At 43.7% G+C, this 144,179-nt stretch overlaps 12 protein-coding genes and 1 pseudogene across 15 annotated transcripts in view; 6 read left to right on the forward strand and 7 right to left on the reverse strand.

Moving 5' to 3' along the window:
- Positions 1-2,901: 2,901 nt before the first annotated feature.
- On the reverse strand, positions 2,902-59,476 carry KIAA0930 (KIAA0930 ortholog). 4 transcript variants are annotated; one of them, XM_056517459.1, is made up of 10 exons: positions 59,153-59,476; positions 24,938-25,113; positions 14,860-14,964; positions 13,462-13,539; positions 12,247-12,348; positions 11,877-12,017; positions 11,443-11,637; positions 9,154-9,319; positions 6,125-6,280; positions 2,902-3,645 (listed from the first exon to the last, which is right to left on the reverse strand). In XM_056517459.1, exons 1-10 carry the CDS (start codon positions 59,295-59,297, stop codon positions 3,605-3,607), a joined length of 1,305 nt encoding a protein of 434 aa, XP_056373434.1. In that variant the 5' UTR covers positions 59,298-59,476; the 3' UTR covers positions 2,902-3,604. The 4 variants fall into 4 exon arrangements, with proteins under 4 accessions (XP_056373434.1, XP_056373433.1, XP_056373436.1 ...); XM_056517458.1 differs by having other exon boundaries at positions 14,860-14,967; XM_056517461.1 differs by having other exon boundaries at positions 24,965-25,113; positions 59,153-59,475.
- On the reverse strand, positions 32,198-38,757 carry LOC130267517 (uncharacterized). The gene is made up of 2 exons (XM_056517462.1): positions 38,494-38,757; positions 32,198-34,650 (listed from the first exon to the last, which is right to left on the reverse strand). The coding sequence occupies exon 2, from the start codon at positions 34,647-34,649 to the stop codon at positions 33,795-33,797; it is 855 nt and encodes a 284-aa protein (XP_056373437.1). The 5' UTR covers position 34,650; positions 38,494-38,757; the 3' UTR covers positions 32,198-33,794.
- A 30,776-nt stretch (positions 59,477-90,252) lies between the features above and the next one.
- On the reverse strand, positions 90,253-90,869 carry LOC130367127 (histone H2A type 1). The gene has a single exon (XM_056569521.1). It carries the CDS (start codon positions 90,867-90,869, stop codon positions 90,477-90,479), a length of 393 nt encoding a protein of 130 aa, XP_056425496.1. The 3' UTR covers positions 90,253-90,476.
- Positions 90,870-91,176: 307 nt separating this feature from the next.
- LOC130367495 (histone H2B 1.1) lies at positions 91,177-91,659 on the forward strand. The gene has a single exon (XM_056569917.1). The coding sequence runs from the start codon at positions 91,177-91,179 to the stop codon at positions 91,555-91,557; it is 381 nt and encodes a 126-aa protein (XP_056425892.1). The 3' UTR covers positions 91,558-91,659.
- Positions 91,660-98,118: 6,459 nt separating this feature from the next.
- Positions 98,119-98,572, reverse strand: LOC130367496 (histone H2B 1.1). The gene has a single exon (XM_056569918.1). It carries the CDS (start codon positions 98,570-98,572, stop codon positions 98,192-98,194), a length of 381 nt encoding a protein of 126 aa, XP_056425893.1. The 3' UTR covers positions 98,119-98,191.
- A 315-nt stretch (positions 98,573-98,887) lies between these two features.
- On the forward strand, positions 98,888-99,280 carry LOC130367497 (histone H2A type 1). Its single transcript, XM_056569919.1, has one exon. It carries the CDS (start codon positions 98,888-98,890, stop codon positions 99,278-99,280), a length of 393 nt encoding a protein of 130 aa, XP_056425894.1.
- A 1,679-nt stretch (positions 99,281-100,959) lies between these two features.
- Positions 100,960-101,335, reverse strand: LOC130267543 (histone H4). Its single transcript, XM_056517491.1, has one exon. The coding sequence runs from the start codon at positions 101,269-101,271 to the stop codon at positions 100,960-100,962; it is 312 nt and encodes a 103-aa protein (XP_056373466.1). The 5' UTR covers positions 101,272-101,335.
- A 24,434-nt stretch (positions 101,336-125,769) lies between these two features.
- On the forward strand, positions 125,770-126,182 carry LOC130267528 (histone H3). Its single transcript, XM_056517474.1, has one exon. It carries the CDS (start codon positions 125,770-125,772, stop codon positions 126,178-126,180), a length of 411 nt encoding a protein of 136 aa, XP_056373449.1. The 3' UTR covers positions 126,181-126,182.
- A 1,615-nt stretch (positions 126,183-127,797) lies between these two features.
- Positions 127,798-128,181, forward strand: LOC130267545 (histone H4). Its single transcript, XM_056517493.1, has one exon. It carries the CDS (start codon positions 127,800-127,802, stop codon positions 128,109-128,111), a length of 312 nt encoding a protein of 103 aa, XP_056373468.1. The 5' UTR covers positions 127,798-127,799; the 3' UTR covers positions 128,112-128,181.
- A 4,204-nt stretch (positions 128,182-132,385) lies between these two features.
- Positions 132,386-132,778, reverse strand: LOC130367498 (histone H2A type 1). The gene has a single exon (XM_056569921.1). The coding sequence runs from the start codon at positions 132,776-132,778 to the stop codon at positions 132,386-132,388; it is 393 nt and encodes a 130-aa protein (XP_056425896.1).
- Positions 132,779-133,112: 334 nt separating this feature from the next.
- Positions 133,113-133,556, forward strand: LOC130267537 (histone H2B 1.1). The gene has a single exon (XM_056517484.1). The coding sequence runs from the start codon at positions 133,113-133,115 to the stop codon at positions 133,491-133,493; it is 381 nt and encodes a 126-aa protein (XP_056373459.1). The 3' UTR covers positions 133,494-133,556.
- A 6,452-nt stretch (positions 133,557-140,008) lies between these two features.
- On the reverse strand, positions 140,009-140,168 carry LOC130267850 (U2 spliceosomal RNA; annotated as a pseudogene).
- Positions 140,169-142,791: 2,623 nt separating this feature from the next.
- Positions 142,792-144,179, forward strand: part of LOC130267519 (uncharacterized) — a 125,018-nt gene continuing 123,630 nt past the window's right edge. The window contains exon 1 of the mRNA XM_056517464.1: positions 142,792-144,179. This exon is cut by the window's right edge and continues 225 nt beyond it. Coding sequence (XP_056373439.1) covers positions 144,118-144,179 — 62 coding nt within the window. The 5' untranslated portion in view covers positions 142,792-144,117.

The following is a 144,179-nucleotide window of genomic DNA, read 5'->3' on the forward strand; positions in this document are numbered from 1 at the left end:
AGGCGAGGAGGAAAAAATGAAAACGTAAAAATTAAATTGTCTGAGTCCTTAAGGCCAAAATGGGCTGAGTCCTTAAGGGGTTAAAATATAGGATAGTTAATTTAACCACTAACTACCCCCATTTGTGAGGGTCGGGGTTTTCATTTAAAGTCCCATGCAAATCAATGGGAAATGTATGTTCCCACATAACTTCAGTACGGCTGGAGATATTTCAATACCTGGTACATATATTACAGGACGGGATAGGAGGTCGGGATATGACAACAATATATGATGACAGGACGGGATATGAGGACGGGATATGAAGTCAAAAGCTTCCTCTGTTGATTTTCCTCCACAGAAAGGATTAGGAAGGAAAAACCGGGCAACGCCGGGTACTCAGCTAATACAGGATATAACTCAGCATCAGTACAGGATAAGTAATGTAATGTATGTACACAGTGACCTCACCAGCAGAATAGTGAGTACAGCTCTGGAGTATAATACAGGATATAACTCAGGATCAGTACAGGATCAGTAATGTAATGTATGTACACAGTGACCTCACCAGCAGAATAGTGAGTACAGCTCTGGAGTATAATACAGGATATAAATCAGGATAAGTAATGTAATGTATTGTACTCCAGAGCTGCATTTAGAATTCTGAAAGCTTTGAACTGAAATATCTTAACACTCCTGGCTTAATGTCTAAACAATACTTATTTTGGTGATTTGCATTTTGGGAACTGCCATCTATACACCAGACAGTTAGGGATAAAGTGATAGCCCAGAAGAATAGTGAGTGCAGCTCTGGAGTATAATACAATATATAATTTAGGATCAGTACAGGATAAGTAATGTATGTACACAGTGACCCCAACAGCAGAATAGTGAGTACAGCTCTGGAGTATAATACAAGATATAACTCAGGATCAGTAATGAAATGTATGTACACAGTGACCTCACCAGCAGACTAGTGAGTACAGCTCTGGAATATAACTCAGGATCATTACAGGATAAGTAATGTATGTATACAGTGACCCCACCAGCAGAATAGTGAGTACAGCTCTCGAGTATAATACAGGATATAACTCAGGATCAGTAATGTATGTATACAGTGACCTCACCAGCAGAATAGTGAGTACAGCTCTCGAGTATAATACAGGATATAACTCAGGATCAGTAATGTAATGTATGTATACAGTGACCGCCTCGGCCGGTGATAGGCTGAAGTGCCGCGTGACATACCGGGCTAAAGGAAGTAGGAAGTAAACAGCCCGACAGTCCTGGTGGTCTGACCCCTCCCCCCCCATAATAATATGCAATTGTGATATGTAATCAACACAAAAAGAAAAAGCAAAATATATGGCCATAGAAATGGAAAAAAAAATTATTAAATAAAAAAAAATATATATATATATATATGCACATTTTTTTATTTAATGGGGTTAATAGAAAAAGAGAAATACTTTTTTTTTGTTTTAAAAACCACTCCCTGTCTCTATAATATTATATATATTGTATATCATATAAAAAAGAAGAGGCATTCATTCCAATGTGGTAAAATATGGTGTGTTTATTCACCCATCCTTTTATATGATGCTTGCCAGTGACATCGGTGTTAAGAAATTTATATGAATAATGTATGCAAATTGTTAACACCGATGTCACTGGCAAGCATCATATAGAAGGAAGTGATATAAGCTGTAACGCTGGCTTGAGAAAGGTCTCATTGTGCAGACCGAAACGTAGCACTTGTAACTGGATGGGTGAATAAACACACCATATTTTACCACATTGGAGTGCCTCTTCTTTGGATTTGTATCTTCATGGGACATTGAGTCTTGTCTCCAGTAGCAGAGAACCCGCTGGGCCCAGAGCCTCTACACAGTGCCGGTTCCTTTCCAGAGAGTGTGTGAGTGAATATATATATGAATATATATATATATATATATATATATATATATATATATATATATATATATATATATATATATATATATATATATATTTATTATATTTGTGTATACTTTATTTTTTTATATTTTTTTTGATTGGCATTTTTATATCCTTTTAAATTGCTAGTAACCTACATATGACAAATATGTATTTTTTTCCCCCCTCTTCATAACATCATTGATCAATACATTACAGGGGGCAGATCGGCGACACAGATTGTGTACTAAAGGAGTATTTTGTGGCTATTCCTATAAAAAAAAAAAAAAAAAAAAAGTGCTGTATACACAGCCACAGTCTGATTTAGTAATACTGATTTAAGCTAGGAAAAGATCGCCCTCTGCTGTGCAAAGCTTGCAGGTGTACTTTATATTTAACAAAAAAAAAAAAAAAAAAAAAAAAAACACACACCTACCCGTTTGTGATTTTGAAAACTGCTATTTAGGCCAGTTTCACACATGTGTAATGAACAACCAATGTAGCCTGGAATTGCAGCTGTAACCAAATTTTGTTTGTAAAACTTTTTGAATTGCCTAGTGTTGGGGGATTCTAACCTACTAAGGAACAATAAAACTAGCCCCACATTACATAATAGAGTACTATCTATGATCAGGCTGTTTTAGGGTCAGGGTGGGTCAAGTGACCAAAATTGTACAATATTGAAGGTGCCATGTTGGAAAAATCCATCTAATTGAAAAGAAAAATCTGTAAAATCCCGATGTCCTCTATTAATTCCTCCATAGAAGTAGCTCCTACCAGTGGTAGCTATTGGTAAATTACATATGCAGAGTGCGCACAACCACTTACCCTGCCCCCACCGCTGACAACATGGAGACCAAGCGACAACAAAGGCATCAAACACTAACACTTATATTATGTTCTCGCCCACAAATAGTCACTTTCCCAACTTTTTATCAGTACAATTCACTTCCGGTCACAGTCTCCCCCCGCAAGTTACAACAATCACATTGTTAATACATTTAATAGAACTTTTTTTTTGTTGTTGTTGTTTAATACAAAAAAAAAAAAAAGTATTAGAGGATTACATTTGTCCTTTTGCTCAGTATTTCCCTTTACACACAAAATTTTATATAAAATATTGAACAAAAAACAAAGAAAAGAAAAAAACAGACACGGACACTTGCGCACGTAACTTGCGTTCTCGCTCACTTGCAGAACAGGAGGATGGACGGAGACACCAGAATACCAAGTTAGTCCATAGCCCACTGAATCACGGCGTGACATTCATTGAAATCTCTGACCAAAGCACGTGCGACGTGCGTACACCAACGCGCTCACTGTCCACCCGCAGTAAACGTAGGTAATGGAGAAAGTGTTTATAAAGCGTGTCCGTTTCTTAAACGCAGCCCCCTTTTTTTTTTTCTTTTTTGACGTGACAAAGTCCCACCAGACCACTAGATGGCATAAGCGAGCATCTTAAGGGAAGGATGAAAGGGTTAAAAAGAGGCACTTTTTGACTGGCTGGTATTTCTTTGTTTTTATTCCTTTCCTACTGCGATCTGGTAGGAATCGGGCTTCTCCCTCGCTCGTCTTTGTTCGGTGCGCAAATACCAGATGGTAGTTGTTGCACATGAAACCACTGCAGGTCAGGTAGGCACTATGGCAGTGAAAATTCAGTTTTCCCGAAAGGCGGTGCCAACTTCTTCTGCTATGACATCAGGATTGGCTTCTGTCGAACTTCCAATATATCTACAGGGGTAAAAAATAAAATAAACAAAAATAAAATAAAAACAATTATATAAATATTATATTATATATAATCTAATTATATATATATATATATATATATATATATATATATATATATATATATATATATATATATATTATATATATATTATTTTTTATTTTTATATTTGTGGGCATTTTTACTTCCCAGTTTTTGTTCTGCTTTTTCATTGGAACCGATAAAAGGAACTTGGCTGAATTTTTTGCTGAGTTCATAAAAACAAAAACCACCGGGGCACTTTATGGCAGTATTTGATACAGTGAAACCACCTAAGAAAAAACATCTAGACTGATTTACAGTCTATGGAAGCCAATTCCTTTACCCTACAAAGACCAGATGTTTTAGTAGGAATACCTAAAAAACAAATTGGGGGATATTTATCAAAACCTGTCCAGAGGAAAAGTTGCCAAGTTGCCCATAGCAACCAGATGGCTTCTTTCGTTTTTTAACAAGGCCTCTGAAAAATGAAAGCAGCGATCTGATTGGTTGCTATGGGCAACTCGGCAACTTTTCCTCTGGACAGGTTTTAATAAATCTCCCCCATTGGGTGTACATGTGTTCCAAACAATCATGACGCAGATCTGGACCATAGCGAGCCGGAAGAAGACAATTTTAAGGGACCTTTAGAGAACAGATGCTGGCAGCATTATTGGAGCTTAAAGAAGTACTCTACCCCTAGACATCTCAACCCCAATTCAAAGGACTAGGCATAATATGTCGACAATATACATGAATGGAGGAAGCGTGGTGTGATGTCACGATCAGAACGCCAGCTTTGGGTAGCCCTAAACGCCAGGGTGCCAGCCTGGAGATCGCAGGGGGTCCCAGCGGCCTGAGACCCCCCCCCCCCCTCAGACATCTTATCTTCTGTCCTTTGATAGGGGATAAAATGTCTGAAGGGGTACTCTTCCCCCCCCCCCTCAAAGGGTTGAAGGAGAAGCATTTCTAGCACCACCAAGTGTCATCGCAATGGAAGGAGACTGTCCAAAGTGGAGGGAGCAGCCTGTATGACCGCTGAATAAGAAAGTCGACAGACTGACATTGAGGTGTCAAAGTAAGCAGTGAAGGGGGAAATGAAGAGTGGAGCCATGATGGGGCTAGTTATAAGATAGATGGATGAATGATATTGGGAGCCATACTGGGAAATATGAATGATATGGGGAGCCATGCTGTGGACTATGGATGATATGGGGAGCCATGCTGTGGACTATGGATGATATGGGGAGCCATGCTGTGGACTATGGATGATATGGGGAGCCATGCTGTGGACTATGGGTGATATGGGGAGCCATGCTGTGGACTATGGATGATATGAGGAGCCATGCTGTGGACTACAGATAATATGGGGAGCCATGCTGTGGACTACAGATAATATGGGGAGCCATGCTGTGGACTATGGGTGATATGGGGAGCCATGCTGTGGACTATGGGTGATATGGGGAGCCATGCTGTGGACTATGGATGATATGAGGAGCCATGCTGTGGACTACGGATGATATGGGGAGCCATGCTGTGGACTATGGATGATATGGGGAGCCATGCTGTGGACTATGGATGATATGGGGAGCCATGCTGTGGACTATGGATGATATGGGGAGCCATGCTGTGGACTATGAATGATATGGGGAGCCATGCTGTGGACTATGAATGATATGAGGAGCCATGCTGTGGACTATGGATGATATGGGGAGCCATGCTGTGGACTATGGATGATATGAGGAGCCATGCTGTGGACTATGGATGATATGGGGAGCCATGCTGTGGACTATGGATGATATGGGGAGCCATGCTGTGGACTATGGGTGATATGGGGAGCCATGCTGTGGACTATGGATGATATGGGAAGCCATGCTGTGGACTATGGATGATATGGGGAGCCATGCTGTGGACTATGAAGGAGAGGGGGGGCCATGCTGAGTACTAGGAGTGAGATGGAGAGCGAACGAATAAGATGGGAAGCTAAGCTGACAACCAGGAATAAAATGAAGAGCCATTACATGGACCAATAATGAGAGGGGAAGGCCATGCTGGGATTAGGAAGGAGATGGAGAGCCATACTGGAGACCAGGAACTAAAGGGGCGCCATGCTGTGGGCCAGAAATTTTGCACAGAAAATTGTGACCTTCATGTGTTTTGTTCCAAACACTGAGCAGCGGAGCACACTTAAGTTGACCAGACTGTCGCTGGAGCAGACACCAGCAACTCGTGATGTCATAGCCCCGTCCCCTCATGACATCACACCCCACCCCCTCAATGCAAGTCTATGAGAGGGGGGCGTGACAGCTGTCACGCCCCCTCCCATAGTCTTGCATTGAGGGGGCGGGACTATGAAGTCATGAGCTCCCAGCTCCAGCGTACAAAACAGTTTGTTCCAAACGCTGAGCAGCGGAGTACCCCTTTAAGGAGCCTTTACTGTACTTTGTTTTATCCAAGACTTACCGGACAAGATGCGCTGCAGTGGCAAAGTGACGTAGGTGAGATGTGCATAGAGTAGGAAGTTCTCGTCAGTTCTGTTCAGTTTGAGCCAAGATCCCACCAAAGATCTCCCCGTACCAGAGAGCGAGCGCGACCTCAAGTTAGTGACATTATGAATATCTGAAGACAAAGTCACAAATGGTTTGTATACAATGGGATATAGGAAACAGCATAAATCTAGATGGATCGTATCGTCCTTATAAACCGGTCTATGCCAGGAAAATGACAATTTTTGGCAATGGGAACTTGCTGAATAAGGTCTTCATCATTTTTAACATATGTTCAGCACAAATAGAGAAACACAGCCGCACATCCACCATTTGTATTTTGATCTATTTGCTTCTCAGCATAATTTAAAAAACTAACAGGTTGTTATTATACATTTTGATCAATTATTAGCAGGGGACTGCATGGGGGTTTCCTCCTGACATCCTCCCGGCCCTCTGGCAGGGAGCACTTGGTAGGTGTTCACATTGGTGTGGTTCTCTGCGGCGGCCATTGTTTCAGTGATGCTTTGTCTGTGGGGTGGTGCGGCCCAGAGCCGGGGGCATGGTCGGGCAGCAGTGGGGCTGCCTGGCCCCTGGGTGGTTCCCCCTGTGGGCATGGTGTCTCGGAGGCAGTGGTCGCTGCCCAACGCTGCGCATTGTTAGGTTAGGGTCCCACTCTGACTAGGTGGCCTTGACGTGGCGAGTGGGCTTGTACTTTTTGATCAAAATGTATAATAACAACCTGTTAGTTTTTGAAATTATGCTGAGAAGCAAGTAGATCAAAATACAAATGATGGATGTGCGGCTGTGTTTCTCTATTTTTGCAGTATACCTTTAAGATATGACATCTATTAGGCCCAGAATTCAGGTAAACAGCCACTGGGACCTTAAAATTTCCCTCTGGCTTCTCAGTCTTAGGGCTCGTTCACACGAGTGTATTTCTTTTCAAACTCACAGCGGGAAATCCTTTTTATGAGCCCTAAGGCTGTAAAAATGGTAGGAGCTGTTATGGAGGTCGTCGGACTCTCCTTTGTGCAGTTACATAACAGCCACCACTAGGTAGAGCTTACGGAAGATTAAAGGGGTACTCCTGCGCTTAAACATCTTATCCCCTATCCAAAGGATAGGGGATAAGATGCCTGATCGAGGGGGTCCCGCCGCTGGGGACCCCCGTGATCTTGCACACCGCACACTGTTAAAATCAGTCCCCGGAGCGTGTTCGCTCCGGGTCTGAAGCATTGTGACATCATGGCCCCGCCCCCAATGTGACGTCACACTCCTCCCGCTGCGATCACGCCCCCTCCCATAGGCTTGCATTGAGGGGGCCCCGTGATCGACAGTAATCAGACCTGGAGTGAACACGCTCCGGGGACTGATTTTATCGGGGTGCGGCGTGCAAGATCACGGGAGTCCCCAGCGGCAGGACCCCCACGGTCAGGCATATTATCCCCTATCCTTTGTATAGGGGATAAGATGTCTAAGCGCCGGAGTACCCCTTAAAACATTTTTTTTTATTAAAACAACTGATGCCAGAAAGTTAAACAGATTTGTAAATTACTTCTATTAAAAAATCTTTACTCTTCCAGGCCTTATTAGCAGCTGTATGCTACAGAGGAAATTATTTTCTTTTTGAATTTATTTTCTGTCTTGTCCACAGTGCTCTCTGCTGACACCTGATGCCCGTATCAGGAACTGTCCAGAGCAGGAGAAAATCCCTACTGCAAACCTATGCAGCTCTGGACAGTTCCTGACACGGACAGAGGTGTCAGCAGAGAGCACTGTGGACAAAAAAGAAATTCATAAAGAATAGAATTTCCTCTGTAGCATACAGCTGCTAAAAACTACCGGAAGGGTAAAGATTTTTTAATAGAAGTCATTTACAAATCTGTTTAACTTTATGGCACCAGTTCATTTTTCATAAAAAAAAAAAAAAAAAAAAAGTTTTCTGCCGGAGTACCCCTTTAATTAATCATTGTTTTCAATAAAGATTTATAAAACTTTTTGAAGTAAGCTCCCCTAGTGGTGGCTGTGGGCAGCCAGAATTTTATCATTGATATCTGTCTGTCTATGCATGTGATTTGGTACTAAGTATCTGGAAAAAGGACCAAAGATGTCATTAAAATAATTTTGGACCTATTTATTTAACACTTATATAGTGCAGCATAGGCTATTTTTACTGAATAATGTAGAGGTTCTTGTATATGCCCTGCGCTTACCCGTTTTAGCTGATGTGTCAGGCATGAGTTTGTAGCCATATTGACTGGAATTCCATCGCTGAAATGATTTCCTAATGCTGCCTACATTTGCCATGAATCCTCTGGCTTTGCAGAGAGAAGGGGTTGTGTTTGATCACTGCACCTGGCCATCTAATTAGAGGTGCTGGTGTTCACCCAGGTGAACTCATTGACTCACAACTAGGTTAGATCAGTTCACATTATGAGCAGGTTTGATGCATTTTCCTTTTAAAATTGGGTTGTTAAAGGCGAAAGTGATTTGACCTATAATCACAATTGTGGTGTTTCATAAGGATCTGAAGTCTTTACGCTGTGTTTGTAAGTTACATTTTTACTGCATTTAAAAAAAAAAAAATTTACAGCATTTTTGCTGGTTCTACTGTAAATTTGCATAACAGTGCAACAAAAACGCAAGGGGATGTGTATCACTTTTATATATCCTGATTCCATACAGATAGCAGCAGTAGTATACAGATAGAGCTAGGAGGGGAGGAGAGGGGCCTGGGAGATAGCAGGATTAATCCGATTATGTCATCCTGTAGTTCACAGCAACTCGGCTGACCCAGGACTGCTCACTTCCTCAGACACATTAAACACTGTGATTTCCTGTGGGTCAGGCTGGTGATCACATGACCCAGTAATAGCAAAATATTGTATGGATGCAGCTATGCTGAAATAAGACAGATGTTGATGTAGGGCTGGTGATGGTGAATATGTATGATATGGGAAAAAAAAAATGGAGTGCTTCTTTAAATTTTAATAAACCACTTACCTCCCCCATCATCGCTGTCTCTGAAGAATTCCTCACTATCATTGGCCGAGTGCGACTTCTTCATCTCAGCATTTCGGTTCCTCGGCACTTTCCTTTTGAGGGATGGAGAGAAGAAGGAAGGACGGTTGTTCCGTTCAGGGGTGGGGGGAGTGCTGAACGATGTCACCTGTAAGAGAAATTTAGAATTATATAAAAAAAAAAAATAAAAAAAATAAAAAAAAAATAAAAAAAATTATATATATATATATATATATATATATATATATATATATATATATATATATATATATATATATATATAATATATAATTTTTTTTATTTATTTTTTTAAATATAATTCTGAATGTCTCTTACAGGTGACATCGTTCAGACGCAGAGGGAAATTTATATATATACAGTGGTCCCTCAACATATGATATTAATTGGTTACAGGAGAACCATCATATGTTGAAACCATCATGTCGAGTACATATGTCTATGTAAAAATGGTAATTGGTTCTGGGGCCTCGGAACCATTGTAAGTTGAATACATATCTCTATGGGAAACTGCTAATTGGTTCTGGGATGATCATTGTATGTGGAGTGTATGGGGAGTGTTTAACAAACCAGGGTGCCTCCAGCTGTTGCACAACTACAACTCCCAGCATGCATGTACAGCCATTGACTATCTGGGCATGCTGAGAGTTATAGTTTTGCAACAGCTGGAGGCACACTGATAGGAAAACATTGATGTATGGGGTGTATAGTGTGTATATGTATTGTATGTGATGTGTGACATTGCATACAGTACTGTACAGTTCTTTAAATACCTTCAGGGGGGACAGAATGTCCTCCATTACCATCCTGCCGACTACAGCTCTATAGGAAAGGAAGGGGAGGGCAGCCAGCAGCTCATTGGATGCCTGCAGCAAGATGCTGCAGGCTATTGGCTATGGCGGCACTGGGGGGGGGCGGGGCTTACATGGAGCTCACAGTGGAAGCCTGTATGAGTTAGCAGGACAGCATGTGAGTAACAGGAGGCAGAACGGGGCACATTAAACAACTATCTGTCAGTTGCTGAAGTTGTCAGCGCTGTCAGATAGCTGTTTGTACGATGGCCTAGACACACAGCAGCATCATATGTCGATGCTGCCTTCAACATACGATGGGCTCTGAGAGGCCATCATATGTTGAAATGATCATATGTCGAGGCCATCATAAGTTGAGGGGTCAATATTATATATATATATATATATATATATATATATATATACACACACACACACACACACACACACACATTCACACACATATACACTGCTCAAAAAAATAAAGGGAACACTAAGATAAGACATCCTAGATATGAATGAATGGGAAAAAAAAGTAATACATAATAATAATAATAATAATAAATAAAATAAATAAAATAAATAAAATAAATAATAATAATACATATATTACAGTTAAAACCAGTTTTCCCTATTGAAAACCAGTTTTTACTGAACGCCTTTTAGGTTTTCGTGTATTCCAGGGGTTCTCTGCCTCAGACCAGTCCTACTTAAGAAGGATTCTACAATACAGGAATATGGGTGCACTACTGTGGTAGATGTATACAGTGACATTGGCTATCCCTCAACACTGATGTTAAAATCGAGACATTTGCCAGTGTATCCTTATATGAAGGACATACCAGAGCCCGCACACCAACGCCAATGTTGCTCAAATGGCGCGGGACCTAACGCTAAACCTACCTGTGCGTGATTGTAGGCACACTGGAGGGTACCTGGGAACACGCTGTGAGTCGACCGAATGCTGCCGTAATTGCCCACTGGCCCCTGTTTTGCTTATCAAGCACAGGTAGGTTTAGCGTTAGGTCCCGCGCCATTTGAGAAACCTTGGCGTTGGTGTGCGGGCTCTGGTATGTCCTTCATATAAGGATATACTGGGGAGTGTCTCAATTTTAACATCAGTGTTGAGGGATAGCCAATGTCATTGTATACTACCACAGTAGTGCACCCATATTCCTGTATTGTATTATTATAATTGTTACACATCCACACCGTCTATCTGGTGTAGGATTCTATTGTGGCACTTGTAGTCCGCTGCAGGCATCCTCCATTGTATGCATTTTTATGGTGGGGATCGCCCCTAGCAACGGACTACAAGGGCAGGATCTGCTCCCCCAGTATAAATGCACAACTGCATTTGGGGCTGAGCACCTCCAGCCATTTGAGACCACATTTTTTGTTGTTTACTTAAGAAGGGTTCTTTGACTGCTCAATAGTATGTGGTATAGAATGTGACACTCACCCGCTCATGCAGGGGGGAATTGGGGTTTGAATCCTCCTCTGTACCATATGGAGAGGTGTCTCCGGTGGACACTCTGCTCACCGCCATCTCCGCATGTCCTTTCCCTTGTGGTCCTTTCATCCGCACAAACTCCATGTTGTTGTATTTGTAAAAGCCAAAGGACATCTTCTGGGCCATCTTGGCTGCCACACTGACCTGGCACAAAAAATAGCATTAAAGAATTTGTATAACCACTAGGGTGCAGTAGAATTATTGTAAGGTAAATTTTAGATCACTGCATTACAACAAGGGGTTATATGGAGGGGCTAAGTAAATTGACTTTTATTAGCACTTCTTCTATATCCCCCCCCCCCACCCCCAGCATCCCCTCATGAAGGTGATACCATATTTTCAAATGTTATTCTGCCCGATTATTGCAAAGATCCCGCACTTACCCGGTTGTCATACACTTTCTTTAGAGCCTCATAGCGGATGGACCCCTGGAATATGACTCCTTGAAAAGTGTTTGTCTTGTCGCTGGCCACAAGCTCGACACAAACCATCTCTCCTTCACCTACCGTCATATCACTGAACACCTACAACACATGGTAATACTCTCCATAGTACTCATTCCAAAACCGGTAACCATGAGATAGAGAGAGAGATATGGGATAGATAGATATAAGACATATAGATATATATGAGACAGATAAATAGATGAGAGAGAGAGAGATAGAGAGAGAGAGAGTGTGAGGCGAGACGAGACAGATACATATGAGATAGATAGATAGATAATGTAGTGTTTTCAAGAATAACCACCATTACCTCCTCAAAATTGTCAATCATGTAGAAGATATTGGGATAGCTGATCTTGGACTCTTCCCCCTTACTGTCCATGGGGTGTTTGCTTGGAGAAGCGAATACTTGCTGGAAACAACATTTTTTATATATATAAGATACATAAAAGATACAGGAGACACAACCACAGGTCTATAAAGCTGTAAACAAGTCCCATCAGGAATATTAAGATGTAGCAGAGTTGACTTTGTTCTTTTATAAATACAGATTATTCTCACTTTACCAACATAATGCAGTTAGCTGCCTACAGCTCCAGCTTTGCTACATTTGTATAAATACAATTCATAAAAATATTAGGGACCATTAAATAATACATCTAGCAGACTCTGTCAGTGTCTTTTCAGGTTATGTTACGGCCTTGTCCTAAAATAAAAAAATCAAGCACCTCTCTCTCTCTAACCCCCCCCCCACCCCCAAATATTTAGGCACTCCATAACCCATAATTATTTATAATTAGAGAATATATTTTTTTTATAATTGTCATGTTGTTATTTCTATGTTATTTATGTGTGTTATTGTACCTTTATGAGAGGAGCAGTGCAAACCCATGTGATGTGACCCTGCCTGCCAATGGGAACCCCTAAATTCTTGGCCATGTAGAGTAGTTAGGGAAGGAGTTACCCCAGTCTAGCCCAGTGCCAAGTCTGAGCACCAGTGTGGTAAAGGTGTGAGGAAAAACTCTGGATAAGATAGATTTGATCTGGGCCTTCTCTTAGTCATTCTGCAAGGATCACCCGCACAGTGGAAGTTCATGCCCTGGTGGAGGAAGCTACAGGACCTTGACTGAATCTTCAATTCTCTCAAGTCAGTATCAATTTATTGGGTAAAAGCACCACAAGTCCATGCAAGGCAACAGGGATCCCGAGGGGTTACGCTGCACCCTCTCACTCCGCACATAAAGACAATTATCCGTAACCTGACATCTGTGTGTTCATTTACTTCATGTGTCTGGCCCAGGAGAAGCCGTCTCCAACATCGGACCCTGTATAGGAAAACAGTGCCCCGGAGTCACAATAATATATATATATATATATATATATATATATATATATATATATATATATATATATATATATATATATTTTTTTTTTAGCACAAGGCCGAAACATAACAAAAATGTGAAAATAGTACAAGGGTCTGAATACACTGAAGATTTTCATATTCAGTAGACTGCTCACCCACCTGGGATTTCTTCTTATGTATGTGGATGTCACCAGCATCAGAGCGAGTACACACTGCACAGGTCACCATGTAATCTAGCTGCGGAGAGACACACCAGTAGTTATGTCTAGCCCAGTGTTTCCCAAGTAGTGTGCCTTCAGCTGTTGCAGAACTACAACTCCCAGCATGCCCGCAGTTACTCCTCTGACCACTAGAGGGCAACACAACAAGTACTTTGATGTACAAATTATAATCAAACACCTATCCCTTATGTGTATAGGAGAGGAGCTGTTCGGCACCGGAGTACCCCTTTAAAAGGCTTAATATTTTCACGTTAACAACTTCATACAGATTCTTAAAAAAAAAAAAAAAAAAAAATACTTTTACCATTATTTGAAGACATTAACACCCGAGGGGGACTTCCTAGTCGTAAACAAACTTCCTGAGCAAATTAGGAACCGAAACCCAGTTTAGCATTCACAAACCGCAGATCTGTAACCTAAATATGAGGGACCAATGTGCCAGTCAGGGGCAGGAAAATGACTCCCCCCCCCCCCCCCCCCCCCCTCCATAAAAGAGGAACGTTCTAGTTACAGAAGATTTGCTTCTTTATAGCCCCATCGACTTTCATGGCATTCTGTGGCATTGGTCAGGTTCAGTACTGTTTGTAGACCGTTGATCTAAAGCAATGAAAACCTAACCATGGCCCTACAACTATTTGGCATGGAAAGCTATAGGGGTTATCCAGGAATTTTTTTTTTTTTATCTTTTATATATATCTCAACTGGCTACAGAAAGTTAAACAGATTTGTAAATTACTTCTATTAAAAAATCTGAATCCTTTCAGTACTTATGAGCTGCTGAAGTTGAGTTCTTTTCTGTCTAAGTGCTCTCTGATGACACGTGTCTCGTGAACTGTCCAGAGTAGAAGAAAATCCCCATAGCAAACCTCTTCTACTCTGTGCAGTTCCCGAGACAAGCAGATATGTCAGCAGAGAGCACTGTTACCAGACAGAAAAGAACAACTCAACTTCAGCAGCTGATAATTATTGGAAGGATTAAGATTTTTTTTTTTTTTTTTTAAATAGAAGTAATTTACAAATATGTTTAACTTTCTGGAGTCAAAAAAAAAAGAAGAAAAGAAAAGTTTTTTCCCCAGGAATACCCCTTTAATTTTAGGACATTGATAGGATATCTGCATTGGCTAACTACTCCCCTACTCTCCGCCCCTCTGATCCAGTTGCCAAAATATTATGTACCTTCAATATAAATCATGGAGCAGGAGACCATGCTCTTGAGGCATCTTCAGACCCACAGTACATCTCCATGGCCGAGAGAGGATAATCATTTGGGACCCCCAAACACAGAACAAGGGGGTAAATACATGTAAGGGGGTCCTAAAAGTAAAGAATTACTGACCTTCTGCAAAATGAGGTTCAAGTAGACGCTCTCCTCCCAGTCTATGTCGGGGTCTCCAAGGCCAGGGAGCTTCTTAGAATCCTTACGATAGACTTCAACTTCTACCTGCTGAAACCAGAAGAATCTTATGGCGAACTTCATAAAAATCATCACCCAATAATATCCACAAATGATATAGTAACTATTAGGGGTGTGAATCGGCAAGAATTTGGCGATACGATACGTATTGTGATATACGTATGACAATACGATATATCGCAATATATCCAGATTCTATTTACGGGACAACATATCCCAATTCTGTCTCAAAAACAATGTATTTTACACTTTTATTAAAAATTAATTTATTTTTTTATACACTTTATTAGACTTTTAGGAGGAATCATTAGATTCCTCAGAGAGATGATTAGAGTTCTATTGAACTCCATTGATCTGCGATCCATTGATAGAGCCTGGTCAAGCCAGGATCTATCAATGAGCGAGCCACGGGACAGCAGGAAGCAGAGGTAAGCCCTCCGGCTACCTCCACAGTGGATCGCCCGTCCACCCCACTTGCCCACCAGGGAGTATTCACAGATCCCTTTAGACACCGCTGTCAGCGGCGATCTGATGGGTTAATAGCCAGCCGCGGCAATTGGCGCATGCTGGCTATTAGCGGCAGCCCCGGCTACTGAAAACAGCCGGGGGCTGCAGAGTAGGGAGCGGGCAGGAGTCCGGATCCCGCTCCATACAGACTGCTGAGCGCCGCATAATGGATATTAGCGGCGGTGATGCATCAGTGGCCCCAGGCTACTAAAAATCAGCCGGGGGCCGCAGAGTAAGGAGCGGGCAGGAGTCGGGAGCCCGCTCCATACACCCAGAGTGCCACCACGCTTGTTAGGTCCGGCCCTGCTTGCACAAGCCGAAAAAATTCACCTGCCCGGCGCCCGGAACAGCATGTCCCGGGCGTCAGGAGATACAAATTCCACACAAATAAAAAAAAACACAGATGCCACGCCCCCTCCCATAGACTTGCATTGAGGGTGCGTAATGTGATGTCACGAGGGGAGTAGCAGTGACGTCAGGACCCCCGCCGCCTGCTCCAAGTATTCAGAACAAAAATGTTCCGAACGCTGGGTCAGCGCAGTACCCCTTTAATATTACTTCCATAGACTGTTCTAACACAGAAATATGCAGCGTCAAATATACAGCGTATACGCTACGTGTGACCCTACTCTACACTGTCCTATATCTACTCCGCACCAAATGCTGACATTGTGGCACGGCTTACTGGGGAAAAAAAAAATAAAAATACATAAAAAGGGACAGGCGATTGGCAGAATTTACCATAACACTGTTACCTAGCACTTAAAACATACATTTTATTCATATATATTAAAAAGATGCAATACCGGAAGAAAATGCCCTCCAGCAATAATATGCCAACCAATTACACTTCTTACAAAACAGCAAACAATGTCCAAACAACAGACAAACATATTACAGGGCTCAAACTGTGGGATCTGTACTTAAAAATCCAGCATAAAAGAAGGTACAGGCACGATCATCGAAACCAAATGCAACACTTGTCCCAACGTGTTTCCCTCGGGTGGTGTTGGGTTCACCAGGGAATATATGAATTTTTATTATATATATATATATTTTATTATAAAAATGGAGAAAAGCAGCACAACCAGGAAAATGAAAAAAAGTGTCCAGAGCAAAGCAGCTTGTAGAGTCCTGACCAAAGAGGACTCCACAACGGTAATAGCAAAAGGATCTCACCGCAGCACACAGTCCAATTTGAAGAGAAAAAAAGTTCTTTTACCATGGAATAAAAGCACTTTTTTTTGCACTTTATATTGGACTGTGTGCTTTGGGGAGATCCTTTTGCGCTCTCTCTCTCTCTCTCTCTCTCTCTCTCATTTATTTATATTATTATTATTATTTTTTTTTTTTTTTTTTTTATAAAGACAACAACTAAAGATAAACTGAAATAGCAGTCCATTATGGAATGGTGATTATAACCAGAGTCAATAAAGCCACTTACTGCTACCCTGCGCCAGGATATTGGAAGAGGGAGTCAAATTGACTAACAAAACATTTAGGTCTGTGGAGAGATTAGAGATGTTCATACACATGAAGAAATTCAGTCAAACTTGTGTAGGGGAAAAGAGGGAGAGTACATGTTGGATCAGAAGAAGGTCAAGAGTCTAGCAGGGGTCTATTTCAGTCTCTCAAAAACGCATGCAAGCTAAGCCAAGTGGTAGGAAAAAACTAAAATGATCCAGCACTGTGAAAAACTGCAGCTTTATTGATGAATACTCATTAAAAACAGCATGGAACAACTTCAACACTTCACAAGGTCGACATATTGACGCATTTCAAGCACATGCGCTAAGCCAAATACATGTATATACATATAGAGGGGTAGGAAGGAACATCTAAAGGAGCATTTGGCCAACCTAAAGCTTGTCCAACTGACAACCCTCAAACCCGACCCTCATACACATGCATGTTCAGTTTGGCTTAGGGCACATGTACTCTGAAATAGGGAGACTGAAGACGACCACTGGCAGACTGCTCTCCCGAGAACAATAGGATTGGGCAGCTCATACCCAACATGCCTGATCTTTCTCTCCCATGATATCTGCTGTCAAGGGTGCTCTCATATACATTATCGGCCAAGAAAAGTCTATTGGTCAGTTTACGACTTTTGAAGTTTTTACGACTCTTATTCAGCTCTGGATAAGGATTTTTCGTTTTCCACCCAAGAACGGGATGCCAACTTATTCTTTGGCAGAGGTCAGTGGTTTTCATTCATTTCAATGGTCGTTTTCTATTGGTATGGGCTATTTTAGTGGTAGTGACTAGTCATGTGACCGGGGGGAGTTCCCGGTCATGTGACCGGAATTAATCACACGTTGAATCATATGACGGCATGGGTGAGAAATTTAGGGACACGTCACTGCCTTGACCCACCTCCACTAGTTACGTGCTGAAAGATGATAGGTTGTAGTGATATCTAGGATATTGGGAGAATGTAGCCGATTGGTGAAACCAATAAATAGATGATGTGGCAAGATTAAATTGGTGTATGTGACATGCTCCCACAAAACACGCCTACAAAACAGGCTTTAAAGGGGAACTCCTGTGGAAAATCAACTGGTGCCAGAAAGTTAAACAGATTTGTAAATTACTTCTATTCAAAAATCTTAATCCTTCGAGTACTTATCAACTTCTGTATGTTCCACAGGAAGTTCTTAAGTACTGGAAGGATTAAATTTGTTTTTAAATAGAAGTCATTTACAAATCTGTTTAACTTTCTGGCACCAGTTTATTAAAAACAATTTTTTTTTCCAGTGGAGTGCCCCTTTAAAGCCATATGAGAGGTGTTACACAGTATTGGTATCCCAGCCCTTGATAAAGCCAGTTTTGGCCGGCGAAACGTCGGGGGGATACTGTGGTGTTGGTTTTAAAACATCAACTTAATAGTTTGGATTAGCAATGAGGGTTGCTATATAGAGAACCTCAATCATGCTTCCCATCTTACCATCTAATACTTAACTTTTTTTTTAATAATGGTACCCCAGTAGGGGACAGAAGCCCAAGAGAGGGATTTAAGACTGGACCTTGGGCTATGGAGTGATTGATTCTATAAACCCCAATATTGAATATTGAGATCTCAGTCCATAACTACCAAACTATAAGTTGTGTTTTTTTTAATACACTATTTAGTATTATTTTCTACACAGGGGTTTTTATATTTTAATAATAAGTAATAAATAAATAACATTTTAAAAAGGGTAGCTCATAGTTTTAGGGTATTCACCCCTTAGGGGCGGAAGCCCCAAAAGGGAATTGGTAATTATTATTACTATTTTAAATGTGACTTGTGGTCTGCTGAGTTTTTGTGTCCCGAACGGGCCATTAAAATTAATACTAAATAGCTGTGACAAAAATAAAGATATGGTGTGAACCTAGCCTTACATGGGGAGAGACACATGAAAAATGTATATATTGTTTATCATTGTTTCTCCAACCTGGGTGCCTCCGGTAGTTGCAAAACTACAACTCCCAGCATGCCCGGACAGTCTAAGGCTGTCCGGGCATGCTGGTAGTTGTAGTTTTATATAGCCAAAAACAAAGAGACCCACAATACTAATATTATTTCAAAAAGTATAACAATCTTTGACGAAGCCCATACGCGAAACGTGCGTTGGGGTGTTGGTGCTTGGTGTTCCTGGCCTTTGGGTATATGACAGGTAGTCTTTTTTAGGTATTTCCTATTTATGTCTGTTGTATTGCATTGCTGCTTCCTATGTTACCTCAATGTATGTTAGATATTATATCTATTGTTACGATATTGTAAACATGCAGCTACGCCAGCCTTATATTATGTATACTCTTGACTGAATACCTCCATTACCCATACCAGGCCCACTGGCACCTGTTGTCTCCTGCGTGAGGTCATCCTCTGCCTTTTTCTAATTTTTTAAAACTGTTTTTTATTGTCTAATAAAGATTGTTATACTTTTTGAAATAATATTAGTATTGTGGGTCTCTTTGTTTTTGGCTATATATTGGTACCCCCGGGACCTACATACGGCACGCATTGTTTTGCCGTTTTTGTTGTTTGGCTAAACTTAGTTGTAGTTTTGCAACAGCTGAAGGCACACTGGTTGGGAAACACGGATATAAAAACGTACAGTTATTGTAGCAGATTGTAACCGACAGTGACAATCTGATAACTCAATAATAAAGAATCACCTGAATGTAAAACAGAAAGAAAAATAATTAACAAAAATGTTAAAAAATACAGAAAATAAAATTACATATGATTTGATTAAAGTAAACTATTAAATAAAATAAATAAAGCATACACCTTTACAATAAAATTAATTAATACATAAATAATATTCATTAAATAAAATACACACACATTCATACAATAAATAAATAATACATAAAAATAAAATACATTTAATAAATAAATAAAAATATGTTAAATAAATGAATAAAATGCATGGATAAATAAATGCATAAATAAAAAGCGTTCACTGCTGGGAATTGGGACTCCTCAGAGCTCCAGGCTTTGTTCTGTGAAATCTAATTAAGGCAATTAAGAAATACAATGAAAGCTCTTCACAATACAAATATCCGATAGAATAATGAAGCCTGAAGGATTGGGTTACACAAAGATTTATATCATGTATACACTAGATCTGGCTACAAAACACTTATGAACAGAGTTTATAAAGGTCTTGCATGACACGTCTGCTTTCTTTCAGAAACAGTGCCACACTTGTCCACAGGTTGTGTGTGGTATTACGTACGGTTTGGCTCATTTCAAATGTCTGGTGATCATCATAATGGGGGAGATGTTTCAAAACCTGTGCAGAGGAAAAGTTGTCGAGCTGCCCATAGCAACCAATCAGATCGCTACTTTCATTTTCCAGAGGCCTTTTCAAAAATGAAAGGAGCGTTCTGATTGGTTGCTATGGGCAACACAGCAACATTTCTTCTGGGCAGGCTTTGATAAATCTTCCTCTTTATGACTATTTTTCATTCATATATTTTTTTTATTATTGTAAGGACCAAAAACTTTACACAAAACTTCTAGTTCCAGATCCAGTTCTTAACCCCTTAGCTACAAGGCATTAGTTGTCATACACCATGAGCTATTTGGCCGCCCATGTGCCTGAAGGCCTTGAGAGTAAATGGGGCCACCAGCTGTATTGTACGGCTTCATCTTTTTACATATGTTATTTTTTTGTCTTTCACTCAGTAGATTTTATCTTGTTGACATTAAAGGGGTACTCCGGTGAAAACCTTTTTTTTTTTAAATCAACTGGTGGCAGAAAGTTAAACATATTTGTAAATTACTTCTATTAAAAACTCTTAATCCTTCCTGTACTTATTAGCTGCTGAATACTACAGAGGAAATTATTTTCTTTTTGGAATGCTCTCTGATGACATCACGAGCACAGTTCTCTCTGCTGACGTTATCATAATAATAATGATAATAATACTTTATTTATTGTTGTCCTTAGAGGGATTTGAACCCAAGTCCCCAGCACAGCAAGGCAGCAGTGCTAACCACTGAGCCACCATGCTGCCCTTAGCATATATCTGCTATGCATGGTTGCTAAAATGGACAGAGATGTCAGCAGAGAGCACTGTGCTTGTGATGTCATCAGTGTTCCAAAAAGAAAGGCATTTACTCTGTAGCATTCAGCAGCTAATAAGTACTGGAAGGATTAAGATTTTCTTAATAGAAGTAATTTACAAATATGTTTAACTTCCTGCCACCAGTTGATTTAAAAGAAAAAAAGGTTTTCACCGGAGTACCCCTTTAATTCATTTAACATTTGTTTATTTTTGGTGATCATTTTTCAGCATATTCCTTAGATTAATATTTCAGCAATTTTTTTTGTTAAAATGTATTTTATATATTTTTTTTTTAGTTTTTTTTTCCCCCACCTTTTTATCTTATCAAATTTTAAAGGGGTATTCCACTGTTAGACGTTATCTCCTATCCAAAAGGATAGGGGATAACATGTCTAGCGGCGAAGTACCCCTTTAATGAACCTCAAAATACAAAAAATACACTGTGTGAACATAAGGTTATGTTATTTGGGGAAGAAGAGAAAGAAAAAAAAATAAAAGAAAAAAAATAAATAAAACACTGCCACTCTGTCTACAGACTGTGTGTGACATTGCAACCAGGCCCAATTCATTTCAATGAAAGTGAGCTGCAATACCACACACACAACTCGTCGTCAGGTGTGGCGCTGTTTGTAGAAGCAAGAAGCAGCCATGTTTTGTTATTTCTGGACGACTTATTTCTTATTTCTGTGCAGAGATGTCAGGTAGTGTTAATAACAAACTGATCTAGAATAAACCACTTAACGCCTTGATCGCCACAATAGACCCCGTAATCCCTCACCTAATTCTGTCACAACAGTTTACAGTATCTCATCCCTCCTCTATTTCTAAGACACCAACATATCAGCGTAGGAAAAAAACACCAAACTGGAAGCTTTATACATAAAAACTATATAAAATATATTGATGCCGAATAATCATTAAATTAATATTCCTTTCAGTTCCATTAAAGAGGTATCCAGATAATATAAAATTGTATTTAAAGGGGTACTCTGGCGCTAAGACATCTTATCCCCGATCCAAAGGATAGGGGATAAGATGTCTGATCGTGGAGGTCCCGCCGCTGGGGACCCCGTGATCATGCACGCAGCACCCCGTTATAATCAGTCCCCGGAGCATGTTCGCTCTGGGTCAGATTACTGCCGATCACGGGGGCTGGAACGTTGTGACGTCACGGCCCCGCCCCCGTGTGATGTCACGCTCCTCCCCCTCAATGCAAGCCTATGGGAGGAGGCGTGACAGCTGTCACATCCCCTCCCATAGGCTTGCATTGAGGGGGGCGGATCGTGACATCACACGGGGGCAGACAGCTGTCACGCCCCCTGTCATAGGATTGCATTGAGGGAGCGGAGCGTGACATCACAATGTTCCGGCCCCCGTGATAGCCAGTAATCAGACACGTGCTCCGGGGACTGATTGTAACGGGGTGCTGCGTGCAAGATCATGGGGGTCCCCAGTGGCGGGACCCCCGCGATCAGGCATCTTATCACCTATCCTTTGGATAGGTGATAAGATGTCTTAGCGCCGGAGTACCCCTATAATCCTGGCTCCAGGAAATAGCTCACCTTCATAAGATGGAGGAACTCCTAGCCGACTCTAAGCGTTGTGTGGACAAACACTATAGAATCTGGTCCCCATTGCTCCAATTTCTCTCTTCTCCAGATTTTAGGGACCTACATTCCCAATTACCTCAATACCGCTAAGTTGCTCCTCTCTGATACGCCAAGCTTAGATTTAGTTCTCTTCCCATTGTCCCATTTCCCCTGTTCTCTGCTCTTTGTTCTTTCTGGTCTCTTCCGCTCCCCCCGGTTTCCCCACCTTCTTGTGTTCTTAAAGCTCTATGTATGTGCTGAGCCATGCCTGTTCTTTTTTGTATGGTTGGTTGTGGTGGACGACTATTCTGATTATTATCGTTCTTGATATATCTTTAATAAAACATTTACTTTAAAAAAAAAAAAAAAAAAAGTATTTAAATAAGACTACACCCCCCCCCCCCCCCTCTCCTGCAGATATACAAGTTACTAATATAGTGTTAATCACAAATTGTACTGGCATTAGCATTTATTTGTGAGATTTACTCCTGAAAGGAAATTGTGTAGTCCTCTTATTGTCAGTGTGGTGTTGTCACAGTAGATGCCGGCTCCACCCTGTTAACCTAGAAGACGCATCATCCTCTACTTAATTAGGAGTTGTGGCTGGATCTGATCTCTAAGCTCTAACCCTGCCTCAAGTTATATCAGCCCCCCTATGACCAACCTTTACCATACCATCGCTTTGCAATATACACATATAATACTATATATATATATATATATATATATATATATATATATATATATTTATTTACAGCGTTACAGCACACTGCCTTGTGTTGAATGATGCCACAGGCAGAGGAGCAGACAAGGAATGAATACAGCAGGTTCTGCACGCTCATTGAGATAGTCTGCTGTGCAATGTTCTTGTTGGCTTCTGAACTAGGGCAGACAGGTAAGCAATGCTATATTATTTTTATTTGGTGTCGGAGTACCCCTTTTTAAATGAATGGAGCCAAGTTATAATACCACACACACACAGGACAGGCATGGTATCAAGACCTATGGGCCATACTACACATCCATATAACTCTGATTTCACAATGCTATCTTCTCTATGTGCTGTTCCTCTGTTAGCCCTCATGGACATGTATCACTGAGCGTTACCATTCCCCTTGGGGGAGATTTATCAAAACCTGTGCAGAGGAAGAGTGGTGCAGTTGCCCAGAGCAACCAATCAGATTGCTTCTTTCATTTTCCACAGGCCTCTAAAGAGGCCTGTGGAAAATGAAAGAAGCAATCTGATTGGTTCCTATGGGCAACTGCACCACTCTTCCTCTGCACAGGTTTTGATAAATCTCACCCCTTGTCATTAAGGCATCTCTCTGCACTAGTCATCCCTGATTGGATAAGGTCTTAGTGTGCAAGGACACGCCCTCTTTGACAAGTGGAACAGTAACATATAGTCATATATTTCCAGGAGGACTAACAGAGGAACTGTGCAAAGCAGATTATTGGAAAATATGCTCCGGAATGGTTATTTTAGTAGAGATGCAAGTATTTACTAAATCCGACATGTTAAGTAGAGTCATAGGGGGAGATTTATCATTGCTTTTAGAGCATTTTTTTTGTCTATATTTTGGCGCAGTTCAGGCGCAAGCAGCATATTTAGCGACTTTTATGCGCCTTTTGATATAGGCAGTTTTATTCTTTTTTCCTACTCGTAGAACTTTTTCTTTTTGACCATGAAGTGGTCACATATTTATCATTTGCGACTTTTGTCAAAAGTCGCTATTTTGTGCGCAAAGGTACTTTTTTTTTTTAGGTGCAAAGCTACACCACCTACCAGTAGGCGCGGGAATCACTTCTACCTTCCGCAAATCAACCGTTAACCTTGATGGACGTCAGCGTCCCACTCCCCTTCCATGACGTGTGCTCAGGATCTGAGCGCGGGTCATAGCTGGGGGTCCTGGCAGCAATCTGCCCCCAGGACCGATATCTAATTCCAGACATCACCGATCACGGTGATGCCCGGCTTTAACCCCTTAGACACCGCAATCAAATTTGATTGTAGCGTCTAAAATGCAAGTAAAAATGTCCCGGCAGCTCTGTGAAAGTAAGTAAAAACACCTAACCTGCCAAATTCAGGACCCGGGAAAGGGTCTACTTCCCTCCCTCACAAGTGTCTAGAAAAAGTATGTGGTAGAGCTTCTCCCTGCTGCACCTTCTTGATAAATAAGATGCCCGCTAGTCAAACCCACCGCCCAAATAAACGTGGGGAAATAGCTCTACCATAGACAAAAACTGCTCTACCGTAGACATTCTTTGATAAATCTGGGCCATAGTTATTATAAATACAATTAATACAGGATTAAGGGAAAGTGGATGTGAACATTTACCCTGCGGGGTACGCCTCTGCTAGTCACCTTTTTTCCGTCAGTGCCATCTGTGTTCACGTAAGAAAGTTTCCGTCGCACATAGAACAGCATGTCATCCTGCCGTGGAGCCCATTTTTCCATAAAATAGGTGGAATACATCCATGTCCAAAATACAATGCGGTCGTCTTTAAAGCAGCCTAAAAAGTCAGAAGGGGAAAAAAAACAAAAACTAATAATTAATAAACAAAACAAAATGTATATACTATTTATTTAAAAATATATATTTTTCTCAGCTTTAAGGGATAATATATATATATATATATATATATATATATACATACACACACACACACACACACACACACACACTGTATATACTCGAGTATAAGCAGAGTTTTTTCAGCACAATTTTTCGTGCTGAAAACGCCCCCCTCGGCTTATACTCGAGTGAACAAAAAAAACTTTCTGGCCTGTCAATCCCTTCAGTGGTCTTCAACCTGCGGACCTCCAGATGTTGCAAAACTACAACTCCCAGCATGCCCGGACAGCCATCGGCTGTCCGGGCATGCTGGGAGTTGTAGTTTTGAAACATCTGGAGGTCCGCAGGTTGAAGACCACTGCCCAGGCCTTAGTCATCATCCAGAGCCCCCTTTTGTTTTCTACTCACCTCCCCTCGGTGGGAAGGAAGGGTGAGCTAGTCCGGGCCATCTATGCTGCAGGGACCGTCCGGTGTGGAGGGTTAGTCGTTCCGGGCTGATCATCTTCACCGGGAGGCCCTCTTCTCCACTCCGGCCCCGGACTAGTGACGCTGCATTGACGCCACCGCACAGGGACGTTCATGCGCACGGACACGACGTGCGCGTCGTCTTCAAGGCAACGTCACTACTCCGGGGCCGGAGCGGAGAAGAGGGCCTCCCGGTGAAGATGATCAGCCCGGAACGACTAACCCTCCACACCGGACGGTCTCTGCAGCATAGATGGCCCGGACCAGCTCACCCTTCCTTCGCACCGAGGGGAGGTGAGTAGAAAACAAAAGGGGGGTCTGGATGATGACAAAGGCCGCAGTGGTCTTCAACTTGCGGACCTCCAGATGTTTAAAAACTACAACTCCCAGCATGCTGAGAGTTGTAGTTTTGCAAGATCTGGAGGTCCGCAGGTGATGATGAAGCTGGGGGATGATGACGGGGTGCTGATGATGGGGGGTGTTAATGACGGGGTGATGATGATTTGGGGTGTTAATGACGGGGGTCTGGATGATGACAGGCGGTGATGATGAAGGGGGGATGATGACGGGGGTGTTAATGATGGGGGTCTGAATGATGACAGGGGGGATGATGACATGGGGTGGATGATGTATTTCCCACCCTAGGCTTATAGTCGCGTCAACAACTTTTCCTGGGTTTTTGGGGTGAAATTAGGGGCCTTGGCTTATATTCGGGAAGGCTTATACTCGAGTATATTTATATATTACATATACATATATACACACACACACAGGTCCTTCTCAAAAATTAGCATATTGTGCTAAAGTTAATTATTTTCCATAATGTAATGATACAAATTTAACTTTCATATATTTTAGATTCATTGCACACCAACTGAAATATTTCTGCTCTTTTATTGTTTTAATACTGATGATTTTGGCATACAGCTCATGAAAACCCCAAATTCCTATCTCAAAAAATTAGCATATCATGAAAAGGTTCTCTAAACGAGCTATTAACCTGAATCAACGAATTAACTCTAAACACCTGCAAAAGATTCCTTAGGCTTTTAAAAACTCCTAGCCTGGTTCATTACTCAAAACCGCAATCATTGGTAAGACTGCCGACCTGACTGCTGTCCAGAAGGCCATCATTGACCCCTCAAGCAAGAGGGTAAGAAAGACATTTCTGAACAAATAGGCTGTTCCCAGAGAGCTGTATCAAGGCACCTCAATGGGAAGTCTGTGGGAAGGAAAAAATTTGGCAGAAAACGCTCCACAACGAGAAGAGGTGACCGGACCCTGAGGAAGATTGTGGATAAGGACCGATTCCAGACCTTGGGGGACCTGCGGAAGCAGTGGACTGAATCTGGAGTAGAAACATCCAGAGCCACCGCTACAGGTGCCGCATTCCCCAGGTCAAGACACTTTTGAACCAGAAACAGCGGCAGAAGTGCCTGACCTGGGCTACAGAGAAGCAGCACTGGACTGTTGCTCAGTCGTCCAAAGTACTTTTTCGAATGAAAGCAAATTTTACATGTCATTCGGAAATCAAGGTGCCAGAGTCTGGAGGAAGACTGGGGAGAAGGAAATGCCAAAATGCCTGAAGTCCAGTGTCAAGTACCCACAGTCAGTGATGGTCTGGGGTGCCATGTCAGCTGCTGGTGTTGGTCCACTGGGTTTTATCAAGGGCAGAGTCAATGCAGCTAGCTCTCAGGAGATTTTGGAGCACTTCATCTCCATAAAGGTTTTTAGCAGATGGAAGCATGAAGATTTCATTTTTCAGCACGACCTGGCACCTGCTCACAGTGACAAAACCACTGGTAAATGGTTTACTGACCATGGTATTACTGAGCTCAATTGGCCTGCCAACTCTCCTGACCTGAACCCCATAGAGAATCTGTGGGATATTGTGAAGAGAAAGTTGAGAGACGCAAGACCCAACACTCTGGATGAGCTTAAGGCCGCTATTGAAACATCCTGGGCCTCCATAACACCTCAGCAGTGCCACAGGCTGATCGCCTCCATGCCACGCCACATTGAAGCAGTCATTTCTGCAAAAGGATTCCCGACCAAGTATTGAGTGCAAAACTGAACAGAATTATTTGAAGGTTGACTTTTTTTTGTATTAAAAATACTTTTCTTTTATTGGTCGGATGAAATATGCTAATTTTTTGAGATAGGAATTTGGGGTTTTCATGAGCTGTATGCCAAAATCATCAGTATTAAAACAATAAAAGAGCAGAAATATTTCAGTTGGTGTGCAATGAATCTAAAATATATGAAAGTTTAATTTTTATCATTACATTATTTTATCAGCACAATATGCTATTTTTTTTTTTAGAAGGACCTGTGTATATAGATCAGTGTTTCCCAGAGTGCCTCCAGATGTTGCAGAACTACAACTCCCAGCATGCCTGGACAGCCAAAGGAGTCCAGGCATGCTAGGAGTTGTAGTTTTGCAACAGCTGGAGGCACCCTGGTTGGGAAACACTGCTAATTATAACAGTATAAGACTAAGGAAGAGCCAGGCTGACCCCATATAACATGTAATCTCTCTCTTGGTATTAATTCCCATTTCCGGCTCTGCAGCCTTCCTTACATCCTCCTTGTCCTAGATTTCTCCTCTGGTGCACAAACCAACCTGATTATTAATTTATCAAGTAAGGACAACAGGAAACAGCAGCATTTGTAATAAGACCTGACCGAATGGAGTCAGCGCTCTCCAGAGATATCAGGTCATGCTGGAGAAAATCACCAACTTAAAGCAGTTATGAGAAGCAAATGTTAAACTATAGATATAGGGAGACGCACCTATATACATCCCGGTAACCACTGCCCAATTGGGTAATGAGTTACACATATACATGTTGGTAAGACTTGGTCTAGGGATCTCCAGTCACTGTACCACTAGGCCTAAAAACTATCCTTGAAATGATACAGATATCATTGATTTAGGACTAGTTTAGTACCTATAATAACAGGACAGCTTCCATGTATGCCTCTGCTGCAGGAAGCACCTGGGGGGGGGGGGGAGGAGGAGGACTTTTCACTACAAACAAAGTTGGAATGGAAAACAAGAAACCCAACAGCAGAGGCCTTACATTTTGGGAACAAGTTAAAGTGTACCTGTCGTACAAAAAAAAAAAAAATATATATATATATATATATATATATATAAATTATATAATACCATTATATATTTATATATTTGTGATATACATAGGTTAAACATTTGTATATTTTTGACCCTGCAGCCTGTGTGTCTCTGAGGAGTCCAAATACAGGAAGTGAGGGTGGACAAGCAGGACAGTGTGCACTGAGGCTCTATAACATGCTTCTGGCTCATACATCAGGATGATTGACAAGCCAGGAGTCTGCACAGATCCCTGCTTCTCCTGCCCTCACTTCCTGTTTTTGGACTCCTCATGGAGACACACAGACAATAGCAGCAGGGACAGCATTTTTTCACCCAGAAATATACATTGGTTAAAAATTGTGTATATTACAATACAAATATACATATAATGGTATTATCTACATTATATAAAATTTTTATTGATGACAGGTACACTTTCAAGTTCTTATAATAATAGGACAGGTCCTTTTCAAGCCTCTGCTGCAGGAAGCACCTGACTGAAGGTTTTAACAAATTTACAGAATATAAATTTTCAAGGACTTTTTTTTTTTTTTTTTTAAGCTTAAAATAGCCTAAAATAAAATTATTATTATTATTATTATTATTATTACTACTACATATAAAGAGTAGCCATAGGTAGAAAAGTGGATTGGAAGGTCTAGGGAATTTGGTGCCATAAATATGAATCAGTAAAAATTGGATGTTTTAAATTTGTTTTAATTTCTTGTTCTGAAAAGTGTCAGTGTTATCCAGAAGGCCTTTATAAAGACATCATATCACATCAAAATCCATCCCATCATAATAATTCTCCATAACCATACATAGGAGGATGTTTCTGCATCTTAAGCAACATGACACAAGCTTGTACACAGCAATATTTTTTGTGCCTCAACACCACCACCAACTTTTCTTAAAGAGTACCTGTCGTTAAAAACTTTTTTATAAAATGTAGATAATCCAATTAAAATAGTAAATTGTGTATATTTTTGAGTGAAAAAAAATGCTGTTCCTGCAGCTATTGCCTATGTGCCTCTATGAGGAGTCCAAAGACAGGATGGGAGGGCACTACGAAAACAAAAAGGACAGGAGCGCTTCCATGTGCCGGATCATCTAAAGCAATATAGTGCAAATGGGTGAGTATTATGCTCACCTTTATTCGTTGTGCAATGGTGAGGCACAACACTCAGAGAGTGTGACAGAGACCGCTGGTGAGGCTTCTAGGCTGCCGCAGGCTTCCCATGCCAGGAGGGCGTGTATACGATCAAAGACTAACACAATAGGGATTTAGGGAAGTATTCCCGCACAGCCAAATCTCCAGGTAAGGAATACAAAAAAAAATCACTGTTCTCAAATTATGGTTTTTATTGAAAAATAACAAACAACAACAACAACAACAACAGCAACCAACCAACAACACAAGTGTGTGTTCAATAAAAACCATAATTTGATAAGTGATTTTTTCCTTACCTGGAGATTTGGCAGCGCGGGAATACTTCCCTAAATCCCTATTGTGTTAGTCTTTGATAGGATGTGAGGGCAAAACAAGCAGGACTGTGTGAGCCAGGAGCGTGTCACAGAGCCTCAGTGTACAGAGCCCCGCTTGTCCACTCCTGTGTTTGGTCTCCTCACAGAGACACACAGACAATAGTTGCAGGGACAAAATACACATTTCTTAACCAATGTATATTACAAAATATACATAAAAGGTATGATCTACATTATATAAAAAGTTTTTGTTAACAGGTACACTTTAATTCCCATGATCCAGATGTGTTTGCTGTTTCCTGGATAAGGTTATTATCCCGTCACAGTAGGGGACCTCCACTAAAATCTCCCCCAAACATGGTGATTGCAGGGTTGGGCTGCATTTTCACTTTCAAGTGTTAAGTATCCCCAGCACATTTTTAAAGTCAGGCCCAGTTCACAGTCAATACAGCCGCTGTCCAATAAAATTAATTATTATGGGGGGAGAAATATCTGCAATCATCCTTCAAAAAGGCAGTCAAGGTATTTATACAACTAGAAAACTTGGACAAGTTCCCAAAAATTAATCACAAAATTTGCATCCCAAAGCAGAATGATTAACTAGAAACTTCCACTTTGTGTTTGGCCTTTAGGGGGTTGTCATGAGAAATTTCTGGACCCCACTGAGTCAAAGTCAAAGCCCTCAAGGCCACCTTCTGTTGCGCCTACTCGCTCACCACCCACACATTGTAGGAGCCTCGAGTCTCCTACCAGTTGGACAATGTGCATCAAATTTAGCCACCATCTGGTAAGAATGAAGAAAACTTTATGTAGTTGAACAGTCACCCTCAAAACGTTCTTGATAAAGATTGATTTCCCATTCTGTGCAGTGAAGGTCATTCATAATGTTTCCTAAAATAAAAAATTGATCTTAAAGCTTCTGATATTTAACTAAAGCCAAACGCTCGTTCAGCCGACAGATCTCTCTCCCGATCCCCTGATACACATACATACTCCAACAAACATGCATATGTTCTCAATGTATAGAGGGAAGACCCTTCTGGAGGCAGCTTATCTCCCTGAGAACAAAAGGATGGGACAGATGAAATTCAATATACCCGATCCTTCTCTTCCCCGACATCCATTATCAGGACAGAATTGGGAGGCCACCACATACATTAGATTGTTGACTGATCCCACCAAGATCGGCATGGTTCAGCCAACACATTTCTAATGTTTATGGAAAGCTTAAAAGGGGTACTCCGCCCCTAGACATCTTATCCCCTCCGTGCCGGCTGACTGTCGATGCGGGGCAGAGGCTTGTGACGTCATGGTCATGGCCCGCTTGTGATGTCACGGCCATGCCCCCTCAATGCAAGTTTATGGGACGGCCATCACACCCCCTCCCATAGACTTGCATTGAGGGGGGGCATGGCTGTGATGTCACGAGCCTCCGGCGCTGCACCCAACGCTCTAAACGGACGCCGGGTTAAGCAGGGAGATTGCGGGGGTCCCTAGCAGCAGGACCCCCGCGATCAGACATCTTAGCCCCTATTCTTTGGATAGGGGATAAGATGTCTAGGGGCAGAGTACCCCTTTAACATAACCGATCCTTCTCTTCCTCGAAATCTGTTATCAGGACAGAATTGGGAGGCCACCACATACACTAGAGGGTGACTTATACAAGATCGGCAGGTTCAGCCAACACATTTCTAATGTATATGGAAAGCTTAAACGCAACACATTAAAGGACATCTGCCGCCGTTTAACACTTATCCCCTATCCTGTGGATCGTGGGGGGTCCGACCACTGGGGCCCCCGCAATCTCCAGTATGCTGCCACGGCTCTGTTGTTGCTATAGCTGTACATTTCAGTGGGATTTACAAACAATTAATTGTCTATATGGAATTTCAGATAGTCCCCCAAGAATATGTCACATCACGTGTGTAAGGAGTACAGTTCTGCAAAGTTCATTTTGACCCCCAATAGATTTGTTGAAATCCTACATTCCAGCCATATTCCATCATCAGGGGTAGTTGGGACCCCCATACACATCAGACCGTTAGACAATCCTATCGAGAACATCAGTTTCTGAAAACTTTTATTGCAGTGTAATGAAAGACACATAATAGAAAACATAAGATATTACAGAGTAATGTGATAGGACAGACAAGTCTTCATAACTGAGAAATTAAACAGAAAACCAAGACGACATTTCATATAGCCTTGTCCTACTTCTCGTAGACATCCACATGACCTATTGATAGTAGTATAGACTGTTTAACACACAAATACTAGCAATGGTATATGGTAAGAATTACGTTTAGGAGCTAGGTTTTTGAAGACCAAGTGACTCTTCTTCCCTTCAACATCACAAAGCAAAACATCTAGCATATGGTTCTTCATCTTTCCAGACATGAATCTATATATGGCAGAACTTTAACCAGGACTTCTGTCACGTGGCCAGATGACTACTCATGATTTTATTATAGTCTGAGGCAACCAGCTGAAACAGAATCATAAATAAATTAAACTCATGGCACTTGGAATTAAATAACAGGTTAGAGCTCCAGAATATCTTCAATTCTTTGGCATGGCTTCTTGACATTTGGGATGTATCCACCTCCTTCGGGACTTCGGCAATTTCCCTTAGCCACTTTTTTCAGATGTCACCATGATCATACGAAGCTTTGGTTCTTGGCTTAACACCACAGAGGATTTTTGAGCCAACCAAGTATCCACCATGTTAGACATCCAACTATATGTAGCTTGATCCACGGGTCCCGATCTTATACTCCAGTTCCCCCAAAAAATGGAGATGCTACCAACTCCAAGTAGTAATATATTGTAAGAAACAGATGAAGAACGAAGACATTTCCATGAATATATAGATGACCTTCTACACCCAATTTCAGAAGTAGTCATTAGCCTTGGAGGAGAGTGCATATTGCCATCTGAATAGTAGTCAGGTTAAAGGGGTACTGATCGCGGGGCAAAGGATAGGGGATAAGATGTCTGAGGTACCATAGCTGGGAACCCCCACAATCTCCCTGTTGTACCTGGCATTCGTCTAGAGCGCCTGGTGAAGCGCCGGAGCCTAGTGACGTCATGGTCGTGCCCCGCTCGTGATGTTACGGCCACACCCCCTCAATGCAAGTCTATGCAGGGGGCCTGACGGCCGACACGCCCCCTCCCAGACTTGCATTAAGGGGGTATGGCCATGACGTCATGAGCCTCCACCACACATCGCCAGTCGTCCGGCAGGGAGCGAAGTCCACTCCGTGCACCAGATGTCTGGGGTGCCGCAGCTGAGAACGCAGGGGTCCCCAGCGGTGGGACCCTGCGATCAGACATCTTATCCCCTATCCTTTGGATAGGGGGATAAGATGTCTAGGGTTGGAGTACCGCTTTAAGTTATCAGATACATCAATGACATTACTTGTTATAATATCCCATAAGTCTTTTTGGCTGGTAGCTGGGATATCGTTGAGGGGACTAAAGACAAAGAAGTGGCCTTCTTGCCAGTAAATATATGATATATTGCAGGTGCAAGATGTTGCAAAAATAGTCACCTAAACTAACATAACAAAGACCCTCCCCCGATGTAGCACCATTTTTCGTATTCTATTTGACAAGCCTACAGTATCAATAGACGGCATAGTCAGGCTTTGTGTTATACTGTCCTGTAATGTAGGTAAATTTAATAGGTTACACTGAATGCCAATTGAAAAGTGCTTTGGATTGATATTAACAGAAATTTTTTTATGCGATTTTCCAAAATAAGGATCGGTGTTTGTACCGCGGTGCACCTGGCGAGAGTTGTATTCCGTCACTTTGCCCATAGGCTTTGGGAGTGGGGATAGTTTGACTTTTTTCCTTCTTGCAAATCTTGGCGAGTTGTCTTCAAGTGGAAATTTTGGGGGAGAATCGGGCATTATTTCAACTTCCATTGTGGGTTCATTGTTTATAATGTTGATAATTTCTTGGTTATGGTCAGACCCATGGTGGACTGGAGTTTGTACTGCTCCAGCATAACTATGCTCCTTGGTGGTCATGGCCGATTCGGTCAAAGTGACACTGACACTTCTTTTTGATCGTTTTAGGGGTTTGTATGCTCCAACCTCGATAACATCTCCTGGGGCTCTTCTTTGAGGGAATACGGTAGGGACCGCTCCCTTTTTCAGAAAATATGACCGTCCTCTAATTTCGTAGCACTCTTTGCCAAAGTGAAGAGAACACATACGGTAACTTCCTCTTGGTGCTTCTGATATTTTTTTGCTCAAGTCCTCCAAGTTTCCGAAATCTTGTTCCGTCTGCAGGAGCCATGTCTTCACGCAATCAATTTCTGGTGGGAAAGCGTGAAGAACCGGAGCCGGGTCTTTGGTTTTCGAAGAAGAGGTGCAGCCTTGAACAATGCAAGAAGGCATCCTAGAAAGATTGTGACAGTGAGTACGATTGAAAATTCAGTTTTGGAATAAGACACTTCTAATTCTAGGAAAGGTGTTAGGAGCAGACATGGCAAAAGCTTTGATCGGTCAGGGTCTCAGTGCTGAGATCACTACCCAGTAGCATGTTTACTCCCCAGCTTGGCGTGTATTGTAGGAGATGGGCACCATTATATCAGTGCTTCTCCTGACTATCTAGTGATCAAGTGGGGGTCCCTGACCAATGCAAACATGTCTGCATGACAAGTTAAAAAAGGTTCCCTAATGGTAATTCTGCCCCAGTTTTAGGAACATTTTGTTCTGAATGCTTGGAGCGGGTGTCAGGGGTGGTGACTTCACGGCCATGCCCCTTGTGATGTCATGACACGCCCCCTCAATGCAAGTCTATGGGAGGGAGCGTGTATATAAACCTTCACTGTTTTATGTCACGTTGCCATGACTAAGAGCTCGTCAAAAGCTCAAAACCCATTGGGGTGCTGTTTTTAATGCACTTGTTTTTTTTGTTTATTTTCTTCCATGTTTTAATATGATTTAGTAAAAGCTACATTTTAATTGCTATTTTTTCTGTGAGCTGGCCCCCACCATTTCGTTCTAAATGAATGCCGAATGCTACACAGAGATCAGACATCTTATCCCCTATCCTTTGGATAGGGGATATGATGTCTAGGGGCGGAATACCTGATTTTTAGCTTAGACAAGTTACCAGATACTCAACCTTTGTCACTGGGTTCCCAAAGATTTTAAGATTCCCTTTGTTTTTTTAATGAGGATGTACATCAGCTGTCTTCACTGTGAGATATACTCGAAATCATGATGTGTTGGTGGAACTTAAAGGGGTACTCCGCTGCTCAGCGTTCGGAACAGTTTGTTCCAAACGCTGGAGCCGGGAGCTTGTGATGTCATAGCCCCACCCCCTCAATGCAAGTCTATGGGAGGGTGCTTGACTAAATAAGTTGGCGCTAGGACAATGCCGTCCCCATAAATGGAAAGGTATTCTGCAAAAAAGAGTAAGATCAATCTTTCGGTGGTGGACTTTCAGTGGTGAAAGCTCTGCCCCTGAATTTCCATACTATGCACTGTGCAATGCAAACCCATTAAAGGGGTACTCCAGTGGTAATTTTTTTTTTTTTAGTAGGTTAAAAAACATTTATAAATTAATATAAATATATATATATATATATATATATATATATATATATATATATATATATATATATATACACATACACATACACACCGTATTTATCGGCGTATAACACGCACTTTTTAGGCTAAAATTTTTAGCCTAAAGTCTGTGTGCGTGTTATACGCCGATACACCCCCAGGAAAGGCATCGGGAGAGAGGCCGTCGCTGCACGCTTCTCTCCCCCTGCCTTTCCTGGGGTCTAGAGCGCTGCTGTCGGCCATTTTCACCCCCTGGTTATCGGCGCCGCTGCCCGTTCTGTCCCCCTGACTATCGGTGCCGGCGCCGATAGCCAGGGAGAGAGAAGCGGCGCCGACAGCCAGGGGGAGAGAAGGGGCAGCGGCAACCATTGCCGGCGCCGCTGCCCCGTTGCCTCCCCCCATCCCCGGTGGCATAATTACCTGAGTCGGGTCCGCGCTGCTCCAGGCCTCCGGCGTGCGTCCACGGCGTCGTTGCTATGCGCTGAACGGCGCAGCGCATGACGTCAGAGCGCCGCGCCGTGCATAGCAACGAGGCTGGGGACACACGACGGAGGTCTGGAGCAGCGCGGACCCGACTCAGGTAATTATGCCACCGGGGATGGGGGGAGGCAACGGTGCAGCAGCGCCGGCAATGGGTGCCGCTGCCCCTTCTCTCCCCCTGGCTGTCGGCGCCGTTTCTCTCTCCCTGGCTATCGGCGCCGGCACCGATAGTCAGGGGGACAGAAAGGGCAGCGGTGCCGATAACCAGGGGGTGAAAAGGGCAGACAGCAGCGCTCTAGACCCCAGGAAAGGCAGGGGGAGAGAAGCGGGCAGCGACGGCCTCTCTCCCTCTGCCTTTCCTGGGGGTATATCGGGATATACACGCGCACACACACGCACCCTCATTTTACCATGGATATTTGGGTAAAAAACTTTTTTTACCCAAATATCCTTGGTAAAATGAGGGTGCGTGTTATAGGCCGGTGCGTGGTATACCCCGATAAATACGAATATATATATATATATATATATATATATATATATATATATAATCTTAATCTGTCCAGTGCTTAGCTGCTGTATGCCCAGAGGAAGTTCTTTTCTTTGTTTAATTTATTTTCTGCCTGACCACAGTGCTCTCTGCTGACACCTCTGTCCATGTCAGGAACTGTCCAGAGTAGGAGCAAATCCCCATAGCAAACCTATCCTGCTCTTGACAATTCCCGACATGGACAGAGGTGTCAGCAGAGAGCACAGTGGTGAGACATAAAATAACTACACAACTTCCTCTGTAGCATACATTAGCTGATAAGTACTGGAAGGATTAAGATTTTTAAATAGAAGCAATTTACAAAATCTGTTTAACTTTCTGGCACCAGTTGATTAAAAAAAAAAAAGTTTTCCACTGGAGTACCCCTTTAACAACAATGGGACTCTGCTGCATCGGAATTTCGGAAAAAATGATATAGTGTCAACCTCGCCTAAATGTTGCGGGTTCTTAAAGTGAATAGGACTAAGCTGCAGAACTGCACATAACCTGAAGAAAGGTGTGGATGAGTTCCCCCCCCCTTTTAAGATTCCTAATTATGCCACACTTCACTCCCTAGGTGGCAAAGGACATGGGAGGCCAATTTTTGCATGCCCCCTCCCCCTTGCATATTGTTTTAGAAATTTGCACAATTTAAAATGTGTGCGCAATTAATATTTTTTTTGTTATAAAAAAAAATATATATATATATATATATATATATATATATATATATATATATTATATTTTAATTAAGATACAGAAACCCCTTTAGAAAAAAATATAAAATAAAAAAATCCAAATGATGTAAAAGAAAAATTGCACAATTGTTCACGCAAATGAATGATGTCCCCCATTGTATCGAAGGTTTTTCAATAGTAAGTAACGCTAGGCTTTGGTTCGAGACCCTCCATCTGCTCCTTAATACAGGAGTTAACTTGTTGCTCTGTGCATGGATCAGCATAGCGATGAAGGATCAGCGGCTAACATAATAGGCACCACTAGTCTTAAAAGGAATTAAGGATCAGGCATGTTAAAAATTCTGTGTTTTTCCGGACAACATGTACATTATACCAGTGGTCTTCAAACTGTGAACCTCCAGCTGTTGCAAACCTACAACTCCCAGCATGCCCGGACAGCCAACGGCTGTCCGGGCATGCTGGTGGTTGTAGTTTTGCAACAGCTGGAGGTTCGCAGTTTGGAGTTCACTTAATTATACTGTCAGGGAAGCTGCTGATAGTCATCCAACATGTCTACGCAGCTGCATGTGTCCTGCGTGTCATGTGACAGACCACGACTATGGAGGACGGCTGAGGCAGTGACGAGACAGCAGGATGGGAGGAGGAGGAGGAGGCCTGAAAGTTCTAAGTGACCATCTGCAAGGATGAAGGGGGAGGGAAGGAGGTCGGGAGATGAGGTTTTCAGGGTGGGGGAGGGAGTGTGTGATCTGCAGGAGGGAGGGAGAGCGAGAGATGAAGCTCGCTACCTGTATTTTGCACAGTGAATGCCCACAGAGCGCTCCTTTTAAATGTTCTAGAGCAACAAAGACTGCAAAGCAATAGCCAAGAAAGCTCCGGCTGCTGCCAGAAGATCACCAGGTCCTGAGTGCCTGTATAACATGCAGCAGAGTTCTCCCCGCCTATGGGTGCTCCTTACCTGCTAGGTCTCCTGCTCCCTAGCTCTGCTGCATCAGGACACAGCTGTGATCCGGAGACTGCAGCTCCTCCACACGACTCACAGGATGGACTGTAGTCTGAACTCCGCCTCCTGTCTCACATCTGATGAGGTCATCGGCTCAGGCCAGGGTTCTCTTCCTGTCTAAGCCCCTCCCCCTCGGCTGAGAGAATATATAATCTCCTGCATTCACATCTGATCACCATTATAAACAGGGCTCCACAAATTTGTAATGAATCTAGGAGCCAGGATGGTGCACATAATATTACGTCACACAACAAGCCATTACGTGACATCACGCAGAGCTATGTGATGTCACACAGCATTAAATCACGTCATGTAATCAGTGTCCCAGTCACTAGTGCACCCCTTATCTTCATCTATGTCCCAGTCATTAGTGTCCCCCTCATCTCCCTCTGTGTCAGTCATTAGTGTACCCCTCATCTTCGTCTGTGTCCCATTCATTAGTGCCCCCCTCATCTCCCTCTGTGTCCCATTCATAAGTGCCCCCCTCATCTCCCTTTGAGACACAGATAAAGATAAGGGGGGGGGGCACTAATGACTGACACAGAGGAAGATGAGGAGGGCACTAATGACACAGTGACTAGTGACAGTCATTAGCCCCCCCCCCCCATATCTCTCTCTCTCTCTCTCTCTGTGTCCCATTCATAAGTGCCCCCTCATCTCCCTCTGTGTCACAGTCATTAGTGTCCCCTCATCTCCCTCTGTGTCACAGTCATTAGTGCCCCCTCATCTCCCTATGTGTAACAGTCATTAGTGTCCCCCTCATCTCCCTCTGTGTCAGTCATTCGTGTCCCCCTCATCTCCCTATGTGTAACAGTCATTAGTGTCCCCCTCATCTGTGTAACAGTCATTAATGTCCCCCCCTCATCTCCCTGTTTTTGAAAGAAAGCTGCTAATAATAATCCTGGATAATTTTTACAAAACCAATGGCAAATGATTCAGTTCTGTAAACATAAAAATGTGGACTCCTACAACCGCTGTACCACAGATCCAGAACCTAATCCACTGTTTCCTAACCAGGGTGCCTCCAGCTGTTACAAAGCTACAACTCCCAGTTGTAGTTTTGCAGCAGCTGGAGGCACTCTGTTTGGGGAACATTGCTTCATGCATGCATCTGTATCAAATATACGTACATTGGGCAGATACTGTAATTCCCTGTGCCCTCCAACTTCTCAGGCTATGTTCACACAGTGTAAAATGTAATATTATATATTTATTTTTTAAATGTATTTATATATTTAATTTATTCTATTTATTTATTTTTGTAATTTTTTTTTTTTTTCCCTCCGCAAATGGTTCCTTATATTAGAAATCTCAGCTTTTTTTCACCATTTGCCACCCGGCTGATATCATCGCTCACGTCTAATGAATATTCCATAGATTTTTTCTTCCACCATCTGTGTCAGACGTCGGTAATCTCATCCAACTTTCCTCATGGGAACATGGGGGATTTTCAGGTCAGGGCCGATACATGAGTAATAGGTGCCAGTCATGTATTATTAATAGAGCCGCGTCCGTGTAGTCATATCATTTTATAGGAGAGAGACTGATACATCGCAATTGTACTTTCTACAAACCCTGAGTGGCACAGTGAAAAGTATAGAATAGTTAGCAGCACTGCTAATCCTTCCTGTACTTATTAGCTGCTGAATACTACAGTGGAAATTATTTTCTTTTTGAAACACAGAGCTCTCTGCTGACATCACGAGCACAGTGCTCTCTGCTGACATCTCTGTCCATTTTATGAACTGTCCAGAGCAGCATATGTTTGCTATGGGGATTTCCTTTTACCCTGGACAGTTCCTAAAAATGGACAGAGATGTCAGCAGAGAGCACTGTGCTCGTGATTCAGCAGACAGCTCTGTGTTTCAAACGGAAAATAATTTTCCACTGTAGTATTCACCAGCTAATAAGTACAGGAAGGATTAAGATTTTTAATAGAAGTAATTTACAAATATGTTTAACTTTCTGGCACCAGTTGATTAAAAAAATAAATAAAAAATAAAATAAAAAGTTTTTCACCGGAGAACCCCTTTAATGAAGTGGATGGAGCCAAGATGCAATGCCACACACAACCTGTTGACAGGGGTGGCACTGCTTTGGGGGAAAAAATGTAATACTAATATATATATATATATATATATATATATATATATATATATATATATATATATATATATATATATATATATATATATATATTAGTATTACATTTTTTCCCCCAAAGCAGTGCCACCCCTGTCAACAGGTTGTGTGTGCGTTATTGCAGCACAATGTTATTTAAAATCCAGCTTAGCTGCATTACTACAAACAACCTGAGGACTGGTGTGGTGCTGTTTATTTACAAATAAATAAATAGATAGAGATTATTATAATATATATATATATATATATATATATATATATATATATATATATATATATATATATATATATATATATATATCTATCTATATATATATCTATCTATCTCTATATCTATCTATCTCTATATCTATCTATCTCTATATCTATCTATCTCTATCTATCTATCTCTATCTATCTATCTCTATCTATCTATCTCTATCTATCTATCTCTATCTATCTATCTATCTATCTATATATATATATATATCTATCTATCTATTTTGTAAATAAACAGCACCACACCAGTCCTCAGGTTGTTTGTGGTAATGCAACCAGATTTTATTCAAGTGGATGGAGCCAAGATGCAATGCCACACACAACCCGAGGACAGGTGTAGTGCTGTTTTTTTAATGAGTTTTGTTTTTCTATTCCTGGATTGCCTAAAAGCATAAAAAGCTGATTATAAAAGAGATTCCTGCCTATTCAGTAGAATTTTACCAGAACTGGTTTTTAGTACAATTCCTCTGTTATTCCTCCTAAAAATGAATAAAAATTTACAACTGGGTGTTCTCCTTCCCCTTTTCAATGGAACATGCCCGGGCATAGTCTGAGTTGATTTAGGGCACCATTTCCCAACCGGTGTGCCTCCAGCTGTTGCAAAACTACAACTCTTAGCATGCCCGGACAGCCAACAGCTGTCCGAGCATGCTGGGAATTGTAGCTTTGCAACAGCTGAAGGCACATTGTTTGGAAAACTCTGATTAAGCCAGGCATCCCTCAACATTGTTATCCTTCTTTTTACGTTTCCCAACATCATCTATCAGGGAAGATTGGGATGACCCCCAAATATTATTTTTTTTTTCTGCTCATATTTGCTTTCTTCCAGAAACAGTGCCACTCTTGTTTTTAGGTTGTGTATGGTATTGCAGCTAGGTCCCACTGAAGTGAAAGGAGTTGAGTTGTACTACCACATTTGACCTGAGGACAGGGTGGCGCTGTTTTTTTTTTTGGAAGAATGCAGCTTTGTTATTCTAATTCGGAATAAGAGGGTATAAGCACAAACACTATTAAAGAAGGGGGGGGGGGGACACACACACTTCCAGGAGGAATAACAGAGGAACCCAAATGTCCATTGGATGTTGCAAAAAAAAAAAAAAAAAAAAAAAAAAAAACTGGTTTTGAGAAGGTCACATGACCCGTGCTTCCAAATTAAAAGAGGGCTCGAACCCCCCCCCCCCCCCCCCCCCAATTCCTTCATTTCATCAGCGGCTTTATCTTCACACACAATGCTGCTCTTTATTAAATGCGCGATTGCTTCTCGTTTTTTTTGCAGCAGATGTTTCCTTACAATATAAATCGCGCTCTATGACTCATTCCCCGTAAAAAGCATCAAAATGAAACAATGAAACGCTCTCAGAAGAGTGAACAGGTGTGATGCACGGTGTCGTCTCTTTACCTTCATGTCTCAACAGGTGCATACTATGCTGCGAACGAGTCTGAAAAGCAATAAAATCTGATATTCCACTTACATGGACATTAATAGGTTAAATCGGGTACTGGGATTTGTCCAGGTGGGGGGGGGACAAATTCCTCCAGTACCCTCATGACTAGTGGTCTTCAAACAGCTGCCCTCCAGATGTTGCGAAACTACAACTCTCAGCATGCCCGGACAGCCAATGGCTGTCCGGGCACGCTGGGAGTTGTAGTTTTGCTATCTAATCTAACAACATCATGTTATAGAGCAAGAAGAGCTGAGAAGATTGATATATATATATATATATCATTACAGGAAAAGTTCCAGTAGAACTTATTAAATTAAATCTTTGAACTTTCCATGCTTTAGGAGTCCAGTGGGCGGTCCTAACTGAGTGACACTGCCCACTGGACTCCCAAGATAGATTTCAATCAATCAAGTTACAAGTTCTACTGAATCTTTTCCCCCCCAACAATGATATATATCAATTTTCTCAGCTCCTCCAGCTCTATAACATAATGCCGGTTTGATAGCATTTTGATGGTGACAGGTTGCCTTGTATAGCGGTAGAATTTATTTAAGTACTTTGCATTTTAACAACTTTTAACAGGTAAAAAGTAACTTGTCAAAAGTTTTGATGACTGGGGCACAGAAGTATTCAATGGAAAGCGGAGTAAGCAGTGTACAGAAGTTGTAAAAAATACAAAGTACTTTCTTAAAAGGGGTACTCCCGTGGAAAACTTTTACTTTTTCAATCAACTGGCTCCAGAAAGTTAAACAGATTTGTAAATTACTTATATTAAAAAAATCTTAATCCTTTCAGTATTTATGAGCTTCTGAAGTTAAGGTTGTTCTTTTCTGTATAAGTGCTCTCTGATGACACGTGTCTTGGGAAACGCCCAGTTTAGAAGCAAATCCCCATAGCCAACCTCTTCTATACTGGGCGGTTCCCGAGACACGCGTCATCAGAGAGCACTTAGAAAAGAACAACCTTAACTGCAGCAGCTCATAAGTACTGAAAGGATTAAGATTATATATATATATATATATATATATATATATATATATATATATATATATATAGTTTTGGCCTGGAATACCCCTTTAAACAGATTTTTCAATGACTTCTATTAAAAAATCTTAATCCTTCCAGTACTTTTTAGGGGCTATACACTACAGAGGAAATGCTTTTCTTTTTGGATTTATCTGATGTCACGACCACAGTGCTCTCTGCTGAGCTCTGCTGTCAATTTCTAAAATGGACAGCAGATGTCAGCAGAGAGCACTGTTGTTGTGACATAAGAGAAATGCAAACAGAAAAGCCTTTCTTCTGTAGTGTATAGCCCCTAAAAAATACTGGAAGGATTAAAGGACATGTCCGGTGCTCACTTTTCTTATTGTATCCGTTCCGGGCTGCAAAAAAGAAAAAGAAAATAAGCTCTTTCTTGCCTGCCTATGCTCCCCCGGTGCTCCGGTACAGGTGTTCGGTCCCCGGGCTGTATTCTTCTTACTTCCTGTTAGCCCGGCACGTCACACGGAGCTTCAGCCTATCACTGGCTGAGGCGGGACATCGCTGCGGCCGGTGATAGGTTGAAGCTCCGTGTGACATGTCGGGCTAACAGGAAGTAAGAAGAATACAGCCCGGGGACCGAACACCTGTACTGAAGCACCGGGGGAGCCTAGGCAGGTAAGAGAAAATTTGTTTTCTTTTATTTTTCCGCCCGGAACGGATAAAATAAGAAAAGTGAGCACCGGACATCTCCTTTAAGATTTTTTAATAGAAGTAATTTACAAATCTGTTTAACTTTCTAGCACCAGTTGATTAAAAAAAAATAAAAAAAAAAGTTTTCCACGGGAGTACCCCTTTAAAGAACCTGAGCTGCAATACCACTCACGACCCGAGGACAGGTGTGGCACTGTTTATGAAGCTATCAGCTGTCTTTCTAATCCTGGATAGGTTTCTTATCCGAAGTAGGTTTGTAAACAACCTGGAACCCGCCGTCCGTCAAGTTTTCTCTCCCGTTGTGTTTGCTGGAAGCGTGCGGCTATTTTTAGCAATGAAAACACACATGGCCACAAGTTCTCCTCCGCGCAAACATCTCCAGGATGGAAAATGTAATCCGCACTGAAGGAAAACAAATAACTCCTAATGATTCTCAAATACCCCGGAGATTCCGGCCGCGATTCTAGGCTAAGAATTTCTGCGTAAAAAAAAAAAAAATTTGACAAAAAAAAAAAAAAAAAAAAAACACCTCTCACACTGTCAGATGAGTTCTATCTGTATACTGCTGCTGTCTCTATGGGATCAGGATGTATAATAGTTATACACATCTCATCCAGCTCTATCTGTATACTGCTGCTATCTATGGATAGCGCTGTAAGCGCAGAGGAATCTGTAGGCGCTATATATATATTATATAAATAAATAAATGGATCAGGAAATATGTTAGTCATATCTCCCTTAGGCTGTTTTTTTTTTTTTTTTTGCTGTGTTTTCCCAGTTTTTACAGTGATTTCGAAAAATATAGGCAAAATGGTGCTATTTACTGATATTGTGCAAATCTTTTACGGTTTAAAACAATAAAATAAAAAATTGCAAAAAAAAAAAAGTTGTGAAAAAAAAATTAAACATGGCCCTGAAGACTTCTTTTTGTGCTTTTAATTTTATTTTTTTTTTTAAGAGAAAAATTGTTCATCAAAACTGCACATAACAGACCTCAACCCACTTAGGAGTCTAATGCGTTCACCTGGGCAACCGCCAGCACTAGCAGCCTATATGATCAGGTGGAGTGATCAAACTCCACACCCCCTCTTTGCAAAGTCAGAGGGAATTTAGACAGAATTAGGGGGGAATTTAGACAGAATTAGGAATTCATTCTAGCAGTGGAATTTCATCCAGTATAGCTGCAAACTCATGTCTGCCACAACGGCTTAAAACAGGTAAGCACAAGACGTACACAAGAACCTCTACATTATTCTCTAATATTAGCCTAAGCAACACTATATAAGCAAAATAAGTATCACCAGGGGACTCGTCCAGCACCAACTTATACTGTATAGCAATGGTCTCCAACCTGCGGACCTCCAGATGTTGCAAAACTACAACTCCCAGCATGCCCGGACAGCCGTTGGCTGTCCGGGCATGCTGGGAGTTGTAGTTTTGCAACATCTGGAGGTCCGCAGGTTGGAGACCACTGCTGTATACCATCCAGCACACCACTACCCCCCCTCCTGTTTGGAGATTACTCATTGTAACTATTTGGAAGCCATGTGTGACTTGTATAACCTCAATGTTACAGTTCTCCGTTGTGGCATTCAGCCGTATACACTGGAGTGGAGATAATACAAAGTAAACACGCCGGGAAAGTGCGATATGGGTGAATAATGGCTGAGCACACAATGGGGGCGCAGCACAGCATTAACCCTTCAGAGGAACTAAACACAAGAGATAAAAAAAAAATATAATAGGGGAGGGGACAGCAGAGAAGCGCAAAATACTATGCGACACATGTATGGCCCGCAATATTATGGATGTACGGAAGCCATAGACATAAGGGAGGTGGGGGGGGGGGGGTATTTATCGTTGGTTTTACCGTTTTTGTGGTGTTGATTTGTCACATGATTTGTTTCAGTTGCTGTTTAGAAAACAAAAAAGCCTCAATAAATTAACAAAACGTGATACCCACCAGCAGAATAGTGAGTGCAGCTCTGGAGTATAATACAGGATATAACTCAGGATAAGTAATGTAATGTATGTACACAGTGACCTCACCAGCAGAATAGTGAGTGCAGCTCTGGAGTATAATACAGGATCAGTACAAGATAAGTAATGTATGTACACAGTGACCTCACCAGCAGAATAGTGAGTACAGCTCTGGAGTATAATACAGGATATAACTCAGGATAAGTAATGTAATGTATGTACACAGTGACCTCACCAGCAGAATAGTGAGTGCAGCTCTGGAGTATAATACAGGATCAGTACAAGATAAGTTATGTATGTATACAGTGACCTCACCAGCAGAATAGTGAGTACAGCTCTGGAGTATAATGCAGGATATAACTCGGGGTCACTGTGTACATACATTACATTACTTATCCTGTACTGATCCTACCAGCAGAATAGTGAGTACAGTTCTGGAGTATAATACAGGATATAACTCAGGATAAGTAATGTAATGTATGTACACAGAGACCTCACCAGCAGAATAGTGAGTACAGTTCTGGAGTATAATACAGGATATAACTCAGGGTCAGTACAGGATAAGTAATGTAATGTATGTACACAGTGACCTCACCAGCAGAATAGTGAGTACAGCTCTGGAGTATAATACAGGATATAACTCAGGATAAGTAATGTAATGTATGTACACAGTGACCTCACCAGCAGAATAGTGAGTACAGCTCTGGAGTATAATGCAGGATATAACTCGGGGTCACTGTGTACATACATCACATTACTTATCCTGTACTGATCCTACCAGCAGAATAGTGAGTACAGTTCTGGAGTATAATACAGGATATAACTCAGGATCAGTACAGGATAAGTAATGTAATGTATGTACACCGTGACCTCACCAGCAGAATAGTGAGTACAGCTCTGGAGTATAATACAGGATATAACTCAGGATCAGTACAGGATAAGTAATGTAATGTATGTACACAGTGACCTCACCAGCAGAATAGTGAGTACAGCTCTGGAGTATAATACAGGATATAACTCAGGATCAGTACAGGATAAGTAATGTAATGTATGTACACAGTGACCTCACCAGCAGAATAGTGAGTACAGCTCTGGAGTATAATACAGGATATAACTCGGGGTCACTGTGTACATACATTACATTACTTATCCTGTACTGATCCTACCAGCAGAATAGTGAGTACAGTTCTGGAGTATAATACAGGATATAACTCAGGATCAGTACAGGATAAGTAATGTAATGTATGTACACAGTGACCTCACCAGTAGAATAGTGAGTGCAGCTCTGGAGTATAATACAGGATATAACTCAGGATCAGTACAGGATAAGAAATGTAATGTATGTACACAGTGATCTCACCAGCAGAATAGTGAGTACAGCTCTGGAGTATAATACAGGATATAACTCAGGATCAGTACAGGATAAGTAATGTAATGTATGTACACAGTGACCTCACCAGCAGAATAGTGAGTACAGCTCTGGAGTATAATACAGGATATAACTCGGGGTCACTGTGTACATACATTACATTACTTATCCTGTACTGATCCTACCAGCAGAATAGTGAGTACAGTTCTGGAGTATAATACAGGATATAACTCAGGATCAGTACAGGATAAGTAATGTAATGTATGTACACAGTGACCTCACCAGTAGAATAGTGAGTACAGCTCTGGAGTATAATACAGGATATAACTCAGGATCAGTACAGGATCAGTAATGTAATGTATGTACACAGTGACCTCACCAGCAGAATAGTGAGTACAGCTCTGGAGTATAATACAGGATATAACTCAGGATCAGTACAGGATAAGAAATGTAATCTGGCTACTTTGGCTACTTTTTCTGTTCAATAATTCCATGCGTAAAATGTCCAGCGGTGAAGATAGGGTTAAAGAATCCCATTCACTACAATAACATGTGATTTCTTCCAGTCTGATGTGTGTCACCTACAGCCAGATAAACACAATGAGGGAGATTTATCAAGGCATTTAAAGGGGTATTCCAGGCCAAAACGTTTTTTTTTATATATCAACTGGCTCTTGGAAGGATTAAGATTTTTTAATCAAAGTAATTTACAAATCTGTTTAACTTTCCATAGTTATTAGCTTCTGAAGTTGAGTTGTTGTTTTCTGTCTAACTGCTCTCTGATGACTCATGTCCCGGGAGCTGTGCAGTTCCTAAGGGGATATTTTCCCATCATGCACAGCTCCCGGGACGTCACATCATCATTGAGCAGTTAAGACAGAAAACTTCAGAAAAAAAAATAATAATAATACACACACATACATTTTTATTTTTTTGGGCTTATGTGTAATTAGAAAATGGTATTCCAAAGTGGTTTTATTGGTTTTTGCTACAGATGAGCGAACTTACAGTAAATTTGATTTGTCACGAACTTCTCGGCTCGGCAGTTGATAACTTATCCTGCATAAATGAGTTCAGCTTTCCGGTGCTCCCGTGGGCTGGAAAAGGTGGATACAGTCCTAGGAGACTCTTTCCTAGGACTGTATCCACCTTTTCCAGCCCACCGGAGCCCCTGAAAGCTGAACTAATTTATGCAAGCTAAGGCATCAACTCCCGAGCAGTGAAGTTTGTGACGAATCAAATTTACTGTAAGTTCGCTCATCTCTAGTTTTTGCTTATAAGAGCCAAATTGATCAACCCCCTGTGATAGTATAATAAATATGTCGCACATAAGCAAACAAAGCAAAAAAAAACTATGATAAATGTCCCCCTATGACTTACTGTACGTCATATAACCAACAGAGGAAGGAGGAAGTTTACACGACTCACCTGAAACGAGGAACTGAGATTATCTGTACGATACAGGACAAGGACGTGTAAACCTGGAGATTACACCTGGCAACATCTAACAATATTCTACATACAAAGTTTTAATAAAAATAAAAAAAAGGGGTCTTCTTTCCCCCAGATATTGGTAGCATACTGCTAGAATGTACCACCAGTGACCGATAGGTGGGGATCCCCCTATTATAGGAAAGCACCCCGACACTACCTACCTGTCCCCTGCAGTGACTATAAGGGAGGAAGCCATAGTTTGATCCGGTGGACCCAGATGGTACTGCAACTATCACGCAGTCCAGTATGAAGTGCGGGGCCATCCAGGGGCTCCAGGAATTTTACTAGTATTTAGACCTGATCTCACTGGCCCACCATCTGATGACTTCTTAAAGGAGAACTCCAGCCAAAACTAACTTATCACGAGATCCATTCATGTCAATGGAAGCGCCGGAGATGCATTAGTGCTGTACTCAACTCACTTTGGCTCCCCCATAGAAATGAACGAAGTGTGTGCCGCCTGCAGCGCCCGTTCCTCACTGAGAGCCGGGTCCTATCCCATATCCACAGGAGTTAGTTTTCACTGGAGTTCTTCTTTAGGATGGACTCCCCTTTAAAAAGGGATTATCAAAGAATAGTTAAAAAATAAATAAAAAAAATTATATATATATATGTGTGTGTGTGTGTTCGGGATCGACCGATTATTGGTATGGCCGATATTATCGGCCGATAATCACGATTTTGGGCATTATCGGTATCGGCAATTATGTTGCCGATAAGCCGATAATGCCCCGCCCCCGCACCGCGACCGCCATCCCCCTGACCCAACGCGCCGCACCGCACCCCCGACCCACCGTGATGCTAGGCGGTATACCGGTATGAATTTTTGCCCATACCGCTATACCGGTCGGGCCCCTCCCCACCCTCCGAGTCAATAAAAAAAATTAACTTACCCGTAATGGGGGTGGGCCGGGCCATCCATCCTTCCTGTAGTGTCCGGGTGCGTTCCGGGTGGAGGGTGGTCCGGTCCGGGCTGTCCTTCTCCGGCGGTCATCTTCTCCACTCCGGGCAGGCTCCGGCCTAGTGGACTGCATAGACGCCGCTACGCCGTGACATCAGGTGCGTCGCTGCGCACGGGCGTCACTGCGCAGCGGCGTCTATGCAGCGTACTAGGCCGGAGCCTGCCCGGAGTGGAGAAGATGACCGCCGGAGAAGGACAGCCCGGACCGGACCACCCTCCACCCGGAACGCCCCCGGACACTACATGAACGATGGATGGATGGGGCGGACCACCCCGACAGGTAGGGGAGAGAAGCGGGCGGTGGCGGCGGTCTATGGCCCCGCAAAAGCCACTGCAGATCATTGATTTAAAGCGCCCGCTTTAAATCAATGATCTGCAGCGGTGTCGCAGGGGGTTAAATAGCCGATAACTTATACCGGAATATCGGTATAAGTTATCGGCTATCGGCCCTAACCTGCACCGATTATCGGTATCGGCCCTAAAAAAACGATATCGGTCGATCCCTAGTGTGTATATATTATTATTAATAAATATATATATTTTTTCCCCTTCAAAAAAATTGTGCCATACCTGTCCTCAGGTTGTATGTGGTATTACAACTTGGCTCCACTACAACTTGGAACTGACCTGCAACACTGCTCACAACCTGAGGACAGGTGTGGCTTTTTTTTTATTTATTTATTTTTTTTTTTTTTTGGGGGGGGGATGGGAAATGAAATCTATATTTATTTCATTCCCCCCCCCCCAAAAAAAAATAAAATAATAAATAATAATAATTATTTATATATATATATATATATATATATATATATATATATATATATATAATAATAATAATAATACAGTGCCACACCTGTCCTCAGGTTGTGAGTGGTATTACAGGTCAGTTCCAAGTTGTAATACCACATACAACCTGAGGACAGGTGTGGCACTATTTTTTTTGAAGAAAAAAAAATAAATAATAATTATATATATATTATATTATTATTATTATTATTATTACACCACATATACATTATATATATACACATATATATATATATATATATATATATATATATATATATATATGTGTATATATATAATGTATATATGGTATAATAATAATAATAATAATAATAATAAATAAAAAAATATATATATATATATATATATATATATATATATATATATATATATATATAATTATTTTTTTTTTCTTTCCTCAGGTTGTATGTGGTATTACAACTTGGAACTGACCTGCAACACTGCTCACAACCTGAGGACAGGTGTGGCGCTGTTTTTTTTTTTTTTTTTTTTTTTTTTTTTTTTATTTGGGGGGGGGGGGGGGGGGGGGGGGAAGGGGGGATGGGAAATGAAATCTATATTTATTTCATTCCCCCCCCCCCAAAAAAAAAAATAAATAAATAAAATTATATATATATATATATATATATATATATATATATATATATATATTTATTAATAATACAGTGCCACACCTGTCCTCAGGTTGTGAGTGGTATTACAGGTCAGTTCCAAGTTGTAATACCACATACAACCTGAGGACAGGTGTGGCACTATTTTTTTTTGAAGAAAAAAAATAATAATAATTATATATATATATATATATATATATATATATATATATATATATATATATATATATAATTATTATTATTTTTTTTCTTCAAAAAAAATAGTGCCACACCTGTCCTCAGGTTGTATGTGGTATTACAACTTGGAACTGACCTGTAATACCACTCACAACCTGAGGACAGGTGTGGCACTGTATTATTAATATATATATATATATATATATATATATATATATATAATATTATTTATTTATTTTTTTTTTGGGGGGGGGGGAATGAAATAAATATAGATTTCATTTCCCATCCCCCCTTCCCCCCCCCCCCCCCCCAAATAAAAAAAAAAAAAAAAAAAAAAAAAAAAACAGCGCCACACCTGTCCTCAGGTTGTGAGCAGTGTTGCAGGTCAGTTCCAAGTTGTAATACCACATACAACCTGAGGAAAGAAAAAAAAAATAATTATATATATATTTTTTTTATTTATTATTATTATTATTATTATTATTATTATTATTATTATTATTATTATTATTATTATTATTATTATTATTATTATTATTATTATTATTACTACACATATATATATATATACACACACACCCCTATATAATAAGCTCTACTTTTCTAATCCTGGATAACAGGATAGATGAAAAGGCGATGAGATTGTCAGCAAATTGGATTTCTAGACTGAATGGACGGGGGATAAAGGATTTTATTCCTCACCTCCTTAATAAAATTTAGAGGGTGATTCACCGGGTACTCTGGAGAGAACATGTGATCCCACCACAGCAAATTCGGCCCCTGCAGACAGTGTGGGCCCTATAGAGATCCCCCTATAAGTCAGAGCAGGGAGCAGTCTTGGTTTAACCATATAATACATTAGTGTTTTCCAACCAGTGTGCCTCCAGCTGTTGCAAAATTACAACTCCCGGCATGCCCTGACAGCCGCAGGCTGTCAGGGCATGCTGGGAGTTGTAGTTTTGCAACAGCTGGAGGCACACTGGTTGGGAAATCCCTGTATTACATACTACACGCCAGTCTTGCAGTGCGGCTAAATACAATCTAGTGTTCCCTGTTATCAGCCAATCCAAAGTGGAGAGGGTCTGACTGTAATATTTATCCATCAAAAAGGACAACCCAATCCCCCCCCCCCCAGTATAAGATTTTCCAGCCAGTCAACCCACTATAGAATAATACTACAGATGGCTGATAACAGAGAACAGGGTCTCATTACGGAAGTCACTATAAAACTTAAGGTTCAACTTGGGGGTCATTTATATAGCGGGTGATCACCCTCATTTATTAAGGATGGAAGAAACCATTCATATATCAGAGGGGGGGACCAATACTGTGATGTAATAGATAGGACTGGATGTAGTAATTGGGGGGGAGAACAGGGTGGGTCTCTCTGGGAGAAGTGACAGCTCGGAGTCAGACGGCTCCATGTGATCAGGAGGCCTTTGTTCTCACATAAGAACGAAGAGGAGTCTAACAAAATAAAAAGATAAGACCTCCACATCCTTATATAGAGAGACCCCCCCCCCAGGATTGTAGATAAAACACGAGAAAAGCCGCAACATCACAACAGTTTACAATAATCCATTGATTTGTATTCTGTATCTTATTTACTATATTAATATATATTTTATGCATCTTATATTAAATTATAAGTATTTATATGCTTAATCTAATATATGTTATAATAAATTTGATATAGAATATAAATATGTTTAAATCTTATGTTAAATATTATTTTCGTATTTATATTTCATATCTTAGAAATATTATATTTAAATATTATATTTTTTTATTATTATATTAATTAGTATTTATATTTTATATCTTAATATAATAATAAATCTAAGATATAAAATGAAAATATTAATATAATAATCTAAGATATACAGTGACCCCCCCCGACCTACGATGGCCCCGACATATGATCAAATCGACATACGATGCTTTTTTATGTCGGGGCCATCGCATTAAGTGCTACCCGGCAGCGCAAAATGCTTAAGCTGCTACCGGATAGCAGCTTAATGTTCCCCGTGTGGTGCGGTAAGTATTACTTACCCCTCCACGATGCTCCGGGGTGCCCTCCGGGTCCAGCGCTGGTCTTCCGGTGTCTTCTCGGCCCTCTCCGATTACGTCAATACGCTGCTGCGCACGTCATCCAATAGGAATGCGGAAGACAGCCGAGGGCCGGGGAAGACAGCCGAGGGCCGGGGAAGACAGCCGAGGGCCGGGGAAGACAGCCGAGGGCCGGGGAAGACAGCCGAGGGCCGGGGAAGACAGCCGAGGGCCGGGGAAGACAGCCGAGGGCCGGGGAAGACAGCCGAGGGCCGGGGAAGACAGCCGAGGGCCGGGGAAGACAGCCGAGGGCCGGGGAAGACAGCCGAGGGCCGGGGAAGACAGCCGAGGGCCGGGGAAGACAGCCGAGGGCCGGGGAAGACAGCCGAGGGCCGGGGAAGACAGCCGAGGGCCGGGGAAGACAGCCGAGGGCCGGGGAAGACAGCCGAGGGCCGGGGAAGACAGCCGAGGGCCGGGGAAGACAGCCGAGGGCCGGGGAAGACAGCCGAGGGCCGGAAAAGACAGCCGAGGGCCGGAAAAGACAGCCGAGGGCCGGGGAAGACAGCCGAGGGCCGGGGAAGACAGCCGAGGGCCGGGGAAGACAGCCGAGGGCCGGGGAAGACAGCCGAGGGCCGGGGAAGACAGCCGAGGGCCGGAGAAGACAGCCGAGGGCCGGAAAAGACAGCCGAGGGCCGGAAAAGACAGCCGAGGGCCGGAAAAGACAGCCGAGGGCCGGAAAAGACAGCCGAGGGCCGGAAAAGACAGCCGAGGGCCGGAAAAGACAGCCGAGGGCCGGAAAAGACAGCCGAGGGCCGGAAAAGACAGCCGAGGGCCGGAGAAGACAGCCGAGGGCCGGAGAAGACAGCCGAGGGCCGGAGAAGACCAGGAGAGCCGGAGAAGACCAGGAGAGCCCAGCGGAGTACCGGGGTCACCATCGCGAGCGGCGGGGACAGGTGAGTACAGCTTTCTATACTTTGCACGAATCCCTCAACATACGATGGATTTGACAATGTAAACGATGGCTCGTTTGGAACAAATTACCATCGTATGTTGAGGGACCACTGTAAATAGATTTATTATCTTTGATTATTATATTAATTAGTATGTATATTTTATATCTTAGATTTATATATCATATTTATTAATATATTTTTTATATTTTTGATTTATTATTACATTTATATAACTTATATTACATAGTTTTTAAGTAGAGATGAGCGAACTTACAGTAAATTTGATTTGTCATGAACTTCTCGGCTCTGCAGTTGATGACTTTTCCTGCATAAATTAGTTCAGCTTTCCGGTGCTCCGGTGGGCTGGAAAAGGTGGATACAGTCCTAGGAAAGAGTCTCCTAGGACTGTATCCACCTTTTCCAGCCCACCGGAGCACCTGAAAGCTGAATTAATTTATGCAGGATAAGTCATCAACTGCCGAGCCGAGAAGTTTGTGACGAATAGAATTTACTGTAAGTTCGCTCATCTCTATTTATAAGGTTGAAAAGAGACCAGAGTCCATCAAGTTCAACCTACCGTATATCCCTAGTAGGGGTGTGAATCGCCAAGAATTTGGCGATTCGATTCGCGATACCTGTGTGGCGATTCGATATATCCCGATATATCACGATACCGTCTAGGTGACGATACATCGCGATATATCCTGATTCTGTCTAAAAAACAAATGTCTTTTACACTTTTATTAAAACTTTATTTTTATTTTAATTTTGTACACTTTATTAGTCTTTTAGGAATCATTAGATTCCTCAGACAGATGAATAGAGTTCTATTGAACTCCATTTATCTGCGATCCATTGATAGAGCCTGGTCCAGCCAGAATCTATCAATGACAGAGCCACGGAGAGCATACACATCTCCCTCTAGACAGCGGCGATCTAAAGGGTTAATAGCCAGCCGCGGCGATCGCCGCATGCTGGCTAATAGCGGCGGCCCCCGGCTACTGAGAACAGTCGGGGGCTGCAGAGTATGGAGCGGGCACGAGTCGGAGCCCGCTCCGTACACCCAGAGCGCCACCGCGTCAGATCCGGCTGACAAAATGTGGAACTTGTATCTCCTGATACCCGGGACATGCTGTTCTGTGCATCAGGAGATACAAATTCCACATCACTAAAAGAATCGATTCAAAAATATTTTGAATCGATTCAGTATCGGCAAGTGAAAAATTGCGATAATCGCGGGAATCAATTTTTTCTTACATCCCTAATCCCTAATGAGTCCTTACTGAGTTGATCCAGAGGAAGGCAAAAAAAAAAAAAAAAACATCATACTAGAGGTAAAAATTCCTTCCCGACTCCAAATATGGCATCAGAATAAATCTCTGGATCAATGTTCTGTCCCTATAAAATCTAGTTTACATAACCAGCAATGTTATTATTCTCCAAAAATTTATCCAGACCCCTTTTAAATTCTTTTACAGAGTTCACCATGACTACCTCCTCCGGGAGAGAATTCCCCAGTCTCACTGCTCTTACAGTAAAGAACCCCCGTCTGTGCTGGTGTAGGAACCTTCTTTCCTCTAGATGTAGAGGATGCCCCCTTGTTATAGATACAGTCCTGAGTATAAATAGATCATGGGAGAGATCTCTGTACTGCCCCCTGATATATTTATATATTGTTATTAGGTCGCCCCTAAGCCTTCTTTTTCTAAACTAAATAAACCCAATTCTGATAATCTTTCTGGGTACTGTAGTCCTCCCATTCCCCGTCTTTGATCCCTCTCCAGCTCCACTATATCTTTCTTGTACACTGGTGCCCAGTACTGTACACAGTATTCTATGTGTGGTCTGACTAGTGATTTGTACACAGCGGTAGATTTATTTGTCGTGGGCATCTATGCCCCTATTGATGCACCCCATGATTTTATTTGCCTTGGCAGCAGCTGCCCGACACTGGTCACTACAGCTAAGTTTACTATTAACTAAGACTCCCAAATCCTTTTCTACGTCAGTCGTCCCAAGTGTTCTCCCATTTAATACAGCCCGGATTTTTCCTCCCCATGTGCATTACCTTACATTTATCAGTGTTGAAACCCATCTGTCACTTCCCAGCCCAAACCTCCAACCTATCCAGATCCATTTGTAACAGTGCACTGTCCTCTATTGTGCTTACCGCTTTACAGAGTTTAGTATCATCTGCAAAGATTGGTACTTTACAATTCAACCCCTCTACAAGGTCATTAATAAATATATTAAACAGAACAGGACCCAAGACTGACCCCTGTAGTACCCCACTAGTAACAGTCACCCAATCAGAATAAGTACCATTAATAACCACCCTCTGTTTCCTGTCACTGAGACAGATACTTACCCACATTTTCCCCCAGCCCGATCCTTCTCATTTTATTCAACAATCTTTTATGTGGAACCGTATCAAATGCTTTTGAAAAATCCATATATACGACATCCAGCGATTCCCTCTGGTGTAGTCTGGAGTTCACCTCCTCATAAAAGCTGATCAGGTTAGTTTGACAGGACCGATCCCTCATAAAGCCATGCTGATATGGAGTCACACATTTATTTGTATCAATATACGGTACTCCAAAATAGCATCTCTTAGAAAACCCTCAAACAATTTACATACAATGGAGGTTAAACTAACAGGTCTATAATTCACCTTTTGACCCCTTTTTAAATATTGGCACCACATTTGCCATGTGCCAGTCCTGGGGAACAGTCCCTGTCACTATAGAGTCCCTGAATATTAAAAATAGGGGTCTGTCTATTACATTACTTAATTCCTTTAGAACACGGGGGTGAATGCCATCTGGACCTGGTGATTTGTCTATTTTGATTTTTTGTAGACGGCACTGTACTTCTTCCTGGGTTAGACAGGTGACCTGTACTTCTTCCTGGGTTAGACAGGTGACCTGCACTGGGGAGTTTACCTTATCTCGCTGTATGTCACCTGGCATTTCATTTTCCTCGGTGAATACAGTGGAGAAGTATTTGTTTAATATATCTGCTTTTTCCTGATCCCAGTCTATAATTTCTTCCTCATCATTTTTTAAAGGGCCAACACTTTCATTTTTGACCTTTTTGCTATTTATACAGTTAAAGAACTTTTGTTTTTTTTACATATTTTAAATTTTTCTCTATAGCTTTTTAATGCTTCTTCATTGCTGTCCTGTTTTATTAGTTTAAATGCTTTATTTTTGTAATTTATTGCCCCCTTAACGTTCTTATTCATCCACATTGGTTTTCTTTTATTTCTGACCCTTTTATTCCCATAAGGTATATACATCTTACAGTGATAATTTAAGATAATTTTAAAAGTATCCCATTTAGTGTCAGCATTCATATTTTTGAGGACATAATCTAATTTTATATTGTTAAGGGCTTCTCTGAGTTAATCGGACTTTGCTTTCCTAAAGTTTGTTGTTTTTGTGGCCTCGAGAGATTACCTTATTGAACAACAAGTTATAATGTATTATATTATGATCACTATTTCCTAGGTGTCCTTCTACTTACTCTATAAGATCTGTTGGTTAATATTAAGTCTAGTAGGGCGCCCCCTCTGGTCGGGCTCTGCACCATTTGGGACAGATAATAGTTTTTAGCTATAGTCAGAAACCTGTTCCCTTTATGAGATTCACAGGTCTCAGTCTCCCAGTTATCAGGATAGTTATAGTCCCCCCATTATTATCACCTCATTCTGATTTGCTGCCTTGTTTATTTGCCTCAGTAATTGATCTTCTGCTTCTTCCATTATGTTTGGTGGCTTATAGCAAACCCCTATCAGAATTTTTATTTTAAATATGACAAAAGATCAGTTTGGCGCACAACAGTTGCAAATGAGTCACAAGTTGCAAAAAATAAAAAATAATAATATGCGATTCATGATAGATCAAATATATTGAGATTGTATTTATTTTTTCCCCCTAAAGGAGGGGGGGGGGGGGGGGCGAGGCCAAACTTGAATTTTCAATTTGCAGATGAAATAAGAAAAATGCCAATCCCCCCCAACAACACGATGGTCACAGGCACAGGCAGCCCGGCAGCTCAGTGTTTAGCACTGTTGCAGCACTGGGGTCCTGGGTTCAAATCCCACCAAGTACGTTGTCTGCAATGAGTTTGTATGTTCTCCATAATCTACTGACAGGTGATTTTATATTGTGAGCCCCAATCTGAGTGTACATCACTGCGGAATCTGTCTGCACTATATGAATAAAAATTATATAAATAAAATAATAATAAATAAATGGATTACATGCGACTTACAATAAAAAAAAAAATCATTATAAATTAATCATCCGTATAAACTCGAACTTTTGTTTCGTTGTTGAAATACGACAAATGATCCGTTTTTCCCATTAATGAGTTGCAAAAAAGATTCATTTAAGGACCGCACGACGTTACTAAGTCAAAATGATATTGTTTATTTATTTTTTCTTTGTACGTTCTACGATTCTGGATTATGTTAGCGGTTCTGATCATTCGGTGGCGGTATTTATTATGGTGATATGGTGGAGGATGGTTCTGGCCATGGTCAGCCTGATCCCAGCCCAGCACATAGGTCTCCATTGTTCCATAGACATCATCTCATTATGACAACCCCCCAAACACAGACTGATCCCCCCATAGATAATATCAAGTCCCCCGGGGGCATCACTCACCCAGGCCGCTGATCTCCTGGCGAATATTGAGGCGGTTCCTCTCGTCCACTATGGCTGAGATCATCTGCTGGAGGGAGCGGTCCAGACCACCGTTCTCCTCCTCTCTTTTCCCCGCCCGGCTGTGACTCTTTACCGCGGCCATCATCCACCCGGAGCCGCCACCGCTGCTCTCATCGCACTGAGCCCGGTGACAGCGCGCAAGGGACACCGACCCCCAGTCAGGCGACACTTCCGTCTCCCATAGCGGACCAGCTGGGCGCTTCCTGCAACACTCCGGAGCGACAGCCAATCAGCAGACGTTAAGCCTTGACAGGGGGCGGGGCTTATAGATGGCGATCCAATCCACTCTCTGCATAATGAATAGCGAGAGGCGTGGATAGGTGGGAATAAACCGCCAATCAGGGTCTGGAGAAGCTTGTCAGAGGGCGGGGCGTACGCCGGACTATCCAATCATCGCTAAAGATGGGCGCGTTTATGGAAATCAACAGCCAATCAGCTGCCGCCCTGGTTTAAAGGGACTGTGTGTATGATGAGGCTGAGGTCAGGTGGGGGAATGTGACATGTGGGTTGCAGACAAGTTCAGCCTCAAGGTGGTCCGGGCTGTGTGTGATCTGAATACATCATGGGGGCTGCTGGGAGGGTCTTTATCATATCGGCCATTGTATCTCTATAGACTGGATCCATAACCATGCACACAATGTAGAAGAATGTGTAATTAGACTATTATGGGGTATTTAATAAATAATAATATAATAAAAATGTGGGGTATATAATAGTAATAATAATAAAGTATAATAATTATTATTATTATGATCATTAGGTCCTTAGCACACATTTTGGTCAAATCATATCAGTTTGATATTCAACCCCTAAAAACTTACCCCCTATCCACCGGACCACTGGTTGATATAGCTATAGGAGGTCCATCGGTTGACATAGTAATAGGAGGTCCACTGGTTGATATAGCTATAGGAGGTCCATCGGTTGACATAGTAATAGGAGGTCCACTGGTTGACATAGTAATAGGAGGTCCACTGGTTGACATAGTAATAGGAGGTCCACTGGTTGATATAGCTATAGGAGGTCCATCGGTTGACATAGTAATAGGAGGTCCACTGGTTGACATAGCTAAAAACAATTACATTAATGTGGTCTAAGGTGATAGGAGGTGCTCAACCCCAAGTGCAGTTGTGCACCTCCGTTGGAGGACCTGCATTTGTGGGCCACAATATGGTTTCACCCCTGTGGTACATGTAAACAATGACATTGGCACCTCCTATCACCTTAGACCACCTTAATGTAATTGTTTAATGTCCAAATCATGTATTACGCATCCACCTACACATTTATCTGGTGTAGGATGCCACTGTGGTACTTGTGACCATCTGCAGGAATCCTCCATTGTATGCATTTTTTGCTGGGGATCGCCCTTAGCAACGGATCACAAGTGCAGGACCTCCACCCCAGCGAAGGTGCACAACTGCCCTTGGGGTTGAGAGTTTCCTGCTATAACCACGTTAATGTTAATGTAAGCCGTTGATATAGTGTTGTAGAAAATCCAGACTTGTAATAATTCGGGCTCAGTGGTCTGCCAGGGATAGCAAATTCGCTATAGTTGAAAAAACACAGACAGACAGTCAGTGATCCAGCAACTGATTTCTCCTCCAGCATAGCAAGAAATCCTTCTGGAGGTCAGTGTCTAGTTTATTTATGTACACAACAAAGAGGGAGGGGTTACAGTAGCCACTCCCACATATACAGTATCAGGTGTCACAAGGTGAAGATTCAGCCTACAGAAGATATGACACACCTCCACGTGCCATCAACAGACCACCACATCTGCAGCTATGGTGCCCAGTCGACAACACATGAACCCACGGCATATCGCACAATATGAAGGCAATGTGACAACTTAATATTTCCACGACAGTTGCTATAGAAGGTCAACTGGTTGACATAGCTATAGGAGGTCCACTGGTTGGCAAAGTTATAGAAGGTTCACTGGTTGATATAGCTTTAGGAGGTCCACTGGTTGACATAGCTATAGGAGGTCCACTGGTTGATATAGCTATAGGAGGTACACTGGTTGATATAGCTGTAGGAGGTCCACTGGTTGGCAAAGTTATAGAAGGTTCACTGGTTGATATAGCTATAGGAGGTCAACTGGTTGATATAGCTATAGGAGGTACATTGGTTGATATAGCTTTAGGAGGTCCACTGGTTGATATAGCTATAGGAGGTCCACTGGTTGATATAGCTATAGGAGGTCCACTGGTTGATATAGCTATAGGAGGTCCACTGGTTGATATAGCTATAGGAGGTCCACTGGTTGATATAGCTTTAGGAGGTCCACTGGTTGATATAGCTATAGGAGGTACACTGGTTGATATAGCTATAGGAGGTCCACTGGTTGATATAGCTATAGGAGGTACACTGGTTGATATAGCTATAGGAGGTCCACTGGTTGATATAGCTATAGGAGGTCCACTGGTTGATATAGCTATAGGAGGTCTGCTGGATTATATAGCTATAGGAGGTCCACTGGTTGATATAGCTATAGGAGGTCTGCTGGATTATATAGCTATAGGAGGTCCACTGGTTGACATAGCTATAGGAGGTCCACTGGTTGACATAGCTATAGGAGGTCCACTGGTTGATATAGCTATAGGAGGTCTGCTGGATTATATAGCTATAGGAGGTCCACTGGTTGACATAGCTATAGGAGGTCCACTGGTTGATATAGCTATAGGAGGTCTGCTGGATTATATAGCTATAGGAGGTCCACTGGTTGATATAGCTATAGGAGGTCTGCTGGATTATATAGATATAGGAGGTGCATTGGTTGACATAGCTATAGGTAGTGATGAGCAGCAGGGGCCATATTCGAATTTGCGATATTTCGCGAATATACGGACGAATATTCGTCCTATGTTCGTGAAATTCACATATTCGCTATGTTCGTTCTCTTTTTTTTTCCATACTAAAATTGGAAATTGAAATTTGCATAGTGCACATGCATTATTATATCTTTCACCTAAAGGAAGGGAGGGATCAGTGTCCTCTGACTGGAAGTGCCGATATTAGCATATATTCGCGAATATTCCCATATTTAAAAAAAAAATAAAAAATAAAAATTGAAGAATATTTGTCATTACGAATATATATCACTATATTATAAATATTTGCAGTGCTGATAATATTGAAGTGCTGAAATTCACAGTAAAAATTCCCATTTCGAATATTCGCACTCAACACTAGCTATAGGAGGTCCATTGATTGACACAGCTATATGAGGTCCACTGTTTAGGCAAACGGACCCTTATGCCTTAAAGGGCTATTCCAGCTATTGGTGAAATCTGTCTGCTGGCAATCCTACGGCTAGTATAGGGCCTCCCTTCCTCCACAGTAAGATGGCATCAGTGTGTAAAATCTGTATGAAAAGTTGGCTATGAGTACATTGGTTCTTGGCTTCCAATAGAGTTGCATGAAACAACGGTGTGCATAATTCCCTATATCTCCTAACCACAGCCTTTATGGTGTGGCGGTCCCATGGGAACATGACAAATACTGACTTTGTACCTCTTCAGTAAAGCAACATGGCCACAACACAATGTATGGTGCTGCTTGTTTCTGACACCATTCCACCATAGCTTTACAAAACAGCTATGCTGGGTGTCGGACCTCTCACCAATCAGATATTGATAGGACTTTTCCAGATGACCTATCCTGAAAACAGACTGTTTACTATGAGAAAGGGGAGAGGGAGGTACATATTTTGCCAATTTTTAGGACAGACATTCACGTCGGATGTGACTACCCTTCAAGGTACTTGCTGTAACCTCTTATCCCCCGCACACTTCTCTTCTCTGACTCACGGCTCATTGTTCAGTCCCAGGAGTTCTCGACCTACTTACACAGTAATAAGGTCATGTAACAGGAACACGTAACCTGCTGTCAGTCAATCCAATGCACACATGAAGCTCGGGTCACACCGTGAGGACCACAAACACAGCTGATGTCCATATGGGGGATTAGGGGGGGAGCGGTGAGGAATGTAAATGTATCCCTTTCCAATGTTTATTATTAAGCCTATATTATACTTATATCCATGTAACAGGTCATTACTGGAGTCCAGCAACAGTGTATATGGGCTCTTGGGTGAATAGGGCGATGATGCAGTTCCTTACTGCACTACAAATAATACAGTGACTGCAAAGACTAGTGTGCGGGAAAACTGAAGAGGTGGGACCACAGCCAAGGTAATATCCATGGCCTATCTAGAGTACCCCTTTAACCCCTTAAGGACGCAGCCCTTTTTCACCTTAAGGACTGAGCCCTTTTTCACAATTCTGACCACCGTCGCTTTACGAATTAATAACGCGAAAATGCTTTTACCTGATTCTGAGATTGTTTTTTTGTGACATATTCTACTTTATTTTGGTGGTAAATTTTCGGCGTTACTTGCATCCTTTTTTGGTGAAAAATCCCAAAATGTCATGAAAATTTTGAAAATTTTGCATTTTTCGAACTTTGAAGCTCTCTACTTGTAAGGAAAATGGATATTCACAATAAATATAATTTTTCTTCACAAATACAATATGTCCACTTTATGTTGGCATCATAAAATGGACATATTTTAGCTTTTTGAAAAAATTAGAGGGCTTCAAAGTAGAGCAGCAATATTCAAAAAATTCATGAAAATAGCTAAATCTGAAGGGACAGATGTTACAGAACTACAACTCCCAGCATGCCTGGGCAGTCATGGCATGCTGAGAGTTGTAGTTTGGCAACATCTGGAGGGCTACCGTTTGGGCACCACTGTAACAGTGGTCTCCAAATTGTGACCCTCCAGATGTTGCAAAACTACAACTCCCAGCATGGGAGTTACAGTTTGGCCTTCCTAGTGGTTGCCACAGTAAAGATCACTTTACTGCAACTTTCAATCCCCCCCCCACTGTAGTTTCCCTACCTGAGCCAGGATCCAGCAGTCTCCAGCATCGATCGGGGATCTCCAGGCATCTTCTCCTGCAGGTACCGGCCTCCATCTTCTTCCCACGATCACCTCGACATCCAGGGGTGGGCAGAATGGGGGGGGTTGCCATGGCAACCCACTGTCCTGCTCTGCCATTGGTCAGAATCAGTTCTGACAAATGGCAGGGGATAGGAGAAGATCGCAGCTCTGCGACCTCACTCCTAGCCCTCAAGATGATCGGGGCTGTTCCTGACAGCTCTGATCATAGCTATTTTCTGGGTGATCGGGTCACCAGAGACCCGATCAGCCCGGAATAGCAGAAAATTGCATGTCTGAATTGACATGCGATTTTCTGCGATCGCCGACATGGGGGGGGTCTCAGGACCCCCCTGGGTGATGTGCTGGGGTGCCTGCTGAATGATTTCAGCAGGCATTCCGGTCCGGTCCCCAACCGGCTAGTGGCGGGGACTGGAATTCCCACGGGCGTGTGCATACGCCCCACGTCCTTAAGGACTCGGGATGCAGGGCGTATGCATATGCATACGCCCAGCGTCCTGAACAGGTTAATAACTTTTAGAGGTCATCCCAACTCTAAAGCTGTTTACAGGATAGGGTATATGTATCTGATTGACAGGGATTTGACCACTGGGACTCTCTATGGAACATCCAAGATAAAGGAACAAGGGGGGAGATTTATTACAACCTGCCCAGAGAAAAAGTTGCTGAGTTCCGCGTAGCAACCAATAGTGATGCCATATTCGAATTTGCGATATTTCACAAATATATTGATGAATATTCGTCCTATATTCGCAAAATTTGTATATTCAATATATTCAGGGTTATTTTTGCATGTGAATGTGCGTATGCGGATAACTATCTACCTATCTATCTCCTAGTATTCTTTAGTGACAATATTCATGAATATGAGGATATTCGTGAATATTCCCATATTCTCATATTTGCAAAAATTTGCTCTCCAGTCTAATACAGTAAATAGTATAGGAGCCTTCTTTAGACCACAACCTGGAAGCCGGGAGGAATGATATCACTGTGATGTGTTCTGTGGGGAATTACAAATATTCATATAGTGCTATATTTGCCATATTCGCGAATATGTGAGTATGCAAAATTTGCAATAAATATTCAAATTGCGAATGTCCGCGCTCAACAATAGCAACCAATCAGATCGCTTCTTTCATTTTTGAAAAGGCCTCTGAAAAATGTAAGAAGCGACCTGATTGGTTGCTATAGGCAACTCAGCAACTTTTCCTCTGGACAGGTTTTGATAAATCTCCCCCAATGTACTTTCTGCAGCGGTCCCATAGTGAGTGCATGGGGCAGCAGTCACTTCATTCAATCAAGGAACAATAGACCTAATTTCTTATGATCAGTCATGGTGCCATTGAACAGACCTCATCCGATCATATACTGTACTTATCATACATTTTTTTTATTAATTACAACATACAACAGTAATAATCAGTTCTATCGGCACTCTTCTTATATAGTCTGCTAGGGCAGATTGTACAGGAAGATCCTGGGTGCCGGAGGATTATAAAATACTTTTTGCACTCATCGGACCCCTGCAATCACAATGAATTTCCCTGAACCCACCGGTTTAGGGGATACATTACACGTTTTAAATATCCATGGCGGACCAATGTATGTAATCATTAGATTGCAATGCACTAACATAGTAATGATCAGTACTATCAGCGCTCTTCTTGTACAGTCTGCCTAGGCAGGCAGCACAAGAGGATTAAAAATCCTATGTGCAGGAGGATGGTAAGGGACTTCCAAATGCCATTTGCACTTATAGGACCCCTGCGATCGAAATGGACCCCCCCATTTTCCCAATAGATGCCGTGATCGGCATTGATCACTGATGTCCACCATTATTGGGGAGTCCCTGGCAGCTGGGACTCACCCACAAATATACGGCGCTGTGCGCGAAGTAGCTTGCTGCATCTCTGTACATTTGCGGCATGTGTCCATAAGGCTATATTTCCACGCGTTTTTTATTTATTTATTATTATTTTTTTTCCTCTTGCGTTTTTGGAAAACAGCCACTGCAGTTTTTGAGCTAAAGCCATAAGTGTATTCAAAAGGAACGGGAACTCTAAAGGAAGGACTGATACTTCTCCTTCCTACTGGATCCACTTCTGACCTTGGCTGAAGAAACTGCAGTGGCAGGTTTCCCCAAAAAAACGCCAGAAAAAAAAAAGCCTGTGTGGAAACCTAGCCTAAAGGGATTGTCCAGGATTATAAAAACTCTACTTCTTTCTTGCAAAAACAGCACCACTCCTGTCCGCTGGTTGTGTGTAGTATTTTAACTCAGTCTTAGTTCCATTCAGTGGCGCTGCGCTGCAATACCAGACACAACCTGTGGACAGGAGGGGCGCTGTTTTTGAGAGAAAGAAGCAGCGTTTACAACGCATTATTTTTGAAAACTGCTGCGTGTGAACATAGCCTAAATTTTGCAATTACCCTTTTAGCATTTACTCTGGTGAAAGCTGTAATGCATGTGTAGACCAATGTTTTCCAAGCAGGGTGTCTATAGCTGTTGCAAAACTACAACTCCCAGCATGCCCGGACAGCCGAAGGCTGTCCGGCATGCTGAAGTTGTAGTTTTGCAACAGCTGGACACACCCTGCTTGGGAAACACTCCTCTAGGATGTTGCATCAAAGTCGGATTTGTGGGGATTTATTAATTGTGAATATAGAGTATTGTGCCACTTTGGCTCCTGTTGCTCCGCTCAGCACCCATGAAAAAATGTTCCTTCTTTTTAAATAGAGTAACAGTTATACCCTAGGACTACGTAACTATGGATCAGATTGCTGAGTACCAACAATGTATGTGATCTTGGGCCCTGCCCATTTTGGGGTCACTTCGAGGTCCATTACATAAGAACCATCCCACATAAAGCTTGTTGGTTGGGAGGTATTGCTCAGGGACTGTGTGAAGTGATCACTATCCCCTAGTATCTCAGATTGGTATACAGTATATTCACTCAACAATAACTCAAAGTAACCCCTCTGACATCCCTAAGGGCCATGGTTGATACCCCCACCCTTTTGTTTATGGAATATCGGCATAAATAGCGTTTGGTTACATCCCATTAGGTGTGAGGAATCCATTTGTAGAGAACGCACGCGACCTCCGTCCCATAGACCCTCGCTCAGGAAGCTCTTAAAATGCGTTTACTCTATTTTATAGGGTGGAAAATGGATAGGAGACAGATAATGGGCGCAACACAGTCCGAAAATAGAAGACATGGGGAAATCCTAACTGGGTCCATTCAAATTGTCTAATAACCCTTTTATATCCGTTAAAAAATGAATTAGGAAGATTCCCGAATTTTTGAAAAAGGAGAAGTCTATACATTATATTTATACATAATATAGCCACAGGGCTTGGTGGTTTATAGTCACCGGTCATGTGACAAATGTGACACAACATAAGAGGAGGGTGAGGAGGGCAAAGGGAACAGCAGAGAATCAGGTGACAGGGCTCAGCCTGGTATCTATTTACAGTTCTATTACTATTTAATGGAGTTTTCCGGGAATAGAAAAAACAAAGCAGATTTCTTCCAAAAAAACAGCACCACCCCTGTCTTCAGGTTTTGTGTGGTATTACAGCTTGGCTCTATTCACTTCACAGAACGGAGCTGCAATACTGCACACAACCTGAGGACAGGTGTGGTGCTGTTTTTCTAATTCTGGATAACCCCTTTAAAAAGATTTTTAAATGATATAGGAAGTAAGAATATCTGATTGTAAGGGGTCCCTGCTAAGGAAGCCTCATATGGTGCTATATAGTGCTCACAAATGGCCAAAGAAGCTCACACAGTGATATATAGTGCCAACATAGAGATACATAGTGCTCACAAAGTGCTATATAGTGGCAAAAAAGTGATTTATAGTGCCCCCATAGTTCTATATAGTGCCCGCATAGAGCCAAACAACACCCACATAGTTATGTTTGGTGCCCACTAAGTGCTCTCATAGTGATATATACTGCTCACTTAGTGATATGTAGTGCCATATAGTCCTATATAGTGCCCACAAAAAGCCAAACAATAACCACATAGTGCTATATAGTGCCAACACAGAGCCAACCAATACCCACATAGTGATATATAGTGCCCTTACAGAGCTAAACAATACCCACATAATGACATATACCTACATAGGGCTGTATAGTGCCCACATAGTGATTCATAATGACCAGGCCTGGGGCAAGGATTTTTGCAACCCTAAGCAAAAGCTAATTTTGCCGCCCCTTGACCCCACCCATTGGCTCCTCCTGGAGTTTGGAGGCAGGTGCAATGTCAGGATGTTGGATGGACCTGACCTCCTCTGTCTGCCGTGATCGCCTCTGTCTGCCTTGAAGGTGGTGCTGTGCTCCTCCAGCTGGCTAAAGAATGCAGTACGGGTGTGGGTAGTGTGGCAGGGTTTTCCTTGATGGGCAGGAGCTTTGGATGGGCAGGTGCTTTAGATGCTGGCTAACGTTATTGCAGCAGGCAGAGGGCACTGTAGGCAGCTGCCTATTTTGCCTACAGGCAGAGCCGGCCCTGATAATGACTACATAGTGATATATATCTGATCTGATTAAACATCCACTTACAGGTCACCTGTGTGGGTTCAAATTAGGATGAAAGGTATTATTTGGCCAAATGAGAAAAGCTACATTAAAGGAGATGTCCGGTGCGGACTATTCTTATTCAATCCTGCCTGGGCTGCAAAAAAAAGAGAAAACAAACTTTCACTTACCTTCCCCTTGAGCTCTGTTACAGCTGATTGGTCGGCCGGACTGTCTGCTTCCTGCAGCCTGGGACATCACACAGTGCTTCAGCCTATCAACGGCTGCAGCAATGTCCCGCTTCGGCCGGTGATAGGCTGAAGCACCAAGTGATGTCACGGGCTAAAGGAAGCAGACAGCCCGACCAACAGATCAGCTGTAGCGGAGCTCCGGGGGAATGTAGGAAGGTATGTGAAAGTTTGTTTTCTCTTTTTTTGCAGCCCGGGCAGGATAGAATAAGAATAGTCCACACCGGACTATTCCTTTAATGAATAGAAAGACAAGCTTCTACGAAGACAATAATGTGCTGATCTGTTTATTAGGCAGAACTACCCACTTCTTATACACTGGGTATATACTAAGTGTAAGTCACAGGTTATACAATTATACATAGCAATTAACAAGAGAACACCTGCAGCTATCTTAGCCCTTGGCCAATCTCCCAGAAACTCCTCAGCTACTGTTATCAGCTTGGTCATTCCATTCTGAGAACTCACACACTGACACAAAGTAGAACCAACTTCTTACGCCTTACTCAAATGATTTATTTTCTAACAAATTCTGTACTTTAAGGATATTAACTGTTTAGTTTCCATAACATACCCAGTCCAGGAATTCCTAAACAATGCCCACATAGTGTTATATAGTGCCCACATATGGCCAAGCATTCTATATAGTGCCCAAATAGGACCAAATAATGTCCACATAGTGCTATATGATGACCACACAGATTCAAGCAATACCCAAATAGTGATATAAAGTGCCTGCACAGTGCTATATAGTGCCCTCACAGAGCCAAACAATACCCACATAGTGCTATATAGAGCTTAGAAATTCCTAAACAATGCACACTTAGTGTTAGATAGTGCCCACATATGGCCAAACAAAGTGCTATACAGTGTCCCTATAGAGCCGACTAGTGCTATATAGCGCCAGTCTTATATATGGTGGACCACCGGGTGAATGGCGGGACCATGGGTGTTGCGGTGTGAGTGGTGGGATCTGATGTTATTAACCCCGGGGGTCGGATGGTATTAACCCCTATGTGTTTGTGACGCCAGTGTGGTTTTTGGGTTCCGTAACACCACACGTCCGGATTCTCCGCTATCCCACGGGCTAGTAGTGAATAAAGAGTCCACAGCCAGTTATGGACAAACGGAGGCTTTACTGAATAGAAGACAGGTGTCATTATCTTCACAGCTATGGCCAGAATTCCCATAGAGGTGGTCAGTACCCAGAGAACCTCACAGCTTGCTGGACCAATACTTGTATTTAGACTTGACTATGTGCAGGACTTGACTAGATGCAGTGACCGCAGACATAGACTTGTAGACTTACTGGAGAGACTTGTAGCTTTGTGGTACTCCAGATGCTGAACACTTGTCCTGAGATCTCAGGTAGCTGCTTCAGCAAAGACTTAGATGTTACAGCTATGATCACATAACTCAAAGAGACAGAATTAATATGGCCGCCCCTTTATATAGTGAGGGGGCTGGACTAAAGCCCTTTGGTCAAGCTGTGGGTCATAGGTTAAAGCTGGTGCTCTCTGGGAGTACATGTGATAACAAACCATGTGACATAACAACTTACATACAGATCCTTTAGACCTCCCACAGGTCCTTGAGACTATCTAGACATAGGGATCCTGTCAATGAATTAAAGGAACATACACCACAATTATTAAACCAACAGGAGAACAAGGGGAGTCCCTGAAGGGGAGCCCCCAGGTTACTGAGGGACTCAACCTGACAGTGCCTACAGGTAGTATAGGACTGTGTACCTGTACTGGGACATCACATATAATCCACTCCAGCCTTTAGAATAAGTACATTTGGTGTTACTGCGCTCATTATGTGTCCATTACGTGTCCTTACATTGACAGTCAGCTACGGTCGCCTTCTTTTGCAGTGGTGTCCTGAACGAGAAACCTGGACTACTACAGACTGGAACCATATTGGGGGAGATTTATCAAAACCTGCGCAAAGGAAAAGTTGCCCAGTTGCCCATAGCAACCAGTCAATTTGCTTCTTTCATTTTGTAGATACCTTGTTAAAAATGAAAGTGATCTGATTGGTTGCTATGGACAACTGGGCAACTTTCCTCTGGACAGGTTTTAATAAATCTCCCCCATTGTCTTTAGTGACAAATCCAGGTTTTCTGGGGACCTGATGATGGTCAGGTTGCAGTATAAAGGCCTTGTGGTGAGCACTTTGGGGGAGATTTATCAAAACCTGTCCAGAGGAAAAGTTGCTGAGTTGCCCATAGCAACCAATCAGATCGCTTCTTTCGTTTTTAACAAGGCCTATGAAAAATGAAGAGAAAAAAGAAGCGATCTGATTTGTTGCTATGGGCAACTTTTCCTCTGGACGGGTTTTGATAAATCTCCCCCTTTAATTCTGCCATTTGCTGCTGAGCGATACACTGCCCCCTTCTGGTGGGATCATCTGGAAAGCCATCGCATACGGCAGTCGGTCACCACTAGCAGTGATATGGGGTAGTCATAAAGGTGTCTTCTACTTATGTCAGTGTTTCCCAACCAGGGTGCCTCCAGCTGTTGCAAAACTAAAACTTCCAGCACGCCCAGACAGCCTGCGGCTGTTCGGGCATGTTGGGAGTTGTGGTTTTGCAACAGCTGGAGGCACCCTGGTTGGGAAAAACTGACTTATGTGGCAGAGGATCACTGGGGTCATACCGGTGTCTTCTGCTGATGTGGCACAGGGGCTTCGGGACCTCTTAGGCTCCTGGGCCTGGATGTTACTGCTACCTCAGCAGCCCCTATACCTCCCCCCTCAGCTCGGGTGCTGATTCAGGGTGACCACACATCTCTCATTATAGATTGTGATATCACCGGAGAAGTCATCACATCATCTGCTGATCTGGGGACTCAGCCAACTCTCTCTGGATCAGCAGACACAGGAAAGGGGAAGGCCGGCTCCCCGCAGCAGATCGATAAATATGTGGCATCCCGTCAATAATCTACACTCTGGTGGTTATACGAGGCCGCAGCTCAGCAGAATGACGCAGTGACTGGAATTGTGTCATAAATGTTTCATCCTGTTCATCCTAAATAGGGATAAGCCAGACAAGGAGATTTCTGAGGAAGATATGCAGCAAACAGACATATTGGGCACCGCTTATCTCAAGAAAACAAAGGATTAGATGGCTCCAGACCATATGTTGGGGTACATTTAGGCTGCTCCCATACACTGACCCATGTATGATCATCTTTACCCTGTAATAGTTGTGGTGTCCCGTTACCGTATAGTATACAGTACCTTGTATGGTGGTCCCCAAAGCCAGAGTTACTTCGTTCCAGTAGGGTCCTCCTCCCTAGTCACCTTTTCCTTCTTTAATTTTGTGATGTTTTTTATGTATATTTAATTTTATATTTAATTGTGTATATAGTGTCGCAGGACCTTAAGTCATGTGACAAATGTTAATTCTCTTAGGGTATGTTAAAGGACCTTCCTAGGTCACATGGGTGGTCACATGTTTAGACCATAATTCCTTGTGTAAAGTGAATGACAGATGGTATGGACCAATGAGCTCAAGGCCAGCCCCTGCCCATATAAGGGAGCTGCCAGCCAATCCTCGCTCTCTTGGGTTCCGGACTAGCAGAGAGTAGAGATTTGTGCAACTTTCAAAGACAAGACCAGACCGAAGCCTAATAATACCGCAACTTACCAAATTGTGAGTTACAATACAACTCCCCGCTAAAGTCTGCGTGACTGCTGGACCTAAACTCAATCCCCTAAATCCATATAAATCACCTGAGCTTAAAACTCACAAGGTCCCAACCAACTGTAAGGATCCTAATAGACTCTTATTGTACAAAGACTGTTCCTGTTTAATTCTGCATAAAACCTGCAGTAAAAGTTATGACACTTTTCTGAAACCTCCGGTTGTGGACATTCATTTAGTATTCCTCCCTATCGCTCTTGGGACAGGTGGCAATAGGACAAGTATATACAGAGGAGCCCTCACCCTGGTTTCACAACAGTTAAGGGTTAAACCAGCACCCTTTTCATCACTGCACAGCTACACCCCATATACCCTATACCCCTACAAGCTTACCACATAGCTTTTTGGCGTCTTACGAACAGGATGCGGGTGTGTGCCTACAGATGTTGCCACCATTTACAAAGTACTCCCCCTATGAAAAAGACTTAATTCATGTGCTGTGAATCACCATTCAAGTGTACGGAACTGTGGGTGTGGTGTTGCGTGCAAGGAGGGCATGTGAATAGTAAGGGGGGAGGAGAAGATTTATTGGCTGCAAGGATGTGTAAAGTATGAGGTGAATACATGCTACGATCCTCTGGTCTGGTCAGCGCTGCAAGAGTTAATTATCTGCCGGAGAAGCGCGCAAAAAAAGGCTACGCTGTGCCACGACCCGCCCTTGGGTGTGGCTGCCAAGTAAATGTGTCACAGCCAAAGGGGAACTTAGATTCACTGCTGTTGTTTGCCGGGGGACCGGAAGTCGGGGTTGCACCAATGACGTCCTTCCGGCCGGCAGCCATTTTGGAGAAGCCCATTATAAAAGGAGCCCTGCACAGTGACCTCTTCAATCTGCACGAGGAAGAGATGGAGTGTACAGACATGGCGGAGAGCAGCGTTCCACTCGGTGAGAGTTCCAAGATGTCGCCGGAGCAGAGGAAAGTTGTGGCGGTCGCAGCCCAACTATTCCAAGACCTTGCCGACCGTCTGTAGCAGTTATCGTTGGCTCCGGAGGGGGCCTGCAATCTTCCCCCGTTGCCCAACGATGATGACGACTGACCGGACACCCCTCCAGGAGAATTTGCTGGGACACCTGGAGCTTCTTCACCGGACATGGGGTTCGTGGGCTGAGATCCCGACGGAGGAGTCTTCTGTAAGTACCCCACCAGAAGCTGCCTTTTCCTCCTCCTCCAGCCCAGAGCCAGAAGTACCCCTGTCTGATTTAAATTTGCCGAGTGCACGACCTCGCTCGCCACGTTTGCCTAAATGGACATTCGGGGACGAACCAGAGATGATCCAATATATGCATGATGTTCTTCAACCCCTGCCTGGGAAGCCACTCCCACCGGTTCCCACAGTACAAAGGGAAAGGGCCCGTCAGGAGGCCGAAATGGTCGAATTGATAGCAAAACTAAAGGCCCGACACCGAGAACTTCATGCCCCCAAGCATGTTCATTTGCCCTATGAGGAGAGGATCCAATACCAACAAAATACTAAAGAATTGGAAGCACTCTTCATTCGCATGTGGGACTATCCCCGAGAAGGGAAAAAGCCTTTAGAGCGCCACCGCACCACGCTGGCCGAGTTCGACAAGGTCAGAGGTTATGGTACCCTCATCGATTGCAAAACTGGCTATACCATTCTTGTAAACCATTGAGCTGTGCAGAGGTCTTACATCCACAAGAAATTCCATTCACTGGAGGTGGGCAAAATAGTTGAATATACGCCTGTACAGGGTCTGCAAGGAGAGTGGGCTGCCGCAGTCACCAGACCCGCAGCTTCTACCCAGCTTCCCTTCCAGTATTACCCCTCTGATGATTGGGAGGCGGACCCCTTTCAGCTAAGGCCATAATGGCCTGCTCCTGTTGCTTCCATCGAAGAGCCTACAGAGAGGGAGACTCTACAGCAGCAGCCGGATACTTCTAACTTCAGCAAAGTGCCCAGGCCTACTCCTGCCAAGAAGGTGAGGCCTAAACTGTGGGCACCAACAACAGTGCCGTGTCCCACTCCGGTCAAGGAGGGGCCGGCTCAACCGGCACCAACCATTGTGCCCTTGGCATCATCATCAGCAGCCATTAATTACGTGGTCAATGTTAACCCTTCAGGATCCCACTCTACCCTCTCTAATGTGGTGTGGGACACCACCATCAACCCTGTCAGGGACTCCTTGCCCAGTTCTGAAGTCAAGAGGGGCAGGGGTTCTGCAAGAGGAGCTGGACGACATTGAAAGAGCTTCTTTTAAAGGGTTAACCTTCATGCCTAATCTTAGTTTTGTCTGCACAGACTGTTGAAATTGTTTAAGGAGGCACCTAGCAGAACTTTGCTGAGGCTGGGTCCACACTACGTTTTGTCCCATACGGGAGCGCATACGGCAGGGGGGAGCTAAAAGCTCGCGCTCCCGTATGTGATCGTATGCGCTCCCGTATGCCATTCACTTCAATGAGCCGACCGGAGTGAAACGTTCGGTCCGGTCGGCTCATTTTTGCGCCCTATGCGCTTTTACAACCGGACCTAAAACCGTGGTTGACCACAGTTTTAGGTCCGGTTGTAAAAGCGCATACGGCGCAAAAATGAGCCGACCGGACCGAACGTTTCACTCCGGTCGGCTCATTGAAGTGAATGGCATACGGGAGCGCATACGGTGACATACGGGAGCGCAAGGTTTTAGCTCCCTCCTGCCGTATGCGCTCCGGTATGGGACAAAACGTAGTGTGGACCCAGCCTTAGACAGTTTGAGTTATCCATGCAACCACCAAGCTTGTGCCTGACCCTTGGGTCAAGAGACTCCTAGCCCTTTGGAGATTTGCAAGTGTATGCCCGGCTAGATGTGGTAGCCATGTTCTATGGACTCCTAGTGCAGGTGGAATGATGATCCTTGTGCTTCTATTCAAATGTATATAACCTAATAGTAATATATTATTTCCTTGCCTAATTGCACTTTTCAGGTGAATGCACCTGAAACTTGTTGTAATTTCAATAAATGTTGTTCTCAGGTTGAATCAGATGTAATTGGTTCTTGTACACGAAAAATTTTGCTTCTGCACATGGACATAAAAAAAAGGTGTTGTAGTAGTTGTAAGTAGGTGGCTCTCTGAGAGTAACATTCCTGTCACCCCTCACTAACACCTTCTCAAAGGTCTACTCAAGGTAACCTACCCTTAAGATACCAAGACTGACTTTTAAAATAATTCATGTACACATAGTACACCAAATAATCACTTTAGTGTACCTACCTCATGCTAAATTCAGTACGTAAGTGTATACACATATTCAAACGGTAACCTATGTAAGGTTTATCTGTTGAGTTCTAGGGATAAGTGCGTGTAGCAAATGGACCCTAGTAGCTAGTTATTGGTAGACAGCCACAGGCAAGCCAATATAACTACAGTGTACTAGACAGGTAACAAATGTGGTAAATAAACATCAAGATTTATAATATCTGTTATATAATGTTTCTAGTCAGTCAAGAGAAAATAGAAAAATAATAAAGTAAGTAAAAGTGTTAGGATGTATCTAATGTCTTATAATGTCCTCCTGTTACTAAATACGTGAACAGCATAATCCTGTTTGTGAGTTTATCAGTACTCATGTTTGTACATAAAAAAAAATTGTATAATTTTGTTCTCCTAAAACATTAAAAAAATATATATAATTCTAATTTCTTCAGAGCTTGCAAGGACATTTATTATGTGCAAAGACTCTTTTGTTGTGCTCATACAGCCTGCATAATGGACATTTGAAAATTATGCCCAAGACTGTTAAAAAGCAACTGTTGCACTTTGTCCCTCTGCCTTAGGGGACAGACGCTGACTTATCTTAAGTAAGGAGGTTTGTGGTGTCCCGGTACCGTATAGTATACCGTACCTTGTATGGCCAAAGCCAGAGTTACTTTGTTCCAGTAAGGTCTTCCTGGTGGGATAGCCCCTAGTCACTTTTTCCTTCTTTAATTTTGTGATGTTTGTATGTATATTTAATTGTGTATATAGTGCCGCAGGACCTTAAGTCATGTGACTAATGTTAATTCTCTTAGGGTATGTTAAAGGACCTTCCTAGGTCACATGGGTGGTCACATGTTTAGACCATAAATCGAGTGTTTCTCGATTTCAGTCCTCAAGGACCTCCAACAGTTAAGGATTTGACAGATGGTATGGACCAATGAGCTCAAGACCAGCCCCTGCCCATATAAGGGAGCTGCCAGCCAATCCTCACTCTCTTGGGTTCCGGACTAGCAGAGAGTAGAGATCCATGCAACTTTCAAAGACAAGACCAGGCCGAAGCCTGATAATACCGCAACTTACCAAATTGTGAGTTACAATACAAATCCCCGCTAAAGTCTGTGTGACTTCTGGACCCAAACTCAATCCCCTAAATCCAGCGGAACAGCGCATATAAATATCCTGAGCTTAAAACTGACAAGGTTCCAACCAACTGTCAGGATCCTAATAGACTCTTATTGTACAAAGAATGTTACTGTTTAATTCTGCATAAAACCTGCAGTAAAAGTTCCGACAGTTTTCCGAAACCTCCTGTTGTGGACATTCATTTATTATTCCTCCCTATCGCTCTTGGGACTGGTGGTGATAGGACAAGCATATACAGAGGAGCCCACACCCTGGCATCACGACAGTTAAGGGTTAAACCAGCAGCCTTTTCATCACTGCACAGCTACACCCCATATACCCTATACCCCTACAAGTTTACCACATAGTTATATACATTGTACTGCACCCAGAGAAGAATATTCTGAATTCCAAAATATGGACCTAGTGCAGTGTTTTCCAACCAGTGTGCCTCCAGGTGTTGAAAAACTACAACTACCAGCATGCCCGGACAGCCTTCGGGAGTGGTAGTTTTGCAACAGCTGGAGGCACACTGGTTGGGAAACACTGATCTAGGGGGATATACAGGGTGGGGGAGGGGGATCGGCACTTGGTAATTTCCTGTTTATGGAGAAACCCGTCACTGCATATAAAATAATTCTCATAAATAATGGAAGAGGTTTATTATGTGCAAGCGATTCCTGTCCTCCGGGAGAATCAAAGCTGCTGGAAAGACGATCATATCCTCTGCGAAATCAGCAACGTAGCGGGAGAGCGCAACACAACTCAAGACACCTGTCAGACTGCTGGTTTACATGTGAAACCGTGGGACAATAGTATAGTGGTTATATTCTTGTGCATAGGGGGCAGCATTATAGTAGTTATATTCTTGTATATAGGAGCAGTATTATAGTAGTTATATTCTTGTATATAGGAGGCAGTATTATAGTAGTTATATTCTTGTACATAGGAGAAAGTATTATAGTAGTTATATTCTTGAACATAGGAGGCAGTATTATAGTAGTTGTAGTCTTGTATATAGGAGACAGTATTATAGTAGTTATATTCTTGTATATAGGAGCAGTATTATAGTAGTTATTTTCTTGTATATAGGAGCAGTATTATAGTAGTTATATTCTTGTATATAGGAGCAGTATTATAGTAGTTATATTCTTGTATATAGGAGCAGTATTATAGTAGTTATATTCTTGTATATAGGAGCAGTATTATAGTAGTTATATTCTTGTATATAGGAGCAGTATTATAGTAGTTATATTCTTGTATATAGGAGGCAGTATTATAGTAGTTGTAGTCTTGTATATAGGAGACAGTATTATAGTAGTTATATTCTTGTATATAGGAGCAGTATTATAGTAGTTATATTCTTGTATATAGGAGGCAGTATTATAGTAGTTATATTCTTGTACATAGGAGAAAGTATTATAGCAGTTATATTCTTGAACATAGGAGGCAGTATTATAGTAGTTGTAGTCTTGTATATAGGAGACAGTATTATAGTAGTTATATTCTTGTATATAGGAGCAGTATTATAGTAGTTATATTCTTGTATATAGGAGCAGTATTATAGTAGTTATATTCTTGTATATAGGAGCAGTATTATAGTAGTTATATTCTTGTATATAGGAGGCAGTCTCTTTTATTCCCAGTAGAACTGCCTACCTACAAAAAAAAAAAAAAAAAAAAAACTCAAACATGAATCAGCCAATGGCAGACGGACATACCTCATAAATACTCAGCACACCTGCACGCAATTGTGTTAATAACTAGACTCTTTTCTGATTTTCAACAAAATACATTTTATTGGGAGGGTTATATGTGCTGCCTGCTGTCTCGAAGAAAGCAAAATTACTGTAAGTAACAATTTTCACTTTCTTCTATGACATCTGGCAGCACAGAAGGGATGCTCGCTAGCAGCTAACAAAGGGAGGGTGTAATCTTGAAAAGCAGCAGACAAAACCCCGGTACTGAAGGCTGGACCTCTTGCCCGGATGTCGAGCCAATAGTGTTTGATGAATGTTGAAGAAGTTGTCCATGATGCTGCGTTACAGGTGTCACTTAAGGGCATTTGCGCTCTTTCAGCCCAGGAGGTTGCTGTAGCACGTGTCGAATGGGCTCTTAAAGGGAAGGCAGGATCCATTCCTTCCAGTCTGTAGGCTTCCATGACGGTAGTCTTGATCCACCTTGCCAGTGTATCTTTTGCTGCCTTCTCCCCTTTCCTTGGTCCCTCAAACTGCACGAAGAAATTTTCATCTATCCAGAAATTCTCCACTCTTGCCAGATAACTTAACAGACGTTCCTTCATCTTCAGAGGGGCAAAAATTAGGTAAAAAAATTTCTTTATTGACATTCACGTTGGATGCCACCTTGGGAACAAAGGAAGGGACAGTTCTGAGTAGGACTCCGTCCTGCGTGAATTTTGTATATGGGGATCTAGACGACAGCGCCTGTAATTCTCCCAGGCGTTTTGCAGAGGTGACCACTACAAGGAACAAGGCTTTACATGAGACCCACTTGATATCAGCTTCTGAGATTGGTTCAAATGGAGACTGTGTAGGATTCTTCAGGACCAAAGTCAGATCCCAGGAGGCAACTGGAGGCTTGATAGTTGGTCTCAGATTTTTAAGAGCCTTGAAGAATCTGGCAATTAATGGCTGACCAGCAAATCTTCCATCTGTAAATGAATTAATGGCTGTGTCATGCACTCTAAGCGTGTTCAGCTTTAACCCCTTCAAGTAGCCATCCTGCAGAAATTGGAGCACCACCAGCAAAGAGATCTCTGGATCATCTTTCTCCTTCTTCCAGGACATACATTTTCTCCACAACTTAGAATAGAGTAGATTTGTGGATGGTTTACAGGCAGAAACAAGGTGTCTAGGACTTCTTCAGACAATCCCTTGGCTCTGAACTTGGCCCTCTCAAAATCTTATATTCTTGTATATAGGAACAGTATTATAGTAGCTATATTCTTGTATATAGGAGCAGTATTATAGTAGTTATATTCTTGTACATAGGAGCAGTATTATAGTCAGGGCTACCATCAGAAACGTTGGGGCCCCTTACACAGCTCAAGGCCAGGGCCCTCCCAGTGTCGTGCCCCATAGGTAGTTATAGACCCCCTTTGGGTCCCCATAGGTAGTTATAGGCCCCCTTTGGGCCCCCATAAGTAGTTATAGACCCCTTTGTGGCCCCATAGGTAGTTATAGACCCCCTTTGTGGCCCCATAGGTAGTTATAGGCCCCCTTTGTGCCCCCATAGGTAGTTATAGGTCCCCATAGGTAGTTATAGGCCCCCATTGGGCCCTCATAGGTAGGTATAGGCCTCCTTTGTGCCTCCATAGATAGTTGTAGGCCCCATGTGCCCTCATAGGTAGTTATAGGCCCTCTGTGCCCTCATTAGTAGTTATAGGTTACATTTGTGCCCTCATAGGTAGTTATAGGCCCTCTGTGCCCTCATTAGTAGTTATAGGTTACATTTGTGCCCTCATAGGTAGTTATGGGCCCCCTGTGCCCCTATTAGTAGTTACTGGCCACATGTGCTCCCACAGACATACTGCTTCCAGCCATACACAGTATATTGCTGGAGTCAGTATGTCTGTGCTCCGACCACTGCTCCTCTTGTCCATGGCCTATGGGTCAGAGCAGGGCCTATGGGTCAGAGGGGCTCTGGGCCCCTTACTGGGGTACTGGCTGTACCCCCCCCTGATGGCAGCCCTGATTACAGTAGGTATATTCTTGTATATAGGGGCAGGATTATAGTAGTTATATTCTTGTACATAGGAGCAGTATTATAGTAGTTATGTTCTTGTATATAGGAGCAGTATTATAGTAGTTATATTCTTGTATATAGGGAGCAGTATTATAGAGAAAATTTATACTTACCGTAATTTTGCTTTCGATGAGTCTGAAGGCAGCACAGAAGGGTTAATCCTAGGACCACCCACCTAGCAACAATTAAGAGAATTAACAAGCCACAGGCCAGTCCTGGCTATAACCATCCATCAGAACCTCATTTACTTTGTGTTATTGAATAGCCTCAGTTCTGATGCAAAAAGATGATATTTAGTAGGGAGGGTTTGTATGTGCTGCCTTCAGACTCATGGAAAGCAAAATTACGGTAAGTATAAATTTCCTCTTTCCATTTTGTCTTCAGGCAGCACAGAAGGGATCTGAATAGCAACATAAAGGGGGGGGGGGGGGATACTTAATTGAATGCCGCATTAAGCACAGCTGTGCCAGAGGCTGGACCCCAGTTTTGGCTGTCTAGAGTGTACAGTGAGCTCTGATAGAATCCGGTGGCTCAACTCCTGTGATCTTACAGTCGTCCAGAATCGTAGACTTAAGCCATTCCACCAAGTTAGCTTTGGACACCTTTCTTCCCTTTATCACACCAGCAACTGCACAAACAGATTATCTTCCACCCTGAACGTCTTGGTTCTATTATGGTAGCAGGTCAGTGCTGTAGATCCATCCAGATGGTGAAGAACTCGTCCTCCTCATCAGTGGGTCCAGTAAGAATTTCAGCAAGATAATTCCCTGATGATGTTGTCTCAGATGACACCTTCAGCAGGACTCCCTCTGGTACAAATCTTATAAAGGGATCTCATGAGGAGAGAGCTTGTATTTTATCCCAACCTGTGTGCGAATGTTATCGCAATCAGGAAAGAGCTTGTAGGACAATCACTTCAGGTCGACTTACTGCAGAGGCTTAGACACCACCGCAGAGGAAGACATGACTGGTCTGAGGAAGACATATGACTGGTCTGAGGAAGACATAAGACTAGTCTGAGGAAGACATAAGATAGGTCTGAGGAAGACATAAGACTGGTCTGAGGAAGACATAAGACTAGTCTGAGAAAGACATAAGACTGGTCTGAGGAAGACATAAGACTGGTCTGAGCTGCCTTAGTGCTGTTAAGAGTCGAGTGATGGCTGGATGACTGCTAATCTGCTATCCGTGAAGGAATTTATTGAGGCATGGACCCTCAATGTATTTGCTCACAGGATTTTCTTGAATCCATCTTGGAGGAAATGCAACATGACTGCAAATGAAACCTCTTCTAGGCCCTCCTGTCGAGTAGAGCACATTTAAGGATTCTCTTTTGGCTCAAAGACGAGAAGATATCACCTCCTCCAATGACTCCATCATATGGAATATATCCTTCTCAAACTCCAAACTCAAACTCAAATGAATGACCTGTTCTGTGTCAGCAGGTCCCTGTGGGTAGGTAATTTCTTTTAACTGTAACAGGAAGGACAGTAAACCCCATCTTGGCCAGTATGGGGCTATCAGGATCATGTCTGGCTTGTCCATTAGGATCTTCCTTATGACTGGAGGCTGAAATAGATAGATGTAGGCCTCTCTATGATACTCTCAGTGCATCCAAGATGTCTGGTTGGTTTCTGTAATTCAGAGAAGCAAATTTAGCAACCTTCCAGTTTTCTATGGTAGCCCTCATGTCGTATTCAGGTAGACCTCTGCTGCTGACTACTTGGCAGAAGTATACTTCAGTAAGGGCCCTTTGCTTGAGCATAGAAGAGTTCTGCTTGGCTGATCCACCTGGAACGCTGGGATACTGGGCACAGGGCTAAAAAGTATCAAAAATAGCCAAGATCACTGGCCCTATTTCCCTCAGGTTAGCTGACATCTTAGATTTTTCATGTGTCCAGCTCCTCTGGACTCAAATATCCAACAAGTATTAATCTGCTTCAGAGGCATCTGTTGTGAGCAGGACCACATCCGTAGGTCAAAAGCTACAACCTATTGGGAGATTTTCTTTTGTAGAGCCTGACAACCTGAGTGGGGAGTAAAAAGAATGGAGATTCCTGTCCCAGGGAGAAAGAACTTCCTCCTGAAAATCCCTAAGGCTGTTTGTAGAATGTGACTTCTTTAGTGAGAAATTCATCAGGGGTCAGGTGCCCGGGTACGGTACCACATGGATCCCCTGAGAATGAAAAACAGCAACTACCATAATGGTTCTACCAACCTGGGAGTATATACTAATGGCAGGGCCCGGAACTGATAGTGAAGCACCAGATTGCCATTCTGTTATTCTGGTGAGGATGGATATATGGGCACATGTAGATAGGTGTCCATAACACATGCAACCCTTCCTCAGGCTACCAGGAATCCAGAAAGTCTTGCACCAACCATGGTTGTCCTTCTGACATCAAACTGATTTGGTAGTCTTCTCCCTGGTTCCTTTATCCTGAGCTCTTGTGCAGAACATTGGCTCTTGGAAAAGAAGTTTTGCTCTTTAGAGCACAAGGACTAAGATGGTTTCCATTTGGCAGCTTGTGGCAAGGCCGAGCTCTTCCTTTCCTTGGAGGAACTCTAGGATCCTCATATACTGCTGACCCATCAGACAACCGGGCTGATTCTCAGATGAGATTCTAAACACATCTAAGGGAAATCACATAGGACGTCTGATACAGACCTGAGTGATGACACTTGGGAGACAATTCTTCTCCAGGTACCTTGTCCTCAATGTCTCTGCTCAGCCGGACTACTCACGGTGGCAGAGTTGGGTATCTGAGGACACCAGTGACTTTACATAGTTAAGTAACAGCAGAGTCTGTCTTAGCTGGATTCTCCCAATGTTTGGGCTCTGACTTGAGCCTGGAGTCCATCTCATGTACCTGTCTGGCTTTGTCCACTCTTGTGTCTACTCAAGAGAAGAAATGTCAGCAAAGCCTTGTACATGAAAAACCATCAGTATACAGTGAGCAGGGCTTCACTACTGACAGGCCTATATAGAAATGTATAGAAGATATCAGTATACAGTGAGTACAACATCACTACTGACAGGTCTATATAGAAATGTATAAAAAACATATCAGTATATAGTTTAATGTGCTCATACAGCATCACTACTGACAGGATTATATATCAGTATACAGTATACGGTGAGTATACAGCATCAATTACTGACAGGGTTATATATCAGTATACAGTATTATGTGATCATACAGCATCTCTTACTGACAGGGTTATGGATACAGTATAAGGTGAGTATACAGCACCACTTACTGAGAGGGTTATGTATACAGTATAAGGTGAGTACACAGCATCACTTACTGACAGGGTTATGTATACAGCATAAGGGGAGTATACAGCATCACTTACTCAATAATCAATCATCGGGGGCCCCAGGACCGCAGGGGATCCAATGCTGCACTGTAAACAGGTCAGCTCTCCTGGGGGACGGCCTGGCCAGGCTACACAGCACCAAAAGCAGGAGGGGTGGAGGGATGGATAGTAACCCCGCAATGGCTGAATTTGGTCTGTTTTTAGGACAGAAATGTCATGGCCATGCAGAGGGGTCCTACTTGAGCCAGGAACCCAAGTCTGGCAGACCCGCAGGTTTAACAAGGTTGCAGCTCAGGGGGCCAGGGATTTCCCGGTGGCCCCATCTAAGAGAAAAAAAAAAAAAAAAGAGAGAGAGATTAGTTGGTGAGCAATAGCAGGTATACACCTGACACCTGTCCCAGAACTGGAGAACAGAAAAAACCACAAAGTAGATGGGGTTCTGATGGATGGTTATAGCCAGGCCTAGCCTGGGGCTTGTTAATTCTCTTAATTGTTTGCTAGGTGGGTGGTCCTAGGATGAACTGGTAGGAGCTATTAACCCTTCTGTGCTGCCTGAAGATGAAATGGAAAGTAGTTATATCCTTGTACATATTATAGTAGTTATATTCTTGTATATAGGAGCAGTATTGTAGTGGTTATATTCTTGTATATAGGGAGCAGTATTATAGTAGTTATATTCTTGTATAAAGGAGCAGTATTGTAGTAGTTATATTCTTGTATATAGGAGCAGTATTATAGTTGTTATATTCTTGTATATAGGAGCAGTATTATAGTAGTTATATTCTTGTATATAGGAGCAGTATTATAGTAGTTATATTCTTGTATATAGGAGGCAGTATTATAGTAGTTATATTCTTGTATATTGGAGCAGCATTACATAGTTATATTCTTGTATATAGGAGCAGTGTTATAGTAGTTATATTCTTGTATATAGGAGGCAGTATTATAGTAGTTATATTCTTGTATATAGGAGCAGTATTATAGTTGTTATATTCTTGTATATAGGAGGCAGTATTATAGTAGTTATATTCTTGTATATAGGAGCAGTATTATAGTAGTTATAGTCTTGTATATAGGAGGCAGTATTATAGTAGTTATATTCTTGTATATAGGAGCAGTATTATAGTAGTTATAGTCTTGTATATCGGGGCAGTATTATAGTAGTTATAGTCTTGTACATAGGAGCAGTATTATAGTAGTTATATTCTTGTATATAGGAGCAGTATTATAGTAATTATATTCTTGTATATAGGAGGCAGTATTATAGTAGTTATATTCTTGTATATTGGAGCAGTATTACATAGTTATATTCTTGTATATAGGAGCAGTATTATAGTAATTATATTCTTGTATATAGGAGGCAGTATTATAGTAGTTATATTCTTGTATATTGGAGCAGTATTACATAGTTATATTCTTGTATATAGGAGCAGTATTATAGTAGTTATATTCTTGTATATAGGAGGCAGTATTATAGTAGTTATATTCTTGTATATTGGAGCAGTATTATAGTAGTTATATTCTTGTATATAGGGGCAGTATTATAGTAGTTATATGGACTACCAAATTTATACCTGCACCCCCAGGGATTACTTATACCTGAAGCTCCAAGAGTATACCTCCACGCATTGTTCTTATATGGTTGTTATTTAGGGAGCCCAGTCACTGGTGCCACTCACCTCTCTTCACTCGGATTATAGTAGTTATATTCTTGTATATAGGAGCAGTATTATAGTAGTTATATTCTTGTATATAGGAGCAGTATTATAGTAGTTATATATATCGAAGAGAGGAGAATACAAAGACCGCACTCACCCACTGTATTAGCTTGTGGATCGTAGTAGATTTTATTCAGAACATCGGATACAGTTCCATGTGGTGGAGGATGTGGAGGGTCTAGTTTCGCACCAGCCGGCGCTTTCTCTGACTGGGCTACATCAGCCGGCAGGAAGGGGAGGGAATTTAAATTGCCAGAACTGATAATAGATTTTTGAAGAGGGGTTACCCCTCCCACGAACTCAAAAAAGCCCTTAAAAAAGCCCTTAAAAAAGCCACTGCCATCCCTAGACTTGATCTTGTGAAAAATCCTACAACCCCTCCTGATCATCCACGATTTGTTTTTTCTTTCAGGTATAATGTACTGGCAGAAACCATAAAACAAGTAATAAAAAATAATTGGTTCTTGATCGAAAACGACCCTGTCTTCAAAGAGTCTGCAGTTAAAAAACCTCTTATTTCTTTCCGGAAAAGTAAAAGTATTAATAACTTATTAGTGCGCAGTGCTTTACCCCCATCACAGAAAGAAAAAGACTGGCTAACTTCCACTATCCCCCCGGGCAACCACAAATGCGGCAACTATCCTCACTACTATTGGATCTACCATCCGACCTCTAAGAATCCGATTCCGCGAACACCTTAGATCCATTCATACTAGACATGGATGCGCCAGGCTAATAGAACACATGAGGACTGTCCACAAAGGAGATGCGTTTTTTTGGCATTGAAAGGGTCAAGAACAACTCACCTGGAATTGACAGGCACAGGACTTTGCTTCGTTGCGAAGAGCGCTGGATCATGCGCACCAGAGCATTAGAAGGAATGGGACTGAATGATCGGCAGGATCTCAGCGTTTTTTTGTAATTTCTTTTTTCTAGTCCTAATTTTTGCCCATTCATTTTTTTCACTTTAGCTCCCTCTTTTTTCTATTTTTGCATTGTTTTCATTGTATTGTTTTGATTGTACGCTTACGTGTTTAAATTAACCTTTGCTTTGCATATCCCTACGTCATCAGTTCTGGCAATTTAAATTCCCTCCCCTTCCTGCCGGCTGATGTAGCCCAGTCAGAGAAAGTGCCGGCTGGCGCGAAACTAGAAAAAAAAGTGTTAACAAAGGTCATTTAACCCCTTCCCTAATAAAAGTTAGAATCACCCCCCTTTTCCCATAAAAAATAAATAAAAATAAACATATGTGGTATCGCCGCTTGCGGAAATGTCCGAACTATAAAAATATATAGTTAATTAAATTGCACGGTCAATGGCGTACGCGCAAAAAAATTCCAAAGTCCAAAATAGCGTATTTTGCTCACTTTTTATGTCATGAAAAAATGAATAAAAAGTGATAAAAAGTTAGAAGATGAGAATTTTTAACATAGAAATTTTCCTGCATGTAGTTATGATTTTTTTCCGAAGTACGACAATATACAACCTATATAAGTAGGGTATCATTTTCACCGTATGGCCCTACACAATAAAGATAAGGTGTTATTTTTGCTGAAAAATGCACTGCATAGAAACGGAAGCCCCCAAAAGTGACAAAATGACATTGTTTCTTCAATTTTGTCGCACAATGAATTTTTTTTCCGTTTCGCTGTGGATTTTTGGGTAAAATGACTAATGTCACTGCAAAGTAGAATGGGTGGCACAAAAAATAAGCCATCATATGGAATTTTATGTGCAAAATTGAAAGCGTTATGATTTTTAGAAGGTGATGAGGAAAAAATGAAATTGCAAAAATGGAAAAACGCTGAGTCCTTAAGGTGAAAATAGGCAGAGTCCCTAAGGGGTTAATGTTGAAAGCAAAATAAATGTGTAAGTGTCAGCAACTGTGACAAGAATACATTTGCGATATCTAAATGACATAGGACACTTCAGAGATCTTGTGGAGTCCACACCCTGACAGGTCAGAGCTGTTTTAGGGGAATGAGGTGAACCCACATAATTTTCGGTTGCTTTGATGTTACGGATGATCAGTGTGGACTATAAAGCTTTCTAAGAAACTGTATTTGAATGTTTTCTTATTTGTGGCCACTAGAGGGAGACATTGTTAACATTGAAATTCTGAGAACACGTGAAACCCATAAAGCACTACATCCCCCATCATAAAACATTAGGAAAATGTCAAACTGACTATGAAGTAGGGTGATGCCAATGAGCGGCAGGCAAACTTATGTCACCATTAACTCTTTCCCTAATGAAAAGAAGTGTTAAGACCTAGTGGAAATTCTAACCTAAAACTACATGTGAACTTACAAGGGTTTAAGATGAAAAACGTATGTATTGTCAGCAATGGCTGTTTTATGCCTCAAAATACATGCCAAAAAACCTATAAACTATAGTGTAGGTTTTGGGGGAAGAAAAGATGTTTAAGACTTTTGAGCAATCACCTTTTTGGGCAGAGCCAACTATCCGTAAAAAAAGGGGTGTTTACTTTTTGAAGACCTTAGAGAATTTAAAAGTTTTGCAGCAATTTTCAACAGTTTAACAAAAAATTATAAATCTGAATTTCTTTAGGGAGTATTTCAGGTTTGAAGTGGATTTGAGGGGGCCTGTATGTTAAAATCCCCTAGAAATGACCCCTTATTAGATACTTCACCCATTAAAGTATTCAAAATGACATTCAGAAAGTTTGTTAACCCTTTAGATGTTTCACATCAAGAATAGCAAAGTAGAGAAGAAAAGTTGAAATCTGTTTTAAATCTGTCCCCAGTGTCACCTGCACTAACCTGTCGGTACCGACAGGTAGTGCAGGTGACCCTGATGACAACAGCACTTACCTTGTCCCATTCCATGAAGGGGATCTCCGGTAATCTCCTCCGTTAACTTCAGCTCTGGCCTGGGGCATGGGAGGAGCTGAGTGATGTCACCGCTGCTGTTCTCTAGCAGCGGGACCCAGCAGAGGTGATGTCACTAAGCTCCGCCCATGCCCCAAGCCGGGTCAGAGCTGAAGTTAACCGCAGAGATTACCGGAGACCCCCTGCACGGAATGGAACAAGGTAAGTGCTGTTGGCATCAGTGTCACATGCACCACCTGTCGGTACCAAAAGGTTGGTACAGGTGACACTGGTGACAGATTTCCTTTAAAGGGTTACTCTTATTAAAACTAATTTTTGCTATTGCACTTCTTATGGTAAATAAAAAAAATATTTCTGATATACTTTGTTTAAAAAGGATTATGTTTTCTGTGTGTGTTTTTTATTTGTGCTTAAAAAAGCTCTAGAGCACATTTCCCCCATCTTAAACACAGACTTTGGATGAGGCTGGACACACACCCCTCAGCACTCCAGGCTGCACTTTGTGTTTGGATTTCGGTCCAATCATAGCTCCACTCACACTTAACTGCCATATGCTGTTGGTTGGACACCCCCCTCCTCAGCACTCCAGGCTGCACTTCATGTGTGTGGGCTTCGGTCCTAAGTCTGTGTATAAAATGGTGGAAAATGTGCTCTTGAGCTTTTTTAAGCACAAATAAAATATAGAAAACTTCATTTTTTTTAAAACAAAGTACCGTATTTATCGGCGTATAACACGCACTTTTTAGGCTAAAATTTTTTGCCTAAAGTCTACCTGCTTGTTATACGCCGATAAGCAGCTGCAGTTCAATGATTTAAAGCGGGCGCTTTAAATCAATGAACTGCAGCGGCTTTGCAGGGCTCTAGACCCCAGGAAAGGCAGGGGCAGAGAAGCGGGCAGCGACGGCCTCTCTCCTGCTGCCTTTCCTGGGGTTGTATCGGGGTATACACGCGCACACACACACCCTCCTCATTGTACCATGGATATTTGGGTAAAAAACTTTTTTTACCCAAATATCCTTGGTAAAATGAGGGTCCGTGTTATAGGCCGGTGCGTGGTATACCCCGATAAATATATATTAGAAATATTTTTTTATTTACCATAAAGGAGTGCAATAGCAAAAATGAGAGTGCCCGTTTAAAACACAACAGCTACTTACACAAAAATGTAACTCAATATTTATTGCCCTAATTTTTTTTTATATATTCCATCTGTATGCTATTTGTACTATTGTGTACTATTTGAGTCAACCATAGGCCTCAGACATTTAGAAGCACCTACTGCATTTTAAGGCTTCCTTTTGATTTGGGAATTTTTTTCAGCACCATTTCACCGTTTGCAGAACCTTCCCATTTTGGAACCTACACGTCCCAAGGAATGTAAACAAGGGAAGGGATAGGGTGAGCATTTAGACCCCACGGGGGGGGGGGGGGGGAATACCCACATAACGCAGGTACTAGGGTGTGAAACCTTCGCTGTCGTCTATAGGGGGCGCTATAGCCCTATTAGTTGGTTTATTCATTCCTGCTCTTTTGATTTGTTTCAGCACCGAACATGGACAGACCTAACAGAAGCCGCTCGGCTCACCCGACAGTCATCACAGCTGGAGCCCAGAGTCAGCTACATAATGTCCCAGTGTGAATGGGAGAAACCACCAGACAAAACTACAGCTTCATATACCCGGCAAACTCACACCAGATCCTGCACAAAGAGATCACAGATGAACAGATTAGATATAGGAAAGACTGCATGAGATATAGAGGAGACAGCTCTGTAGGAGACAATGTGGTGGCTCTTAGAAGAGCCTTTGGTGTTCGGGATGATCTGGGATAAGCGGTGATCACTTGCTCTTGGCCGCTTTGCTGCTCTCGGTCTTCTTGGGCAGCAGCACGGCCTGGATGTTGGGCAGGACGCCTCCCTGGGCGATGGTCACCCCACCCAGCAGCTTGTTCAGCTCCTCGTCATTGCGCACGGCCAGCTGCAGGTGACGGGGGATGATGCGGGTCTTCTTGTTGTCCCGGGCGGCATTACCGGCCAATTCCAGGATCTCAGCGGTTAAATACTCCAGCACAGCGGCCAGGTAGACCGGAGCACCGGCGCCCACCCTCTCTGCATAGTTCCCTTTGCGGAGAAGTCTGTGCACACGACCGACAGGGAACTGGAGTCCTGCCCGGGATGAGCGGGTCTTTGCCTTAGCCCGAACCTTCCCTCCTTGTTTGCCGCGTCCAGACATGTCAGTTAATACTAAAAACCAAATGTGACACTTTACACACGTTCTTCTGTTTTTATAGTTCTCAGCTCCTCCTGTGATTGGATAGATTTGAATCCGGCCAATGAAAAGTGGACTTGAGACTCTCCAATAGGCTGCACTGGGCGGGGCTTATGATGCGTTATCAGGTCAGCTGATTTGCTCCTCCTGTAGAATAACGAGCAGACAGCATTTCTCATTTGCATGGGCTGCATATAAATACGGCTGCGGTGGGAGGAGGAAGCATCATTATTCTCTCTGTTCTAGTGAAGAAGGATTGTGACTGATCATCATGCCTGATCCCGCCAAGTCTGCACCAGCCCCCAAGAAGGGCTCCAAGAAAGCCGTGACCAAGACTCAGAAGAAGGACGGCAAGAAGCGGAGGAAGACCAGGAAGGAAAGCTATGCCATCTACGTGTACAAGGTGCTCAAGCAGGTCCACCCTGACACCGGCATCTCCTCCAAGGCCATGGGCATCATGAACTCCTTTGTGAACGATATCTTCGAGCGCATCGCAGGAGAAGCCTCCCGCCTGGCTCACTACAACAAGCGCTCCACCATCACCTCCCGGGAGATCCAGACCGCCGTGCGCCTGCTGCTGCCTGGAGAGCTGGCCAAGCACGCCGTGTCCGAGGGCACCAAGGCCGTCACCAAGTACACCAGCGCCAAGTAACCTGCTCCGCCTCCTGCTGTCACCCCAAAGGCTCTTCTAAGAGCCGCCACATTGTCTATGATAGAGCTGTTCCCACCGTATTTCTTTCTATATGTGGCCAATCCTATCATTGCGGTCTGTTCACACTATATATTGTGCTGCTCCGGTTCTCACTGAATGCGGGTGTATATTCTATGTGGGGGGGCGGTGTAGATCGGTTCTCCATATTTTGCCTAATTCTCCATTTTCCTTAGGTGAAATCTCCCATCACCCCGATGATCCCTCCTATAATCTCCGCGGCGGATACACAGTCTGTACCATAGATCGGGAGCGGTTTAGTGGTGTGAATTGTGTTGCGGTAACGCTAGAAGAATACGTGTAGTCTGCTCAGGGGGAGTCGTGTCTGCGATCTCTACAAATGCTGATTTATCTGATAATTGGTGTCTCCGGGGTTTATGAGACTCTCATCCTGCTGTTATCTATCAGAGTGTTCATTGTGTGTCTGGGGGATACAATAGTAAAACAAGGATGATGAGGGTAGTAGTCAGCAGCCACAGGATCAGGCTCTACATCTCGGGGAGATCTCTCCATTGTTATCGGGTCTGGAGGAAGCGGGAAATTCAAAACCAACGTCCTGTGATCGGCCAATCAGCGTTAGGCATCGGACGGGATCACATTGTTAACCCTTTAGCTGTAATGTAAACTACAGTAATGATACTATATTACAGCGGACCCGAGCCCCACAATACACAGCAGGGAGGACACCATAGTATCGGGTATTTCTCCGCCCATAGGCAGCATTAAACCTGTACAAATCCCAATAGTTAAATGTTAACTAATTAATGCCCGCGTTGTCCCCTTTCCGCACTCCTCATGATCAGTCCCTCCTGGTTGTGCAGTGAGCACTGGCGGGGACTGATCCTATATAACACCGAGGACTGTATACACACTGCAGCCATCAGAGCACAGCGCCGATCACACCAGAAGGAGTCTAGCCTTTCCTCCGGTGATCAGCCAATAAGCGTTATATCAGGGCTATAGCTCCCCCCATAGGCTAAAACTCTAAACTGCACAAATGTCACCGGCTGATGAAGGTTTAACAATGTATCCGGCGCATAAAGATCGATAATAGGCGACACCATTAGCTCCAAATCTGCCCCTATAGAGGATTGTAGAATAACTTGTTTCTGCTGAATTCTCCCTAAAACGCTATACAGGGATCTTTAGAGGAACGGTCAGCGGTCAACGGGACTCCTACTACCCAGAGATAACGGCGAGAACCGGACAAGAGCAGCACATAGTGGTACCATAGTCCGGTATACAGGGGGCGCCACCTCAGGGTTTACTGGGGACCAGAGAAGCAGAAGAGAAGCCCAGATATACTCCGGGGGGAGAGCACAGGATCTAAGGGGAGGAGGCCGAGGGTTTACAGGAGAAGTCATGGAGCTCACTGCCCCCTCATCCCCATCATAAGGAGCCCTGTGATCTCTATAACCCGGGGTTACATTAACCCCAAAACCATAGAACCAATAAGTAATATTTAACACTCATTACATACACTTTATTATAACCTTTACATTATATTCTCTGTTTATCACCCACCTATAGGGTCATTACTTTATTATTTTGTGTTTTATATAAAGTACAATACATGCCCGGCTTGTCTGTATACCAGATATGAGCGCAACCGGACTCGTGGGGGTTAATGTAGTTGTATCTTTTTATGCCTCTGTAACAATTGGGGATTGGCTGATGAAGTCACATGATGATGTCACATGCTCTGTTCTGGCCAATAGACAGATACTTTCCCCTAACTGTCAATCTTAATAAGCAATTAGAACGTTCTCTGCTCAATTATAGAGAAACATTCTAATTAGTAATTGAGATTGACAGTTATGGGAAAGTATTTTTGGATTGGTCAGAACAGAGCATGTGACTTCACCGACCAATCCCTGTCCTGTGTGAAATAAATAAATAAATATATATATATATATATATATATATATATATATATATATATATATATATATACTTTTTTATTTTTATATACACAGGTTGTCATTGAATACAACTATTGGTGATCGGGACTAAACCGCGTAGATTCCATTCCTACCACAAGTGCAGAGACCTGCCCAGTATTATCATAAGGTGTCTGAACAGTAGGTCCCAGTTCACACATGAGATCGCGGCTGCACTGTCATCTCTTGCCAGGTTTCCCCGGTCAGGGGCCGGAGGTCTCTGATAGAATTTCCCTTCCTTGGAAAAGATTCATCCTGAGCTTTTCTGTTATTAGCGCTATATTCACAAGGACAAGCGTTATATCCAGATCTGCTAGATAGGATAAGGTCACATTCAAGTATTTGTTTAGAGAAGCCGAAGACTTTGTCAGTGACGGGAATCTCCTCCCCGGTATACAGGCTCCGATACATGTATCTCTATGGGGTTTATTTGGTTAACCTTCTGTTTAATGCAAATTAGAATCGAATCCTTAATTGAATTACTAGGTAACCGCGTAATAACAGGAAACCACAGAATTGTCGGGAACCTGATAATCACCAATGTAATTGCTGTTAATTGACACAAGATGTCGCTGTTGTACAATGAATGGAATAAAGAACTAGAACTGTGCGGCGAGTAGATGGCGCTATATTTATTAAAACAGTATAAATCCTTACAGTTACAGTTTATACAGATCAGATACATTGTGTTACAATAGTGACACCTGCTGGTGAGAGATTTGTATTCTAATCTTTACATGTTACCAAAGTGTAACGTTGAATATTTATATTTTCTCAGGTTCTAATTGAGACACAAATAGATACAACGATAGATGGTGACTAAGACTTGTAATAACAACACAACAAGTTCAGCTGCTCTTATATCTGGTATAGGATAATCAGGGGTGGAAGAGTCTAGAATATATAAATACATCTGCATTGTGCTTGATATAACAAAACATAATAATAAAGTGATGTAATATAGAAGAGCTTGTATATTAGGATGTGGAGTTACAGATTTCCAGTCTCCAAGGTGATGAATTATGTGATCTCCTTGTTGGAGCTGCGGGGCAGGAGCTGTCACCTCTGATCGGGCTCCGGGGAGTGTTCGGGTCGCCAGGAGAGAAGAGAGATGCCGCAATATAATCCGGGGAGAAAGAGGAGAAAGGGGAAAGTGATAGAGAGAACGGGGATAAAGTCACCATTATACTTATATATGACATGTCTAATAGACGTGTTGGGCGCATATATTCGCAATGCGAATATTTATCTTGAATATTTGCATTTTTCTTTTTTTTGTCATATCACAGTGATCATCCCTCCCTGCTTCAAGCTTATGGTTTAAACAAGGCTCCAATACTCGTTACAGTGTCAGACATTCACATATGGGCCTATGAGACTGATCATGTTTGCTGAAGATCACGCGATATTGTGCATGCTAATTTTATGGCGCATAGTAAAAAAAAGGCCGCAAATTGTACGAATATTTGTCAATATATTAGCGAAATATCGCGAATTCTAATGTGGCCTATTCCGCTCAATGTCTATGAGAGAAAATGCCATATATCGGCCTCTATTCCGGACACTGTTTGGGGCCGTGTACCCCTCATTCCCCCGAGGAGTCCGGGGAATATTGGTCTTTATATAGGAAAGTGTTTTATTTCTTTTCTGTTTAGTTTTTTTCTTCCAGTATCAGCTGGAGGACTATGAACCCTGCGCTGCTGTTAGTTATCGGGGTGAAAGGTCACAGGAGGATTGTGTCCTCTATGGAAAGGGTTCAGGTCTTTTATTAGGACAGATTTTGTTACGTTCATTGTTCTTGTTAAGATCCTGATAGATGGGGAATTATTTATCATATATTGGGGGTACAGTCCACATAAAACATAGGCCGCTCTTTTTCTGTAATTTCTTATAGATAGAAACTGACGTGAATTCCTCCGGTCTGACCCCAGATCACGTGGGGTTATACATTTTTAGTGGCGGCTGCAACACTGGGAAACCCTGATCCACACCCGCAGGTCCTTAGGAGATCTTCAGGTAGGTTACACTTTTATCCCCAGAATAACTTGGAGCATTGATCAGAATATTGGATTAATTTGTCTATGAAGTTGCGACTTTTTACTCAGGGAATAGTATAATTTAATGCGGAAGATTTTTTTTAGCCCGTATTATCACAAACCTAAAACTAATAATCATAAATCTAGAATATATAATAGTTATTCTGAAATAAGAAGTATAAATGACTGTTATCATTTAGTTTAAAGCTCCATAGGGTCTTCTTGTCTCTTATACAGAATGGGCAGCAGGAGGCCGCGGCTGTAACACAATGACCTGTCCCTGCTGCACAAGTCATATGGGAGATATCTGTTGTATTATTGTCATTTTTTTAAATAATACATTATTAATTTATTATATTGGTTTTATTCCGCTGCACATCCAATCAGACAAGGGCATCTAGAGGTCAGCAGCTTTCCTTCCTACACACAGTCAAGAAAGGGACTAGAGAGGCCGCCGAATTCCTTCTTCTATACAAAATTGTTCTGCCATTTGTAAGTCGGCTAGATCTTTACATATATTCCACATTGAACGGGGATTGGCCGATTAAGTCACATGCTCTGTTCTAACAAATCCAATAATTCTTCCCCATAACTGTCAATCTCAATCACCAATTAGAATGGTTTCTATAATTGAGCAGAGATCTAATTGCTTATTAAGATTGACAGTTAGAGGAAAGTATCTGTCTATTGGCCAGAACCGAGCATGTGACCTCATCATGTGACTTCATCATCCAATCCCCATTCAGTGTGGAATAGTTAAACCTCTGCTAGTATTAAAAAAAGGCAGAATAATTTTGTATAGCACCTCTGTGTAATGTAATTAAAAATAATATAATTTAATAATAAATAGTATTAAAAAAATCCCATATGTATATAAAAGGAATCAAGGACGCAGTTGGTCATTGGTGTCCCTGGGGGCCCCATGTGCTGAAACTCTGCAGGCGGCTGCCCTCAATTCACATTTTGTCAGCAGTAGTCATAAGCTGTTCTATTCACTGACAGCAGTAGTCATAAGCTGTTCTATTCACTGACAGCAGTAGTCATAAGCTGTTCTATTCACTGACAACAGTAGTCATAAGTAGTTCTATTCACTGACAGCAGTAGTCATAAGCAGTTCTATTCACTGACAGCAGTAGTCATAAGCTGTTCTATTCACTGACAGCAGTAGTCATAAGATGTTCTATTCACTGACAGTAGTAATAAGCGGTTCTATTCACTGACAGCAGTAGTCATAAGATGTTCTATTCACTGACAGCAGTAGTCATAAGCTGTTCTATTCACTGACAGCAGTAGTCATAAGCTGTTCTATTCACTGACATCAGTAGTTATAAGCTGTTCTATTCACTGACAGCAGTAGTCATAAGCTGTTCTATTCACTGACAGTAGTCATAAGCTGTTCTATTCACTGACAGCAGTAGTCATAAGTTGTTCTATTCACTGACAGCAGTAGTCATAAGTAGTTCTATTCACTGACAGCAGTAGTCATAAACTGTTCTATTCACTGACAGCAGTAGTCATAAGTTGTTCTATTCACAGACAGCAGTAGTCATAAGCGGTTCTATTCACTGACAACATTAGTCATAAGCTGTTTTATTCTCTGACAGCAGTAGTCATAAGCTGTTCTATTCACTGACAGTAGTAATAAGCGGTTCTATTCACTGACAGTAGTAATAAGCGGTTCTATTCACTGACAGTAGTAGTCATAAGCTGTTCTATTCACTGACAGCAGTAGTCATAAGTTGTTCTATTCACTGACAGCAGTAGTCAAGTATTTCTATTCACTGACAGCTTTTTTTTTTTATACAGTTTGTCATTACACTAAATGTAACTACTGATGATCAGGACTGAACAGTGTAGAACCATCACCACCGCCTGTGCAGAGGCCAGTATATATCATCTCAGGTGTATAATACATCTCTATAATGTGGAATATATGACCCCAGTAGTGCACATGAATCCCCTGTGTCATACGGGTAATGTACAAGCAGTTCATATAATGGAGATATTATGTGAGTTACAAATTACAATAGGATCCTGGAGACCATCAGTTATTAGAATAGGGATCCGGAGATAGAATAGGGACACTGTTATCGCTGAGGATGATGGGGATGATTGTCAACTACATTACAGTCTGGACAATTGAGATGTTCAGTCCTTGAGAAAGGCGCAAATAATCGACGTAACCTGTGACAGCAGTAATTACATCTGTAAAGACGTTCAGCATCGAAGTAGTTAACAGCACCTCCACCAACTGTTCTGGGACCACATAGTCGGGGCAGGAGGCACTAGGACCCAGCGCTCTGCAGGGAAGACCTCACCCCTGGGCGCTGTCCAGTAATATCAGTGACCCTCGTATTCTACAGCCAAAGGGGACAAATCTGGGGACAAGTTCTGCTTCACTGCGACTCGGCTTCTACGGACTAAAGTGCATAGAACAGTTCTGATGTAGACAATATATACAGTATAAAGCGGCTGCACTGATAGAATATCAGCCACAAATATAACAAGGATAATTTTAGCAGATAGAAGCTCCAGCTCTATTATAGACAATGTGGCGGCTCTTAGAAGAGCCTTTGGGGTGACAGCAGGAGGCGGAGCAGGTTACTTGGCGCTGGTGTACTTGGTGACGGCCTTGGTGCCCTCGGACACGGCGTGCTTGGCCAGCTCTCCAGGCAGCAGCAGGCGCACGGCGGTCTGGATCTCCCGGGAGGTGATGGTGGAGCGCTTGTTGTAGTGAGCCAGGCGGGAGGCTTCCCCTGCGATGCGCTCGAAGATATCGTTGACAAAGGAGTTCATGATGCCCATGGCCTTGGAGGAGATGCCGGTGTCAGGATGGACCTGCTTGAGCACCTTGTACACGTAGATGGCATAGCTTTCCTTCCTGGTCTTCCTCCGCTTCTTGCCGTCCTTCTTCTGAGTCTTGGTCACGGCTTTCTTGGAGCCCTTCTTGGGGGCTGGTGCAGACTTGGCGGGATCAGGCATAATAATCACTCACAATCCTTCTTCACTAGAACAGAGAGAATAATGATGCTTCCTCCTCCCACCGCAGCCGTATTTATATGCAGCCCACGCAAATGAGAAATGCTGTTTGCTCACTGTTCTACTGGAGGAGAAAATCAGCTGACCTGATAACGCATCATAAGCCCCGCCCAGTGCAGCCTATTGGAGAGTCTCAAGTCCACTTTTCATTGGCCGGATTCAAATCTATCCAATCACAGGAGGCGGGCGGAGCTGAGAACTATAAAAACAGAAGAACGCGTGGTAATTGTCACATTTGGATTTTTAGTAATAACTGACATGTCTGGGCGCGGTAAACAAGGAGGGAAGGTTCGGGCTAAGGCCAAGACCCGCTCATCCCGGGCAGGACTCCAGTTCCCTGTCGGTCGTGTGCACAGGCTCCTCCGCAAAGGGAACTACGCCGAGAGGGTGGGCGCCGGTGCTCCGGTCTACCTGGCCGCTGTGCTGGAGTATTTAACCGCTGAGATCCTGGAATTGGCCGGTAATGCCGCCCGGGACAACAAGAAGACCCGCATCATCCCCCGTCACCTGCAGCTGGCTGTGCGCAATGACGAGGAGCTGAACAAGCTGCTGGGTGGGGTGACCATCGCCCAGGGAGGTGTCCTGCCCAACATCCAGGCCGTGCTGCTGCCCAAGAAGACCGAGAGCAGCAAAGCGGCCAAGAGCAAGTGATCACCGCTTATCCCAGATCATCCCGAACACCAAAGGCTCTTCTAAGAGCCACCACATTGTCTCCTACAGAGCTGGCGCCGCTGATCTCGGGTCTGATAGTGTTATTATTATTGGGCTGTTATGTGGTTTATAAGAACATCCTGCACATCTGCTTCATGACACATAAGGTGTTGGTTGTGCAGAGATGTCATAAGAGGATTTATTTTATCACATCAGATTAATGTCAGATGGACACAGATCTCTGAGCGACCGCCGATCACTAACCTTGGGCATCACCCAGCGCCGCCTCAGTGATCGGCTTCACATCGTCCCTTGGGTGGAGAGGAGTTTATTGTTCTCAGACACAGCCGTCCTGCAGATATCTTCTATTTCAGAGTAATAACGTTTTCTAATGAACACGTTACTAAACCCTTATTTATCAATGAAATGTGGATGAGGTCACTGGTTGTATACAGTAATAATCGCCCTAGGGAGACATCACGTGGTATTACATGGGGGAGGGGAGAGCGGGAATTTCATAATCCCCAAAGACAATGATCACCGATCATCGGGGGCTATAGAGCCGATGTCTCGTATGAATTTCCCGCTATCGCTGTGTTCCAGCTTCTAATGTGAATATTCCCCAAAATCTAGAGAATTATCATGAAAACTGATTCTACCAGCGGTAACAGAGAATATTCCCTATAAATAACATCTACGAGAAATCCAGAATAATGAGGCGGGAAAGAAAAGTCTCCGGATGTTGTCGCTGCAGACGGGCAGATAGCGATCAGATGGAATTCTCTAGAATATTGTGCGGATGACTCGGGCAGTATTGTAGGGTGTGAACACTGCAGATCACCAGGACCCTGCACTCTCTCTAGGATTCTCTCCGGTCACAGCGGATTATATCCCCGGATCTCTCGTCTATTATTTGATTATACTGAGGAGTAATATAGAGGAACCGCAAGTATCTACAATATAATAAAGCCGCAGCCGCTCATCACATCAGTTCTGTGTGAACAGCTCCATTATTAATAGACCTGCAGGGCGCCCATCTGTAGGGGGTTGTGCACTTAATGGGCGCCCTGAGGTGCTATAGGGTGAAGACTCATTTATCCAGATAGCGGGATATAGATCGCTGCGTCTACCGGATACGATCAGATCTGTATCTGCTAAAACACGGACTCTCTAGGGAGGTTTATAGTTATATGGTGGGGGAAGGGAGTAATGTAATCTGGAGGAGAGGAAGAATACTGTAGATGGTGAGAGTAGTGATAATACCGAGGAAGATGAGGGCAGTAGTCAGAACACTCGGGAGATCTCCAGGTAGATATACAGACAGTTAAAGCGGGAAATACCCACAGACGGATCAGTATCGAACATTAAGGGCAGATTATGTCAGGTGTTTCGCCGATCCGTCGGCCAAGATAATAAGCACTGCCCGGACATGGTAGGAGATGTAGGATCTCTGGATTATGTGCTTTATAATCCCCATCACAGTAAACATCAGTCTCCGATCACAGAAAATATAAAATGGAGAATAGGGAAAATACAAACCGCAACCATCAAAGCACAAACACCGACCACACGACCACTCAGAGAAGACATCACAAGGAATTGTAGCCTTTCCATAGAACATGTGGGCGGCTCTGAGAAGAGCCTTTGGGTTGATGTGATGGAGCCGAGTAGAAGCAGAATTAACCTCCGAAGCCGTAAAGAGTGCGGCCCTGGCGCTTGAGGGCGTACACCACGTCCATAGCGGTGACGGTCTTCCTCTTGGCGTGCTCGGTGTAGGTGACGGCGTCACGGATGACGTTCTCCAGGAAGACTTTCAGGACACCGCGAGTCTCTTCATAGATGAGGCCGGAGATGCGCTTCACACCTCCCCTGCGAGCTAGACGGCGGATGGCAGGCTTGGTGATGCCCTGGATGTTATCCCGGAGCACCTTCCTGTGCCGCTTGGCTCCGCCCTTACCGAGACCTTTCCCTCCTTTACCGCGTCCAGACATCTTCTCTATGTAGCGAGTAGACTGCAAGATACTGAGTGCGGCCGAGTCCGGCTTATATAGCACAGGAGCGGACCAGACAGAGAACTGGAAAAAGATGACATCATCTGGGGGCGTTTCTTTTAACTACATTTACATTCCTGACCCCTCCCCCTTTCCGTTGATTGGCTGAACACGAGACAAGAAGGTTTTGAATTTCCCGCCCATTCCAAAACGTTTGCTGCATTTTTCCGATTCTAAATAATCAGTTTTTTTTCTTACCGCGATTCTCCCCAACATTCTAGAGAAGAGCAGTCGTCATTGTACCGAACGGGAATGGTGATCGGGCAGGTGTGTGAGCTGTATGTTACACACATGGGAGAGGATCAATAGCAGCACAATAATCTGTCAGGTGTATAATGTGTGTGCGGGGAGCAGCAGATGGCAGAACAAATCTTGTGAATAGATCGATCACTCGGGCAGCATTACCAGGTCTACAGGACTGCTCACCCCCGGGCACCAAGACTCTGCACACATTGTACGACATTATATGGAGCCCCGATATGTGCAATGAGAGTGACCGAGAATAATCGTCCGAGAGCCTGATCCCACGTGTTAATACCATAAAAACAAATAAACCCATCAATTCTCAGGATGGATAACACCATGTGTACAACCAGTTAACGAAAGAGTTAAATGTACCTCCAAATTTGGGTAAATCAATAACTTCCTTAAATCACATCTATCCATAGAGATCGTCTATTTATCACAGCAGTATAAATCCTTACAGTTACAGTTTATACAGATCAGATACATTGTGTTACAATAGCGACACCTGGTGGTGAGAGATTTGTATTATACTCTTTACATGTTACCAAATTGTAACAAGTAATATTTCCCAGGTGCTGACAAGTTACAGAGATACAAATAGATACAACTATGGATGGTGACTAAGACTTACACCCCCTGCTTATCCTATACCAGATATAAGAGCAGCTGAAATTGTTGTGCTGTTATTGTAAGAGTCTGTAAGATGATCAGGAACAAATAAATACATCTGCATTGTGCTTGATATAACAAAACATAATAATAAAGTGATGTAATATAGAAGAGTTTGTATATTAGGATGTGGAGCTAGAGATTTTCCATCTCCCAGATCCTGAATTATGTGATCTCCTTGTTGGAGTTGCGGGGCAGGAGCTGTGGATTTATAGTGTTTTGTTTAGTTTTTTAATTTAATCCATAATTACATTAATACTCATAAAATCTAATTATGAAATAAATTATTTAATTGTTCACTATTGATGCATCCACTAGTTATTGATCATTAATACATTAATTAATTATTATGGTTGTAAATATTTATAAATTATATGATCCATGTAAAAGATGGATATCACGGGGGATAGAGATGAGCGAATTTACAGTAAATTTGATTCGTCACAAACTTCTCAGCTCGGCGGTTGCTGACTTTTCCTGCATAAATTAGTTCAGCTTTTCAGTGCTCCGGTGGGCTGGGAAAGGTGGATACAGTCCTAGCAAAGAGTCTCCTAGGACTGTATCCACCTTTTCCAGCCCACGGGAGCACCTGAATGCTGAACTAATTTATGCAGGAAAAGCCATCAACTGCCGAGCCGAGAAGTTTGTGACGAATCAAATTTACTGCAAGTTCGCTCATCTCTAATGGGGAATATTAATCAATTCGTGTTGTGGAAAGTTATTTGTGTAGACTGATTTTTCAGCAGTGTTTTTTGGCGCAAGGTGTTAAAAAAAGGAGTTACTGAAAGATATTTTATTTGCGCAATAGTTACCAAAGTGTGGTCCAGGCTTACTTAGGTTTTTGACTTTTCAAAGAACTTTGCCCTCAAAATTTGTGACTTTTAGAAAAGACTTTGGTTTCTGAGCTATTAGGTTTGTCACACAAAAAAAGCACAAAAAGTGACGGCGCCTGGCAACTTGCTACAAAAGGAAACAAAAAGAAAATCCAAATAACTTGATAAATCCCCCCACCCCATGTTCCTTACATATCATATTATGTCATTATATCAAATTATATCATGTTAATCCAGGGATCCCTCTAGTGGTGTATAGTAATAGTGCAGCAAGTTTTTCTTAGATATCAAGAAGATGGAGGCCGTGATTGTGACATCATGGCCACGCCCCCTTGTGACATCACATCACACCCACTCTATTCATGTCTATGGGAGGGGACGTGTTAGCAGACACGCCCCCTCCCATATATATGAATGGAAGGGGTGCGGCATGACCATGACATAACCACAACTGCCCCAGGAACCCTGCATTTGTTTAGAAAGTCGGGTGTTGCGCACGGGGTGTGCCGGGTGTGCACAGGCACACCCTAATCACCGCAGCCCGCTGCTGCAGAACTTTTTTTTTTTTTTCTCACTACTAAACCCGAGCCCCACCGGACATCCCCGACATCACCAGGCCGAAATCCCCCCCTGTCACAGCAAACCTATCTTGACAACATACACGCCCTCCCCTCAGCCTCGTCTTGCTGGAGGAGCTGCAAAACCACAACACCCCCCGCCCCACCCCTCATGTTGCTGGAGAAGCACTGTGAGATCCAGGGAAGAGACACTGACCTGGTGAGACACCTTTCATGTGTGATCTGTCTGCTAAAATGTGTATCTAATCCCCCAGTGTGTGATCTGTCTAATGAGCTGTGTATCTAAACTCCCCATGTGTGATACTGTTTGAGCAGTGTATTGAATCCCCCATGTGTGATCTAGTGAGCTGTGTATCTAATCCCCCCCATGTGTGATCTGTCTGCTAAAATGTGTATCTAATCCCCCATGTGTGATCTGTCTAATGAGCTGTGTATCTAAACTCCCCATGTGTGATACTGTTTGCTGAGCAGTGTATCTAATCCCCCATGTGTGATATGTCTAATGAGCTGTGTATCTAATCCCCCATGTGTGATCTGTCAGATCACACACTGGGGGATTAGATACACATTTTAGCAGACAGATCACACACTGGGGGATTAGATACATATTTTATCAGTCTGCTAAAATGTGTATCTAATCCCCCAGTGTGTGATCTGTCTAATGAGCTGTGTATCTAAACTCCCCATGTGTGATACTGTTTGCTGAGCAGTGTATCGAATCCCCCATGTGTGATCTGTCTAATGAGCTGTGTATCTAATCCCCCCCATCTGTGATCTGTCTGCTAGCCTGTGTATCTAAACCCCCTATGTGTGATACTGTTTGCTGAGCTGTGGGTATCTAATCCCCCATGTGTGATCTGTCTGCTAAACTGTGTATCTAAAACCCCCCATAAGTGATACTGTTTGAGCTGTGTATCTAATCCTCCCATGTGTGATACTGTTTGATGAGACCCTGTATCTAATCCCCCCATGTGTGATACTGTTTGCTGAGCCCCTGTATCTAATCCCCATGTGTGATTTGAGCTGTGCATTTATGTTTGATATTGTCTGCTGAGCTGTGTATCTAATCCCCCTATGTCTGATACTGGTTGCTGAGCCCCTGTATCTAATCCTATAATGTGTGATATTGTCTCTATCTAATACTGTTACACTGTCTGCTAAACAGTGTGTCACCCTAGTAGTAAGGAGATTACATGAGGAGTAGGTTTGTTACAGTGTGTTACCCCAGTAGTAAGGAGATTACATTAGGAGGAGGTTTGTTACAGTGCGTCACCCCAGTAGTAAGGAGATTACATGAGGAGGAGGTTTGTTACAGTGCGTCACCCCAGTAGTAGGGAGATTACATGAGGAGGAGGTTTGTTACAGTGTGTCACCCCAGTAGTAAGGAGATTACATGAGGAGGAGGTTTGTTACAGTGTGTCACCCCAGTAGTAAGGAGATTACATGAGGAGGAGGTTTGTTACAGTGTGTCACCCCAGTAGTAAGGAGATTACATGAGGAGGAGGTTTGTCACAGTGTATCACCCCATAAGTAACAAGATTACATGAGGAGGAGGTTTGTTACAGTGTGTCACCCCTGTAGTATGGAGATTACATGAGGAGGGGGTTTGTTACAGTGTGTCACCCCAGTAGTAAGGTGATTACATAAGGAGGAGGTTTGTTACAGTGTGTCACCCCAGTAGTATGGTTGGGCGTGTCAAAGGGCAGAGCCAATGTGTGGGGTCAAGGGGGTGGCAAAATTAGCTTTCGCCTAGGGTGCCAAAAGTCCTTGCACCAGCCCTGATCATGTATGATTGTGACTGTCTATTATATGTAGGCTCACAGCTCAGGACTACATCCCCATCATGTATGATTGTCTATTATATGTAGGCTACATATAATAGACAGTCACAATCATACATGGCAAAACCTAATTTTGACAACCCTTTGGCTCCGCCCATTGAACCCCTTGGCAAATATAAGATCAGGGGTAGAATTAGTCCCGTAAGCCTCACGGTAAATTCTAGAATTGTCCTCCTCCCTACAATTATAACTATACTGCACCTAATGTGGTGGAACTGTACTGCACCTAATGTGGGGGAACTATATTGCACCTAATGTGAGGGAACTATACTCCACCTAATGTGGGGAACTATACTGCAACTAATGTGGAGGAACTGTACTACTAACCTAATGTGGGGGAACTATACTGCCAACCTAATGAGGGGGAACTATACTACTAACCTAATGTGGGGGAACTATACTGCACCTAATGTGGGGGAACTGTACTACTAACCTAATGTGGGGGAACTGTACTTCACCTAATGTAGGGGAACTGTACTACTAACCTAATGTGGGGGAACTGTACTGCTAACCTAATGTGGGGGAACTGTACTGCTAACCTAATGTGGGGGAACTGTACTACTAACCTAATGTTGGGGAACTATACTGCACCTAATGAGGGGGAACTATACTGCACCTAATGTGGGGGAAATATATTTCCATCCTAATGTGGGAGATTTATACTGCCAACCTAATGTGGGGGAACTATGCTGCCAACCTAATGTGAATACAAAAATATAAAATTGTACTATTCTGATCCCTATAGCACTTTTATTTTTCTGTGTATGGGGATGTATGAGGATTATTTTTAGTGCTGTGACTTGTAGTTTTTATCGGTACCATTTTTTTATTTTTTTTTTTGCTTTTTAGATATTTGTTATGGTATTTGAAGTGACCAAAAATGTGCTAATCTGATTAGTGAACTATTACGACTTTTGGGACCCCACTTCTGATTTTGCTGAGGGCCATGCTAAGCCTAAAACCGGCCCTGGATCCAATCCTCCTACACTATGCAAGCAGGAGTGTGTGTGTGTATATATGTGTATATATATATGTACACACACACATACATACATGAACACACACACGCGTGCGCGGAGTGAGTTTGTGCTTTAGGGTGCACACCCTAATGCAATAGGCTGCGCATGCCTATGGTGTTGCGGGAGATCACGGGTGTCCTGCTACTGGGATAGGGGATAAGATGTCTAGCAGTGGAATACTTCTTCAGGGCAGGCAGTTGCACCCACCCCCACTTCTTGACAAATATTCAGAACACGTATTGAGGTGGTGGTGGGGTGTACTCTCTGAGTCCTCAGCATGTCAATAACCGGTAACTAATACTGTGTGTAAATCATATGGCATAATAGCGTGCACTATGAGGGAGATGTGACACTGTTGGTTGATAGTTGTCTCTGGGAATATTCCAATATGTGCACCCTATCTTGTGTTTTTGGGGTTGGTGTTTTTTAGGGGTGGGCCATTTTAAAATGGGAGGGCTCTCTGTTGCTTTATTTTTAACAAAAAGGATTAAATACAGCATTTTGTGGACACTTTCTTGTGTCAGTCTATTTTAGGTTATTTAATTTTTGGAAACACTTGGTAAAAGCCATTGTGTGTTCCGATACCTTAGTGTGCATTATAACACTGGAAGAAATCTGACAACAACCAGGGATATTTTATCCACCCTCAAGGGTAGAATCAGAGAGAGTATTCAGTGCAGTAGGCATAGGCGTGCGCACTGGGTGTGCCGGGTGTGCCCAGGCACACCCTAATCCAGTGGCGTTGCGACCCGGGTGCGGCCCGCACCGGGTGACACCAAGATGCTCCGTAGCACCCCCCATCTGTGCCCGACCGTCCTTCACCAGCCCAGACCCCCGCTGTGTGGTGCGCCTGTCCGTCAGGCGCACCGCACAGCGCTGCCTCCTGCTCCTGTTTGTGCCCCGCCCCGCTCCTCTCTGGCTCACCTTCAGTTGGTCCGGTCATGTGACGGCGCGTTACTGCCGTCACATGACCATCAGGACGTCACGCTGTATTTAAGGACGCCGGCCCCAAAGCGTGACGTGACGGTACGCGGCTCGCAGGATTACCGCGCTGAGTGAGTGAATGTTATTTCAACCTGCCTACTGGGTCTGGGGGAGGGGGTTAATCTGGGGCACCGTACTATCATCCTACAGGGAGGGGGGGGGTAGGGTTAATCTGGGGGGTACTGCATTCCTACAGGGGGGAGAGGGGGTTAAACTGGGGGGTACTACCATCCTACTGGGGGGGAGGGGGGTACTACCTTCTAACAGGGTGGGGGAATAGGGTTAATCTGGGGGGTACTGCATTCCTCCGGGGGGGAGAGGGGGTTAAACTGGGGGGTACTACCATCCTACTGGGGCGGGAGGGGGTCATCAGGGGGGTACTACCTTCTAACAGGGTGGGGGGATAGGGTTAATCTGGGGGGTACTGCATTCCTACAGGGGGGGGAGGGGGTTAATCTGGGGGTACTACCTGCCTGCTGGGGGGAGGGGGTTAATCTTAGGTACTACCGGCCTACCGGGGGGGGGGAGGGTGTTAATCTGGGGCCCGAGTAGGCAGGTAGTACCCCCAGATTACCCCCCCCCCAGTAAGAAGGTAGTACCCTCAAATTAACCCCCTCTTCCTGCCAGTAGGAAGGTAGCACCCCCAGATGCTGGTGGCCTCCATGTCTATTTTGATTTTGTAGGGAACTGTACTGCACCTAATGTGGTGAATTATACTGCACCTAATGTGGGGGAACATACTGCACCTAATGTGGGGAACTATACTGCACCTAATGTGGGGGAACTGTACTGCACCTAATGTGGGGAATTATACCGCACCTAATGTGGGAGAACTATACCGCACCTAATGTGGGAGAACTGTACCGCACCTAATGTGGGGGAACTATACCGCACCTAATGTGGGGGAACTATACTGCACCTAATGTGGGGGAACTATACTGCACCTAATGTGGGGGAACTATACTGCACCTAATGTGGGGGAACTATACTGCACCTAATGTGGGGGAACTGTACTGCACCTAATGTGGGGGAACTGTACTGCACCTAATGTGGGGGAACTATACTGCACCTAATGTGGGGGAACTGTACTGCACCTAATGTGGGGGAACTGTACTGCACCTAATGTGGGGGAACTGTACTGCACCTAATGTGGGGGAACTGTACTGCACCTAATGTGGGGGAACTGTACTGCACCTAATGTGGGGGAACTGTACTGCCAGCCTAATGTGGGGGAACTGTACTGCCAGCCTAATGTGGGGGAACTGTACTGCCAGCCTAATGTGGGGGAACTGTACTGCCAGCCTAATGTGGGGGAACTGTACTGCCAGCCTAATGTGGGGGAACTGTACTGCCAGCCTAATGTGGGGGAACTGTACTGCCAGCCTAATGTGGGGGAACTGTACTGCCAGCCTAATGTGGGGGAACTGTACTGCCAGCCTAATGTGGGGGAACTGTACTGCCAGCCTAATGTGGGGGAACTGTACTGCACGCCTAATGTGGGGGAACTGTACTGCACGCCTAATGTGGGGGAACTGTACTGCACCTAATGTTGGGGGAACTGTACTGCACCTAATGTTGGGGGAACTGTACTGCACCTAATGTGGGGGGAACTATACTGCCAACCTAATGTGGGGAAACTGTACTGCACCTAATGTGGGGAAGTATACTGCACCTAATGTGGGGGAACTATACTGCCAACCTAATGTGGGGAAACTGTACTGCACCTAATGTGGGGAAGTATACTGCACCTAATGTGGGGGAACTATACTGTACCTAATGTGGGGAACTATACTGCCAACCTAATGTGGGGGAACTATACTGCCAACCTAATGTGGGGGAACTGTACTGCACTTAATGTAGGGGAACTGTACTGGTGCAGTACAGTTCCCCCACATTAGGTGCAGTACAGTTCACCCACATTAGGTGCAGTACAGTTCCCCCTCATTAGATGCAGTACAGTTCCCCTTCATTAGGTGCAGTACAGTTCCCCCACATTAGGTGCAGTACAATTCCCCCACATTAGGTGGCACCTAATGTGGGGGAACTGTACTGCCAACCTAATGTGGGGGAACTGTACTGCCAACCCTAATGTGGGGAAACTGTACTGCCAACCTAATGTGGGGGAACTGTACTGCCAACCTAATGTGGGGGAATTGTACTGCCAACCTAATGTGGGGAACTATACTGCCAACCTAATGTGGGGAACTATACTGCACCTAATGTGGGAAACTATACTGTCAACCTAATGTGGGGGAACTATACTGCACCTAATGTGGGGAACTATACTGCACCTAATGTGGGGGAACTATACTGCACCTAATGTAGGGGAACTGTACTGCACATAATGTGGGGGAACTGTACTGCACTTAATGTGGGGGAACTGTACTGGTGCAGTACAGTTCCCCCTCATTAGGTGCAGTACAGTTCCCCCTCATTAGGTGCAGTACAGTTCCCCTTCATTAAGTGCAGTACAGTTCCCCCACATTAGGTTGGCAGTACAATTCCCCCACATTAGGTGCCATTCAGTTCCCCCACATTAGGTGCCACCTAATGTGGGGGAACTGAACGGCACCTAATGTGGGGGAACTGTATTGCAAACCTAATGTGGGGGAACTGTACTGCCAACCTAATGTGCGGGGACTTATACTGCCAACCTAATGTGGTGGGACTTATACTGCACCTAATGTGGGGGAACTTATACTGCACCTAATGTGGGGGAACTATACTAACTGTGTGCGTATGTATATATATATATATATATATATATATATATATATATACATATACATATATATATATACACGTGCAGCGTGAGTTTGTGCTTTAGGGTGCACACCCTAATGCAATAGGCTGCGCACGTCTATGGCAGTAGGATCCGTCATCACCCCTAAGCCTACAAGTCTGCCAGCAGCATGGAACATGTAACCTCCTGTGCCAGATGCCACTGAGAAGACAGTACAACCGCCACCCCTGCATCATATAGATCACATACCAAATAGATCATATTCATCACATAGGTCAGTGATGGCAAACCGTTTTGAGCCCGAGTGCCCAAACCGTAATAAACACCAACTTTTTTTTCCCTCAAAGTGCCAGCACAGCAATTAAATCAGAATACTGAGGTTTAAGTTTAGAAAAAAAACAACTTAGGTAGGCAGTATGTTCCCCCACAATAGGTAGGCAGTATGTTCCCCCACATTAGGTTGTAGTTCCCCCACATTAGGTAGGCAGTATAGTTCCCCCACATTAGGTTCTTGTAGTTCTCCCACATTAGGTTGTAGTTCCCCCACATTAGGTAGGCAGTATATTTCCCCCACATTAGGTTCTTGTAGTTCTCCCACATTATGTTGCAGTCCTCCCACATTAGGTGCAGTATAGTCCCCCCACATTAGGTGCAGTATAGTTCCCCCACAGACATACAACCTTCAGCCATATATAGTGTATGGCTGGAGGCTGTATGTCTGTGTACGGCCTCACAGTGCTCCATCCATCGCTCCTCCGGTCAGGGGTCATGACCTAATCTTAATAGACCATAGCAGTAGGTCCCGGGACCGGAGGAGCGGTGGTCGGAGCGCCGAAGCTGAAGTGTAGCTGGTAAATTACCATGTTGGCCAGCGCGCGTCCTCCTCCTAGATGCTTCGCTCCTTCGTTCCTATGAGCGCACGCATGCACTACCTCCCTGCGGCCCCTGCAGTTTTAAAGTTAACGCTGGGCCGGAGAAAGATAATCAGGGAAATCTTTGTGTCCGAAAAGATCTTTCGGGACACAGGGATTTCCCGGTTTACCCCGTCTGGCAAACTATGGCTGCGTGCCCACAGAGGGGGCTTGGCGTGCCACCTATGGCACGCGTCCCATAGGTTCGCCATCACTGACATAGGTCATATAGAGGTGTAAATAATAGGTATTAAATACAATCCTGTATTCAGGATATGGATCCTTCTTCATGGTATAGTCAAGTACATCATATTGATCATATAGACCATATTAGTCATATAAATAATTTCCTCCATTATGTGAAGTACCCATCTACTATAAAGCAGATCACATTGATCATTATCCCATACATTGATAACCACTGTGGTCATATAAGGTAATGTAATGAAGAAAACTGTGTGTCTGTAGTGGAATGTGACCCTCTGCACAGGGACACACTTTTCTGCTGTACAGCCGTCTCTCACTCCATAACCTCTAATCCTAATCCTAATCCTATCCTTAATCCTTATTCTTACCCCTAATCCTAAATGGTGGCTATCCCCCCCCCCCCCCCCCAGTAGTCTGGAACCTCGCTGGTATCAGTGGAATCTTCCTCTGAAAAAAATGCTTGAGTCCATATGAAAGTACTGCACAGTGGTACTAAATTCAGAGTCGTAATAGTGCACTAACCAGATTTACACATTTTTGGTCACTTCAAATACCAAAAAAAATCTAAAAAGCAATTGAAAAAACAAAACAAAAATGTTACCGATAAAAACTACAATTCAAAGCACAAAAAATTACCCTCATACATCCCCATATACGGAAAAATAAAAGAGTAATAGGGATCAGAATAGTACCATTTTATATTTTTGCATAGTTCCCCCACATTAGGTTGGCAATATAGTTCCCCCACATTAGGTTGGCAATATAGTTCCCCAACATTAGGTTGACTGTATATTTCCCCCACATTAGGTTGCCAGTATAGCTTCACAAGATTAGGTTGGCAGTATAGTTCCCCCACATTAATTAGGTTGTAGTTCCCCCACAATAGGTAGGTAGTACAGTTTCCCCAAATTAGGTTGTAGTTCCCCAAATTAGGTTGGCAGTATAGTTCCCCCACATTAGGTTGCCAGTATAGCTTCCCAACATTATATTTGCAGTATAGTTCCCCCCACATTAGGTAGGCAGTATAGTTCCCCCACATTACATTGGCAGTATAGTTCCCCCCCACATTACGTTGGCAGTATAGTTCCCCCCACATTAGGTTTGCAGTATAGTTCCCCCACATTAGGTTTGCAGTATAGTTCCCCCACATTAGGTTTGCAGTATAGTTCCCCCACGTTATGTTGGCAGTATAGTTCCCTCCACATTAGGTAGGCATTATAGTTCCCTCCACATTAGGTAGGCATTATAGTTCCCTCCACATTAGGTAGGCATTATAGTTCCCTCCACATTAGGTAGGCATTATAGTTCCCTCCACATTAAGTAGGCATTATAGTTCCCTTCACATTAGGTAGGCATTATAGTTCCCCCACATTAATTAGGTTGTAGTTCCCCCAAAATAGGTAGGCAGTACAGTTTCCCCAAATTAGGTTGTAGTCCCCCACATTAGGTTGCTAGTATAGCTTCCCAACATTATGTTTGCAGTATAGTTCCCCCACTTTAGGTTGGCAGTGTAGTTCCCCCCACATTAGATTATAGTTCCCCCACATTTGGTTGGCAGTATAGTTCCCCCACATTAGGTAGGCAGTATAGTTCCCCCACATTACGTTGGCAGTTTAGTTCCCCCCCCCCCCCCCACATTACGTTGGCAGTATATTTCCCCCCACATTAGGTAGGCAGTATAGTTCCAACATTAGGTTTGCAGTATAGTTCCCCCACATTAGGTTGGCAGTATAGTTCCCACACGTTATGTTGGCAGTATAGTTCCCTCCACATTAGGTAGGCATTATAGTTCCCTCCACATTAGGTAGGCATTATAGTTCCCTCCACATTAGGTAGGCATTATAGTTCCCCCCACATAAGGTAGGCATTATAGTTCCCCCCCACATTAGGTAGGCAGTATAGTTCCCCCTCATTACGTTGGCAGTATAGTTCCCCCACATTTGGTTGGCAGTATAGTTCCCCCACATTAGGTTGGCAGTAAAGTTCCCACACATTAGGTCCCCCCTCTCCCCCTGCTTTTTCTATTTCATATTTCCTTACATGGCCGTGCTCGGCAGGAGTGATGCCCCTGACGCCACACAGAGGAGGCGGCAGCAGACGTCACTCGTCATATTATCCACACAGCCCACAAGATCCGCCGCATTACCTGAGCCTGCCGAGCGCAGCCAGGTAAGGAAATATGAAAAAATAGAAAAAACAGGAGAAGTGCCCGGGCCCACCACTGTTTTAAAGTGGCCACGACCGGGCTGCAGCGGGCTGCTGATCCGCTACTGAGCAGCTAGCAGGGGCCCCCCTGGGGGATGGGGGCCCTAGGCAATTGCCTGGTTTTCCCCGCTCTAACGTTGGCCCTGACCGCATCAGCGGTGTGCCGGTGCCTCAGAGGGGAAATCTTCCCAGGAGCTATTCATTATGGGCTCTGATGGGCTTTTGTGGCGGCAGGGGTGAGTGGTGTAGGGCTTCAGACAGCAGATGAGAGTGCCGCCGTGTCTCCAGTGTGGCGTACGTGATGACCAGAGAAAGTGAGTGGGTAACCTGCCACGGCCTGAGGTAAGGCGGTAACAGGCCGCGTTTGTAGCGGGAGATCAGCAGTCTCTGTTTGTGGCCAAAAGTAAGCCGTAAACTGCTGTGTAGCACCTTGGGGGTCTTGAGGGAGTCCCTCCAACTTTTTATATTACAGAGCTCTTACAGAGTGCAACCTGTAGCCAGCGTGTCAAGATGCGCCCCCTTTACCATAGATTTTGGGGTGAAATGATTGACAATATTACAATGTAAAATAGGTTGCACAAAAATCAAGCTCTGATATGGGTCTGTAGGTGGAAAATTGAAAGCGTTATGATTTATAGAAGGAGAGAAGGAAAAAACGAAGAGATCAAAAATGGCTTCGAACTCAAGGGGTTGAACCGTAAGGTCCATGGTTATATGTAAAAAAAAAAAAAGTCCCATCAAAACAAAAATGATACCGATAAAAACTACAGACAACTGCACACAAAAAAATTTGCCCTCACACATCACCGTATATGGAAAAAAAAAAAAAAAAAGTCATAGGGGTCAGAAGATGACAATTTTAAACGTACAAATGTTGGTGCATGTAGTTATAATTTTTTTTTAAGTAGTATAATAAAATAAAATCTACATAAATTGGGTATTTTTGTAACCGTATAACCAAATTTATCAACCCATGGAGGTCTGGATATGGAGTCACACACAAAATAAAAGTGGAAAACCACACTACAGGTTGATCCAACTTTTGATGTAATGTTCGTAAAACAAGTCAAAATGAGGCTCTGTAGTGTGTGTGACCTCCACGTGCCCGTATGACCTCTCTACAATGCCTGGGAATGTTCCTGATGAGGTGGCGGACAGTGTGGTGCAACGTGGCGTTGGTGGATGGAGAAAGACATCATGTCCCAAATGTGCTCTATCGGATTAAGGTCTGAGAAACGGGCAGGCCAGTTCATAGCATCAATGCCGTTCTCTTGCAGGAACTGCTGACACACTCCAGCCACATGAGGTCTAGCATTGTCTTGCATTAGGAGGAATCCAGGGCCAACCGCACCAGCAAATGGTCTCACAAGGGGTCTGAGGATCTCATCTCGGTAAGCACATGGATGGCTGTGCAGCCCCCAAAGAAATGCCTCCCCACACCATTACTGACCCACCGCCAAACCGGTCATGCTGGAGGATGTTGCAGGCAGCAGAACATTCTCCACGGCATCTCCAGACTCTGAGCACATGTGACAGATGGGACAGTGTGAACCTGCTTTCATCTGTGAAGAGCACAGGGTGCCAGTGGCAAATTTGCCAATCTTGGTGTTCTCTGGCAAATGCCAAACATCCTGCACGGTGTTGTGCTGTAAGCACAACCCCCACCTGTGGACATCGGGCCTCATACCACCCTCATGGAGTCTGTTTCTGACCGATTGAGTGGACACATGCACATTTGTGGCCTGCTGGAGGTCATTTCGCAGGGCTCTGGCTGTGCTCCTCCTGCTCCTCCTTGCACAAAGGCAGAGGTAACGGTCCTGCTGCTGGGTTGTTGCCTCCTCAACATCTCCTGATGTACTGGCCTGTCTCCTGGTAGCGCCTCCATGCTCTGGACACTACACTGACAGACACAGCAAATCATCTTGCCCCAGCTCGCATTGATGTGCCATCCTGGGTGAGCTGCACTACTTGAGCCACTTGTGTTGGCTGTAGACTCCATCTCATGCTACAACTAGAGTGAAAGCACCGCCAGCATTCAAAGTGACCAAAACATCAGCCAGGAAGCATAGGAACGGAGAAGTGGCCTGTGGTCACCACCTGCAGAACCACTCCTTTATTGGGGGTGTTTTGCTAATTACCTATAATTTCCACCTATTGTCTGACAATCAATTTCACATGCTATTGTGCAAATGGAACAATCAGTGTTGTTACTGAGTGGACAGTGTGATTTCACAGAAGTGTCATTGACTTGGAGTTATATATCAGACAGGAGGCTCATATCTTATGCATTATTCTTTCTTTAATAATGCCCATAGCAGAACAAAATTGAATAAACAATCAGTGTAAAGAAAAAACTACAACTCCCAGCAGTCCCAGGACCACAGCAGCCACTCCTCATCTGTAGCCCCTATATAAGGACTGCCCACATATAGATCCTCCTCTTTCTTTCTGCTCATGGCAGAGCATACAAGCTAAGTGCTATCTGTGATTTAATACTTTGGGTTTTCCTTACTTGTTATATCATAACTATTATAGATATTGTGTTGTTGGGAGAAGATAATCGCGATTATCTTCGCCCATTCGCATTTTATGCGATTTTACCCCGTTTCGGACAACTATTTCCCCGGCGCTAGTCTTTCTCCTTGCTCCGGTTCATCACTCCACTATTCTCTTCCACTCTTCGCTCCTCATACCTTCCTCCGCTCCCCCCCGTCCCTCTCCCGGCGCCATTTTACCTTCTTCTCCTACGTTCTGCGCTTCGCGCGCGCGGGATAGGGGCGGATCTTTCGCGCGTCGGCCGCATTTCTTCGCGGCCTACACGCTGAGAGGGGCCGAGTTTCCTTTTCGTCACTGGACCGCTCCTGCGCCTTCCAATCAGTACCCAGCTGGACGTAGTCTCGCGAGACTTCGTCCCCGGGTACAAGGACTCTCAGGCTCACCTCCCACCGCTGCGTCAGTGCAACGCTAGCGGTGTGGAGGACGGAGCCTGTACCATCACTTCCCTATACGTATTTTCTGTAGGTAGATTTCAGGAATTTATTCCTTCCCCTCATCTTTTCCCTCTAGTTCTCCTACAGATAACCTGTTAGATTACAGGAATTTATTCCTCACCCTCATCAATCCTTCTCTTTTCCCACTAGTTCTCCTACAGTTAACCTGTTAGTCAATATGGCTGAGGAACCCTCATCTGCTCCCAGTAGAGGGGAGAGCTCTTTAGACTCGGCCCAATTTATGACCGCCAACCAGATACAGGACTTAATTAATAAGTCTGTTCAGGCGGCTTTGGCCTCCGCCATGGTAACCTCTGGATCACTACCAGCGGTATCCTGTGCATCTGTCCCGCCATTCCAAAGCGGTGAACCGCCAATTAAGAAGGGAAAGGTTTCCCATAAAAGGAAACATACATTGGCGACATCTGACTCCCCGGCAGGGGAAGATAATAATGTGCTCCAGGCAGCCCCTACCCCGGCCTGCCAACCCCAGCATCCATCAGACTCCACTCGACCCCTGGGCCTCAGGGAGTTACATGAGAAGAGGCACAGATCCGCTAGACGGACCAAACCCGACTCTTACGTAGATTCCTCTGACGAGGATTCGTCGGGATCATCCAGCGAGTCTGACGACTTTGAATCCAACACTAATATCGAGGATGCTGGGGATACGGCGTTCGACACCGACGCCAACCCTGTTACACAGGGCACTGTGATCCTAGACTCCCTAGGTGAACCCCTTTTTCACCCTGATTCCATCTCTCATCCACGATCGGGTGAATGGTCCCCACTTCCTCACGTGACCCAGTATGTGGAGCTCTGGGCTCGTAAGTCCCTAGACAGGACCAGCCGTAACAAGCTGAGAGCTGAGTGTCCCAGGCCCTTTATTCCCAATAAAGTAGTGGCAACCCCCGAAGTGGACCCCATTTTGATGAAATACCTAATGAAATCGGGTAAATTCCCTAAGAAGGGAATAGAACGCTCATTTAAAACTATTCAGGAGCGTATCTTAGACTTATTGGGCCCTCTCACTAAGATACTCAACCTGTCTGAGCAGGCCGCAACGACAGATCAACCTGTCGATACCCGTCAACTCCGGGGGTGGGCCCAGAGGGCCATATGCCTGGCAGGTACGGCCAACACCACCTGCTCGATTGAACGACGTAGGTCGATCCTGATGCGCCTCGACCCGCAACTGTCCCACCTAGCTGAAACTGAGTCTGGGCCTGCAGCAGCAGGAATGCTCTTTGGGGACAACCTGATGAAGGACATCAACAGGTTTGTCGGCCTGTTTACAGGTCTGGATAAAGCCCAGACTTCATTAAAGAAATCAGGGACAAATAAGCTTTTTCCTCGGGCCGGCAGAGGTAGAGGCCGATCTGCCGGCCGCACCCCCTCCTATAGGCCACAGGGCAGACCCTCTGCCCAATACCAGTATCCTCAGGCTCCTCCGTCCTACACAGTCCCAATGGCACAACCGTCGCCTTTCTTCCCCCCCAGAGGTCGACCTTGGCGCGGACGTGGCGGACGCGGATATCCCCGTTCCCGTCCAACTACCGGTAAGTGTGCCAGATATTCCACATGCTCACATCCCTGTGGGGGGACGCCTGATGTATTTTTCCCACGCCTGGTCTGCGATTACGGCAGACGCGTGGATCCTACAGACAGTAGCGGGATTTCACATAGAACTCCAATCTCTACCGGTCCTGGGTATACAGCCAACTCCTATCCGTTTTTCACAACACAACATGTTACTCATAGACAACGAGATTCAAGATCTCCTGTCCAAACAGGCGATCCGAGAGATTGACCCTTCTTCCCTAGGGTTCGTAAGCAACCTTTTCCTAGTGAAGAAAAAAGGGGGCGGTTACCGTCCGGTCATAAACCTTCGGGAACTAAACCAACATGTCACGTATCGCCATTTCAAGATGGAGGGAATTCACTCCCTTCGCGATTTGTTACAACCAGGCGATTGGCTGGTGAAGGTGGATTTGAAGGACGCTTACCTCACCGTCCCTATCCGCCAAGATTCACAACATCTTCTTCGTTTCCTCTGGAGGAGCCACATGTGGCAATTTACTTGCCTTCCGTTCGGCCTGTCATCAGCTCCGTGGTGCTTCACCAAACTGATGAAACCAGTGGTGGCATCCTTGAGGAGCAGAGGGGTCCGTCTGATCATTTATCTGGACGACCTCCTCATCATGGCCCGCTCCAAAGCGCAAGCTTCTCTTCACATGTCATGGACGGTGCTGCTTCTGCAGAATCTGGGGTTCATAATCAACCGAGAAAAATCGGTTTTGATCCCTCTACAAGAGATGGAGTTTCTTGGCTTCTTGGTGGACACCAATCAAGCCGTTCTCCGCCTTCCCAAATCCAAACTGGCCCTGATCCGCAAGGAAATCAGAGCAGTCTTACGCAGAGGGTGCTTATCCTTAAGGGTACTAGCACGCTTGGTGGGCCTATTAGCAGCCTCTATCCAAGCCATCTTCCCGGCCCCCTTGCACTACAGGGCCCTTCAGAGACTCAAGATTATGCATTTGCGCCAGGGTCTCAGGTATGCGGACGAAGTTCCTCTTTGTCCGGCAGCCATCGAGGAGTTGCAGTGGTGGCTTCGTCATGCCGTCGAGTGGAACGGCAAAACCATATTCAATTCCTGCCCGGACGTCATCATAGAGTCGGACGCGAGTCGTCTCGGCTGGGGCGCGCGGTGCGGGGAAGCTTCCACAGGAGGGACTTGGTCCGCCACGGAGGTCGCCTTGCACATCAATGCCTTGGAGCTCCTAGCGGCATTTTTTGCCCTCAAGAGCTTCTTGCCACAAGCGTCCAATTGTTGTGTTTTGTTACGCATGGACAACGTGGCGGCGGTCCAATACGTCAACCGCCTAGGGGGCACCAGGTCCAAGATGCTTGCAGATCTTGCCAAGGACTTCTGGCATTTCTGTCTAGATCGCAACATTATCCCGGTGGCGGAGTATATTCCGGGGGTCTCCAACACGGTGGCCGACTGGAATTCTCGCTACTTACTAGATTCCAGCGATTGGCGGCTGGATCGATCAGTTTTCCTACGGTTGAGACAGCTTTGGGGTCCATTGTGTACGGATCTCTTCGCTTCTCGCCTCAATCATCAATTACCTCGCTTTTTCAGCTGGAGACCGGACCCAGAGGCGTCGGCAGTCGACGCTTTCAGTCTCATCTGGCCCAGGGGAACGCACTACGCGTTTCCGCCATTCCAGATGATCTCCAGGGTCCTTCTACATACGATGAACCAGAGGGCGACGATTGTACTGATCACCCCCTGGTGGCCCACTCAACCGTGGTTCCCTCTCCTTCTGGGGATGGCAGTGGACTATCCCAGACTTCTGCCCCAATTTCCACAGCTCCTCTCCAACCCGACCGGGGATCTACACCCTCTGGTGTTGGAGGGCAACCTTCCTCTCCTAGCGTGGTTGGTTTCGGGGTCCCGGATGCGGACCAGGATCTTTCAAGATCAGCTAGGGATCTCCTCGCCCTGGCCTGGGCCCCCGGGACTAGATCGGCTTATCGATCAGCCTGGAGGCTCTGGGTTCGTTGGTGTGATCAACGACAGATTGATCCCGTACATGCACCTGTGTCTGTAGTGGTGAACTACTTGGCGGATTCCTTTGAATCCGGCAAATCTTATAGTTCCATCAACGTTTACCGATCGGCTATCGCGGCTTACCATTGCCCAGTGGACTCTTTGCCGGTGGGCAAACACCCTCTGGTATGTAGACTGTTGCGTGGCATTAAGTTTACATGGCCCCCGCGGCCGAGATATCAGTCGACCTGGGATGTCTCCAAGTTGCTCGAGATGTTTGTCTCTTGGGAAGACAATGACGATCTTCCCCTAAAACTGTTGTCGTATAAACTGACTGTCCTTTTATGTTTGTCTATCAAACGCGTCTCGGACGTGAAGGCTTTGGACGTCTCTAGGCGACAATTTTCGCCTCAGGGAGTCAGGTTTTCGGTGGTTCGACGGACCAAGACAGGTATCCACTTGGTTTTTTACCCGTTTTTTCCCGCGCATCCTCGACTTTGTGTGGTTCGTTGCCTACAGGCGTATGAATCGCAGACTGCAGATTTACGGTCTCCGGATTTCTCTCAGCTTCTTATATCCTACGTCAGACCTCACCATCCGGTGGTCTCCGCTACTTTGGCTCGTTGGGTGCGTTCCGCCATGGATATGGCGGGCATAGACGTCTCCCTGTTTGGAGCCCATTCTTCTAGGGGTGCTATGGCTACTAAAATAGTCACAGCAGGGGGCTCCCTTTCTGACTTACTCATGGCTGCTGATTGGTCTTCAGAGACTACCTTTCGCCGGTTCTACTTCAGACCGGAAGACCATGTTTCCATGTCAGTTTTGTAATACTATTTCTGATTTTGTTTTCTCTGTCGATACTTATTAGCTTTGAACTTGCATAAGATATGAGCCTCCTGTCTGATATATAAATCGAGATTTTCCTAGCTTGTGACGGAAAATATTAGTTATATGAAGACAGGAGGCGAGTATCTTCCCTCCCTACCCACCCTGTTATGATTTTTTATTGTCTTTTCAGGATACTGAAGGCATTGACTGGTTTCCTGTCTGCGGATAACCTGTTGGTTAAGCACTGCTGGAGTTCTCTACAGTCCCTGTTGGGACGAAGTTAGGCCGTCGATTGGCCTCGTTTCCTGAGTTCTGGCCTTGCTGGCCGAAGATTTAAGGAGCGGTGTGGACGTCTGGCTGGCATTTCGGTTTCCTGTGCGGCTCTGATTCGCGTGAAGAAAGAGGAGGATCTATATGTGGGCAGTCCTTATATAGGGGCTACAGACGAGGAGTGGCTGCTGTGGTCCTGGGACTGCTGGGAGTTGTAGTTTTTTCTTTACACTGATTGTTTATTCAATTTTGTTCTGCTATGGGCATTATTAAAGAAAGAATAATGCATAAGATACTCGCCTCCTGTCTTCATATAACTAATATTTTCCGTCACAAGCTAGGAAAATCTCGATTTACATTGTGTTGTTTACGTGTTCCCTTTATTTTTTGAGAAGTGTAGTTGTTTGCTTCATCAGCTCTCTTATGTTGATTTCATCCAAAATGCAGAGTGCCTCACGCCATTGGGGGAGATTTATCAAAACCTGTCCAAAGGAAAAGTTGCCCAGTTGCTCATAGTAACCAATCAGCTCGCTTCTTTCATTTTTAACAAGGCCTCTGCAAAATGAAGGAAGCGATCTGATTGGTTGCTATGGGCAACTGGTCAACTTTTCCTTTGTACAATTTTTGATAAATCTCCCCCATTGTGCCCAACACATGAGATAAGCCCCAATACCACTTAAATCCCTCCAATTAAACAGGTACCAGCCCAAAAATGTAACAGATTTCAAAAACTGAAGCCTTGGAAATGTTTTAGATCTAAAAGTTATAAAGCTACACAGTGGCATTGCTAGGGTTGGTGTCACCCGGTGGTGTAGAAAAGGGTGTCACCCCCATACCTACCCCCTCCCCCCAGTAAGTTTTTAGCCTGTTGTGACAGACACCACTGTTGTAGCGCATTGTGAGAAATTCCAGTATATTAACCCCTTAAGGAACAGGGGTTTTTCCGTTTTTGCATTTTCGTTTTTTGCTCCTTGCCTTTAAAAAATCATAACTCTTTCAAATTTGCACCTAAAAATCCATATGATGGCTTATTTTTTGCGCCACCAATTCTACTTTGTAATGACGTCAGTCATTTTGCCCAAAAATCTACGGTGAAGCGGGAAAAAAATCATTGTGCGACAAAATTGAAAAAAAATCGCTGTTTTGTAACTTTTGGGGGCTTCCGTTTCTCCGTAGTACATTTTTCGGTAAAAATGACACCTGATATGCATTCTGTAGGTCCATACGATTAAAATGATACCCTACTTATATAGGTTTGATTTTGTCGGACTTCTGGAAAAAATCATAACTACATGCAGGAAAATTAATACGTTTAAAATTGTCATCTTCTGACCCCTATAACTTTTTTATTTTTCCGTGTATGGGGCGGTATGAGGGCTCATTTTTTTCGCCGTGATCTGAAGTTTTTAACGGTACCATTTTTGCATTGATAGGACTTATTGATCACTTTTTATTCATTTTTAAATTATATAAAAAGTGACCAAAAATGCACTATTTTGGACTTTGGAATTTTTTTGCGCGCACGCCATTGACCGAGCGGTTTAATTAATGATATATTTTTATAATTCGGACATTTCCGCACGCGGTGATACCATATATGTTTATTTTTATTTACACTTTTTTTTTATTGGAAACTTATTCAAACTTTTAATAGGGGAGGAGTTAAATGATCTTTATTCACTTTTTTTTGCAGTGTTATAGGTCCCATAGGGACCTATAACACTGCACACACTGATCTTCTATGCTGATCACTGGTTTCTCATAAGAAACCAGTGATCAACGATTCTGCCGCATGACTGCTCATGCCTGGATCTAAGGCACTGAGCAGTCATTCGGCGATCGGACAGCGAGGAGGCAGGTAGGGGCCCTCCCGCTGTCCTGTCAGCTGTTCGGGATGCCGCGATTAGCCGCGGCTATCCCGAACAGCCCGACTGAGCTAGCCGGGAACTTTCACTTTCACTTTTAGCCGCGCGGCTCAGCTCTGAGCGCGCGGCTAAAGGGTTAATAGCGCGCGGCGCCACGATCGGCGCTGCGCGCTATTAGAGGCGGGTCCCGGCTTCACTTTGACGCCGGGCCCACCGTGATATGACGCGGGGTTACTGTGTAACCCCGCGTTATATCAGAAGAGCAGGACCAAGGACGTACCAGTACGTCCTTAGTCCTTAAGGGGTTAATCAGATATACCAGTTGCCACAGAATAGGAAAGTGTTAAAGAAGTTTTCACCATTTAAATATACAGCTCCCAGAATTACTTAAAGGGGTACTCCACTGGAAAACATTTACTTTTAGATCAACTGGTGCAAGAAAGTTAAACAGATTTTTTAATTACTTCTATTTAAAATCTTAATCCTTACAGTACTTATAAGCTGCTGTATGCTCCACAGGAAGTTGTGTAGTTCTTTCCAGTCTGACCACAGTGTTATTTGCTGACACCTATCAATATCAGGAACTGTCCAGAGCAGGATAGGTTTACTATGGGGATTTGCTCCTACTATGGACAGTTCTTGACATGACCACAGTGCTCTGTGCTGACACCTCTGTCCAAGAAAAGAAATTAAAAAAGAAAATAACTTCCTGTGAATCTCTTATACAGCAGATAATAAGTGCTGGAAGGATTAAGATTTTTAAATAGAAGTAATTTACAAATCTGTTTAACTTTGTAGCACCAGTTAATAAAAAAAAAAAAAAAAATGTTTTCCAATAGAGTACCCCTTTGAGCAGTGGTGAGGTTATGCTGGGAGTTGAAGTTTCATTGACCTAACTGTAGAACTGACAAGCGACTACAGCTCTGATAGGACATAGTGAGGAGAATACACAATGATATCAGTGACTACAGGGGACGTCTTCTCTATAGTGAGGAGAATACACAATGATATCAGTGACTACAGGGGACGTCTTCTCTATAGTGAGGAGAATACACAATGATATCAGTGACTACAGGTGACGTCTTCTCTATAGCTGGGATGTGGAATTTCTATCGCCCGACGCCCGGGACTAGCAGTTTTGGGCGCCGGGCAGGTGAATTTGTCCGGCCCTTAGCCCGGCTTCGGGCAAGCAGGGCCAGACCTGACAAGTGCGGCAGCGGCGGTGACGATCTGCAGTCTGTATGGAGCGGGCACCCGACTCCTGCCCGCTCCATACTCTGCAGCCTGTGTAAGCCGAAGCAGAGCAGGGGAGATGAGAAGCTGTGTATGTCTCCTCTCCCCTGCTCTGCAGACGTGCGGGGGGAGATGAGGGGGCGTGGCTTCTTGCTCCCCGTGCAGACCTGCGTCCTTTGCCTTCACTCCCCCCAGCTGTAGCTTCGGAGAGCTGAGGGGAGGAGGCGCGTCTGCATGGGGAGATGCTTGCGGCGCTCTGCAGTATGTATGGAACGGGCTCGGGATTCCTGCCCGCTCCATACTCTGCAGACCCCTGGCTGTTCTCAGTAGCCAGAGGCCGCCGCTAATAGCCAGCATGCGGCGATCACCGCTGCTGGCTATTAACCCTTTAGATCGCCGCTGTCAAAGCTGACAGAGGCGTCTAAAGGGAGATGTGAATGCCCGAAGAAAGCCAAGAAGCCTGCAGCGGCCAAGAGCCCCAAGAAGCCGAAGGCTGCTCCCAAGAAGGTGACCAAGAGCCCGGCTAAGAAGGCGGCCAAACCCAAAGCTGCCAAGAGCCCGGCTAAAAAGGTGACTAAAGCCAAGAAGAGCGCGGCTAAGAAATAATCGGGAGCCTCGTCCTGTACTTATCCCACAAAGGCTCTTTTCAGAGCCACCACCTTCTCCAGACAGAGCTGTATGATCACCGCCCGGATATCACCCTGGGACATATAGTTATGATAGTGATATAAATCCCTTCTATATTATCATCACTTTATTATATTGTTATATAAATCACAATGCATCTGCCTTTACTTCTAGATCCCCTTATGAACACTGAACTGAGGATGTTCTGCTGTAACACTGATAGGGTCAGCGCTTGGCGAAAATATCTCCTTGTTACAAATCGGCAACATAAAAGGTTATATAAATCTCTCACCACAAGGTGTCGCTATTGTAACACAATGTATCTCCTGTGTATAAACTGTAAGGATTTACACTGCTTTAATAAATAGACGCTCTATGGATAGACGGGATTACGGAAACTGATTTACCAGAGATTTGGGGGTGAATGTAACCCTGTATTTTCCCTATTCTGAGGGTTATTGGGCTGCTTAGTCTTATTACTATATAAAGCCATGCAGTCACGAATAGCCTATATATGGGAGAGCGGCAGACAATCTGAACACTCGGAATACTACACCGCGTCATGTCTGAGGGGACACGGGGGAGGGCGCTATTACCGGGAGTTACGTCTGTCCGCAGGCAGGACCGAATAGGGCCGGGATGGGCCCCGCCTCTTCTGAACAAAGATCGAAGGCTGACGCCCCATGTGTTTTGGCGGGCTCAGCTTTATATGAATCAGCCAATGGGATGTAGGGGGTGTGGCTTACTTTATCCAATCACGATGAGGCCAGGACTATAACTGTTCTGCTCTTTCCTCTCCCGATCACTTCTTAATGATTTGTCTATAGAGAATCATGGCCAGGACCAAGCAGACCGCGCGTAAATCCACCGGAGGGAAAGCTCCCCGCAAGCAGCTGGCTACTAAGGCCGCCAGGAAGAGCGCTCCCGCCACTGGTGGGGTGAAGAAGCCTCACCGCTACCGTCCAGGTACAGTGGCTCTCCGTGAGATCCGCCGCTACCAGAAGTCCACCGAGCTGCTGATCCGGAAGCTCCCCTTCCAGCGCCTGGTGAGAGAGATCGCCCAGGACTTCAAGACCGATCTTCGCTTCCAGAGCTCGGCGGTCATGGCCCTGCAGGAGGCCAGCGAGGCTTACCTGGTGGGACTCTTTGAGGACACCAATCTATGCGCCATCCACGCCAAGAGGGTCACCATCATGCCCAAAGACATCCAGCTGGCCCGCAGGATCCGTGGGGAGAGAGCTTAGATCTAATCGGGACCCGCATACAACACAAAGGCTCTTATCAGAGCCACCAAATTATCTATAGAACGAGCTGATTCCTGAATGTCTCCAGTTCTGTCCCGATTCTCCGCCTGTTCTCATAAGCAGGATCCAGTATAGTTCTCTAGAATAAACCCTTTCAGTGCTGGAAATGTGCAGGTATAGAATTGTCCTCTGCGGTATTAGTTCCTGGGGGTGACCGGTATTATGGGGACTGCAGTGTATATTCTGGGGGTTACAGAGGATCGGTCCCCTCCGGTCAGGACTGCTGGCTTCAGACTCCTGACATATATAACAAGTAATCGGGATATGAAGGAGGAATACAAGGCAGGCAGCAAGGACACTGAAGGGTTAACACTATGGTCAGAGCTATATCCCCGATACTGGAGGTTCATTGGCTGATCACCCGAGATTGTGATATTCCCGATCATCTGCTGATCTATTCCGATCTCTCCCCTTCTATCATATATTAACACGTGGGGTTAGGCTCTCGGACGATTATTCTCGGTCACTCTCATTGCACATATCGGGGCTTTATATAATGTCGTACAATGTGTGCAGAGTCTTGGTGCCCGGGGGTGAGCAGTCCTGTAGACCTGGTAATGCTGCCCGAGTGATCGATTCTTGTGAATGGATCGTTCTTCAGACCAAAACGATCTGAATCCCCCGATACTTCGCTTGGGCTCATACAGAGTCCGGGGCTGGGTCCGCAGGATTATGGTAAACAATTGTTTCCTGTCATCTTAACCCTTTCATTGCCTAAGATATTAATATTGGTGGACGATCCAAATGTGCTTTTCTTTTAATCCCTGGTAGAGGCAGCAGCTGTGCATGTCCCGCTAATAGACACCACTATGATGTTTCCTTCTCAGCCACAAAATCACTTCTAAATCCCTCCATTGTCCTGTCCTGGCGGTCTATTAACTCTTTCAGTGTATAGCAGCCCTAGTGACCTAATCAGAAGCCCTCACATCGCTCCTCGTGCTAGAACCGCTGCTGTAATACCCGGAGCTGTCGCCATTTTGCCCGGTACCGACAGATCCTCTGAGTATAAAGAGCGGGGGGATTGATCCCACCTTCTACGGACTCAATATAATCGCCTCATCGATTGTATATAAATCATTTCCCCTGTGATCTGTACAATACCGAATCTCACCGACCAGAAGCGCTATCTGCTTCTCTGCTGTGCGCAAACACCTGAACCTGACGGGTAACATGAATGCAGCTGCTCACGGTGTTCGGTAGATTTTCCTCTTTATTCTACACTTGCCGGATTCTCGCCGATATCGCTGGTAATATAAATCTTGCAGACGACTGACTGCTCCTCAGATCTCCTAAAGATTATTCGTTACATTTTGAGAAGGATCGGATTAGTAACCAGCCGCAAACTAATAGCTGCGAGTAATGTAGAAGGAGCGGGAGATTCAAAATAGGGACCATTACAGTGTTCAGCCAATCAGCGGAGGGAGAGGGAGGAGCCAGGAATGTAAATTCAGTAAAATAAACGCCCCGGAAGTCGCCATTGTTCTCGGTCCGCTCCTGTGCTATATAAGCCGGACTCTGCCGCACTCAGTATCTTGCAATCTACTCGCTACATAGAGAAGATGTCTGGACGCGGTAAAGGAGGAAAAGGTCTCGGTAAGGGCGGAGCCAAGCGGCACAGGAAGGTGCTCCGGGATAACATCCAGGGCATCACCAAGCCTGCCATCCGCCGTCTAGCTCGCAGGGGAGGTGTGAAGCGCATCTCCGGCCTCATCTATGAAGAGACTCGCGGTGTCCTGAAAGTCTTCCTGGAGAACGTCATCCGTGACGCCGTCACCTACACCGAGCACGCCAAGAGGAAGACCGTCACCGCTATGGACGTGGTGTACGCCCTCAAGCGCCAGGGCCGCACTCTCTACGGCTTCGGAGGTTAATTCTGCTTCTACTCGGCTCCATCACATCAACCCAAAGGCTCTTCTCAGAGCCGCCCACATGTTCTATGGAAAAAGCTAGAGTTCCCTGTGTCTGCACTGCTGTGTATCTGTCGTAGTGGTCTATTATATCTATTATAATCTATTATCTCTAGTTAACGTGGTTGGGATGAAAGGGCTATAGAAGCTGTATAAGGAGAGAACCCGTTTTGGGGATTTACTAGGACTTAATATCAATGGCCCGAGTTGTGTCCTGTCATATAGATGACTATTGGCCGATGTGTATAGTGACAGGGAAACTAGTAGCAGTTCGGGTGGGAGGTGATGTGATTCTATATAGAGCCATGAATATAATAGGATGTGGAGACTCCTTCCCCTGAACATGTGGAGGGACCGTAGAATGTAACATTACATGGCCCTGATTATGATCGCTGCCCGGGAGTTCTGTACTAACACTGTACACTGCGGAGAATACATTACTAGCCGACACCATTCTGTAATTAACCACCAACAGGACAGCGCCCCCTATTGATCCCGTAGAATGAACGGGAAAATAACCAACGGTTCTATAGCCGGATACTGACCGCTCTTTGGCTCCTCTCCGGGGGTTTGAGTTTCCCGCTCTTTGATTCTGTCCCGTCCTCTCCCTCCTTGTAATAACACGAGGACGGGTCAGCGATTGTTTCCGGTCATTGTATAAAGCCAGTCCCGGTGTATCCATGTACCGAGTGAGGCGGCTGGAGATCTGATGTGTCCAGGAGCTTCTATTACACACAGGAGGCTACAGTATAGGGGGCGCCATCTCTATAATGAGGTCCTATCTATACTGTCTCCTATTATATCTCCGGATCCCTTGTCTAGTAACTGATGGTCTCTAGGTTCCTATTGTCATTTGTTTCTCCATTACAGGAACTGCTTGTACATTACCCGTATGACACCGGGGGTTCATGTGTATTATTGGGGTCATATATTCCGAATTATAAAAGGGAGGCGGCTGTACACACAGTCAGGTAAGTGACCAGAAAGATCGGCACAAATCCTTCTTCCATTCACTATAGTTCCCTATTCACATGATCTGTTCTGGCCAATAGTCGGATACTATTCCCTAACTGTCAATCTCAATTAGCAATTAGAATGTTTCTCTATAATTGAGCAGAGAACGTTCTAATTGCTTATTAAGATTGACAGTAATGGGAAAGTATCTGTTAATTGGCCGGAACAGATCATGTGACCTCATCAACCAATCCTCATTCAGTGTGGGACTTCTGCTAGTAATAAAAATGGTAGAATAACTTTTGTATGAATGTATTCTGCATGTCCTTGTCTGATTGTGTTTGCAGAATATTATAAATAATATAATAATAACTAATACATCTAACAACGATATGACTTGTGCAGTAGGGACAGGTTATGTGTTACAGCCGCGGCCTCCTGCTGTATAAGATAGAGACAAGAAGACCCTATGGAGCTTTTCACTAAATCATAATAGACATTTATACTTCTTATTTCAGAATAAATATCATTAATTCTAGATTTAGGATTTAGTGTTAGGTTTGTATTAAGGCAGATGACACAACAACCTTTATACTGAATGTGACGAATCCCTAAGCAAAAAGCCGCGATGGACAAATTGACAAACATTCACCCAATATTTTAATCAATGCTGCCTGAATATCTCCAGGTTCGGATCCGGGTTTCCCGGTGAAGAGCAATATTATCCGGACTCCTCGGGAGAATGAGGGGATACGACAACAAACAGGGGCAGGAATAGTGCAGAGGCCGGTATGTGGTCTTTCCTCTCTCATCCTTGTAATACATCACTGTAATGTTCACTTTATGATCCCAATAATACACAGGAATCCATACAGGTCATGTGCAACTATATTCTGGGAGGAAAAACAAGTCACAATAAGAAGCTGGAGACCAAAAGATAATAGACGAGAGATCCGGGGATATAATCCTACAGAGAATAGGGGATCTATTGTATCTGGATCGGGGCTATTACTTTACAGCCATTGGAGTAAATCCTGGAGGATCCCAGGTGCTGCTGTTTCCTCCGGACTTTTCTCCTTCTTGCTCCTTACCTCTACTTCCATCTTCAGCCCCTCGGACCCCCTCACTGCTCTCCGCTCCCTCCGCTGTCCTCTCCGGTCCCCGCTATCCCTGTCTCCTTTCTCCCCGGATCATGTTCTATATTGCGGCATCTCTCTCCTCTCCTGGCGGCCCGAACACTCCCCGGAGCCCGGTCAGAGGTGACAGCTCCTGCCCCGCAGCTCCAACAAGGAGATCATATAATTCAGGATCCTGGAGATAAATATCTGTTACTCCTCACCCTCATATGCAAACCTTCTATATTACATCACTTTATTATATGTTATATTGAGGACAATGCAGACGTATTTATTTGTTCTAGATCCCCTTAGGACACTTATACACCCTGTTTATCCTATACCAGATATAAGAGCAGCTGAAATTATTGTGCTGTGTTATTATAAGTCTTAGTCACCATCCATAGTTGTATCTATTTGTGTCTCTGTAACTTGTATCAGCACCTGGGAAATACAAATACTTGTTACTATTTTGTAACATGTAAAGATTAGAATACAAAGCTCTCAACACCAGGTGTCGCTATTGTAACACAATGTATCTGATCTGTATTAACTGTAACTGTAAAGATTTATACTGCTGTGATAAATAGACGATCTATGGATAGATATAAGGAAACAATTGATTTACCAGAGATTTGGGGTTAATGTAACCCTTTAGATAATAGGTTGTGCACATGGTGTTTTATCCATCCGGATAATTATTGGGCTTATTTCTTGAAAACGTAATATAAAGTCAATGCAGCCCCGAATGGAGACTAAATATGGGGGCGCTCTACTATAGTGCACCATGTAAGTGTATATAGGGATTGGGACTAGTGAAGCAGAGAGCGCTCCGGGGACTGCAGTGTAATGTGACCGGGGGCTCCGGGGACTGCAGTGTAATGTGACCGGGGGCTCCGGGGACTGCAGTGTAATGTGACCGGGGGCTCCGGGGACTGCAGTGCATATTCTGGGGTTAGAGAAGAGCGCCCCCCCGGTCTGTAAGGATTCAGTCTCCTGACACATGACCATGGGCTATGAAGGGGAAACGAAGAGCATAAATAACGAGGACACTGAAGGGTTAACTTTGTGGGCGGAGCGATAACCCAGATAGTTTATGTTCATTGGAGATTTTGAATTTCCCGCTCTTTGTCTGGTCCCTGTACACGTGATTACATTCCTATGTTGTTGTCTTTGTCCAGGGAGAAGACAAGGGCGGCGGAGGGGAAACGGAGGATCAGATGAGGGGATCCTAGTGAGGCTGATGCGGAGAAGTCTCTACAGAGCGATGATCTCTAACATGATGTGCGGGCGGAGCCTTCTACAGACAGAGGGTTAAGGGGATGAATTATTTCCCTAAACGTGTAATGATGGGGGTTATACTCCATGGGGAGATTACAGCCAACAGATATGTAACAATATTTCAGGGGATCTTCCTGCTGTAATAATCCGCTACTCCCCACCGTAGAGATCACATTACCGGCAGATCAGCTCCGATCAGTCTCGTTTACCACAAACAGAACAACATTCAGCATTCTCCCACCTGCGCCGCAAATCCACCCTCTGCCCGCTAGATGTTCTAAGACTACAACCCCCAGCATGTCCCCCACTGTAAGTGCTACAACCCCCAGCATGTCCCCCACTGTAAGTGCTACAACCCCCAATATGTCCCCCACTGTAGGTGCCACAACCCCCAGCATGTCCCCCACTGTAGGTGCCACAACCCCCACTGTAAGTGCTGCAACCCCCAGCATGTCCCCCACTGTAAGTGCATGCTGTGGGAGTTGTAGTCTTAGAACAGGTAGGTGACAGATGGCATAAGTGCGGCGCGGGGGGAAGGCTGGCTGCACCCCAAAAATCCATATGTAGAAACTGTACCCATCCCTCTTAGTGAGGGTAGCGGGGATGGAGTGAGCAGGAAACTGTCCTTGTCCGGAGGGTCACATTCTGCTATAGGAACAGTTTTCTTTAGATTTTTTTTAAAGAGCCGAAAAACAGAAGTGAAGGTGTCCAATCCGTCTCACACTTAATGAAAGAAACTTCAGTTCTACTATAACCCCTGTATAAAGAACATGTCATAAGAAATCTAATCCTTATTAGACAAGATCAGCGGCGCCAGCTCTGTAGGAGACAATGTGGTGGCTCTTAGAAGAGCCTTTGGTGTTCGGGATGATCTGGGATAAGCGGTGATCACTTGCTCTTGGCCGCTTTGCTGCTCTCGGTCTTCTTGGGCAGCAGCACGGCCTGGATGTTGGGCAGGACGCCTCCCTGGGCGATGGTCACCCCACCCAGCAGCTTGTTCAGCTCCTCGTCATTGCGCACGGCCAGCTGCAGGTGACGGGGGATGATGCGGGTCTTCTTGTTGTCCCGGGCGGCATTACCGGCCAATTCCAGGATCTCAGCGGTTAAATACTCCAGCACAGCGGCCAGGTAGACCGGAGCACCGGCGCCCACCCTCTCGGCGTAGTTCCCTTTGCGGAGGAGCCTGTGCACACGACCGACGGGGAACTGGAGTCCTGCCCGGGATGAGCGGGTCTTTGCCTTGGCCCGAACCTTCCCTCCTTGTTTGCCGCGTCCAGACATAATGATAAGTGAATCCTAACAGTACAAGAGAATTTCCTCCGAGATGTCACCGTTATTCTCTTTCTGCTGCCTTTTATATGTTTCTGCTCCGGCTCCTGTGATTGGGTAGATGTGAATCCTGCCAATGGTGACGAGACTTGAAGAAACACCAATAAATCATTCACTGGGCGGGGCTAATGACACTCCCACAGGTCACATGACTTGCTCCTCCTGTAGAATAACGAGCAGACAGCAGTTCTTATTTGCATGGGCTGCATATAAATACGGCTGCGGTGGGAGGAGAAAGCATCATTTTTCTCTCTCTTCTAGTGAAGAAGGATTGTGAGTGATCATCATGCCTGATCCCGCCAAGTCTGCACCAGCCCCCAAGAAGGGCTCTAAGAAAGCCGTGACCAAGACTCAGAAGAAGGACGGCAAGAAGAGGAGGAAGACCAGGAAGGAAAGCTATGCCATCTACGTGTACAAGGTGCTCAAGCAGGTCCATCCTGACACCGGCATCTCCTCCAAGGCCATGGGCATCATGAACTCCTTTGTCAACGATATCTTCGAGCGCATCGCAGGGGAAGCCTCCCGCCTGGCTCACTACAACAAGCGCTCCACCATCACCTCCCGGGAGATCCAGACCGCCGTGCGCCTGCTGCTGCCTGGAGAGCTGGCCAAGCACGCCGTGTCCGAGGGCACCAAGGCCGTCACCAAGTACACCAGCGCCAAGTAACCTGCTCCGCCTCCTGCTGTCACCCCAAAGGCTCTTCTAAGAGCCGCCACATTGTCTATAATAGAGCTGGAGCTTCTATCTGCTAGAATTAGCTTTATTCTCTTTGTGGCCGAGTTTATACCAGTGCAGCCGCTTTATACTGTACATATTGTGCTGCTCCGGGATCGCGGTCTGTGATACATAATCTGGCTGCTGGTTATATCAGCACCGTATATATACGTTAACGCCAGAATAAGTAATTGTGTCTCGGGTCTGGGGTTTGTGTCTCCTGCACTGACCGGACATATCGGTATCACAGTGGTGATCGGTATCGCCGGGATTCCCGTAGCTTTTCTGCGGTTCCGTTTAGATGCCGGGACATCTATACAAATTGTGAGATTCAGGTCCTTGTGTCTCCCGGATACGATCAGATCTCTTATCGGTTCGGTCCTGTATACATATTCCCACCATCAGATCTGATCGCAGACAGACTGGGCAGGAAACAATCGATCAGACACATTACAGGGAGGGTCTGCGCCATCTCTAGTCCCAGGAAGATCTCATCCCCCATAGACCCCCGATCACCCCCAGCAGATTATTACCGCAGTAACAATCGGGCCGGAGGTCTAGGAGAGAGGATTGTTGGGGAACAAAGAGCAGAAATTGTTACGACCAAAAAATACCGCGGTCACTGAAGGGTTAACAATGATTTAACCGTTTGTTGCCGCCTGGGGGCGGAGCTATAGCTCCATACTTTGTGTTCATTGTGTATCTATCGGCTCCTCGTGGACAGTGATTTCCCGATCTTGCTGATCGCTTCTCCCGATCTTTTACTCTTCATCCATATAAAATGTGATAGAATAAAGTGAGAAGAGAGGACGATGGACGGAGATTATACCTGATCGTTTATAGATCTGCAGAGATCGTCCGGGAAATTCTCTCCTAGACCTCCGGCCCCTGATTGTTCTTGCGGTAATAATCTGCTGGGTGTGATCAGGGGTCTATGGGGGATGAGATCTTCCTGGGACTAGAACTGACAGTAACTTTCTTCTATATCCACATAAACAATAAATGTACAATGTAATAAAAATAGAGAACAAATAAAAGGGGTAAAATACAACTGGATCACTGGATGGTAAAAGGCAGAAATACAAATCATCAATAAAACATCCAGTAAATAGATGATGCGGCTCCTCTGATCAGATGTACAGGGGATAAAGCTGCTGTGCGGAGATCAGTAGTGTGTACTGGGCTGTAGGATAAAATGTATGAAATAACACAGGGAACCAACCGTGTGCACAGACTGATGGTTACAGCCGCCGACCGGGAGCCCGTCGATACAGGAGAGATCTCGGTGGGAAACTATATATTTTTTCTATTCTGTTCAGATGATTAATATTAGCGCTTCAAAGCCTCAATTATAATGTTTCTAAATAGAATAATTACTGATGTAACAACAAAGTGAACTGATCAAAGACAAAACACCTGAAAGGTCACTGCAGGGGTTAATAGGATATGAAGATTGGCAGTGAGTTTACATACAGCACATGAAGACAGATGGAAACTATACTACAAACCACCACTAGAGGTCCCCAGAGGACAGGAGATGAGGCTGATGGATTCAGTCCTCATTGTGAATGCAGTAAATGCTTCTGAGGCTTCATCCAGACCTGATGATATTTGTGTTATAACTTTTAGATCTAAAACATTTCCAGGCGCTTCCAGTTTTTCAAATCTGTTAGATTAATGGGCTGGTACCTGTTTACTTGGAGGGATATAAGTGGAATCTCATGTGTTAGGCACAATAGTGTGAGGCAATCTGCTTCATCAGTTCTCTTATGTTCATTTCATCCCAAAAGCAAAGAACTACACAGCTCAGAAACATAAAGGGAACACTCAAATAACACAATGTAACTCCAAATCAGCATTTTTTGCAATTCTAACCACTGTCACTTTAAGCATTAATAACTCTGAGATGCTTTTACCTTTCATTCTGATTCCGAGATTGGTTTTACATGACATATTCTACTTTAACAAGGTGTTTCACAAGAATAGCAGCAAAGTGGAGGAGAAAAATCAAAGTCTGCATTTTTTACACTAAAATGTTCTTGTAGACCCATTTTTTATTTTTACAAGGGGTAAAAGAAGAAAAAGTCCCCCAAAATTTGTAACCCAATTTCTCTCGAGCAAGATAATACATCATATGTGGATGTAAAGTGCTCTGTGGGTGCACTAGAGGGCTCAGAAGAGAAGGAACAACAATGGGATTTTAAAGAGCAAATTTTGCTGAAATGGTGTTTTGGGGGCATATCACATTTAGGAAGCCCCCATGGTGCCAGAGCAGCCAAAAACACCCCACATGGGATACTATTTTGAAAACTACACCCCTCATGGAACATAACAAAGGGTACAGTGAGCCTTAACACCCCCACAGGTGTTTGACAGTTTTGCGTGGAAGTTGGACGTGAAAATGAAAAATGTTAATTTTTTTACTAAAATGCTTGTTACCCCAAATTTTGGTGGTAATAGGTTAAAATGTCCCCCAAAATCTGAAACCTCATTTCTCTCGAGTAAGGAAATATATTATATGAGGATGAAAGTGATCTGAGGGTGCACTAGAGGGCTCAGAAGGGAAGGAGCAACATTGGGCTTTTGGAAAGCAAATTTTGCTTAAATGGTTTGTGGGGGCATGTTTCATTTAGGAAGCCCCCATGGTGCCGGAAAAGCGAAAAAAAAAAAAAAAAAACACATGGCATACTATTTGGAAAACTACACCACTCAAGGAACATAAAAAAGGGGTACAGTGAGCATTTACACCCCACTGGCGTTTGACAGATCTTTGTAACAGTGGGCTGTCCAAATGAAAAATTACATTCTTCATTTTCACGGACCACTGTTCCAAAAATCTGTCAGACACCTGTGGGGTGTAAATGCTCACTAAACTCCTTGTTACATTCCATTAGTGGGAGGTTACATGTGGGTGTTTATTTGTTTGCGTTTATTTCAGAACCACTGTAACCAGCAGCCACCCCTGTGCAAATCACCAGTTTAGGCCTCAAATGCACATAGTGCACTCTCACTCCTGAGCCTTGTTGTGCGCCCGCAGAGCATTTTTCACCCACATATGAGGTATAAAAAAATAATAAAAATACACTAACATGCTGGTGTAGACCCCAACTTTACATTTTCATAAGGGGTAAAAGGAGAAAAAGCCACCAAAAATTTGTAGTGCAATTTTGCTGAAATAGATTTTGGTGGCCATGTCGTATTTAGGAAGCCCCCATGGTACCAGAACACCAAAAAACACCCCACATGGCATACTATTTTGGAAACTACACCCCTCAAGAAACGTAACAGGGGGTACAGTAAGCCTTAACACCCCACAGGTGTTTGACAAATTTTCAATAAAGTTGGACGTGAAAATGAAAAAAAATATATTTTTTTACCTAAAATGCTGATGTTACCCCAAATTTTAAATTTTCACCAGGGGTAATAGGTGAAAATATCCCCCACAATTTGAAACTCCATTACTCTCAAGTAAGGAAATATATTATACGTGGATGTAAAGTGATCTGCAGGTGCACTAGAGGTCTCAGAATGGACGGATGGACATTGGGCTTTTGGAAAGCAAATTTTGCTGAAATGGTTTTTGGGGTCATGTCTCATTTAGGAAGCCCCCATGGTGCCTGAACAGTGAAAAACACCCCACATGGCACACCATTTGGGAAACTTAATCTCTCAAGGAACATAACAAGGGGTACAGTGAGCCTTAACAACCCACAAGTGTTTGACGTTGGACGTTAAAATGAAAAATGTAATTCTTTTTACTAAAATGCTTATGTTACCCCAAATTTTTCATTTTCATAAGGGGTAATAGGTTAAAATGTCCCCCAAAACCCCATTTCTCTCGAGTAAGGAAATTCCTCAAGTGATCTGCGGGTGCACTAGAGGGCTCAGAAGGGAAGGAGCAAAAATGGGCTTATGAAAAGCGAATTTTGCTGAAATGGTTTTTGGGGGGCATGTTTCATTTAGGAAGCCCCCATGGTGCCAGAACAGCGAGAAGCACCCCACATGGCATACTATTTGGAAAACTACACCCCTCAAGGAACATAAAAAAGGGGTACAGTGAGCATTTACATAACACTGGCATTTGACAGATCTTTGTAACAGTGGGCTTTGTAACAGTTGGCTGTCATTTTCACGGACCACTGTTCCAAAAATCTGTCAGACACCTGTGGGGTGTAAATGCTCACTAAACTCCTTGTTACGTTCCATAAGTGGGGAAGTTTCTGAAATGGGGTCACATGTGGGTGTTTATTTGTTTGCGTTTATTTCAGAACCGCTGTAATCAGCAGCCACCCCTGTGCAAATCACCAGTTTAGGCCTCAAATGCACATAGTGCACTCTCACTCCTGAGCCTTGTTGTGCGCCCCCAGATGGGGGTATTTCCGTACTTGGGAGAAAGTGTGTTACAAATTTTGGGGTTCTTTGTTTCCATTGACCTTTTATGAAAATTAAAAGTATGGGGCAACACCAGCATGTTGGTGTAAAAAAAATAAATAAAATTACACTTCTTTCAGAAGATATGGAGGCTTTGGGAGGATTATGATGATTCTCTGAATAACCACTGATGCGCCATGGCCATGCAATATTCTCTCTTTATTTTATATTCTTTCTTTTATTTTTAATTTTAATTTTTTATTTCATAATTATTTCTCTTTTAATTTTACTTTCTTTCCCTTTCTCTCCTCCTCCTTCATCTCTACAGTGTTTCTCCTTTATATATAAGGTTGCAAATTTTGCTTTATATATTGTATGCTCACTGTACATATGTCGTATTTTTCTTCTGTATTAAAATACAAAATTCTTTAAATAAACAGTTATACAAAAAAAAAAAATTACATTAACATGCTGGTGTAGACCCCAACTTTACATTTTCATAAGGGGTAAAATGAGAAAAAGCCACCAAAAATTTGTAGCGCAATTTCTCCCGAGTACGGAAATACCGCATTTGTGGCCCTAAACTGTTGCCTTGAAATACGTCAGGGCTCCGAAGTGAGAGAGCGCCATGTGCATTTGAGGCCTAAATTAGGGATTTTCATAGAGGTGGACCTGGATGCAAGCATTACACTTGCTTCCTCCACCAAAAATACTGTATGTCAGTTTTCCCCAAACAGGGTGCCTCCAGCTGTTGCAAAGCTCCCAACATTCCTGAACAGTCAATGGCTGTCGGGCAATACCGGGAGTTGTTATTTTGCAACAGCTCTAGGTTCCGTTTTGGAAAATCTGACTTAAAAGATGTTTTTTTAATTTTTTTATTTGGGGGGGGGGGGGCACAGTGTAAGGGTGTAGAGTATATGTAGTGTTTTACTCTTTATTTTGGGTTAGTGAAGTGTAGTGTTTTTAGGGTACATTCACACGAGCGGAGGTTTACAGTGTGTTTCTCTCAAACTTTTAGCGGGAAACTTGCTGTAAACCCCTGCCCGTGTTAATGTACCCTGTACATTAATGTTAGGGAGGGGGTGGGGGTGGGGGAACTACATGCCACTGACTGATTGACAATCAATTTCACATGCTGTTGTGCAAATGGAACAGACAACAGATGGACATTGTAGGTAATTAGCAAGATGCCCCCAGTAAAGAAGTGGTTCTGCAGGTGGTGACCACAGACCACTTCTAAGTTACTATGGCTCCTGGCTGATGTTTTGGTCAGCCAGGAAGCATAGGAACCACTCTAGTGGTAGTGTGGTGAGCCACAATATATGGCAGGACCACGGGGTGTAGTGGTGTAAGTGGATGGTATTAATTATGGTTTAATTTTTTTTTTTATCTAAAGCCGAGGAACGTGCTTTCGATTCACCCAAAGTGCAAGAAAAAGTGCAAACGTGTTACACTAAAAAAAAACGTGCACAAAGGATGCGGTCTATCGCAAGCCCTTCTCCGATAGGAGAGAGGCCCCCCCAACAAACCTTACACTTCGCCCCTGGACCAAAAGGTACCTGCGAGGTTCCAGGTTCGATGTCCCTTTTCGCCGAAGCTACTAGGGGACCACAAATGCTCCCGGCATCCCCCTTGGCGTCAGCCAAGGTATCTGCCCGCAGAGCCGATTACGGTAGGTACCCTGCCAAAGCAGGAGTACCCGGGGTGTTTGCAGGGAGGTGCGAAACCTAATGGCCACACACACCTCCCCTAGACCGCCAGGAGGGACACCCAGAAGGGCTACCGCATCCTGACAAATCCTGTGAACACACAACACACAAAAAGTGACACAGTGAGAAAAAAAAGAAATAAATAAGTGAATGTGTGCAGATATACTGCCCGGACATCCGGCCGGATCTATAAAAATTTCTCTGATCTTAGCCAGAAGGCCGGGAATCAAGAGGTGAGTGCCACAAGGGGAAGAGATTATGGTGCCCGTGCTTTAACTCAGTGAGTCCATCCTCCCAGTGAGTTTCGGCACCTCGGGGTCACCACTGCCCGAGGCACAAAGTACCTCGGCTCTAGACCCTCTCAGCCTCATGGCGAGACCCGGAGGGAACAGGTCACATCGGGGCAGCCGTCGAGCTGATTCCTCAGAACCAGCCCCGGAAAGCCCTGGTACACCTGCATCCTCCATGCAGCACCCATCCCCACCAGCATGAAAACTGATAAGAACAGATACTACACTTGATCTTAGCCAAAAGGCCGAGAAGCCTTTGGGATACTGATCAATGTGATCTGCTTTATAGTAGATGGGTACTTCACATAATGGAGGAAATTATTTATATGACTAATATGGTCTATATGATCAATATGATGTACTTGACTATACCATGAAGAAGGATCCATATCCTGAATACAGGATTGTATATAATATCTATTATTTACACCTCTATATGACCTATGTCAGTGATGGCGAACCTATGGGACGCGTGGGCACGCAGCCATAGTTTGCCAGGCAGGGTAAACCGGGAAATCCCTGTGTCCCGAAAGATCTTTTCGAACACAAAGATGTCCCTGATTACCTTTCTCCGGCCCCGCGTTAACTTTAAAAATGCAGGGGCCGCAGGGAGGTAGTGCATGCGTGCGCCCATAGGAACGAAGGAGCGAAGCATCTAGGAGGAGGACGCGCGCTGGCCAACATGGTAATTTACCAGCTACACTTCAGCTTCGGCGCTCCGACCACCGCTCCTCCGGTCCCGGTACCTACTGCTATGGTCTATTAAGATTAGGTCATGACCCCTGACCAGAGGAGCGATGGATGGAGCACTGTGAGGCTGTACACAGACATACAGCCTCCAGCCATACACTATATATGGCTGAAGGTTGTATGTCTGTGGGGGAACTATACTGCACCTAATGTGGGAGGACTGCAACCTAATATGGGGGAACTACAACCTAATGTGGGAGAACTACAACAACCTAATGTGGGGGAACTATACTGCCTACCTAATGTGGGGGAACTACAACCTAATGTGAGGGAGCATACTGCCTACCTATTGTGGGGGAACATACTGCCTACCTAAGTTGTTTTTTCTAAACCTAAACCTCAGTATTCTGATTTAATTGCTGTGCTGGCACTTTGAGGGAAAAAAAAAGTTGGTGTTTATTACGGTTTGGGCACTCAATATGGTTTGCCATCACTGACCTATGTGATGAATATGATCTATTTGGTATGTGATCTATATGATGCAGGGGTGGCGGTTGTACTGTCTTCTCAGTGGCATCTGGCACAGGAGGTTACATGTTCCATGCTGCTGGCAGACTTGTTGTCTTAGGGGGTGATGACGGATCCTACTGCACTGAATACTCTCTCTGATTCTACCCTTGAGGGTGGATAAAATATCCCTGGTTGTTGTCAGATTTCTTCCAGTGTTAAAATGCACACTAAGGTATCGGAACACACAATGGCTTTTTCCAAGTGTTTCCAAAAATTAAATAACCTATAATAGACTGACACAAGAAAGTGTCCACAAAATGCTTTATTATTTACAAAAAGGATTACATACAGCAACAGAGAGCCCTCCCATTTTAAAATGGCCCACCCCTAAAAAACACCAACCCCAAAAACACAAGATAGGGTGCACATATTGGAATATTCCCAGAGACAACTATCAACCAACAGTGTCACATCTCCCTCATAGTGCACGCTATTATGCCATATGATTTACAAACAGTATTAGTTACCTGTTATTGACATGCTGAGGACTCAGAGAGTACACCCCACCACCACCTCAATACGTGTTCTGAATATTTGTCAAGAAGTGGGGGTGGGTGCAACTGCCTGCCCTGAAGAAGTATTCCACTGCTAGACATCTTATCCCCTATCCCAGTAGCAGGACCTCCGTGATCTCCCGCAACACCCGACTTTCTAAACAAATGCAGGGTTCCTGGGGCAGTTGTGGTTTATGTCATGGTCATGCCGCACCCCTTCCATTCATATCTATGGGAGGGGGCGTGTCTGCTAACACGTCCCCTCCCATAGACATGAATAGAGTGGGTGTGATGTGATGTCACAAGGGGGCGTGGCCATTATGTCACAATCACGGCCTCCATCTTCTTGATATCTAAGAAAAACTTGCTGCACTATTACTATGCACCACTAGAGGGATCCCTGGATTAACATGATACATATCATATTATGCCATTATATCATATTATAAGGAACATGGGGTGGGGGGATTTATCAAGTCATTTGGACTTTCTTTTTGTTTACTTTTGTAGCAAGTTGCCAGGCGCAGTCACTTTTTGTGCTTTTTTTGTGTGACAAACCGAATAGCTCAGAAACCAAAGTCTTTTCTAAAAGTCACAAATTTTGAGGGCAAAGTTCTTTGAAAAGTCAAAAACCTAAGTAAGCCTGGACCACACTTTGGTAACTATTGCGCAAATAAAATATCTTCCAGTAACTCCTTTTTTTTTAACACATTGCGCCAAAAAACACTGCTGAAAAATCAGTCTACTCAAATAACTTTCCACAACACGAATTGATTAATATCCCCCCATTAGAGATGAGCGAACTTGCAGTAAATTCGATTCGTCACAAACTTCTCGGCTCGGCAGTTGATGACTTTTCCTGCATAAATTAGTTCAGCATTCAGGTGCTCCCGTGGGCTGGAAAAGGTGGATACAGTCCTAGGCGACTCTTTCCTAGGACTGTATCCACCTTTTCCAGCCCACTGGAGCACTGGAAAGCTGAACTAATTTATGCAGGAAAAGTCAGCAACCGCTGAGCTGAGAAGTTTGTGACAAATCAAATTTACTGTAAGTTCGCTCATCTCTATCCCCCATGATATCCACCTTTTACATGGATCATATAATTTATAAATATTTACAACCATAATAATTAATCAATGTATTAATGATCAATAACTAGTGGATGCATCATTAGTGAACAATTAAATAATTTAATTCATAATTAGATTTTATGGGTATTAATGTAATTATGGATTAAATTAAAAAACTAAACAAAACACTATAAATCCACAGCTCCTGCCCCGCAACTCCAACAAGGAGATCACATAATTCAGGATCTGGGAGATGGAAAATCTGTAGCTCCACATCCTAATATACAAACTCTTCTATATTACATCACTTTATTATTATGTTTTGTTATATCAAGCACAATGCAGATGTATTTATTTGTTCCTGATCCTCTTACAGACTCTTACAATAACAGCACAACAATTTCAGCTGCTCTTATATCTGGTATAGAATAAGCAGGGGGTGTAAGTCTTAGTCACCATCCATAGTTGTATCTATTTGTATCTCTGTAACTTGTGTCAGCACCTGGGAAATATTACTTGTTACAATTTGGTAACATGTAAAGAGTATAATACAAAGCTCTCACCACCAGGTGTCGCTATTGTAACACAATGTATCTGATCTGTATAAACTGTAACTGTAAGGATTTATACTGCTGTGATAAATAGACGATCTCTATGGATAGATGTGATTTAAGGAAGTTATTGATTTACCCAAATTTGGAGGTACATTTAACTCTTTCGTTAACTGGTTGTACACATGGTGTTATCCATCCTGAGAATTGATGGGTTTATTTGTTTTTATGGTATTAACACGTGGGATCAGGCTCTCGGACGATTATTCTCGGTCACTCTCATTGCACATATCGGGGCTCCATATAATGTCGTACAATGTGTGCAGAGTCTTGGTGCCCGGGGGTGAGCAGTCCTGTAGACCTGGTAATGCTGCCCGAGTGATCGATCCATTCACAAGATTTGTTCTGCCATCTGCTGCTCCCCGCACACACATTATACACCTGACAGATTATTGTGCTGCTATTGATCCTCTCCCATGTGTGTAACATACAGCTCACACACCTGCCCGATCACCATTCCCGCTCGGTACAATGACGACTGCTCTTCTCTAGAATGTTGGGGAGAATCGCGGTAAGAAAAAAAAACTGATTATTTAGAATCGGAAAAATGCAGCAAACGTTTTGGAATGGGCGGGAAATTCAAAACCTTCTTGTCTCGTGTTCAGCCAATCAACGGAAAGGGGGAGGGGTCAGGAATGTAAATGTGGTTAAAAGAAACGCCCCCGGATGATGTCATCTTTGTTCTAGTTTTCTTTCAGGTCCGCCCATGTGCTATATAAGCCGGACTCGGCCGCACTCAGTATCTTGCAATCTACTCGCTACATAGAGAAGATGTCTGGACGCGGTAAAGGAGGAAAAGGTCTCGGTAAGGGCGGAGCCAAGCGGCACAGGAA

Source organism: Hyla sarda, chromosome 4, assembly GCF_029499605.1.
Source record: "Hyla sarda isolate aHylSar1 chromosome 4, aHylSar1.hap1, whole genome shotgun sequence".
NCBI lineage: Eukaryota > Metazoa > Chordata > Amphibia > Anura > Hylidae > Hyla > Hyla sarda.

Bases quoted from the DNA above. Each gene is read 5' to 3' on its own strand.
- LOC130367127 (XM_056569521.1), bottom strand. From the start codon at position 90,869: ATGTCTGGACGCGGCAAACAAGGAGGGAAGGTTCGGGCTAAGGCAAAG.
- LOC130367495 (XM_056569917.1), top strand. From the start codon at position 91,177: ATGCCTGATCCCGCCAAGTCTGCACCAGCCCCCAAGAAGGGCTCCAAG.
- LOC130367497 (XM_056569919.1), top strand. From the start codon at position 98,888: ATGTCTGGGCGCGGTAAACAAGGAGGGAAGGTTCGGGCTAAGGCCAAG.
- LOC130367496 (XM_056569918.1), bottom strand. From the start codon at position 98,572: ATGCCTGATCCCGCCAAGTCTGCACCAGCCCCCAAGAAGGGCTCCAAG.
- LOC130267545 (XM_056517493.1), top strand. From the start codon at position 127,800: ATGTCTGGACGCGGTAAAGGAGGAAAAGGTCTCGGTAAGGGCGGAGCC.
- LOC130367498 (XM_056569921.1), bottom strand. From the start codon at position 132,778: ATGTCTGGACGCGGCAAACAAGGAGGGAAGGTTCGGGCCAAGGCAAAG.
- KIAA0930 (XM_056517458.1), bottom strand. From the start codon at position 59,297: ATGATGGCCGCGGTAAAGAGTCACAGCCGGGCGGGGAAAAGAGAGGAG. The intron at 9,320-11,442 runs GTGAGTGTCACA...TTTCTCTTACAG, and splicing joins ATTCCCCCCTGCATGAGCGG to GTGACATCGTTCAGCACTCC. The intron at 3,646-6,124 runs GTAAGTCTTGGA...TTACCCCTGTAG, and splicing joins ACTGCAGCGCATCTTGTCCG to ATATATTGGAAGTTCGACAG.
- LOC130267543 (XM_056517491.1), bottom strand. From the start codon at position 101,271: ATGTCTGGACGCGGTAAAGGAGGGAAAGGTCTCGGTAAGGGCGGAGCC.
- LOC130267517 (XM_056517462.1), bottom strand. From the start codon at position 34,649: ATGCCTTCTTGCATTGTTCAAGGCTGCACCTCTTCTTCGAAAACCAAA.
- LOC130267537 (XM_056517484.1), top strand. From the start codon at position 133,113: ATGCCTGATCCCGCCAAGTCTGCACCAGCCCCCAAGAAGGGCTCTAAG.
- LOC130267528 (XM_056517474.1), top strand. From the start codon at position 125,770: ATGGCCAGGACCAAGCAGACCGCGCGTAAATCCACCGGAGGGAAAGCT.